The sequence below is a fragment of the Lissotriton helveticus genome, chromosome 1_1, assembly GCF_964261635.1.
Source record: "Lissotriton helveticus chromosome 1_1, aLisHel1.1, whole genome shotgun sequence".
Classification (NCBI taxonomy): domain Eukaryota; kingdom Metazoa; phylum Chordata; class Amphibia; order Caudata; family Salamandridae; genus Lissotriton; species Lissotriton helveticus.
The window spans coordinates 2,089,860,777-2,090,004,955 of record NC_136057.1 but is presented as its reverse complement, the minus strand read 5'-3'; the positions used below and the strand labels follow the sequence as shown (position 1 = coordinate 2,090,004,955).

The window sequence follows — 144,179 nt, the reverse complement described above, 5'->3', positions numbered from 1 at the left end:
ATTTCTGGACTGCACGGGTACTACTTGGAAAATTGGAGGAGTTAATCAGTAGTATGGAGGTGGTTAGAGGACTGCATGTATAGTGCACATTTGATTGTAGCACTGCATGTGTTAATACCTGAGGTTTTTTAAATGCTAATTTCTAACTATAACATCCCTGAAACCTCTGTTTTTTTCAGTGAATTTCAAAGGTTTTTTTAAATGATAATTCCTAACTATAACGCTCCTGAAACCTATGGTGTTAATTTACACACACTATCCCTAAACAAAGTTTTAGCGATTATAGTTCCATTCCATTCACAGCTCATTTGAGATGTCATGAGTAATGTCAGTGATGCAACTGACCATGTCATGAACGATGTAATGCCTGAGGTCATTAGCAGTACATTGCGGGGGCGTAAGTGATAGTTAGCTCAGGTAACTATAACTGCTGAATTTCACTGTTTGTTTATGAGTGAAGTCTGAGTTTAACTATAACGTCCATGTAATCTTTGTTTTTTTCAGCAAATTTCTAGATTTGTTAACGTTAAGTAAGATGCATCTCACAATGGATGGTGGAGGGTTAGAAACAGGGCCTGGCCTGGTATTTTGCTGCACCCTCCCAAGTTTGCTGCTCCTACCTCCCCTCCTTCTAGCCATACATTGTCCAAGTCCATGTCCCTGCTCCCTTATTACAGCCCTGTGTGGTGGTTGTTCTGTCATTGGCCTTCCGGCCTTCTCTGAACAGTTAGCTTGCTTCCCTTCCCCACCCACCTCCTCCTATCCTCTGTTGTCTAAATCCATGCACAAGCCTCCTCCCTCCAGACATGCCTGGTCTGATGCGTCGCCACTGCCCTCCATTTATCATGATGACCCAGTCCACTCCTCCTGCCCTCCATTGCCCAATTGTATGCCTGTCATTGACCTCCTACTTAGCTTGCTTCTCTTACTCTCCTTCCCCCTGCTCTCCGATGTCTGTGTATATGCCCCTGCTCCATCCTTTTTTCCACCATGTTCCATGGACCTGCCCCTCCTAGCTACTCTGAGTGTTCTGTTGAGCTGCCACTCCCCTCACACCTGCCTAGCATTGTCAGATGACTGTAACTTGTCCCTGCAACCTCCACCCTGCCTGTCCATGTTCCATGCCCCTATCCCCTTCCTCCTGTCCTCCATGGTCCATTTTACTGCCACACCCTTCTGCCCTCCCTGGTCTGTTGTGCTGCAACTGCTTCTCCTGCCTGCCCCGCATTGTCTGTTGTGAGGCCCCTTCCCCTGAACTCTCTTGTCTGTGCCCAACTCCTACCCCTCCCTTCTATCCTCCATGGTCCTGTGTGCATGCCCCTGCCCCCTCCTTCTTGCCCATCATGGCCATTGTACTGCCACTGACCCTGCCGCTTGCCATGGATGGTCTTCTGTGCTGCCATGGCCCCTCCCACCTTCCCTGTATGGTCAGCTAGCTCCCCCTGACCCACTCCCACCTTCCCTCCATGGTCAGTGTGTGTATGCCATTATAGTCTCACTGTTGCTCTCCATGGTGTGTCTTGCTTCTAGTGCCCATCCTGCCTGACCTCCATGGTCAGTTTGCTGCTCCTGCCCTGCCCCCTTGCCCCCTGACCTCTGTTTTCCATGTGTAGACCCCTATCCCCTCCGTCCTGACTTGTCTGTTCCATTGTAATGCACCTGATCCATCCCTCCTGCTATTTATGGCCCGTTATGCTGCAGCTTTCTTTCCTGTCTGTCCATTAAGGTCATCTAGCTGCAATTGCCTCCATCCTCTCTGTTCTCTGTTGTCCATGCGCATGGTCGTGTCCCCTCCCTGTTGCTTTCTATGGATTATTGTGCTGTACTCCCGTCCAACATGCCCTGTGTGTTGTATTATGCTGCTGCAAACCCTGATGCCTGACCTGTATGGTCAGGTTGTGGCACCTCTCTATGTCCCTGTCCCTACCCCAATTCCTCCTACCTTCCATGATCCAATGTACCATACTTGCTAACATTTTGAACTTGGTAAGAGGGAGATTTTGAAAACAAAATGGGGTAGTGATTTTCCTCATTGACTTACATTGAAAAAGAGGCGATGGTAGACAGGAGACAGATCAAATAAAGCCCATTTAGGCCTAAAAACATTGGGTGTTTCCTTACTCAATCGGGTCTGTTGGCATGTATGGATGGAGTATCACTGCCTCTTCCTTTTGCCCACAATGGTCTATTATATTGCCACAGCCTCTCTCTCTGTCCTGTATTGTTGAATTGTTGCCTTTGCCCCCCTTTCCACTGCCCTCCATAGTGTGTTGTGCTGCCACTGCCCTTCCTGCCTAACCAGTGTAGTCAAATTGTTGCCTCTGCAACCTCCTACCCGCCTTCAATGTTCTGAGTCTGTGCCCCTAGCCTCTGCCTCTCAACAGTATCCTAAAGAACAACTAGATTGCTAACATTCTATATTCATTACAAAAGTGTGGCACGTCTGATGTCATCCTGATTAAATCAAAACTGTAATACCAAGAGTGTTTCCTTCAGAAATTACATAGATGAGAGGGTCTTCTTTGCATCAGAATTATGGTTAGTGCTCTAAAAAACTAAAATGAGGACATATTTTCTGAGTTTTCAAATAGTGTAAAAGCACTTGTAAATTATTTATCTTTATGTTTTTTTATCCAGTTGACCACTTGATTAAATGTTGCACTCAGGGGAGAGGATGTGGTGTTACTTCCAGAGCTGCGGACTTTGCAACTGGGGAACCAGGTTAGAGTTTCTGCTTCAGCTCGACATTCTGTGATTCTGATCAAACCACTTAATCTCCCCATGTCTACAACCAAAATTAATTTGTCCTTGTGTGATGTTACCACTGCTCATGTAAAGCACTCCAATACCTGACCAGTTTGCACTATATAAAACTGCAAAAACACAAAAAATAAAATACATTTTTTCACACTTTTGCCATTGGGCTGCAGGTGATATTTGTGGTACATGTCGGCTCTTTTGTCTCTGGTGGTCATCTTGGGAGATGTATTTGTTCTGAAGTTTCCTAATTTCCTGCATTCTACCCAGTAGGAGAGACTTTCAGCTTTTTACTTTGATTTCATCAGAAGGCATTCAGATGTATCTCACATTTGCTATAAATTCAGAATGTTAGCAGTCTAGTTACTCATCAGGTCACTGTAGTAAAGCTACTGCTCACCAGGGAAGTCTGCTGCTGGTATAGAAAGTGCATGTTTCAGTCTGCATGTCAGAATTTTTTAATGAAATAGAAGTGGATTTGAAAAATCACTCAAAATGAGCCCAAATGTTTCTTTCTGCAGCACTAATCATAATTTCTATGGCATAATGACCCCACTCATTTTGTTCCTTTTTAAATTCAATGTTTTAAGAGTTACCACTTTATTCCAATCAAGATGGCTTCAGGTGTGCAATACTTTTGTCATAAGTAAGACTGTTAGTGCTCTAGTTGTTCTTTAGAACACACTGGGAACACAAATGAATCAACTGACAGTCGCTGCCCTTGTTGGATGTACATGTTTTACTGAGAATGTCAGACTTCATTCTCACATGACTGAGAAAGATAATGTGAATTTACAGAAAATATGCTCTCATTTTAGCTTCTAGATCACCTTTCAAACTTCTGTGGGAAAAGTATGAGAAAATAGTTTTCTCTCAAACATGATTCATGATATCCCAGCAGAAGGCTTTTTCACAGGGTAAAATCTCCTTAGAACACAATTCCTAAAATTAGTTTGGTACCATCAACAAATGATTTATAATGTAACTGAAGTCTTATATACTGAAGCCTTTATACGTTCTCAAAACCCTCAAAACTTTCCATTCACTGCAATGCTTTTTAATGAGGTGCTATCATGTATATTGGTCCCAAGATGGCTGCCAACACTTCTTGGATAAAGTGCTGACAGCCAATCAGATCTCACGATGAGATGTGTGGTTAGGCTCCGCCCAGATATTTAAAGTTATTTTTCCTTTAATATTTAAAGAACTACTGAACAGATTTACACCATTTAACAAACAAAAAGGGCTCTTTCTGAAACAAGACCTACGTTTTGCCAAATTTGGTGTAATTCTGTTCAGCAGTTTGGACTGTAGCTGTATCCAAAGTTTCCTATGGAAAATTACATAGGATAAACATGTTTTGGGACCCCCATTTTTTATCAGCTCCCGCTTGTCGAATCACTCAGAAACTTTCAAGACAGGAGTTGACCGGAGCAGGCCACTTGTTTTGAAAGATTGGCAAAGATTTGTCAACCGGCACCAAAGATATTGAGAAAACCAAAAGTGCTTTTCCTATGGAAACTAGGTCCTTACTATGACTATCTACTGGCGACTGTATATATACGGTTGCCAGTAGTTAGTTATAGTTAGGATCTAGTTTCCATAGGAAATCCACAACATTCTATTCGGAATAACTTTGGCTTGGCTGGACGAATCTTTGCGAAGTTCTCCAAGAAAATAGCCTGCTCAGTTCTGCTCCTTCCCTGAAAGTTTGGGGGCGATTCATCAAGCGGGGGCTGAGAAAAAAGGGGGGTCCCAAAACATGTTTTCCCCATGCAATTTCCATAGGACCTATAGCCAGGGCTACAGCCCAAATGGCTGAACGGAATTACACGAACTTTGGCAGAGAGGTAGAGTTCTGTTTGCAGATTGTACTTTTTGTTAAAAGGTGTAATTCCATTCAGTAGTTTCTGAGAAAATTGCAAGTAAAATTATAGCAATATCTAGAGTCGGAGTTCAGTACGTGTACTGAAATCTGTTCAATTACGAGCGCAAGCTGCATTCTGATTGGCTGTGAACTGTCTGTCAACACTGGAAACCAGGAAGTGTTGGTGGCCATCTTGTGCCTCGCTAGAACCGAGTCACAAGAAAACAGTAAAACAAAGTTGAGAAATAAGGGAAGGGGCTAGGTTAGAGATATTCTGACCCTCTAGGCTTGCTTAGGGGGTCGTATATGGATGTTTAGGCTCTATTTTTATTTTTATTTTTTTAAAGAAAAATCGCGGCGTACGCGTATGTAAATACCTACAATTAGGAGCAGGAGCTGCATGCTGATTGGCTGTCAATACTCCAGACCAGGAAGTATTGGCAACCATGTTGTTTCTTGGAAGAGCAGAGTCACAAGAAAACAGTAAAACAAAGTTGAGAAATAAGGAAAGGGGGCAGGGTAGAAACATTCTGAGCCTATAGTCTTGGTCAGGGGGTGGTACATGGATCTTTAGGGTCAATTTTTATTTAAAAAGAAAATAAAAAATGGCAGGGTACTCGTGCAGTACTTGTACGCGGTGGAAAAGGTGAAAAAAAAAGTAGAAGTTAGTTTTATTCATTAGGTCCCGGTGGGGTAAATTACGGGGGCAATTTTTCTGCATAATGGGGGCTTGTAAGGTGCCCCGAGCACTGGGGAACGGGACTCCTCTGGCTTTATACTGAAGTATGCGGGGGGGGTTACGGTCCTACTCCGAGTCTCCACAGTCTCGGGGAGCGGCACCACTTGGGTCTTTTAAAAAAAAATGTTTTGCGCTCTCTCTCTCTCTCTCTCCCCGTACACATCGCGGGGAACGCCACATTTCTGGGCCAGTGATATATAAAATGACCTTCCAGCTCTGGGAATCTGTATTGTCTGGAGTTTTTTTATTAATGTTGGGAGGGTGGGCTTGATAATACTTCCTTGTTAAGTCCCATAGAAGCCTATGTTCTGGTGCTATCATGGGGTTCTATGGGAAATAACAAGGCCATATTATGAAGCTCATTATCGCCATTTTATCAGCAGTTTCTTGACAATATTAACACCGGCCCTTGATAATATGCACCTTAGTTTACTGGTCAAAAAAAAGAGCACTGGTCCATATTATCAACAAAAGGCGATACATTATCGTCGCATTTATTGGCATGAAACTGCCGATAAAGCGGAGATAATGGGCTTGATAATATGTACTTGTGAATAACCATAGCAACCTAGGTTAGGATCAGAACCTGGGCTGCTATGGGAAGTTACAAGGGCCTATTATCAAGCACATTATCGCCGCTTTATCGGCAGTTTCCTGTCGATAGAAGGGTCGATAATGTATCGCCTTTCGTATGTAAAGCTTTCTTTTTTTTGGTGTAGCAGTTGTACTCTCTTCGCATGCTCAGCGTCGTTTCTATGTTCAGGTTTTTTTTTTCAAGTTCAACAAGCAAACCTTTCTTTATATCAGTTAGTAAATCTGTCGCTTTCTTTTCCCGGTTCGTGTGATTCATCCGGTGCTGAATTTTAACACCGGTCCTTGATAATATCCACCTAAGTTTACTGGTCAAAAAAAAAAGCAATGGTCCATATTATCAACAAAAGGTGATACATTATCGTCGCATTTATTGGCAAGAAACTGTCGATAAAGCGGAGATAATGGGCTTGATAATATGTACTTGTGAATAACCATAGCAGCCTAGGTTAGGAACAGAACGTGGGCTGCTATGGGAAGTTACAAGGGCCTATTATCAAGCACATTATCACCGCTTTATGGGCAGTTTCCTGTCGATAAAAGTGGCAATAATGTCTCGCCTTTTGTATGTAAAGCTTTCCTTTTTTTTGGTGTAGCAGTTGTACTCTCTTCGCATGATCAGCGTCGTTTCGAACTTCACGTTTTTTTTCTTCAAGTTCAACGAGCAATCCTTTCTTTATATCAGTTAGTAAATCTGTCGCTTTGTTTTCCTCGTTCTTGTGATTCATCCGGTGCTGTACTTTTGTACAGTATTAATAGTCATATTTTTTATATATTTATTTGAAAGGTAGTGCCGAGGCGCCAAACGTTGATTATGTACTCCGTCCACCGCCATTTTAGTAGTTTCTGACCGTTGTATTTATTATCTCAGTTAGTTAGAACTCAGTAGTTTTCAATAGTAGTCTTGAAAATGTTACTATAGTATTTGAACATTATTTTTATTGTGGACCGTCATACCCCTCCCCCACAAAATAAAAGAAGTATGTAGTTTTTTTAAATAACTTTTATTAAACAATAAATATAAACAAAACTCAATTATAACTATATTAGAACTGGCAAAATAAGTTAAACAATGTTATAAAGAAATTGTGAAATGGATTCCAAAAGGTGTCCGATTGGTAATCTGCGAAAGAAAAAAGAAAATTAGAGATTAGAATTATGTAGATGTGAGTAAATGAGCTGAAGCATTACAAGTTGTGGTAACTCTACAATTTTACGTGTTCAGTGTGACTAGTATATTCCTGTTCTGTTATAGTGCCGCGTTCAAGTGGTGTCTATTTGGAAGTGCCTACTGCGTTACTGACGCCCGTTATGGCAACTTACTTCTAATGCATTCCTGTGAAGGATTTGTAGATCCAGGCCTGTGTGCTTACCGTTGTATAAAGCTTGCGGCCAAACATTACAGCCACTGGGATGGACAACTTCAGGTGGGCTGATCTTCTAGACACCCAAGCAGACAGCAGTGTCTAAGTTTAAGGGAGATAGAGAAATGATGTCACATAGAGTGAGAGAGAGAGAAAATATTAAAACTGTGTCGCAGAGTCTGGAGTTGAGATTGTTTGTTGAACCAGACGTAGATTTACGAGCTCTTTTCATCACATTACCCATGTTAAAAGTGACTCAAAAGTGGCGTAATAAGGTTGATGATCTGTTTGTCAGACTGTTGTAACCTATCTGTTGTCACTGCTCAGAGGTAATTATACATTTTATAGAGAAGCTTCTGTACGCTATGCACTGGAAAGTGTCGCTAAAGTGGTGATAATGGTTTTGATAATATGCTCTATGGAATTCCAATCGAACCTCATGTCAGATGTCCTTCATATCTAACATGAGCTTCGATTGGAATTCCATAGAGCATATTATGAAACCTATTATGACCACTTTAGCGCCAGTTTGCTGCCAATAAAGTGGCGATAATTTTGTCGCCAAGGGTTGATAATATGGCCCTCTCTCGGTTCAGAAATAAAGCTAACACTACAGTTTTACGAGTACAGTGTACCTGGTACATTTTACTTGTTGAAGTGCCAGGTTCAAGTGGTGTCTATATGGAAGTGCCTACTGCGTTACTGACGCCCGTTATGCCAAATTATTTCTAATGCATTCCTATGAAGGATTTGTAGATCTAGGCCTGGGTGCTTACCGTTGTATAAAGCTTGCGGCCAAACATTGCAGCCACTGGGATGGACAACTTCAGGTGGGCTGATCTTCTAGACGTCCAAGCAGACAGCAGTGTCTAAGTTTAAACAGAGATAGAGAAATTATGTCACATAGAGTGAGAGAGAGAGAAAATATTAAAACTGGGTCGCAGAGTCTGGAGTTGAGATTGTTTGTTGAACCAGACGTAGATTTACATGCTCTTTTCATCACATTACCCGTGTTAAAAGTGACTCAAAAGTGGCGTAATAAGGTTGATGATCTGTTTGTCAGACTGTTGTAACCTATCTGTTGTCACTGCTCAGAGGTAATTATATATTTTATAGAGAAGCTTCTGTAAACTACGTACTCTGGGCCATAATATCAAGCCTTTGGCGACAAAAATTATTGCCACTTTATCAGCAGGAAAGTGTTGCTAAAGTGGCGATAATGGGTTTGATAATATTCACTATGGAATTCCAATCGAAGCTCATGTCAGATGTCCTTCATATCTAACATGAGCTTCGATTGGAATTCCATAGAGCATATTATCAAACCTAATATGGCCACTTTAGCAACACTTTCCTGCTGATAAAGTGGCAATAAATTCAGTTTGCTGCCGATAAAGTGGCGATAATTTTGCCGCCAAGGGTTGATAATAATAATAATAATAAAAGGTCTTTATTTAGATATAAAACAAATATCTTTAAAAGAGAATTACAGATTTGTATTATTCATACATAGTAAAACAATGCAAACAATCAATTATTAAGACCGCTTCCCAAACAGTAAATGCATACTTAAAATGACCCGTTCTCTCAACCTATTATTTAAACTGTTCTCAGCGCTGGCTGCCTGATAGGTTGAGTTTTTTTTGTTTTTTTTTTGTTTAAAAGGCATTGATTAGATTAAAACGGATGGGGATAAAGCGGTAGCAAGACTTTTTTGTTTAAAATTACGATAAGCATTCTGAATCAGGTTTGTCAGTCTTATATTTAGGTCAGTGTTATCCGGGCTCAATGCAGCAATAATAGCTTGCCTACAGGTCCGGACCCCCAGCTGATTCCATTCCCCCCTCAGCTTAAGCCTGCGTTGGGGGTCGAAGGCGGGGCAGATGCAGACCACATGGAGTAGCGTTTCTGCAGCTTTGCCGCACCCTCTGCAGGTTGTATCCTCTTCCGCGCGGCGCCAGGTGGGAAGGTTTTGCAAAAACCGCCAATCACCCATTCTAATGCTTATAAAGCAGCGTGTTAAGTACAATGAAAAGGGACTAGAAAAGTAAGTGGAGGGGGCTAGCTGATTATAAGAATGAATGACTGCCAACGCGTGGCTTCGTTTTGAGAACAGTGCTTTGTCTGTGATGAGTGATAGCGATCTTATGGTTTTTTTAATTGCAAGTTTAAATGCAGACTGACTAGGATTAAGGGCCCAAAGGCCATCTGCTAAAATTTGTTCGATGTAATTCTTAAAAAGTCGGCCAAAAGTTCCTCCTGGGTTTTTCTCCATTATTTCTTGCCAAACTAGAGACTCTAATGTACCTGAGTTTGATTGTAGTAATTTATGACAAAGATTAAGAAATACCCCTATACAGGAAACCTCGTAGTTCAGTAACCCCAACTCTAGTCTGATCTGTGGGGGGGATGCAGAGTGTGCAACTGGAAAACCTTTTTATAAATCTTTATCGTATGTCGATTCAAAGCAGTGTTTAATTTCCCATTAAAAATCCCTATGCCATACGACAGAGTGGGACCAACTTTCGCTTTCAGGACTTCCAAGAGAGGGGACAGGGTGGGGCCTGAAAGATTTTTTGCAAGCTTAGTTAATGACACCGCGAGCGTTGTTGCTTTAATAGCAATCTCTTTGCGCTGCTTTATGAGGTGGCCTCTGTAGTGCAAGTGGACCCCCAGGTATTTGTACGAATTGCCTATGGCGAGGCTATTGTTATTAAAAGACCACCCACCACCGGCATATCGCTTTTTCCCAAATACAACATCCTGGGTCTTCTTCAGATTACCTTCTAATTGATTATTAATAGTGTATTGTAGTAGTGTGTCAAGAAGCCTTTGCAGCCCCACCCTAGTGAGGCTAAATAGAGCCAGATCATCGGCATATAAAAGGTTGCTTAATTCCATGCCTCCTACCTTTGGCGAGTGGCTGTTTACGTCATCCAGGGCACTGGATAAGTCGGCAATGAACAGGTTGAATAAGAAAGGGGCCAGCACGCATCCCTGCTTAACCCCTCTTGTTGTAGAGATTTTCCGCGAGAGATGCGTGCCGGACCCCAGCTTTACTCGAACCCAAGTGCGGGAGTGCAGTTGGATAATTGCATTCAATAAATTGTTAGGAATTCCCCACTTCCTCAGCTTTTCCCAAAGGGCATCCCTGGGGACCCTATCGAATGCAGCTTTGAAGTCGACAAAGCAGCAAAACACAAGCCTAGATGTTAAAAGGGCTTTGTCGACAATAGATGACACCACTAGTAGGTTGGTCATGGTCCCTGAATTAGCGGTGAACCCGGTTTGGTTCATTGGCACCCTGTTGAAGTCGTTTGCCCATTGCCTCAGGTCCTCCAGAAGGAGCCCTGCATAGTGTTTCGCCTCGATATCCAACAGGGCTATAAGTCTGTCGTTCTGGGGGGCAGCACGCAAACCTGATTTATAAATCGGATGAATAATTGCACCCCGCCATGAGTCTGGGATTGTTGCAGTTCTCAGTGCATAGTTAAAAAGGTTAGTTAGCAATCCAGACCAAAAGGTTATGTCTGATTTGAACAAGTTTTGTGGCAGGCCATTAGGGCCAGGTGCTCCATCTTGTCTAGCCTTTGTTATCGCTGTGGTTGTCCTGTCATCGGTCACCGGGTGTGGGTCGTCAGGCCGGTGTGTTGCATCGATATAGATTAGCCCTTTAATACCAGAACCAGCACCCAATTCTGCTGGCAGGCCCTGTCCTGCCGGATCTGGATGATCTTGTGCCTTGAAGTGGTCCGTAAGATAGGTTGCCCATTCTGCTTCTTGAATGTTTGCATTTCCGAAGCTTGAGTAGCTCAGGTTTGAGTGATTAATTAAAGCCCAGAATTTCCTGGCATTTTTCCTCTTGCTCTCCCACACCAGCTTGCACCAAAAGTGGTTTTCATAAATGAGCTTGTCCTTGGTGATTGCCGACCTGAAATCCTTTTGGGCTCTGTGATATCTGTTCAAAGTTTCACAGTTGCCCGGAGATTTAACGAGTTGCCGTAGCGCGTTGTTCCTTGCCTTTTTGAGTGATTTTGTGTTTAGAGATGGTGCAAACTTGCGGGTCTTAGTTCGACTGTGACCCTGCGTATTAGCTGGGAAGCGTCTAGTCAGGTGGAAGCAGAGCGACGTCCAAGTGGCGATCGGTGAGGCATCTAGATTATCATCGTTGTTTGTAAAGTCCTTACATACTTGTAGGATTTTCGGGCCAATTTCGTCGCTCCACTTCAGGCGCTTTATATTTTCTGAGTATATTCCCTGGTGGATTGGGAGTGCTAATTTATGAGTCCCTGGTCTTATATTGAAAGAGAAAACCTGGGGCCTGTGGTCGCTTTCAGTGCGTGGAAGAATACTGAAAATGTCTAGATGGTGTAAAAGGTCAGCATTGCAGATAGTGTAATCCAAGTAGGAGTATTTGCTACCATTAGACCAAGACCAGTTTGGTGGGGTATCCCCTGCTGACCTACCATTCATTACCAAGTAACCTGCACTATTGAGCCTCGACACGCAGATCTCTCCTAGATCGCTATGGGGTTGATTCAGCGGTCTGGTTTGAGTTATGGCCTCAATGATGTAATACAGGGACGGCTCCTCGGTGTCCGCAGTTAATCCCTGGAATAGGTTAGTATTGAAGTCCCCCGTAACGATACAATCCGAAGTTGGATAATCAGCGGCCAGGTTGCTCATGATTTCAATTAAGCGGGCCAAGTGAGTTTTTTTGGTGCGGGAGCTTGGATTGATATATACATTTAAAAAGAGTAAAGAGCGAAGGTTTCGCCACCGATTGATTTTGACTCCTAGAATCCAATCTTCTTTAATTGAAAGGCGTTTAATTGAGCCCTTTAAATTTGTGGATATATAAGTTGATAGGCCTCCTTTTGCATGACCATGGGGGCTATCCCTGAGGGCTGGGTTCCAGAATTCAATAAACCCAATGATGGGGTGGCCATCAGTTGCCCAGGTTTCCTGAAGGGCTATTGTTGTATGCTCACATAGGAAAGAGAGAGTTTCTTGACTCTCGATTTTGTGGTGAAGCCCACTGATGTTCCAGGAACATGATATGAATTTGTCATGACCTTGATGATCATTTTGGAGAATCTGTTGGCCACATTCGCACGTGCAAAGGCTTATTTATTGTGCCCACAAGCCCTGCCGCTGGGGTTCATTCTGAACTTTTGTTCGACAAAATCGCGGGGAGCCACCACCATCCTTGGCTGGGATCAGTGTCAGGAACCTCTGTTAGTGGTGTTTTACAAAGTTCTTGGGGTCCTGATGCGTTTTTTAGGATCGAGTATGGTCTTGCAATGATGGCCGATCTAATGCTCACGACTTGTTGAAGTGGTGGAGATTGGGGTAGCAGGGTAGTGGGGTAGCCGGGCGTGGTGTATGGGTAAACTCTGATGCCCCAGCTTCGCAGGATGGTCCTATAGTCCATAAAGGCACCCACCCAGCTGGCCGACTTAAAGGACACCAAGGTTGCCTCAGATGGTTGGCTGCCTCTGGGGGGAAGAAACTCTATGGATTCGATGTGCTTTGAGGCCAAGCCTTCAAGCCCCGGGATGGCCACCACTAATTTTAATATATTTGATCTGTTAAGAATGTCTTGGCGGCCCTTAGATTTATATTCTGGGACTAGTAGGAGCTGATGATGGGGCGAGTCGTTTTCGTTCGTTTGATCAATCTTATGTGATTCGTTTGGTGGCTGGCCTGCATCCAATTCTTGCTTCTGTTGCGACTGCCGATATACGGCCTTCGGCGAATGTTGTGTAGGATTGGACCAATTTACATGTTTATTATAAATTGTTTTTTTAAAGGTCATTCTGGGTGTGACATTGGCCGCTCCGAGTGGGATTAAATCCAATACTAGATTAGTTTTTGCTTGATTTGTCGTGGGCTTCGTTGGTTTTACCTTGTTGATTTCGTTGGTTTCCGTCCCTGAAATTTCCGTAGCTGTACTAGGCTCGTCTGTTACTGGTTCCATGGCCGATTCACCCATATCTGGGGCGTTTGTCTTGCCATGTAGGGTGTCAGAGCCTGGTGTTTCTTCTTGAGGGTTCATTAAAGGTGATAAAGCATTCATCTCACCTAGAGACTTGTTGTTCGCCGGTTTTTCAAAAAGGGGGAAGAGCTTCCGGTGAACCGTGTTAAAGCTGGCCCTAATTTTATTTCTGTTTTTGCGTTGGCGTTTACGTTCTCTCTTGCTGCACGGTGGGGGTTGGGCTTGGGGTTCTTCCAGTATGGGCCCAATAAGGGGCGCTGACCCAGGCCTCGGCCCTAAGACTGAATGATTAACTCTAACTGGGCATTCACTTGTAGCCCCGCCATTTTCTGTCATGAGTTTAGATTGTGCAGCACTCATCGGCAAGGTTTGTGTTTGCCCGCCAGTCGCCTCCCCATTGCATTGAATTGAGCAGGGAGCTGTTCCGTCAGAAGACTCCGTTTCTTCATTGGTCATGAGCCATGTGTTGGCAGGATAGTGAGGCGAAGCGGACTGGTTTTGTTGTTGCAAGCCGGGTTTTGTAAATGGGGAGCCTCCCTTCACACACTTAACTTCCTTTATTATATCTGATCAATCAATCAATCAATCAGGTCATTTATATAGCGCACTACTCACCCGTAGGCTCTCAAGGCGCTGGATTGGGGGGGGGGGTGCCGTTACTGCTCGAACAGCCAGGTCTTGAGCTTCTTCCTGAAGGAGAGGTGGTCTTGGGTCAGGCGCAGGTCGGTTGGGAGTGAGTTCCAGGTCTTGGCGGCCAGGTAGGAGAAGGACCTTCCTCCTGTTGTCGCTCTTCGGATGCGGGGGACGGCGGCGAGGGCGTGGCTGGTTGATCTGAGGAGGCGCTTGGGGGTGTAGAAGTTGATCCGGTTGTTGAGGTAGCTCGGGCCTTGGTCGTGTAGGGCTTTGTGTGCGTGGGTGAGGAGACGGAAGGTGATTCTCCTGTTGACCGGGAGCCAGTGCAGATCTCTCAGGTGTCCGGAGATGTGGCTGCGTCGGGGGATGTCGAGGATGAGTCTGGCCGAGGCGTTCTGGATCCGCTGGAGTCTCTTCTGGAGCTTGGCGGTGGTTCCGGCGTAGAGGGCGTTGCCGTAGTCCAGTCGGCTGGTGACGAGTGCCTGGGTCACCGTCTTCCTCGTCTCGGTGGGGATCCACCGGAAGATCTTGCGTAGCATGCGCAGGATGTTGAAGCAAGACGAGGAGACGGCGTTGACTTGTCTGGTCATGGAGAGGGAGGAGTCCAGGATGAAGCCCAGGTTGCGTGCGTGGTCCGTCGGTTTGGGTGCGGTGCCCAGGGCGGGGGGCCACCAGGAGTCGTCCCAGGCGGAGGGCGAGGAGCCCAGGATGAGGACCTCCGTCTTGTCCGAGTTCAGTTTCAGGCGGCTGGTCGTCATCCATTCGGCTACCTCTCTCATCCCTTCGTGCAGGTTGGCTCTGGCGGTGGCGGGGTCGTTGGTCAGGGAGAGGATCAGCTGGGTGTCGTCGGCGTAGGAGATTATGTTGAGGTTGTGTTGGCGTGCGATGGCCGCGAGGGGGCTCATGTAGACGTTGAAGAGGGTGGGGCTCAGTGAGGATCCTTGAGGGACGCCGCAGATGACTTTGGTGGCCTCTGACTTGTACGGTGGTAGGCGGACTCTCTGTGTTCTTCCGTCGAGGAAGGACTGGATCCATTCCAGTGCCTTGTCCTGGATTCCGATGTTGCCGAGGCGCTGTACTAGGGTGCTGTGGCAGACAGTGTCGAAAGCCGCGGAGAGGTCCAGGAGGATGAGGGCCGCTGTTTCTCCGTTGTCCATCAGAGTTCGTATGTCATCGGTGGCAGCGATGAGGGCGGTCTCAGTGCTGTGGTTCGCTCGGAAGCCAGACTGTGAGGGGTCGAGGGATCCGTTCGTCTCGAGGAAGGCGGCCAGCTGTTTGTTGACGGTCTTCTCGATGACTTTGGCCGGGAACGGGAGGAGCGAGATGGGACGGTAGTTCTTGAGGTCGGTGGGGTCTGCTGTGGGTTTCTTGAGAAGAGCGCTGAGTTCGGCGTGCTTCCAGCTCTCAGGGAAGGTGGCGGTGTCGAAGGAGGTGTTGATGATGTCCCGCAGGTGGGGTGCGATGACAGCGTCGGCCTTGTTGAAGACGTGGTGAGGGCAGGGGTCAGTCAGAGATCCGGAATGGATGGAGTTCATTGTGCGGATGGTGTCTTCGGTGCTGATCGGAGTCCAGGTGCGGAGGGTGGTGGTGGGTGGCGTTGTTGCGGTTGTGGCTTGCGTTGGTTGGTTGCTGAAGCTGTTGTGTATGTCCGCGATCTTGTTGTGGAAGTAGGATGCGAGGGAGTTGCAGAGGTCTTGCGACGGGGTGATGTCATTGTTTCCGGCGTTGGGGTTGGAGAGCTCTTTCACGATGTTGAAGAGTTCCTTGCAGTTGTGTGCGTTGTTGTCCAGCCGGTCCTTGTATGTATTTTTCTTGGTGGCGCGGATCAGTTGGTGGTGTTTCCGGGTGGCGAGCTTGAGGGTGGTCATGTTGTCCGTCGTTGGTTCCCTTCTCCAGACATTCTTGAGGGCTCGACAGTTCTTCTTGGAGCTCTTGAGTTCGTCGGTGAACCATGGTGTTTTTCTGCTGCAGGGTCTGCTGGGCGGGGTTCTCAGAGGGGCGAGTTCGTCCGCGCTGTTGTTGATCCACTTCGTGAGGTTGTCGGCGGCCTGGCTGGGGTTCGCTGAGCTGGCGGGGGGGTGCTGGCTCAAGGAAGCGGTGAGCTGGTCGGCTGTGATCTTGTTCCAGCTTCTTCGGGCAACCTGTTGCTGGTGGTGGTGGATCGTCGTTCTTTTGAAGCTGAAGTGGACGCAGCTGTGGTCCGTCCAGTGGAGTCCGGTGGCGCGGCTGAAGGTGACGTCTTTGCTGGATGAGAAGACGGCGTCGAGTGTGTGTCCGGCGAGGTGGGTGGGGGTGGTCACCAGTTGCTTGAGTCTGAGGTTGGCGAGGTTGTCGAGCAGGCTGATGGTGTTGCGGTCGCTGTTGTTCTCCAGGTGGAAGTTGAGGTCCCCCAGGAGGATGTAGTCGGCGGAGGGGAGGGCATGCGGGCTGACGAAGTCGGCGATGTCCTCGCTGAATCGTGTGCGTGGACCCGGGGGTCGGTAGATCAGGGTGCCTCTGAGGGTGGTCTTCGGGTTGGTGTGGATCTGGAAGTGCAGGTGTTCAGCGGAGGTTAGGGTGTCGTCGGTGTTGGTCGTGATGCGGATGGTGTCTCTGTGGATGATGGCAATGCCTCCTCCCGTCAGGTTGGCGGTGCGGTCCCTCCGGATGATCTTGTAGCCCTCCGGGATGGCGATGGCGATGTCTGGGGCTGAGGAGGCGTTCATCCAGGTCTCGGTGAGGAAGGCAACGTCAGGGGCGGTGGTGTCGAGGAGGTTCCAGAGTTCTACGGCGTGTCTGTGGACGGAGCGGGTGTTGAGCAGGATGCACTTGAGGTGGTTGCTGCTGATGTTCGGCTTGGCGAGTGCTGGTGCAGGGTGAGTCCGGATGCAGGTGAATTTGCAGGCGTGGCAGCTGAAGGGTCCGTGGGTGTGCTTCGGGGCGGCTCGATGACATCCTGGGATGCGGCCGGTGTTGAGTGCGATGAGATCGGCGGCGTTGTAGGTTCGTCGGGTCGGCTTCCGTCGGTGGGGGCCAGGGGTCCTGGCCCTGGGCGCGGTCCAGGCGCGGACGGGCGCAGACGGGCTTACCTTTGGCGCGCCTTCGGCGCACAATCGGCGCGCCCGCTGCGCGTCAACGCTGCGCGTTCGCACGGTCGCCATTTAAGGCAAAGTGCGCGGGTGGGCGGAGCAGCTGGGAGGCGGGAGCGGGGAGGGAACAGAATGAAAAAAGGGGCAGGGTCGGCGGTGGTGGCGGGAAGCGGGGGGCGGCGAGGAAGGCGGGAAACACGGGGGAGAGCGGGCAGCGACTACGAAGGAGACAAGCACAAATGATGGTCAAAACAACACTTAATACGGGCAAAAACAGCGAGGGAAAAACAAGCACAAATGATGGTCAAAACAACACTTAATACGGGCAAAAACAGCGAGGGAAAAACAAGCACAAATGATGGTCAAAACAACACTTAATACGGGCAAGAACGGCGAGGGAAAAACAAGCACAAATGTTGGTCAAAACAGAGCAGAGCAACGACGGCAGGCAGCGAGGCAGAGGGTACAGCAGGGGGGCACACGCAGCAGCTGGTGGCCGTGCGGCGCGGGGGTGTCCCACAAGCAGTTCAGGAAGCGAGGAAAGAGAGTCGATGATTGGGGAGCAACAGCAAACAGATTGTATTAGCTTTGTGGACGCTTGGGCCCCTATGATTAGGTTATTCAACTTATCGAGTTTGCTGTCAATCCCTGATGTAAATAGGGCTAGAGTATTTAAAAGGTCGACCTGAATCTCTAGCTTTTCTGAGTGGTAGTTTAGAGCAGTGACTGTGTGTTCAAATGTCTGAAGAAGTTGTGGCCAGACACTGCTCCCTGTGTGCTCCATTTTATGAAGATTTTTGGTGGGTATTGGATTGGGAGAATTTTTGGTGTTTTTAAAGAAGAACGATAAGTCCGCTAGAAGCTGCTCGCTGGGGTCGGAGGTTTTTGGCTGTTTTTGAGGTGATATCTTAGTTGCAACAGATGCGTCGTGTGGGGCAAAGTCGGGGCTTTGGGCAATTGACTGCTCCTTTGGAGTAATTGTATTTTGGAGTGGGTCGAGTAATTGACTGCTGTTTGTGCCAGCGATGATGTTTTGACCGTGAATTTGAGCATAAGTCAATTGGCCAAAAGAGGTTTTTGAAGGATCCATTGGCGCCCCCGGGCTATGTTGGATTAGGTGATGTTTAATTTCAGGCAGCTGTATTAAGTCCAGAGATGGTCTTGGCTGTATCAAATCAAGAGGTGATCTTGGCTCGGGCTTAGGGCCCGCCAGCTGAGGTTGTAGTTGGCCGGCTACTTCTGTAGCCACTGTAGAGGGAGAAGGCGGCTGACACAATGGTAATTGGGCTTGTTGATTAAGTTCAAGCTTTTGATTATGAATTGCGTCACCCGAGTAGTCCTTGGGCTGATTCCTAGTTATTCCTCCAAAGATGAAGACTCCTGGAGGTTGGGCCGAATTTTCAAGTTCAGGCACCCATGGTTGGGAGGGTAGCGGACACCAAGAGGAAGCACTTGATTCAGCTGAATCAACCGGCTCTCCAGACCTCATTAGCCCCAGGGGCAGGGGCTGTTGCTGAGGTGACAAGATAATCATTGGTGGGTCTTTTTTAAAGTAGTTGAGCAGACTCGAGGATTTTAGGGCTTTTGATTTTACCGTGTTGCTAACTTTGTATATGTCTCTGCTGGAGATCTGCAAAGGTTTTGCCATTTTTTCTGGAGAAGTTTTGGGCGAGTTTTGACTGCCCTGATGGAGCTCCACTTCTGGGTCAGTTTGTTTGAATCTCCGCCGCTTGGGAACTGCTGCGTTCTTCCTTACTTTCCCTGACCTCATAGTTCCAGCTACTGAGGAAGGGACTGGTTCTGCGTAGGACTCCCAGTGCGGGGAGCTGCCAGATGAGGCAGAGTTTTTTTTTATTATCCTACCTTCAAAGAGAAACCGGGGGATAATCTGTGGTTTAAACAGTGACTGAGGGATTAGCTAGCTAGCTAGCTAGCTGACTGGCTGGGTAGCGGGATGGCTGACTGTCTGCCCAGCTTTCAGTCTAAATGGTGAGCTGGCTGCGTCCCCTCCACAGGAGTGCTGGGCTTCAGAATTTCTGCGGCGTAGCGTATCACGGCTTCACGGCTTCACCACCCGGGAGCCACACCGCAGAGGCACCCCCCACTCCGCTAAACCCGCCCGCCCAGACCACGGACCCGCGGCAGCCCTCACGCACCGGTCCCCACATGCCCTTTCGGGGGGTCGGCTAATGGCCGCGTCGCTGTGTTGGTTGCAGCTCGACGACCAAGGTGACTCACCCGATGGACTATGGGGGCAGTGGGGCTGGCCGCCTGCGGAGCCCGGGTCAAGGCAGCACTAGGAAAGAGAGCGGAGGGAGCAGCCCCAGAGCTGGGAGGACTAACCAGTCGACCAGGTAGGTGCGCGAGGTCGGCGAAGGGGGTGAAGAGGAGGGGCCTGAGCAGGCCCTGGTGGGCCAGAGCAAGCTAGAGCAGCCCTCAGCATGCGCAGGTGAGGTGAGGTGATCGGGGAGCGGTGCAAGTACTCACACGTGCGGCCAACAACAAATGGCAAGCAGTTTGGGGGGGATAGTGATAGGGAGGGAAAGCCCCCCGCAGCAACAACGGCAAAAAGCCGAACGCTGCAGGGACTCTCAGCCACACCTTACACCCCAGCACAGAGTCAGATCGACTCGACAAACTGCTCGACCTCAGCCTGTGCTGACTTACCAGATGATGGTCGCTCTGCACCGTCTCCACCGGCCTCTGCACTCAACACTTCAAGCACCCGAGCCGATAAGCCGATGAACCTCGGGCAGAGCTGGACAGGGCAAAGCGCAGCCCTTATCACCGCTACCTCGGCCTTCAGCTCTCCGGGGTGCCTGGCTTTGACGCCGGCTCTCAGCCCTCTCAGCCCCGGTTCCTGCTCACGGCTCACTTCCTCACCACTCGCTGCCTCCCCGCCTTGCCACGCCTCCCTGACGACACCACGCACAGTCTCCGTTTAGTGGGGCGCGGCCAAGGGTTGATAATATGGCCCTCTCTCGTTTCAGAAATAAAGCTAACACTACAGTTTTACGAGTGCAGTGTACCTGGTACATTTTACTTGTTATAGTGCCGCGTTCAAGTGGTGTCTATATGGAAGTGCCTACTGCGTTACTGACGCCCGTTATGCCAAATTATTTCTAATGCATTCCTATTAAGGATTTGTTGATCTAGGCCTCTGTGCTTACCGTTGTGTAAACTTTGTGCCAAACACATTAGGAAGTGGAGTTGACAACTTAAGATGAGCAGATCTTCTAGACGTCCAAGCGGACAGCAGTGTCTAAGTTTAAGAGAAGAAGAGAAATGATGTCGCAGAGAGTGAGAGAGACAGAAAACAACATTAAAACTGTGCCGCAGAGTCTGAAGTTGAGATTTTTTGTTGAACCAGACGTAGATTTACTAGCTCTTTGCATCATTTTACCCATGTTAAAAGTGACTCAAAAGTGGTGTAATAAAGTTGATGATCTGTTCGTCAGACTGTTGTAACCTATCTGTTGTCACTGCTCAGAGGTAATTATACATTTTATCGAGAAGCTGCTGTACGCTACGCACTCTGGGCCATAATATCAAGCTTGGGCGACAACAATTATTGCCACTTTATCGGCAGGAAAGTGTCGCTAAAGTGGCGATAATGGGTTTGATAATATGCTTGATGGAATTCCAATCGAAGCTCATGTCAGATGTCCTTCACATCTAACATGAGCTTCGATTGGAATTCCATAGAGTATATTATCAAACCCATTATTGCCACTTTCCTGACGATAAAGTGGCGATAATTCTGTTGCCAAGGTTTGATAATATGGCCCTCTCTCGTTTCATAAATAAAAGTTACACTACAGTTTTACGAGTGCAGTGTACCTAGTAAATTTTACTTGTTATAGTGCCACGTTCAAGTGGTGTCTATATGGATGTGTCTAGCACGTTACTGACGCCCGTTATGGCGACTTATTTGTAATGCATTCCTCTGAAGGATTTGTAGATCTAGGCTGCTGTGCTTACGTTGTATAAAGAGTTCACCACTCGACTTGAAGTCTGCTTCTATTCGTCATAGTTCATTCAATAAGTTGCAGAGAATTCCATTGCTGTTGCTCGATACGCCGTAGTTGCTTCTGAACGATGCTTGGTGAAGGAAACAAAAGGACATTTTGATTAGTCATTGAAACTGAGCTCCAGCAAACAAAGGAAGATCAATAAGTTAATCAAGGCCTGGGAGGGCCTCGTGACGCAGAAAAAAAAATACTATCATGGACGCACAATTAATAATATTAGATGCCTAAGCACGTGGCGTAGTACAGAAATACGACACAGAAATGCATACACGCACAATTATTAAGATTAGAGGCGTATAGGACCTCGTGACTTATAAAGAAATATTTCAATTATGTATGTACAATTTAAAACTATTGAGGGGTAGGAAAGCCATATGAAGGATAAAAAAATAGTATTATGCATATACAATTTACAGTGGAGGCTGATGTTGTGACGTCTTCTCTTACCTTTGTTTCTGTCGTCTTTTGTCATGTCTTGAAAGGCTGTGGTTTCGCTGAGTCTGTGGTGTTTTCGACAGTCTGTCTGTCATCGCAGCAGAGGCAGGCAAAAGAGAGCGTGCTAACGTCAGTGCCCGCATTATATGGGAACCGCGGGGGCTGACTAAACCAAGCCCAGGGACGTCATTGGTAGCGTTTTCGCGGTCTTTAAGAATGATGGCCCTGGCGGAGATCACATTGGCTAATAGTTTGTACTGCTTATCATACTCAGCGTCTACCCGCGCATGCGGTACGAGTATGCTTTGACGTTATCCATCGCATTAACGCTTCAGTGTGACATCATGTACGGCGTTCTGTACGCGAAAGGGGGCAATGTTTCTACTTAGTTTAAAACATTTATTCATGTATTTAATGTAGAAACTAAGGACAGACAATTCGGATAACTATGATTTTTTTAAATACTTTGATAATACTATATTTCTTTTAAAAATAATTATATAAATCGTGGTAGAAGATCATGAGTACTCATATTTTAAGAGCTGCGCAAGCGCATCATAAGCGTACGCAAAGCCATGTGACTTTAAAAGTAGAGATTTGATTGTTTCATAACTTTTCCTTTTGCGAGTGTTGAAAGTTCTGTCTCATTATAATTATTCGACTTTGACTTTTCAAGAAGAAGCATTTGTTGTGAGAATCTTCTCAAATAGAAGGAAGATCACCATAATAAGAGTAATGGAGTCATCTTCCAGCAGTTCTTCAGAGGGAGATTTTGTTCGTGAAGATCCTCCAAAGAAGAGGAAAGAAGCTCTAATTTGGAAGTTTTTACTTTTCCAGAAGGTCAAAAAAAGGTTAATGCTCCAAAAGTAACCTGTAAAATTTGCCAAACAACTCTTTCAAGGGGTGATCCATGTAAAAAATACTCATTTGGCACAGCAAATATGGTGCGACACGTGAAGAACTTGCACCCCAAGAACTTTGCTCGAGCTGAAAGACGGAGGTTGCACGAGACCCCACTTGCTGCTATACCAAGAGCATCAACTGCGGCAGCATTTTCAGCAAGCAGTCCACACCCACATATTGATTCTGACTTTGCTAAAGTTAAATTTCTTTGCATTTATTGCGATAAACTTTTGTGTTAAGGGGAACAATCTATCGACCTGATAAAACGCAGGATACAGGATCATTGCTGTCCTCGACATTAGTTGTTCTTTTTTTCATTCTTTTGTTCCGCTTGGAATTTGTTGAGAAAACAGAAAAAAAATACAAAACAAAAAAAACTGTTCTTTTTAGAACTACCTTCAATGGTCAAAGAAATCACTATGTTTCTATGTTAGTGTGTAAAAGTTTGTCAGAATGAATGTGTAGTTCATAAATGAATGAATGAATATATTACTAGTGCATGGAGAATGTGAAAGTGCAGAACTATGAGGAAGTGCTACAGCATAAATCTAAAAGGTTTTTACCTATATTATACTGTAGTATGTGCGAAGCAGTTGAATGTAACATATGTGCATGAATATGTTTGAAGTCTATGCTTCAATTTGCGCTGCTGGTGAAACTGACTGGGTGAATTTGTATGTGTTAGGGGTGGATTTACAATCCCCTTGTGATTCTTTCACACAGCTGTTGCGTCACTTTTGTGACACAGTGGTGGTGCAGAAGATGTGCCATGGTGTGTGCTATTAACAATGTGACGCATCTGGAGGGTGCATTACATTGTAAAGCCGTGCGCCAGAAGAGGCTTTCCTGTGCAGAAGGGGGTGCAGCAACGCCTCCTAAAAGTGACTGAGTGAAATGTACAACATTTCATTCAGTCACTTTTGAGCTTATGCTGCGTCAAAACCTTGCACATGCTTGAAGCAGGTGTAAGGATTGATACAGCTTTGTGAGCATAGGGCCCCAGAGCATTGCTGGAGTTGTATTATACTTGCAACCGAAGTCAAGCAATAATTAATCCAAAAATGACTTTGCAATTTAGTTTTGTTCTTATTTTATAATAAGAATATGAAATATAATTTAAAAAATGTAATACAAATAAATATTTATGTTAAAAATATAAGAAATTAGTGTAAAATGAAAGACATAATAATTGATACATTTATAACTTATCATTTACAAAACCTTTGAAATTAACTGAAAAAACCATAGGTTTCACACATGGTATAGTTAGGAATTAGCATTTAAAAAACAATGCAAATTCATTGAAAAAACCCTAGTTTTCACACATTATAGTTAGCTGAACATTTCTCTCATACAAAACCTTTGAAATTCCTCCGTTATAGTTAGCTAACTATATCTTGCGCGCCCTCAATGCACTGCTGATGACGTCACATATAACATCACTCATGACATGGTCAGTGACATCACTCATGACATCACTCATGACATCTCAAATGACATCACTGATTACATCACTGATGATATCATCCTTGTGAAAGAATGGCAGACCTCTTTTTGGTGTAATATAACCTTTGATACACACCTTCAGAAAGAGAAAGTAAAAATAAAAAAAATGGAGATAACAATACCACTTACCAACAACCTATTCATTAATTCTGCCATCTACATACCCATACACTCATTCACCAACAGTTCTATATAGTCACTTATACATCTAGTCACTCATCATATGTACTTTTAAATATTGTTACACACCGACACTCATCCATACAGTTACTCACACACATACACATGGAAATAAACTATCAAACATCCATTTGTTTGTATATACAGCTATACACACACCACTACACTTACTTTTACAGAAACGTACACATACTTAATCTCTCAAACAATCAGTGATAGAAACACATACTTATTTATACAGGAACTTTTTGAATCTGTCACATATCCTTACTTATATATAGTGATAGACACACATGATTAAAACATATGTACTTACTTATAAAGACACTATTGAGACAGTCATTCACTCACTAGCACACCCCTACACACATTCATCCACCCGTGCAGTCCTGCACACATGCTGTCTTCAAAACACATACAAACACATACAAACAGTGAGTCAGTCATTCATGCATCTGTGCCCTAAGTAATACCCGCCACCAAACACATACAAACAGTGAGTCAGTCATTCATGCATCTGTGCCCTAAGTAATACCCGCCACCAAACCATACAGCCATCTGGTACTCAAAAAACCAACTAATAACCCATATAGACCCTCGTGTAGCTACTCACCAGCCACTTATACACAAAGTGAGATACTGATACAGATATTTACATATTTAAACATTACTCGCTAATACATGTATTCATTAAGATACACTTAATAAGTCAGGTATACAATGAAATTTACAAAGAAAACATCCATTTAGACACTTATTTACCCATTTATTCTTCCATCGACCTTTAGATATACATATATAAAAATATGTATTTTTCAGAAAGACACACATTCGGTGGATGATGTCATCAATGATGTCATGTGAGATGTCATCAGTGATGTCACTGACCATGTCATGAGTGATGTTATATGTGACGTCATCAGCAGTGCATTGCGGGCGCCCAAGTTATAGTTAGCTGAGCTATCTATAACGGAGGAATTTCAAAGGTTTTGTATGAGAGAAATGTTCATCTATCTATAACGTGTGAAAACTAGGGTTTTTCCAATGAATATATATATATATATATATATATATATATATATATATATATATATATATATATATATTACCTACTGGCGGTCGCCAGTAGGTATATATAGTTAGGATTTTTTCTCTATGGGTTTTTTGAAAATTCTATGTCTAATAACTTTGGCGTTTGTGGACGGAATTGGCTGAAATCTTCAGGAAAATGGCACATTTTGTTTCTGAGCAGCCCCTGGAAATTTGGGGGGGGTTCGTCAAGGGGGGGCCGAGAAAAAAGGGGGGTCCCAAAACGTGTTTTTAACATTGAGTTTTCCATAGGGCGGTTGGCCTCACTTTTAGGCCGAACGGCTGAATGAATTTCCACGAAACTTGGCAAAATTGTAGGGACTGGTAGCCCGATGTGCCTTTGCTAGGTCTCAATATATGTGCTTCAGTGGATTTTGAGAAATTAACGTTCAAAAAAAGATATATATCTGTAACAGCGGACCAGGCAGCGCTCCGGTTCACGGACTTTACGCGTTACGGAGCTTTGTGAAGCGAAGCTGATTGGTTCTCCGGCGTCTGTAAACATTCCAAACAGTCCGTAGCGGACGCCATCTTGTCTCTCGGTAGGATCGAGAGACAAGAGGAGGCCAAAGCGAAGGGGCAAATGACCATAAGGGGGCATAGTAGATCCTCCCTGACCCTCTAGGTTTGATGTGGAGGTTTTAAAAGGGCCCCGCGGGGCAAAAAAAAAATAAAATAATAAAAATCGAACGGCTGAATGGATTTGCACGAAACTTGGCAAAATTGTAGGGACTGGTAGCCCGATGTGCCTTTGCTAGGTCTCAATATATGTGCTTCAGTGGATTTTGAGAAATTAACGTTCAAAAAAAGATATATATCTGTAACAGCGCTCCGCTTCGCGTACTTTTCGCGTTACGGAGCTTTGCGAAGCTGATTGGTTCTCCGGCGTCTGTAAACATTGCAAACAGTCCGTAGCGGCCGCCATCTTGTCTCTCGGTAGGATCGAGAGACAAGAGGAGGCCAAAGCGAAGGGGCAAATGACCATAAGGGGGCATAGTAGATCCTCCTTGACCTCTTAGGTTTGATGTGGAGGTTTTAAAAGGGCCCCGCGGGGCAAAAAAAAAAATAATAATAATAATCGAACGGCTGAATGGATTTGCACGAAACTTGGCAAAATTGTAGGGACTGGTAGCTCGATGTGCCTTTGCTAGGTCTCAATATATGTGCTTCAGTGGATTTTGAGAAATTAACGTTCAAAAAAAGATATATATCTGTAACAGCGCTCCGCTTCGCGGAGATAAAATTATCTCTGTATTACCTAGCTGTTGCTAACACCAGTTAGCGACCGCTAGTAGGAGATAGCGACCATCTTGGGCCCCACTTTGCATGTGAGTGATATTTATCACTAATGACATGCAAAGTGGGCATGCCAAGATGTTAGCGGCTGGAAACAGTCGCTAACATCGCTATCTCCTATTACCAACTTTTGGAAATATTCGCGATAAGCGCGAATATCTCCAAAAGCTACCACCTGCCCTGAGCAGTTCTTAGCCATGTTATCCAATGGGAGGTGGATAACATGGCTAAGAGCATTAGCTCGGTAATGCATGAATATCGCTGAGTTTTCAGCGATATTAATGCATTGCGGTCGTTTTTTATCGTATTTGCGATAAACCTTGATAATAGCAAGGTTTATCTGCGATAATTTCTGACGATGCTTAGCGGTAAAAAATTCGTTGCTAAGCATCGTTAGGGATAAATATCGCTTAACTTTGGTAATATGCCCCAACGTCTGTTAACGTTCGATTCGAAAGAAATCAGGAAGTGTTGAAAAACATTGTCTGCGCCATCTTGCCTTTTTTCAAATGCCACACTTTTGTCGTGCACGGCAGTCATTTTAGATGCCTTGACCAGACCCACTCTCTGCACGCTGTCGATCCTTAGCATGGCTCCCCCACCCTCGCAAGCATCTCCCCCAGGCAGTGGTCACCCCCGCTCTCTGTCTTATGCATGGGTAATAAACCTCCCCCCATCTGCGCTGCTCTTCCCTGAGAATCACACCCTGTGCCCGCCCGACACCTCCCTTTCGCCCTATTCACTACCGCACCCTCTGACACTTCTTTTCCTCTGTGTCCGATTGTCCAGGCCGGTCCTAGGCTATCAGCTAGCCCTGCAGATGAAGTTTATGGCCCCAGCTGTAAAGAATCACCCCTCTTCAAAGGAGTTATAGTAGATCAAGGCCCACACTCGATGAGATCCGTCACAGCAGACGCGTTCCTATTATCTGAAAACCATCCTGTATTGTGATTGGGGAGGGGACCGAGCCTGAAGCGGAAGATTCCAGGGATGACTCTTTGTACATCAAAGTTTTTACAATTATGTGTCACATTAAAAATATATAGCACTCCAACAAAGTACTAAGATTATAAAACTTTAATAACTTATAAATATATACAACAAAACAAAAACAGTAATAACATATAAACATTTTTAGGGAAAAACAACGAAGTAGCGGTCGGCTGTGCGAATAGTCCCAACGCAGCGCAACGTCCAGATTTCTGGACGGCACCCAGGTGATGTTGCCTGGGTGCCGCACTGATTTCGGCATCCGGCGTGGGGCGTCGCGGGGGGTGGGTCATCAGTAGCAAACTGTTGTGCGAATAGTTCCAAGGCAGCAGAACGATGGCACCAAGGTGATGTCCAGTAAGTTGCCGCACTGGTTTTGGTATCCTACAATGCTGCTCCGAATAACGGCGTGGGGCGCCCCGGGGGGGGGGGGGGAGGCGGCGTGAACGGGCCTCTCCAGGTGGAGTCTCGTCTGTTGTAGTGGAGCGCCCCTTTACCGTTTCAGTTGCCATTCCGTCCGCTTTTGGTCCACTGTGTCAAAAGCCGCAATTCAGCTGAGTTGCGCCCACTCTTGCGGTGCAGCGATAGGCGGATGACACAGGACTCTCAAAATGGCGGCAGGCTGTTTCCTTTTTGGGCCTGGTCCACTGAAATGGCCCTGGGACACCTTGGAAATCGGACGCTTGTCTGCTAGGTCTTGGACCCCATTCTCGAAAGCGTCCCCTCCGCCTTGAGGATTCATCAAAAGTTTTGGGGGCCCCTGACTCCTGCTGGCTTCTGGTGGGGAGCGGCTGCCATGATTGCTCTCGGAATGACCACGACGGAGCCACGAGATGGTGGTGCTTTCATGGTGACTCCAGCGTCAGTCTGAAACATCCAGAAACAAGGTGGGGCTTTTATCGTTTAGGAAAAAAAAAAGTTTTCATCCAATGAAAAGTGTTATTTTTAGGTCATTTCTCACTGCTCCATCAGGATTCAAGCAAGCCGGGCCGAAGAGGCTGAAATGCCAGAAACCGGTCCCCGGTAGCTTGTCTCCTTTCTGGTGAAGAATTGGCTTGGTAGTTTGGTCTGCCCTGTTCCCATGATGCACTGGGCCAGGGACAGACTAATTTGCATATAGCCAGGTTCTGAGCTGGGATGGGGCAGTGAGATAAATAACGGTGATGGATCAAGCCCTGATCTTTGGACTGGGTAAGAGTGGTCTGCTTAATTCAGACACTCTGTTCATCACCACCCCCTTTTCTGTATCGTTTTTGGCCACTATAGGTGTGGCAGGGTATACTCAGACATGAGTCCCTTTCTCACTGCTCCATCAGGATTCAAGCAAGCCGGGCCGAAGAGGCTGAAATGCCAGAAACCGGTCCCCGGTAGCTTGTCTCCTTTCTGGTGAAGAATTGGCTTGGTAGTTTGGTCTGCCCTTTTCCCATGATGCACTGGGCCAGGGACAGACTAATTTGCATATAGCCAGGTTCTGAGCTGGGATGGGGCAGTGAGATAAATAACGGTGATGGATCAAGCCCTGATCTTTGGACTCGGTAAGAGTGGTCTGCTTAATTCAGACACTCTGTTCATCACCACCCCCTTTTCTGTATCGTTTTTGGCCACTATAGGTGTGGCAGGGTATACTCAGACATGAGTCCCTTTCTCACTGCTCCATCAGGATTCAAGCAAGCCGGGCCGAAGAGGCTGAAATGCCAGAAACCGGTCCCCGGTAGCTTGTCTCCTTTCTGGTGAAGAATTGGCTTGGTAGTTTGGTCTGCCCTGTTCCCATGATGCACTGGGCCAGGGACAGACTAATTTGCATATAGCCAGGTTCTGAGCTGGGATGGGGCAGTGAGATAAATAACGGTGATGGATCAAGCCCTGATCTTTGGACTGGGTAAGAGTGGTCTGCTTAATTCAGACACTCTGTTCATCACCACCCCCTTTTCTGTATCGCTTGATGCTACAGCGACAGGCGGCTGCAACAGGACTCTCAAAATGGCGGCCTGTTCTTTGGATTTGGGCCTGGTCCACTAAAATGGCCCTGGGACACCTTAGAACTCGGACGCTCGATTTTTTTTTCCTTTCCTGTACATGCAAAAAAAGGTAAATGCCCGGTACGTTACACGCTTCATCTGCCACGATGTACTCTCCAGAGGAACCAAAAAAAATATAGTTATGGTAACTATACCATGCATCGTCATATGGAGAGGTGGCACCAATTAATTATAGTGCTGCATAAAAGAGAGATTTGGAGGAGAACCCCCGACCTGCCAGTACATTCATCAAAGAAGTGGCACTGACAGCATCAGAGGCAAGGGAAACGGTCCCAAATATTTAGAAGAACTTTGGAAAGATTAAAATGACATGTTTAGATTGTGGCAAATTAATTTCATGTGGACAGATGAGTGTTACTCTAATAAATACAGCATATGAACATCATCATAGTCGATGGTTGCTAGAGACATTTTGACTATATCCTGGACCTGCCCGTCCTCGCCCAAAATGGCGCCGGAATAAATGGGACTCGTAACTCCTTGTTGTGTACTGGTTGCAGAACCTTGAAATCACGAGATACGTATGCAGTTTTGAAGCACATGGCGGGCGGGGACGAGAATTGATTGAATATTTCGACATCCCTATTGATATTAAGTTCTGATGTGTTATTGATTACTGTACTATTGAAAGTTCGAATTAACGTCACCCATGGTACTTGCCCGCAAATGTATATCTAGATAATTTTATTGTAACTGGCCCTGTCGTATTTTAATTATAAAATGTACGTCCACCAATTCCGCAACTGTTAGACACCTTAGTTCTTGCAACCTAATGGCCCGCCCGTTACGTTCCTCTACAGTGTAAATGTCTACTCATCATATACGATTACAGTTTGCTCCGTGGCCGGCCCACGTGGTTATAGGCTCGTATTTGTATAATGAAATTTTCACAATAAAGGTTTTTAAAAGAAAACATGGTAGTAGTATATACATTGGTAAAGTTTTTAATAATAGTCACTGTTTTAGAATCATTAAAAGGCAAGTGAAATAAAGCAGACCAATTACATGAAGGGTAAAAGGTATAATACGCAGGAACGCAGTAAAGATAAATGGTCAAGGGCTGTTGTGTTTTCTACTCCTGCAACATAAAGTGATCGATAAGAATCTCATATTCAGGCGTATCGGCGACTAAGACAGCAGGTCGACCCTCTTTTGCTCAACGGCTCCGTCATGGGACGAAGAAACGCTCTTTTTCTCGAAAAAAGAATATATTTTACTTGCAGGACAGTTGTAAATTTTTCGGGAAAGTACATTAGCCTGGAACATTATAACATATATTTAAGAAAAAATAATGTTCGGAAGTAATAAAAAGCGTAATTTTTAGGTCATATGACCAAGCCTTTCATCATTAGAATAAGAAAAGTAAAATGAACCAATGAAAAGTTTTATTAACAAGTCACATGACTTGTTATGCTTACGTTACGCGCTGCGCGTCGCGCCCCGGAGGACTTCCGGATGCGCTAACGCGGCGCGTCATATGACGCATTACGCGACAACGCAGGTCCAGAATATAGTCAAAATGTCTCCACCAACCAGCGGTCGGAACACAACCCCTTTCAGCAGGCTAAATAGTTCTGTTAAATGACAACAGAAGGGACAGGCAACAAGAACCATCAGTCAAAGAGGGGAGGGCTAGTTCTTCTCTACCGGGTTACATTGGGGCGCTACCGGAACTGATCGAATTGGTAGTCTACAGTGTTTCTGGATGTTTCAGACTGAAGCTGGGGTTAGCATGAGAGCACCACCATTTCGTAGCTCCGTCGTGGCCATTCCGCAACCAATCATGGCAGCCGCTCTTTATCGTTATTTTGGGCGGGGTGGGTGGCGGAGCCGAGCTGTTTTGCAGCCATCATTGTGTGGAGTTCAGTTCATCTCACTAGTTTCGTATTTGTCATGAGGGGTTGTTCCTAATGTTTCTATTTTAGCGAGGTCAAAAAGAGATCCCATTAGTGGCCTACTGATTTTGCTCGATTCCTTTTGTTTTTACACGATTTTTCGTTATCTGCAAAGACTAAACAGAGTATTGCGACTCTGTGTTTGTTTGTAAATAGAGAATGAACCAAAGAGAACCAATTCTAAAACAGTAAATGCTTGGATAACAATCAATCAAATGGAGAGAGAAGCAGGCACGACGTATTACAACGGGGGCAGAGGCCTGCGTTAACTACCTTTCACTATCTGCAAAGAGAGAGTACTCCTAATAGAAATGAGGGGGGGGCAGCATTCAAAGCAGATCAGTGTGCATAAACACGAAAATGTTTTTACTTACCACGTACTTGACATTCGACAGCTTATGATATTTGCTATTAAAAAACCATTGAAATTCACTGAAAAAACCATAGGTTATAGACCATATATAGTTAGGAATTAGCATTTACAAAACCTTGAAAATTCACAGAAAAAAACATAGGTTATAGACCATATATCGTTAGGAATTAGCATTTACAAAACCTTATTTTACTCACACAAAACCATTGAAATTCCATATATAGTTAGTTGCACTAACTATATATCGCGCACCCGCAATCCACTGCTGATGATGTCACATATTACATCATTCATGACATGGTCAGTGACATCACTGATGACATCACTGATGACATCTCAAATGACATCACTGATGACATCACTGATGACATCTCATTTGACATCAATGACCACATCACTGATAATATCATTCATGTGACAATACAATGCATCTCCTCACATTTTAATATAACCTCTGTTTCACCCAGTGTTAAATACAGAGTATAATTTTTGAAACCATTGACACACCAATACTAGTTACTACATACGCACTCACTGATTCCTACGTCTACACACACCTTCACTCATTCACCCATACAATCATTCATACATACAATCACTCATCTTTACAACACTATCATATGCACTCATACACCTATACAGATACTCACAGTCTGCCACTCATCCATGGAGTTACTCACTCACCTAGTCAGTCATGTAAAGAATCAATGACACTTCCATTTTCTTGTCTATACAGTTAAACATAGAGCACCTTACATTTTCAAACATATACTAACACATACTTACCTTCTTATACAATCATTGATACAAGTACACATTGATCTGCACAGAGTCACACACCTCCCAGCCAGCCACACACACACTCAGTCTCCCATACAAATACTTGGGCAATCAATCAATAACCCATATAGTTACTCATACAGCTACTGATCAACACATGCAGCAGTTTACAGAACAACAGACATAATGATGCACAAATTAAGACAGTTTAGTCACTAACCCATGCACTCAGTGAGACACATTTAATCACTCACTCATACAGTTAGTCATGCACCTACTAAATCCTTCGTCCAGACACTTACACATCCACTCAATCTTGAATATGTAAGACATATTTAAACTTTACAGAAACAAAAAATCACTGGATGTTGTTATCAGTCATGTCATCAGTGATGTCATTTGAGATGTCATCAGTGATGTCATCAGTGATGTCACTGACCATGTCATGAATGATGTAATATGTGACATCATCAGCAGTGGATTGCGGGTGCGTGATATATAGTTAGTGCAACTAACTATATATGGAATTTCAATGGTTTTGTGTGAGTAAAATAAGGTTTTGTAAATGCTAAATCCTAACGATATATGGTCTATAACCTATGGTTTTTTCAGTGAATTTTCAAGGTTTTGTAAATGCTAATTCCTAACTATATATGGTCTATAACCTATGGTTTTTTCAGTGAATATATATATATATATATATATATATATATATATATATATATATATATATAAAAATATATATATATATATATATATATATATATATATATATATATATATATATATATATATATATATATATATATATATATATATATATATATATATATATATATATATATATATATATATACCACACAAATCCAGCTCCCACAAAAACTTCATGGCAGAAGGCACGGACTCGAGGTGTTAAAATTCAGCATAGATTTATTGATAAAGGTTGCCCTCAATCCCAGAGGTAAAAGATACACGTTTCGGCTTTCAGGAAGCCTTCATCAGTCTCTCTATATATATATATATATGTTTATAGATTGGAGTTGCATTTTTATTGTGGTTTTGTCTTACTTATTTAATGTATTGTAGTATTTAAAAGCTTTACACATGCCTCCTAATGTAAGCCTGACTGCGTGTTGCTAGATGTCAACGGTTGAGCAAGGGCCTCCATGCCAACCCTCCTGATTCAGGCGTGAGACTAATGATTGCAAGGCTTGTCTCCCGCTTCCAGATTTCTGTCTGCAAAAACCAGATTCTTTAACAGGTTTCTACACAGGGAATGGTCTTATGTGGCTTGGCGTATGCACTGCCAGTAATCTGCTCCTGCAGGCCAGTGCACAACATTTTTGTCACACACTATTTGCCTGCCATAGCTTTCTCTGTGCTCCTGACAGGCAAAGAAAAAAACGGGTATTTTCATTTTGCCCTAGTACATGACAATAGATCATATTCAGGCCTAAAATGAAGTCAATGGGAGATATAAAATCTCCTAATTATTTTTTAAAACTCTCACACTTTACTCTTCTAAAATGTTGGCATGTATGTAAGGAATTAATTTATTGAGACTCTAACTGAACTTTTATTGTGTGTGTAGCCTTATTACTAGTGGTATGTCACTACTTATCTCTACTGATACTCAATATTTCAACATTTGGTGTACAGTAATGAGGATACATACTTGTACTTAAACTACACCATACAATAATTAAGTTAAGTTCTTTAAAAATCCTCTAAAATGCCTAAAAAAAAAACAGCTTTTTGATCCATATTTTTGATTTTTCTAAATTTGTTCTAAATCTGATTGATAGTTGGTGTGACCCAAAACTTAGGGACACCATGGAGCTAGATCTGGCAAACCTACCCAAACTCACAGCTGAATAAATTATGGGGTTGTGTAATGCTAGGGAGTTACCGGCTACTAGAACCATGAAGAAGGCAGAATTAAAACAGTCCCTAGGAGCCTGGGCCACGGCCAAGCTAGTTGAGCTCACCTCTGACACAGGGAGATGGCTAGCTGTAGAAGGGAGGAGGATAGCCCTAGCTGAGAAGAGGTGGGAGAGACAAGAGAGAAAAAATGGTATCAGCAACAGTGAAGGTGACAATTATGAGATATCCAGGGGTGGTGGGTTAGATCAAAGGCTCCCCAAGGAAACAGTACCCAAATACCAGAAGGGGAATGACATAGATAAATGTCTAGCAGCATCTGAAAGGACCATTAAGATGAAGAGGGTCCACTTTAGATACTGGGGTTCACTCCAGTTGGACGTGATTCCAGTAGCTGGGAGGAATAGGCTCCTGAACCTAGAGGGGGAAGAGTCTGAATCCTAACCACACATTAGGAAATTCTAAGCGAGGAAATATGGTCTCACCCCAGAAAAGTACAGGGTGAAGTTCAGGGACACCCAGAAGTTAAGCACACAGTCCTAGGTGGACTTTGTGGACATCTCATTGAAGACACTAAAGGGCAAAATTAAGGGTAACCATGTTACTACATATAAGGGCTGTACAATTTCGTTTTTGAAAAAACACGTCCTAATTCATTGTGTACAGGAAAAGTTATGCCTATACCTAGTACAGTCTAAGCTGACTAGCTCTAGAGATCTGGTGAAGTTAGCTGATTAGTGGTTAAAGACCAGGGTTTCCAATCTTTCTTTAAACGTCCTAGTGAGGTCGTCTCATAAGTTTGAGTTTACTGCTCCCCACTGTGGCAAAACCTACTTCTCTAGACACTCTTTTTTTGTTTATCAATATATGACCGGGGATTAAGAGTCTCACATGACTCTCCCTATCTCTCTTCTTGTTGAACCAGGGTTTCCAATTGCCACCAGGGAGGTCCCCCACAGGGGAAAGCCAAGGAGAACAAAGGCAAAAAACATAAGGAGTCCTCAAAAGAGCCATAGAAACCTGAGCAGGTGGTCAAGTCAATCCAAATTAAAGGGGAGGGGGTCTCAGGAAAAGCCGAGTCGGTCCTTCAAAGGTGGAGAAGTGTTATTACTGTAATCAGCCAGCGCACAAGAAAGGAGATGCTGTCTGCAGCAAGAAGCAACCCAATGGTGGCCAGTCCCAGGGGATTGCTAGTGTAGGTGTGGGAGTGCAGATGGTCCTAGAGATGGGTCGGGGATTGACAGAGGCAACCTTAGTGTCCCTGGGTTAAGTGGATATTACAAAACTGGCCGCCTTACCTCCAAGCATGGATAAGTACAGACTGAGGCCTACCATCAATGGAATTTAGCTTGAAGCTCTGAGAGACACAGGAGCTAATGTGACTATGGTCATGGACACCCTGGTGTCTAAAGAGCAGATCCAACCTTGTGAGTTTTACCAGGTGGCCTATGCAGACAGCAGAATCAAACTCCATCCAATGGCTATGGTGGATTTGGAATTGGGAGGTGTGACAGGCCATGTGAAGGTAGTTGTGTCTCCTGCACTTCCAGTACAGTGTTTTACTGGGAAATGATCATAAAGCATTTGAGTGGTCGGGGGGGATGTTCCATATGAGAATATTGGAGCTTCTTGTGTGGGTATGCACCAGGTCACGGAATATCCAGAAGGATAACAATGGACACTTGGACTGTGGAACAATGGGCCAAGCATCCAAGTACAAGGGTATGGGATCCAGTTAGCCAGCATCTGACCCTGAGGTGGAGGATCTGACCTCTGAGGAAGAGATTCCATCCCTGGTAGATCTGTAAGACTTGGCAAAACTGACAGGAGCCGGTGGACCCTCCATAGAGGAGTTTTGTGAGGGACAGAGAGACAGTTCTACCCTTGAGAACTTGAGGTGACAGTCTCAAAGGAAGAGGCAGGGGATGCCAGTCAATTTCACAGAGTCTACTGGGTGGATGGACTGCTCTATACTGAGGCCAGAAACCTCAAGGAAGGGGTCACTAGGAGGTTGGTGGTGCCCCAGATGTACAGAGTTCATCCTGAGCTTAAGTCATGATATACCCTTGGCAAGTCACTTGGGAAATAACAAGACTTGGAAGCTGTTGGTGCCCCATTTCTACTGGCCCCTTATGTCTGAGAAGGTAAAGGAATTCTGTAGCTCCTCTGTTTCCTGTCAGCTCAGTTGCAAGACAAAGGCTCCCTTGATATCACTGCCAGGATAGACAACAGCCAGAGGTTGGGGCTCCCGTTGAGAAGGTGGAGGTGGCCATTGTTGATCCTCTAGAACCAGCAACAGCATCAGAGAACAAGTATATGTTGGTGGTAGAGGACCATGCCACCAGATACCCTTGGTGTGTTCACCAGAGAGAGTTTCCCTAAGGAGGTGGTTTCAGATAGAGGTACAAACTTGATGTCCAGCTATCTAAAGGCAATGTGGGAGGTACATGGTGTTCTTACAAGCTCACCACTCCATATCATCTCCACACTAATGGTATGGTGGAAAGGTTCAATACGACCCTGAAGGGCTTGATCAATGTATTCTCTGACAAACTCAGGAGGAGATGGGATGTTCTCTTCCCATGCCTAGCATTTGCCTGTAGGGAGGTCCCACAGAAAGGGGTTGACTTTAGCCCCTGTGAGTTGCTGTTTGGGCACCCTTTAATAGGGCAATTCTGCCTACTGAGAGAGTCTTTGGAAAAACCTCTCAAGAAAGAATTTCCATGAAGCTATAAAAGAATTTGGCATTCCGCCTCATTCCTCCATATAGCCACAGAACTACTCCAAGAATTGCAGTAATCTAATAATGTAGATCAGGTGGTGCTTTATCCAATAATTAAAGTCCAGTGCTAGTCTAAAGTAATACCTTTCTCTGACGCTAGATTTAGCTTCCGCTGCGGCTCTAGATTTAGCTTCCTGCTGCGGCTCTCCACCTCTTTTGCAATCTCGTGGGATCATGCCAGATGTTTAAGGGTGGTGGGTCCTTCGGAATCTCAGACCAGGCATTACTTAAAGACCGATATTAAAATGAGTCCCTATCAGGCCCTATATTCATGTTCTTAACTTTAACAATGATCAACTTCTAAACAATGACTGTAAAAATCATTAAGATAATTCATGGAGGCAATGTAGTTCATGGTTCCATTTCACATTTTACTTAATCTTGCATTCCCATCGAGCATATAAAGTTCCCTAATTGGGAGCTCTGGCGTTGGGGATGGCGACAGTGTGACTTTGAGATAGTGCGCACATTCACTTTGAGCGCATCCCTGTATGTGGGCACACCATAGGTTCTTAAACAAAGTCTCTTGTGAAAATTTGATATGTAATGTTCATTTTATTCATAACAGTAAGTATCTTGATTAGATATTTGCATTCATATCCAATGTTATCCTTTTTTTGTCCCAAAGGTGGATTTTCTTTACATTCGAGTGCACTTTTAGATTCATTTTAACACACTCCAATGCATTTCGGGCATCTTGGCCCTTTATCCAGGAGCACTACAAACATGAATAAAGAAGATATCCCATATCACTTATACTTTCATAATTTGCAAACAAATGTTTATATGCATTGGTTAGATGGTAACGTATCTGTGTGCTTCATGCAAATGGTGAATTTTTCAAAACGATATGCGGTGTACAAAAAGTGGACGCAAAAAAGTGAAGCCGATGTGGCACATGTGACTCGATTTCATGAAAGGAGTGTGGGTCGTAATACTTACAGGCACTCGGTCACAGCAAGCACTCGAGTCCTAAGGTGTAAATATCCACGGCATGATTAGGACAAAATAGTTGAAACTGACGATCGAGTTAGCTTGATAAACAAGCTTTTAGGCATGGTTCTACTTACTTGAGGGACGCGACGCGTTTCTTCGCGAGTGTTTACTAAAGTTGCCAGCCGTGTCAGTAAGGGTCTGTGCAGACGCTGTTAGTTCGGCGTTCACGGAAGTTTGAGTTTGTATCACGTGATGCTAGTCACGTGGGGGTCTGAATGGAGACCCGTACAGAAAACATAAAAAACGGGCTATCACAACTGGACGCCATGATGTGTGTGGACGTGTAACCGAGTGTTGATGTTATGTAACAAAGAAATATTACATGAATGTGAATGTGCACACATTACATTTCGAATCAATATATAAACAGTAAGCAGTAAAGGCACAATGAGCCAGTATACCATATGAATGGCTAAATGAAGAAACTAAATTTAGCCGGATCATTGAGCCCATAGGGCTTCATTGCCTGGAGTCGATATATCCAGGCTGTTTCTCGTTGAAGTAGAGTTATATTATTATCTCTTCCTTCACGTTTCTCAATAATTTCTAGAACCAAATATTTAAGTTGCGCAATGTTATGTTTTTCTTCCTGAAAATGTACTGCAATGTTAGATTTCATATTTCTGGTACGTATGTTTGATTTGTGTTCTTTGAGACGTACTTTTATTTTCCTTTCCGTTTTCCCAACGTAAATTTTCCCGCAGGGGCATTTGAGCAGGTATATTAGGTTTGAAGAATCACATGTGGCATTCACGTGCAGTTTAATTGTCTGGCCTTTCATAGGATGTGAGATGGAATTGCCTTTGATGACGTTATTCCAAATGTTGCAGTTTATGCATGGGACCGTTCCTTTTGTGTTTTCATGGGTAATGGTTTCTTTGCATAGGATCTCCTTGATGTTATTACTTCGTGTATACGCAAAGATCGGAGGTTGGCTGAAAATGTTATTGAATTCAGTTTCAGATGAAAGGATTGCCCAATGACGCATAATGATTTTCCTATATGTAGAACTGACTGTAGAAAATTTAGATACAACGAGCATCCTTGTGTCTTTTAGTTTCATTGATCTTTTCAGAGCTTGCTCTCTAGTGATCGTTGACACTCTATTCTCAGCTTTTTGTATTACTTCATTTGGGTATCCTCTTTCTGCAAATCTGTTGCCCATCTCTTTGATGCGTTTTTTACTCAATTCTGTATTAGAAGTGATTCGTTTAGCTCTTAACATCTGAGAATATGGCAGGTGATTTTTTAAAGCACCCTGATGAAAACTTGTAAAGTGCAATGTGTTGTTGTGATCAGTTTTTTTCCTGAAGATATCAGTTTCAAACCCTGTTGGTGTTTTCGAGATGGAAACATACAAAAATGTGATTGTGTCATCATTTGTTGACCATGTTAATTCAATCCTGTCGTCTTTAGTGTTAAGTTCAGTGAGTGATGTGATCAGATTTTCTTTGGTGTCCTTCCAGATGAAAAACAAGTCATCTATGTATCTTACATACATTTTCAAGTTGTTAGACCAGGTAGCATTACTGTAAATATGTGTGTCCTCAAACTCTGTCATATACAGGTTAGCATACGTGGGTGCTGCGCAGTTGCCCATAGACATTCCAGATAGTTGTCTATACCATACCTTTTCATGTTCAAAGTAGCTATGATATAGCGTAAATATCATTAACTCCATGAGGAATTGTTGCATCCGTGTTTCAATCTCACTGTTAACAATCATTTTTTCAATAGCTTCTATTCCCCCTCCATGAGGAATCGATGTGTACAACGATTTAACATCTGCTGTACACATGATTAATTGTTCATCTTCTTGTATTGAGATCTCTGATAATTTCAAAAGGAAGTCAGTGGTATCTTTTACGTAGCTTCTCATCAGTTGGACAAAGGGTTGCAAGTATTTGTCTAGGAATTTCCCCACAGGTTCATGTAGGGAACCCCTAGTAGAGACAATACGTCTAAAGGGAGGATCCTTAAGACTCTTGTGTATCTTTGGGGCCATTTGTATGGAGGGACTTTTGGGATGATCAACCAGAAGGTATTTGAAAGTTCTCTCATCAATGGTATCCATTTTCAATGCATTAGTTAAGATCTCTTTCAAGGTGTTTTTGATTGACATTGTTGGGTTGCTTTCCAACCGCATGTATGTTTCTCAATCTCCTATGTGTTCATAAATTTTAGTTAGATACATTTGAGTATTCAAGACGACCAATGCACCGCCCTTGTCTGCTTTAATGCATTTGATTTCTTTGTTGTTAGCGATGTTTCTTAATGTGTCCTGGTCTTTTCTTGTTAGATTGGGTCTGATTTTTTTATTGTAATTCAGTTTGGCTAGATCCAGTTTTACCAGGGTTTCAAAGGTATCAATACATTTATGACTGCATGGAAGTATGTGTGAGCTTGGCGGTCGTAAGCCCCATCAGTTGATCAGGTTTAGTATCCATTTTTGGAGGCAAAACGTTGTCGAAAAAGTGACGTAATCGTAATTTTCGTGTAAGTTTGTATGTGCTAATTTCCAATTCTAAAAGGTTAGTTTTGGCCGTTGGAATAAAGGGCGTACCTTTTTGTATTATAGACAGCTCATGTGATGTTAATGGAGTATCTGAGATATTGATTACTAGGTGTTCCGTTTCTTGTTGTCTTTTTTCAGAAGTGTGCTCCTGGTGATAGGGTTTTTTTTCTCTTTTTCTTTTTCTTTGACCCCTCCTGGGTCTTCTTTTTTGCTCTGGCCCTCCTCTAAAAAATGCTCCGATGTAGTTGGAATGTTTTCTGTATCTTTGGTTTGTTTCCTTGATGTAGATGTGTCAGCACTTGTTTGTGTTGTTCGACGCATTGATGATTCACTCCCCGAAGATGAAGTATCTCTTTGTTGGTTATATGGTTTATTTCTACACCTCTGGGCGTAGACGTCCACCCAGGTATAAACTTCTCCAAATTTATAGTCTAAGGTATCACGTCTAAATTTCCGTATTTTCCTTTCATTGGCTTCACGAGTGGGGTTATCCAATTGGGTTTCAATGTCTTCAAGGGGTTTTGACCATTCCTCTGATGGCACTGAGTCTTCTAGTTCTTTTTCAATTTCTTTGATCTCTTTTTCCAATTCAGTGAGTATATTTGATAGTTCCTCCACAATCAATAGTATCAGATCTAAGCTGCATTTGTTGAGTATAGCATTCCATTTTTCTAGGAACGTTTTGAAATGTTTACATAGGGATGGTTTGAGCGCTATCCTAAGTCCACGGGGAATTCTGAGAGCTCTGTGATATTTTATAAGCGTATTGGCGTGCAGTTTTTGATTTATTCGCCTTTTCGATAGGTAGAGTAGTTGCCTGACACATTGGTCTTTGTTGCGGCCTGAACTTTCCTGGGATATATCTTCATTTATTAATGCATACATTCGTTCTACTTCATCATTTCCAAATGCGAGGATACTAGCTCTTTCCTCTATAGTTTTGGATATCTCGTCGTATTGCATTTTTATATGGTTGGCGCGCTACCTGCCCCGGGGCGGTATAAGTATATGAAATTTGTTGATGTGGGTAAGGTGCACAGCCTAAAATGTTCAAACGATGTGTGTTTATTGTGTTTTTTTTAAGTTCAAATGTTCAAAATGTGGGTCAGGTGCTCCAATAGGGCTACTTTGAACATGAAAAGGTATGGTATAGACAACTATCTGGAATGTCTATGGGCAACTGCGCAGCACCCACGTATGCAAACCTGTATATGAAAGAGTTTGAGGACACACATATTTACAGTAACGCTACCTGGTCTAACAACTTGAAAATGTATGTAAGATACATAGATGACTTGTTTTTCATCTGGAAGGACACCAAAGAAAATCTGATCACAGCACTCACTGAACTTAACACTAAAGACGACAGGATTGAATTAACATGGTCAATAAATGATGACACAATCACATTTTTGGATGTTTCCATCTCGAAAACACCAACAGGGTTTGAAACTGATATCTCCAGGAAAAAAACTGATCGCAACAACACATTGCACTTTACAAGTTTTCATCACGGTGCTTTAAAAAATCACCTGCCATATTCTCAGATGTTAAGAGCTAAACAAATCACTTCTAATACAGAATTGAGTAAAATACGGATCAAAGAGATGGGCAACAGATTTGCAGAAAGAGGATACCCAAATGAAGTCATACAAAAAGCTGAGAATAGAGTGTCAATGATCACTAGAGAGCAAGCTCTGAAAAGATCAATGAAACCAAAAGACACAAGTATGGTCGTTGTATCCAAATTTTCTACAGTCAGTCCTACATATAGGAAAATCATTATGCGTCATTGGGCAATCCTTTCATCTGAAACTGAATTCAATAACATTTTCAGCCAACCTCCGATCTTTGCGTATACACGAAGTAATAACATCAAGGAGATCCTATGCAAAGAAACCATTACCCAGGAAAACACAAAAGGAACGGTCCCATGCATGAACTGCAACAGTTGTAATAACGTCATCAAAGGCAATTCCATCTCACATCCTATGAAAGGCCAGACAATTAAACTGCACGTGAATGCCACACGTGATTCTTCAAACCTAATATACCTGCTCAAATGCCCCTGCGGGAAAATTTATGTTGGGAAAACGGAAAGGAAAATAAAAGTACGTCTCAATGAACACAAATCAAACATACGTACCAGAAATATGAAATCTAACATTGCAGTACATTTTCAGGAAGAAAAACATAACATTGCGCAACTTAAATATTTGGTTCTAGAAATTATTGAGAAACGTGAAGGAAGAGATAATAATAGAACTCTACTTCAACGAGAAACAGCCTGGATATATCGACTCCAGGCAATGAAGCCCTATGGGCTCAATGATCGGACTGAATTTAGTTGCTTCATTTAGCCATACATATGGTATACTGACTCATTGTGCATTTACTGCTTACTGTTTATATATTGATTCGAAATGTAATGTGTGCATATTCACATTCATGTAATAATTTTTTGTTACATAACATCAACACTCGGTTACACGTCCACACACATCATGGCGTCCAGTTGTGATAGCCCGTTTTTTATGTTTTCTGTACGGGTCTCCATTCAGACCCCCACGTGACTAGCATTACGTGATACAAACTCAAACTTGCGTGAACGCCGAACTAACAGCGTCTGCACAGACCCTTACAGACACGGCTGGCAACTTTAGTAAACACTCGCGATGAAACGCGTCGCATCCCTCAAGTAAGTGGAACCATGCCTAAAAGCTTGTTTATCAAGCTAACTCGATCGTCAGTTTCAACTATTTTGTCCTAATCATGCTGTTGATATTTACACCTAAGGACTCGAGTGCTCGCTGCGACCGAGTGCCTGTAAGTATTACGACCCACACTCCTTTCACGAAATCGAGTCACATGTGCCACGTCGGCCTCACTTTTTTGCGTCCACTTTTTTGTACACCGCATATCGTTTTAAAAAATTCACCATTTGCATGAAGCACACAGATACGTTACCACCTAACCAGTGCATATAAACATTTGTTTGCAAATTATGAAAGTATAAGTGATATGGGATATCTTGTTTATTTATGTTTTTAGTGCTCCTGGATAAAGGGCCAAGATGCCGAAAATGCATTGGAGCGTGTTAAAATGAATCTAAAAGTGCACTCGAATGTAAAGATAAACCACCTTTTGGACAAAAAAAGGATAAAATTGGATATGAATGCAAATATCTAATCAAGATACTTACTGTTATGAATAAAATGAACATTACATATCAAATTTTCACAAGAGTCTTGGTTTAAGAACCTATGGTGTGCCCACATACAGGGATGCGCTCACAGTGAATGTGCGCACTATCTCAAAGTTTACTAAGGACGCAGTAGGACGGCTTCGTCACCTGTTGGAGCACCTGACCCACATTTTGAACATTTGAACTTAAAAACAACACAATAAACACACATCGTTTGAAAATTTTAGGCTGTGCACCTTACCCACATCACCAGACAGTGTGACTTTCTCATAGTGACTGTCAGTGGGTCATCATAAACGTGTTTAGACTACATACTTATCTAGTCATTGGCCTGTCTGAAGATCTCACTGCGCAATGGTTATTGTGATTTTATTCATGTGTGAGTGAGCTATTTTGAAATAATGACAGGAGAAAAGTCAAATAAACTTCAGAGCTTACAAGTGAGTAGGTTTGTTGTGTGTGTAAGGATGGTGAAGCGAACAAGATGCAAAGATTTACCTGCAAGAGAGAGTAAAATCTGGGTGCAGAAGAGGGAAGAGATGAGCTGTGAGATTTCAAAATGAAGATTTTTTTAATATGCCGGAAAAAAGGGTATATGTTTGTAACACCGAGACTGTAGAGGAAAGTGGTAGGCACGCGAGAATGGAAGTGACTGAGAGACTCCAAGGACTACTACCTCACGTTTTCAGAATTATAACATTTTAAATTCTGATTATTAACAACAAAATCAGTGATATTTATAACAAACATTGGAAATCCAATAGCATTGACTTGTTTTAGATGCATGTCTGCAACTGTGTGATATTTCTGGATGCAATAAGAGGAAGGCATCAAAATACTGCTTGGGTGTTACTCTATGGGAAGCAAAGGATTTTAGCTTACATGTTCATGTCACATTCTTAATTATATATGCAACGCCTGTTGGAAAGGATTTCCAATTACTCTTTTTAAGCCACGGCCTTTTCAGAGATGTCCACCCTCTTTTATCATCTGGCATAAAGCCCTGGGTTATGCAATATGTGGCATGCTCTTTGAGCAGGCACCAACTATCCATTAGCTTTTAAATCTGATATGTTGTAAAATGTGACAATCTGGATGCAGTTATTATTTATTCCCTACTGCTTTCAGCACTTGCACCCAGTGAGTAATTGAGGCTTTGTTTGTGGCATACATTAACAATTGTAGAATCACGACAGATTTGTGTCAATCCTTTTTATTATGATTGTTTATTTGAAGAGAGATGCATGATTATGAACTCTCAGACTTGTTGTTTGTCTCTAGGAGTTCTGAAAAATACTATATGAAGTTCATAAAGTTGCAGTACTGCTTTGAACTTGAGATTTTCATACTAGGAAATGCACATTATAAAACTTATAATTTCTAGTGCAATATAGCATCCTTTAGACAGCTGGTTCTATATTTTGTAATTGAATGAGTACAGATAATAAGGAACATATTCATTGTTGTTTCAGGAAGGAGACAGCCAGGAAATACTCAGAAGCTAGATGGTGTAAATATCTTCTTGGAGAAAGTAATTTATTTCCCATGCACAGACAAAAGACAAGAAGATATCCAACGGATGCCTCTAATGTCAGATTAGCTGCAACTGTCAGGTAAAATGCAAAGACGACAAGGTGATGGATGGAATGCTTGAATTAATCTCAGCCACTGGCCATCGCTTGGGTCTGCATCCAAATCTATTGTTTTTTGCCCACCATGCCACTTCAGTTAGGACCCAGCCATATGCTCCTTGAGCCAGTGCAGGTCCTTCCTGAACCGGAACGCAAGCAACCAAAGACTGGTTTCAACCTTGTTATGGGTATCTTCAGCCAGGTATAGATTGAATATAGTGGCACCCACATCTGGGCATACCCAGTGAACTTAGGGTAGCAAATGCAAAAACAACAAAGTGATGGATGGAATGCTTGAATTAATCTCAGCCACTGGCAATCACTCAGCCCGCATCCCAATCCATCCATCAATCATCAGGGTGATGGGATGGGACATCCACAAAGTGGTTGTGAGGGGTCACTGCATCGCCAGGGTTTCGGGGTATGGCAGATGCTGAGAGGGAACTGAGACAGCTCAAATTGAAGCTGGCAGTATGGGCTGCAGATTCTGACCAGCTGCGCCGGTTAAGGGAGGATCATTGGGATCAGGAAGCACAGCTAGGGTAATTGGATTACAAGCAATGCCTAGACCACCTCCACTGTGAAGGAGACAGCTGCTGGCATGGCTGTGTTGCAAGGATTGTGTTCTAGAACAGGACTATGATTGGAACTATAGAATGTTAGTATGTAGGGACTTTGTCACCTTACCACCTCAGTGTCTATGAGTACGAGTAAACTAGCTGTACTGCCTCACTTGCTCTCGTTGACACACCAGAACAAAACATTCTCGATCCTCTCAGGGATTGTGGTAACAGGACATACCCTTTCACTCTCTCACTCGCACTTCCACAATAAAATAACCAAGAGACATGAAGGAATTTTAGAATATTTATTTAAAATATTGTGCTCTGAAATGCAGTATACGTGCCACAATTAGAAAACAAATGCATACCAAAAATATTGTTAGCTTGATTAATAATCCATAGACTATAAAAAGCACTGCCATTTTATAGGGTAGAGGAAACTAAACACCCCTCCCTTGCTACTGAAGATAAATGATTATATAACAAAGATCTCTGGGATTTCTGGCAGATCTAAAACTTGCATGTTTTTGGCTCATGTGCCGCTCATCTATATGATAGCAAGAATGGGCTCAAAAATGTCAGCTGCATCTAATATAATGTTGGAAAAAAACCATTAGGTTTTTAAAAATAACCCTCAACCACCAACATAGGTGGTGGAAATCTTCATTATTGGGTTCCCATCTACGGTGCCGAGGGCAGCCTAGGTGTGCTACAATGCCTGACTACAGCTGAGCAGGATCTTTTGTTAGTGACAATATGTGAAAAAAGTAGATTCAAACTGCCTTCAGGAAACCCCTCCTAGCTGGGAAAATTTTAATAATGGGAACCTGGGGCAGGATTAAAAATGAGATACGGTTTTTAGTTAGATATGATTGTTCTCATACATCCTATGAAGGGTCTACATGTTTCAGCCAATTAGAGTGGATTTTAAAGGCTTTCTTCAGAACCGACAGTGGAAAGGCCAAAGGAAACTGGGCCTTTGGTCATATGAAAGCACACATGCTAAGGTGTGCTAAAAAGTGGAGAATATTATCTCTGTTTCCAATGTAAAACAGTAACATACAGTTTACACCCAACAAGCAGTACCTGTAAGAAAAGAGTGCAACACACTAATCGATAGTCATCACTATACAGTAGTTTTTTTTAATTCAGTATACAGTATAGTGCATCCATGTCAAAATTACCTTAGGTGCTGTGCATGCGTGAAGACCATTCATCCCAGCATGTCTCTAGTGTTGGACTATTAGTCAGTGTTTTTGGGATAGTACAGCGAAAGCTCCACAATTATCAATCAGTGCAAATGCACTTCAATCATTCATTTGCTTACAAGCATTTCTTGTAGTGCATGCATTGGGAAAATGTGTGTGGAAACTCATAGCTGGTGCTGACACTCAGAAATCTCCGATGCATGCATTCTGAGGTCAACGTTCCATTCAGAGACCATGACCTCTTTTTCCAAATGTCGTCAGTATGCAGTTACTTGATTAATTGTGGAAAAAGAACCTTTCACAGGCAGAGATTTATAGTGAGTGAGTTATCTGAGTTGTCCATGATGTGCCATATCAACTTTAGAGTGTTCCCCTGGCTCAAAGAAAAGAATATAATGTGTGCTAGTGGTACCCCAGTGCTTCAGGACCTTCCCACTGGGTCTAGCTCACAACATGCCTTTGGCAGGATATTTGCGGCAGGACAAGACCTGTGACAGGCTTGTCACCCATGTCTTTTTGCCCCAATACAGAGGCAGTCATTTGGACATTGCTGGTCTTGCCAAACTTGCCAGGCAAGTGGTAAGAGTGGGAAGAAGTGTAAGGTTCTACAGAGGGCAGGCCTCCCGGTCAAGGCCAATGAGTGCAAGATCGGTCAGGACTCTGTGGTGTTCTTGGGATACAAAGTAGGAAGTGGGCAGGTGGCACCCCTAGAGCCCAAGATTGATACTATTCTGGCTTTGGAGCCCCCAAGACCCAGACCCAGGTCAGTAGGTCTTTGTTTTCCGTTTCCCATTATCAGCAGTGAGGGTGATATCCAAGAAGGTGATGGTATTCCTGTCCATACAGTGTGTAAATCTCAGGTTCTTGTAACAATTGTTGATCAACTCAAGTAATTTGAACAGGGTATCGTCCCTTACCTTAGTACCATATACTAGGGACTTACTAGGGTACACATCATGCCCAATCAAGGTCCTTGTCCAACAAACAGAGGGACCAAAATCACCTTGACAAAACAATAAGAACCTCCCTAAAATGAGCATGTAACCAAAGGAGAGACGCCATGCTGGAAGAACTTCCAAGGGCAGAGACAGCTATACCTCTCACTTGTGTCACAACCTACAGGACTATCCCTCTGACCAAAGTAACCAACAAACACTGACAAGTTCTGCTAACGTGTAAACTTAAATGAGAGAAAACTCTCTTTTCATTCAATAAAGCAAGAAGCATAAAAGACTGACTGGTATCCACTCGCCCCAAAAAACATCTTGAACACCCCACCAATATGTTACTCAATGCATGGGGCCTGCCAAATCTGACAGGATATTATCCCTGGAGTAACTGCAACATATGTGTAGGAGGCTGGTTTGGTATATGGTGCACACGTATTCAAGTGTAGCACCCTGCACCAACCCAGATGACCCTTAAGGTGTTTTTAGTGGTTTAGACAACCTTAGAAAGCTCACTAAGTGGTAGCTGTGGAAAGCAGCCTTCAGGCCTTGTCCAGGAGAAGTGTAAGGCAGCTTGTTTCACCAGCATCTAATCTTATAGTGCAGATTAAGAGAAAAAGAATCACACAGTTTACTTATAAACATAGTTATTTATTACAGACACTCACTAACCCAATGCAATATCTCCAGGATATACATAATACTGTGATCATATGACAGGTAAGTAGCATGAAAATAGAGTGGGCTCCAGGGGGAGACCAAACCATATACAAAAATAGTGGAATGTGACCAATGCATCGAGAGTGGACCCGGAAGACTTAGAAGTGCTGGGGGACCATGGAACCACCCTAGGTAAGGACCCAGGAACCCCATGGAGGCCGTGTGCAAAGTGAATACACAATTGTGTACTCAGGGTAAGTCAATGGGGAAGTCGCGGTTACAGTTCTTAGGAAAAAGGACCTTTCCTAGAGGATTTGAAAGATACCCCATGGAAGATGAATGGTTTCAGAGTCACCCTAACCGTGTATACTCAGTAGATCAGGTTACCTGCCACAGGGACATTGGAAATGGAAATGGAAATGGAAATGGATGTGAATTTATAGAGTGCGAATTGCTGCCCGGAGGCGTCCAAGCACTAGAAAATAACAAGGCAACCTCTAAGAGAGACTAGCTAAGAATTAGTAGGGAAGATTGAAAAGGAATGTCTTTAACTGCTTGCGGAATGAAGAGAAATTAGGGTTGGCTCTAAGCTGTAGGGGGAGGGTATTCCAGGTCTTGGATGCATTGTAGGCGAACGTCCTGCCGCCCGACCTGGTCTTTCTTATTCTTGAGGGTGTAGCCATAAAGGACTGGCTAGAGCGGAGGTTTCTACTGGGGTGGTAATGGGTGACTAAGTCACGAGTAATCATGGGACCTGTGTCCCAAAAGGCCTGATGGGCAATGCACATGGCCTTGAAGAGGATTCTCTGGCGCACAGGCAACCAATGAAGGCTGACCAGACCGGCCCTCACTGATTGTCTGCGAGGAAGCTCGAGCAATGAGCGAGCCGCGCAATTCTGACTGTCTGGAGTCTGTGCAAGGTGTAGTCTGGAGCGCCGAGGTATAGCACGTTGTTAAAATCTAGGCGAGACTGAATTAGACCCTGTATGGACACCTGCCTGGCTTCCATGGGTAAAAGAGGAAGGATTTTCTTTAACATCCTAAGGAGGCCAAAACAGGTGGCTGAGAGCTTTGTGGCTTGAGTATTGAAGGAGAGGGATCTATCCAGCCATACCCCAAGGCTCTTGATGTTGTCCTTTGGCGCTAGAGGGGGGCCTAGACACGGGGGCCACAGAGAGTTAAGAAAGCAGGGTTCGGAAGGGCCCAGGAGCATCAGCTCCGTTTTGTCTCCATTCAGTTTGAGAGATGATGAGGACATCCAACTCTTTACTTCCTGTAGGCACTCTCTAAGTCCGCCTGACGCAGGCGTGCTGGCCTCCTACGCCAGTGAGACCACCAGCTGCGTGTCGTCCGCGTAAGAAATAATCTTAACCCCAAAAGGGCGGACGATCTCAGCCAGTGGCCTCATATAGATGTTGAAAAGTGTGGGGCTTAAAGAGGAGCCCTGGGGGACTCCGCACATTAGTGGTCTACTGGTGGACACAGACTCACCATCGAAAACTCGAAAGGATCTGTCCTCCAGGAAGGATTTGAGCCAGAGCCAAGCTTTATCCTTGATTCCGGCACTAGACAGACGGTACAGCAAGGTGTCATGGCTGACCGTGTCAAATGCCGCGCTGAGGTCAAGGAGGATCACTGCCACTGATCCTCCTTGATCCAGGATTTTTCTGGATTCCTCAGTGACCATAAGGAGGGCGGCTTCGGTCCCGTGTTTGGGTCTGAAGGTCTGGGTGGGGTCTAACAATTGGTGGTCTTCTAGAAATTTTACCAGATGGAAATTGATGTGTCTTTCCAGGATTTTGCTCACCCACGGGAGCAGTGAGATGGGCCGGTAGTTGCTGAAATCTGACGGGTCCAGATTGGGTTTCTTTAACAGTGATCGGACCATGGCCCGTTTCCAGACAGGAGGGACAGAGCCGGAGATGATAGAGGCGTTCAAGACATCCCTAATAGTTGGCAGTGTAAACTGGGATGCTGACATTATAATGTCTGGCGGGGCTGGATCGTCAGGGGAGCCAGATTTTACCTACCGAGCTACGGAATCAAGGGTTGCAAGATCCATGGGAGGGAAGTGAGTCAGAGTAGGTTGAGGCTGAAGGGGGGGGGGGTTGGTATAATTTTATTGGTCCGAGCTAAGGAGGTGGAGCCGTTGGGGGGGAAAGCTGAGTATATTTTATTGATTTTTTGATGAAAAAATTCAGCTACGTTGCTGCAGTGAATTGTGGATTTTGTATCGTGCAGGCTGGGTGGGGGTTTTGTTAGTTTTTTCACAATTTGAAAAATGTCTTTAGGTTTTGATCTGGCTAGGAGGATTCTGTTGGAAAAATATGTAGCCTGGGCAGCTTTGACTTCTGTTTTGTATTCACTTATTGACTCTCGGTAACTAATTTTATTTCCTGGAGAGTAATCTAAACGCCAACGTCTTTCGATTTTTCTGCATAGGCGTTTCTTATCCCTGAGAGCCTCCGTGTACCAGGGGGCACTTTTGTGGGAGCGTTTCTGCATGATTTTATTTTTAGGGAGGATGTTTTCAAGGGTTTGTGTGATCCAGTCAACATAGGCCTGGTTGGCTAGACCTGGATCCTCATTATAGCGGGGTTGGTTGCTGGCGAGCTTGATAGACCAGTCGTCGACTGAGAGGCGAGACCAGGCTCGAGTGACTCTAGTGGTGGATTCAGTCGGCGGGGGCTTGAGTGTGGTCCAGGTGAAGGGCACCAGTAGGTGGTCTGTCCAAGGGAGCGGAATTGGCGGACAAGCTACAAGGTCTGCACAGTTGCTGAACACCGGGTCCAGCAAGTGGCCCTTGACGTGAGTAGGGGTTTTGACGTGTTGGGTGAGTTGCAGAGCAGCTAAGTCATCTACCAACGTGGTGACTATATGGTCCAATACTGAATCAAAATGAAGGGTCGAGATCACCTAGCAGGGTGAAATTAGACGTAGTGCTGACGCGTTCCGCCACAATCGATGGAAGAAGATTGTGGAATTGCTTAGGGGGGCCTGGGGGGTGGTAAATGAGTATTCCTGAAAAGCAGTTATTAGGGGACAGTTCGATACTGAAGGCGAGGCTCTCACAGTCGGGGATGGTTTCAGGAGTTGCTCTGCAATGAAACTGTTCTTTATAAATAATAGCTAGGGCTCCTCCTCTCCCCTTAGGTCGGTCCTGCCGAGAGATTTGGAAGCCAGGGGGAAGGGCGGTGACTAGAGCAGGGTCGGAATCTGTGCTGAGCCATGTTTCCGTCAGGAATACTATGTCCGGCGAGCATTCCTCTATTAGTAGGGCAATTTCTGCACTGTGTTTCGGCAGGGATCGGCAATTTAACATAATCATGCGGTAATCGTGGGTTAATTCAGCGGCAGGCTTCGGTTTGAGGGATGATTTGCATCTTGGGCAGGATTGTGGTAAGTTTTCAGCGGGGTAGAGATGCCGTGGGCAGTTTGAAACAGGGGGCCTAAGGCTGTGAAGGATTTCAGCGCTGTAATGTCTGGGCTCTCGTGATTGAGATACAGGGGGTATAGCCCTAGGCCCGGACTCGGCGCGGACGAGCGCAGACGAGCTTGCCTTAAGCGCGCCTTTGGCGCGCAATCGTCACGCCCGCTGCGCTCGTCCGCTGCGCTTCCAGTAAATACACATGTTTATAGGGCAGGGGTAGTGGCAGGGGGCGTGGCCTCAAAGTGGGCGTGTCCCTATGCTCGGCGTGGGGAATGGCGGCTGAAAATGTACCAAGTATTCTCCCTCTCCAGCGCTAGTTCCGCTGTGAAGGGGTGCCTGCACACAGTGAATTCGGTGTCAGGAAGCTAGGTGAGTAAGTTTAAAAACAGTTCTGATACAAGTAAAAACGAGCAAATTAACAGTTATGCCTACTCCCGGCTGAGCCTCAGGAGGTTCCGTAATTATCTGCAGCGCTTGTGATTCAGCGCGCTTTGTACTAGTGGCAGGGGGCGTGGCCTCAAAGTGGGCGTGTCCCTATGCTCGGCGTGGGGAATGGCGGCTGAAAATGTACCAAGTATTCTCCCTCTCCAGCGCTAGTTCCGCTGTGAAGGGGTGCCTGCACACAGTGAATTCTGTGTCAGGAAGCTAGGTGAGTAAGTTTAAACACAGTTCTGACACAAGTAAAAACGAGCAAATTAACAGTTATGCCTACTCCCGGCTGAGCCTCAGGAGGTTCCGAAATTATCTGCAGCGCTTGTGATTCAGCGCGCTTTGTACTAGTGGCAGGGGGCGTGGCCTCAAAGTGGGCGTGTCCCTATGCTCGGCGTGGGGAATGGCGGCTGAAAATGTACCAAGTATTCTCCCTCTCCAGCGCTAGTTCCGCTGTGAAGGGGTGCCTGCACACAGTGAATTCGGTGTCAGGAAGCTAGTTGAGTACGTTTAAAACAGTTCTGACACAAGTAAAAACTAGCAAATTAACAGTTATGCCTACTCCCGGCTGAGCCTCAGGAGGTTCCGAAATTGGGGCATAGGTATGAAGTGAAACTGGAAACCGCTGCAGACCCCAATAGAAGACTTCAAGCAAGATGTTGCTGGCGAAGAAGCTGGAAGAGTCCGGTGGAATCCAAGGCTGGATTCAATAGGAGTAGTACCTGCAAGCAGAGGGGACAGAGTTTATGTTGCTCAGGAGTGACCAGGAGGCACGGCAGTCGAGTGCCCACCAATGTCGACTGTTGCAGGAGAGTTGACGGTGCCATTCTCTCTGCAGCTACGTGAACCAGGTGACGTCGAGGACAACCAGGAAAAGTGTACGGGCTGTCCCACGTCAGATGTTGATATCTAGGGGGTTGATGTCCGGCACCGGCACCAACAAGCTTTGGCAACGGCTACACGTGGAAGAAGACAAAAAGGTGCAGTGTCGGGACCAGCTAGGTCCAAGAGACTCACCACGTTCAAGCAAGTCAGGGTATGCCTGAGCAAGCAAGGGAGCCTACTGGAATCATAGAAGACCCTCAACAGGGCCCGAAAGATCTCTGAAGAAGAGAGTCGCCCAGCATTAGGGACAGCCAGCCAACGCAGTGCACAGGGACTCGCTTCCGGTGTTGTCGTTAAGGGATCCTGACCTCAGACTCGGTCTAAAGACAACGCAGGCCTGGAAGAAGTTGGAGAACCACCTCCTGTGTTGTCAGACCTATTGGAGTCTGTAGGAGCACAGGATCAGCACATCAGTAGCTAGATTGCGGTGCCTGCGGATGCAGGGAAGTGACTCCTTCACTCCAAGGGAGATTCCTTTGTGTGTTTGGATGTCCTGATGGGACCTGTATGGAGCACAGACACGAATGGTGCAGTGGGCTTGCAGAACGAAGAGATCAGGAGCAGACAGCGTCTTCCCAGTGGCATTATCGGTTCCCAAAGTGAAGTGCAATGCGGTCAGTTTATCACGGTCAGTACGGCTCAGCCAGAATGTCAAGATGGTTGAAGAGGATGCAGAGTGACATCTGAATCAAATCCCACAACAAATCTAGGGACCCATCCTCAGGTAAGCCCTTAACTACCCTAAGGAAAGGGTTGAAATGATTCAGAGGTCCCTTTCAGAGGAGTATACTCCCATGTCCTTTATCCAGTTTTGGGCCAGAGAGGGAGCCACTGGTTTTAGCTGGAGTATGCAAGGAGGGCACCAAATGTGCCACTCAAGCAGTCGGAGTGGCGCTGCCAAGCACCCCACCCTGTCCCAATACACTAAAACCTTTTTGGGATTTGGTCACACCTCCTTGTGACAGAATACCTAGTGTTTTGGCTTCCCCTGCTCAAGTTTGGCTCAGCAGCAAGAGGGCAGAATCGTGTCTCACGTTAGCAGCAGCTCTAGCTTGCTGTCCAGTTCTGGAAGACTGGTACCGGGAGCACTGGGAGCCTCCCTAAGGACATTTACAGAGCATGGATTCATACCTCCCACACCGTTTATAGTGTGGGTTTATGATTCCAACATGTTTGATATCAAACATGACACGGTTCATTACAGCCAGTTTCGAGATGGTCATCACCTAATGATGCATGGCTACTATAGAGATCGTAATAGCTGATGCACTGACAACCCAGGAGAATGGACTCTGAAAGTTGCAGGGGTGTCCTGCTCATGCAGATGCACCCTCACACTAAGAAATGTGCACCCTGCCTTTACGACTGAAGGCCTACTATAGGAGTGACGTAGAGGTTTTAAGTGCAGTGATGTCAGATATAAGGCAACATTAATCTTTCGTGAGAGGTGCAAGCACCAATTCACACAGGCTGAAATGGCAGGCCTGTAGTCAGAGTTTGGAGGGTCCCTTATGGGTGGCATAATACATGCTGCAGTCCATGGGGGTCCCCAGGTGTACCTAAGCCCTAGGTACCTTAGTACCATATACTAGGGACTTACTAGGGTACACCAGCAGCCAATTAGCAATGTACAAAGGTATTCACCATATCCAATTTAGGTAGGAAGCACAGTGACTGGGGCCCTCATTAGCAGGATCCCAGTTGACACCAGCAAGAAGTTTGGGTAACCAGGGCCGGCCTGGGAACACAAACCAGTCCTGACATATCAGCTGGACTGGCACTGGGGACGAGGACAATGCTAATGAGAAGCACTGCTGCTGCTTTTGTTAGATGGGGCCAACATTGCAGCACTGCTGCAAAACCGGGCCCCTGCAACAAAAGCGCCCCCCTCCACTCCAAAAGCGGCACCCCACCCTTCCAGCCCACTGGGAAAATACCCTGTGCCCGCTATGGCCAATCACACTAAGACTCTGAATTTGGAACCAGGAAAAACCTGGGGGCAGATTTACAAACCCCTTGCGACACATTTACGCTGCTGTTGCGTCACTTCTGTGAAGCAGCAGCGGCGTAAATTATGCGCCCTGTTGCGCTGTATTTACAACGTGACGCATCTAGGGAAATGCGTCACGTTGTACACCCCTGCGGCACATAAAACCTGCATCAGGTTTCATGTGGGCTTTCCAGCGCAGGGTGGGCGTTCCCTCGCAGATACGCCTTGTAAAAGTGATGCAGTGGTATCTACAAGATTTCACTGAGTCACTTTTACGGCCATGCTGAGTCAAAACCCTGTGCCTGCTTGAAGCAGGCGTAAGGATTGACGTAGCATGGTAGGCATAGGGCACCCCGAGTCTTGCTGGAGCCAATTTCCGCTGAGATGCGACACGCATCTGCCCGTCCGTGCGGCACATCAGTCGTGGCGCAAGGGTGGTTTTGCGGGTCGCAAGTTTCCTTGCGCATCCCTGATGATTTGCAGGGATGTGCCAGGAAAAGTAAATCTGCCCCAAAGTACCTAAGAAAACATACCAACTGCAAATCAGTCAGTATCATTTATATGATCACTGGTCCTTGTGATCTACAATACCATGACAAGTAGAAAGATCAAGGTGAGACTCTGCGAACACGGCAGTAACATAATATGTACTCAAAACACCACAATAATGACCAACCACTTCTTATAAGCAGGACACACAAATTATCCAAAATGGGTGGTCTTTGGGCAAATGAAACAAAATCTAGAGAAGCGACAGCGTCTACTTTTAAAAAAAGAACAAAAATGGCTTTGTCGTTTGTCCACACACAAAAAGGGATCAATTGACAATATTCCATGGAATGCTCTTAATAGTGGTTGCTTGGCCCAATCACTCAGTTGCCACAGCCAAATGCTATACCAAAGGGGATGATGGACGGAGCGTTTGAGCAAATCAAACACTCACCCCCAGTCAACTGATCTGGGTTTAATCCATCACCATTCTTTAGCTCACTACACCACCCCAGTTTTGACATGGCCATATGCAAATCAGTCTGACCCTGTGCCTCATGGGAACAGTCCAGCCTGAACTGCCAAGCCATGGGACCCACGTCTGGACCTACCCTGCCAACTTAGGGCGAACAAAGCGATACCAAAGGGGATGATGGACGGAGCGTTTGAGCGAATCAAACACTCACCCCCAGTCAACTGATCTGGGTTTAATCCATCACCATTCTTTAGCTCACTCCACCACCCCAGTTCAGACATGGCCATATGCAAATCAGTCTGACCCTGTGCCTCATGGGAACAGTCCAGCCCTAACTGCCATATGTCACACTTGAGATTAAATATCCTGAAAAATGGCTATATCCCTGTGTCCAAATCATGAGACAATACATAGTAAGGATTAAATGACAATATTCGATGGAATGCTCTGAATAATGAATGATGGGCCTAATCACATATTTGCCACAGCCATATGTCACACTTGACATTAAATATCCTGAAAATGGCTATGCTCCCATGTTCCAACCAGGAGAGAATACAGAGTATTGATATCACTAATAGGTCCCACATTCTGATATAGCAAAAATCTTCATAACATTATGTTTTCTGCCTGTCATGAATAAATTGATCTGTCGGTATAACCCTGTACATATGAACTCGTGACATGGTCAGGTAATGACTACACCACATACGCCGTCCCTCAATACTTTCAGAAAACATTATCTCATCTAATTAACACGTAAAATCAGATTGAAGGTGAACCTCTCTATGAAGAATCATTCGCACTGGAAGGATTAACAAAACTGGAGGCCGGCACTGTGACGACCTTGCGCTTACTTGCACACGCGCCGATGGCACCGGGCTTGGCTTGCTACAATCATTTAGACAGAAGACGCAAACACTGGAACATCTCCTGTCTCATGTCAGGGCCGCAATAGGTATCTGACACTGGCGGTGGGAACGGGGGAGCACTGTTTAGCCTATAATCCACTGGAGGAGATTTATCTTACCCAGAAAGCTTTCTTATATCCCCTCTCTAGAGTGTGACCACGTGCACCGAGCCCGACTGGGATACATGTCACTTGAGTTTAAAGTAACTTAAGTAAGCCATCCATTGTTTTACTAAACAATTATTTTCTTTTCATTCTGAGCCGGGGGAATACTCTAAAGTTTTTTCGTTTTTTTTTTAACTGTATTTACCAATTTTAGTTATAACACCTCACCAATTGCAGCTTCAATCCAATACAGACCGTTCTTGTTATATTACAGTTCCACTTAACTATTTGAACCCATGACAATCAGAGTTTTATGGACATACTTTCATCGCCAAATCCCAATGCAGAAAACATGCACAACCTATATGATAACATCTAAATGTCAAACACCTAAGTCATTGTTGCAGAAGTCAGCCAATACCTGCAGGTTCTTGCTCATTGTTGGATCGTGGATTGGGTTGTGAAGGCGTGGTAGTTGTGAATCATTTAAAAGGGCCCCAAATATCCTGCGGAAGGGATGCACTGGGTAGCGTGGTAGCGTATAAGTCATAGATGAGGTTGCAATATGCCAGACTGTTTCACCAGTCTTTGCATTGCGGCACTGCTCTCTGCCCCCATTTTAGTGCAATCTCCCTTTATGCCAACAATAACCCTAAGGCCGTAAATTTTCGGACTGATTTGGGGATGTTACTCACGCACCCCAACAGGGCTACGGCAGGTGTAGGGTCTATGTCGAATCCAATCATGTCCCCCAGTGTGTGAAAAATGTCAGACCAAAACCTGCCAATCTTGTGACAATTCCGAGCTAAATGTGCAAAATCCGCATGTGGAGCCTTACATTTGGAGCAGCAATGCGGTCTATCGGGGTCTAGTTTGTGTGACATCTCTCCTGTAATCAAAACTCTATGTAAGAATTTGAAGTGTAGAAGCTTATGGCGGTTGTTCAATGAAACCTCCTTAGTCTGTAAACAACATGCATTCCACTCGTCATCGGTTATTGGATGACCTAGATCTGCCTCCCAAGCGGCCTGTACCTTGGCGTCCTGGACTGGAATTATCTCCACACAAGCCTTGTGTAACTTTGAGACAAGGTGGAACCCCGTGCTGCTATCTATAAACGTGGACAGAGGGATGAGAGGATCCAGTTCAATGGGAAATCCAGGAACCTTAGCTCGTAACGCCGCTCGCAAACGGGTAAGTACAAATTTGTCCATAAAGGACGCCCCCTGAAACTTGTCCCCGCCTGTGACAGAGAAGGCCTGATCTTCTGTATAGAGGTCCCCTATTTTGGTTACGCCACACCGAGTAAGAGTGCGCTGCACTATTCTTTCCCCAGTTATTGGTATCCAGGGCGGATTCGGAAGTGGTAAACTCGGGGAATACATAATCGGCGATCCCAGCACCCTGACCAGTTTCTGCCAGGCCCAGCTCGTAGTGGAGACTGTTTGGATATCCAGAGGGTCACGTGGGAAGCCCAACGGCAACACAGTACTCAATTTGTCCGGCAGGACGTCTGCCTCAGGTCTTAAATAGTAGATTCTATCATTGGGATGAAAACAGGAGTCAGCATAGCTGCACTGTGCGATTAAATAATATAACTGAAAATTAGGAACTCCTAGGTCCCCTCCATGATATGGGAGGGTCATGACCTCCCAGTGGACCCTTAGGCGTTTTCCCCCCAAGTCAGCCAAATAAGGTGGGTTTGTAAGGTCTTGAAGAAGCGGTTAGTAAGCGGAATAGGAATATTGTTAAACAGGTACAAGAATTTGGGCAGAACGATCATCGTTATCAGAGCAAAACGACCCGCAATCAAGAGTGGCAGCCTCAGCCACCTGTCCACTTGTTGTCCCAAATTATGTATTGCTGTGCTATAGTTTAATAATAAAATGTCTGTGGAAATTATATGTACGTGTATCCCCAGGTACTTGACGGGGTCAGTACACCAGGTCAATGGATATTCGCAGTCCCATCTAGTCATGCCCGTAGCAATGGGAAAGATCACAGATTTATTCCAATTCATACCCAGCCCAGAGATTTATTTATTTTATTTATTTTTTCAACTTGTAAGGTGCAACAGCTACCCAAAAAGGGTTTCCCGGCGCCGAGACACAGCACAAAAGATGGCGTGGGTTTGCAGGGTTGTTCAGTTATTGCTCGAACAACCAGGTTTTGATGTTCTTTCTGAACCTAGCGTGGTTTTCCTCCTTACGAATGTAAAAAGGGAGTGCATTCCAAAGGGTTGCACCTAGATGAGCAAAGGATCTGCCTCCCATTCTTGCAAGTTTGAACCCGGGCACGCAGTAATTGGCCGCTGATTGTGACCTTAGGCTGCATTTGGGAGTGTAGGGATGGGCTAATGCAAGTAGGTATCTGGGATGCAGTACCCACTTTTATTTTGAACATATAGTTCAGGGCTTTAAATCGGATTCGGTTTTCTACCCTGAGCCAATGCAGTTCGCGTCGGTAGTTCGAGACCCTGGTGTTTTGGGGAATTCTACACAGCAGCCTGACAGCTGAGTTCTGTACAAGCGGCAGCCGCCGAACTACGGCTTTGTTAGAGCCTAGGTACAGGATGTTACCGTAGTCAAGCCGGGATGTGATGAGGGCACTGACTACGGTTTTTTGGGTGGAGATGGGCAACATCCAGAGGATTTTTCTCAACCACTTTATAATGGTAAAACACAGGCCTACAACTTTGTTGGCCTGTTGTTTCATGGAGAGGGAGCTGTCCACGATGACCCCCAGATTGCGTACTTGGGTGGCCGGAGTTGGAATTTTTCCCAACTGGGAAGGCCAGTGGGAGGAGTTCCACAATTCGTGTTGTTTCCCCAGAAGGAGAATCTCTGTTTTATCACCATTGAGTTTCAGCTGGTTTCTAGTCATCCACCTGAAGATGTTACTCAGACATGAGTCCCTTGCTCATTGCACCATCAGGATTCAAGCAAGCCGGGCCGAAGACGGCTGTAATGCCAGAAACCGGTCCCCGGAAGCTTGTTTCCTTCCCAGTGTAAGAATTGGCTTTTGTAGTTTGGTTTGCCCTGTTCCCATCATGCACTGGGACAGGAACAGACTAATTTGCATACAGCCAGGTTCTGAAACTGGGATGGTGCAATGAGCTAAAAAACGGTGTTGGATCTAGCCCTGATCTCTTGACTGGGTGAGAGTATTCTGCTTAATTCAGAGACTCTGTCCCTCACCACCCCTTGTTGTAAATAATTTTGTCCACCCTAAGTGTGGAAGGGTATACTCAGACATGAGTCCCTTGCTCATTGCACCATCAGGATTCAAGCAAGCCGGGCCGAAGATGGCTGTAATGCCAGAAACCGGTCCCCGGAAGCTTGTTTCCTTCCCAGTGTAAGAATTGGCTTTTGTAGTTCGGTTTGCCCTGTTCCCATCATGCACTGGGACAGGAACAGACTAATTTGCATACAGCCAGGTTCTGAAACTGGGATGGTGCAATGAGCTAAAAAACGGTGTTGGATCTAGCCCTGATCTCTTGACTGGGTGAGAGTATTCTGCTTAATTCAGAGACTCTGTCCCTCACCACCCCTTGTTGTAAGTAATGAAGATGTTATTGAGACCCTGTTTGAGGAGAGACGGGATGAAGGACTAGATTCAGACAGGGAGAAGATGATCTGAGAGTCATCGGCGTAGGTCATGAGGGTGAGTCCTGATTTGTCTGCGAGATCGGCCAGTGGTCTGAGGTAGAGATTAAAAAACAGAGGGCTCAGAATGGATCCCTGGGGCACTCCATGTGGGGCATTAAATGTTTCGGAGCATGCTGCGGAGGATGTAATTTGGAACGTCCGTTGTGTCAAAAAGGACCTGATCCAATCAAGACCCATGCCACAGATTCCATTTTTTCTCAACGTGGATATGAGTTTTTCATGTGATGTGGTGTCAAAGGCCGCGCTCAAGTCTAAGAGAATGAGCGCGACCGTTTGACCATCATCAAGGAGTTTCAGGATGATTTCCGTAACTCCCAGTAGAGCAGTTTCTGTGGAGAAACCTGCACGGAATCCAGATTGGGACGGATGAAGGAGGGAATTGTCTTTAGAAAAGTGAGTTAAAACCAAGTGGATGTGTCTTTCCAGTAATTTCGAAAAGACAGGGAGCAGGGATATAGGTCGGTAGTTTGCCAATACATCCGGGTCAGCTGTGGGCTTCTTCAGCAATGGACTTATCATGGCATGTTTCCAGAGTGCGGGAACTGTGGACAATTCCAAGGAGGAATTTAACGTATCAGCAATGACTTCAAGGGAGGGGACATCCAGTTGTTTAAGAACTTTGATGGGGATGGGGTCACGGGGAGAGCCTGATTTTATGGTCTTAAAGATGGCCTTCAGTGTGTCTATCGTAATGAGAGGCCAGTATTCCAGGCTATATTTGACTGTGGGGACATAGTCTATGTCTATGTCAGCCTGCGGGGTGGTGTCCTTGTTGTTGCTGTTAATGTCAATGATTGGTTTGTCGATTTTGTCCGAGAAAAATACGGCGAGATCATGGCATTGTCGTTCGTTAAGCGGAGAAACGGTCGCAGTAGTTTGTGCACCAGCAAGTTCCTTGACCGTGTTAAACAGAGTTTTAGGTCTGTTTGTTGCTTCCATGATGGTATTGGAAACATACAAGGCTCGCGCTTTCATGCAGGCTGTGTGGTATTTGTTTCTGGCGTGATGGTACCTCTCTTTTTTATCGGGTGCATAGTCTTTACACCACTGACGCTCCAATGCCTTACATTTGGATTTTTCAGTTTTTAATGAGTCGTTGTACCATGGGGCTGGGGGTCGGAGGTTATTACCCTTTGTATAAGGGTTGTATAGGCAGGAGTCTGCGGCGTCCCTAAGCCACAGTTGTGTAGCTTTTGCTATGCTTTCCATATTTCGTCCTTTAGTGGGGGGGTTTTACCAAGTATCCTGTTTAGTTGTGCCATGTCAATTGATTTCCAGTTTTTCCGGGACGCAGCAGGAAAAGCGGGCTGCACAAAAGTGCGGGTTGGTAGTGAAAGGCTGAGTTTTATTAGATGGTGGACTGACCAACATACGGGAGTAGTATCGTGCCATTGTAGTTCGATAAGATTGGTAATAATAGGGTCGAGCAGGTGGCCCGCCTTATGTGTGGGGCCGGAATTTAGTAATCTCAAGTTTAAAGCCGTAAGGTCTTCGAGCAAGTTGGAGCAAGTGGGGTTTAATGGGTCCTTCAGATGTATGTTGAGGTCTCCAATTAGTGAGAAGTTTTTAGAGGCTACAAAAAGAGGTGAGATATAGTTAGCTAAATTGGAAGCCCATTGGGTGGAGTTTCCGGGGCGCCGATATATCAACAGGCTTGATAACGTGAAGTTGGGGTTCATGGATATTTTAAAAATGGCAGCTTCACAGTCTGGGATGTCAGCTGAAACGAGGCTACATTTCAGCTCTCTATTAAAAATGATAGCAGTACCTCCACCAGTTTAGTTCACTCTATCTTTCCTAACTATAGCATAGTTGGAGGGGTGAGCGGTAGCAATTTCGGGGCCTGCTCCATCGTGGAGCCAGGTTTCAGTCAAGAAAAGTACGCTAGGTTTATCTTCCAGTAATAAGTTAAAGATGTCTAGTTTGTGTTTCGGCAAAGAGCGACAGTTGGTACTGTAAAGCAGAAAATCTTGCACCCTAGCATTTGGTTGCCGTTTCCGCTTCCTATATCTGTTCCTAAGATCCGGGTAAGGTTGAGAATTAATGAATGTGAGGTTACAGTTGGGACAGGAAGTATTTCCTAACTGGTGTGACTCAAGTTTGGAGCACGAGACGTTTGCGGTTGGGCATAGCGCTTTTAACTGACTGGAGGGCCTTACCAGCCTGTTTTGAGTCTCCGGGGCATGGCCCTCAGCCCCGTGCCCCGTCCTGGCCCAGACAGGCACAGACGGGCTAGTCTTTGGCGTGTCTTCGGCGTGTGGACGGCACGGACGCTGCGCGCATCCGCTGCGCGTATTCGGAGGCATCAGGTTTATGTAGAGGACGGGCTAGCATCCAGCTCCGCCTCCACACACTCGCCCAATCAGTGCCAGCACCGGGAGGGAAACCCGGAAGCAGGTACCGCCCTACACCCTCCACAACAAACAAGCCTAACGCTTGCAGTGGACCGGTGTTGCAGGGGCGACAGAGTGTAGCGATGTTAAGCGTGAGCAGAACAGTGTGTAATACAGTTTAATTTAAAAGAGAGCAATTGCTTCAATGAAATTCTAAAATCAATCCCACACGAAGCGCTAAGAGATTGCAGGTCGTGCTACAACAGGAAAATATATCAGTGCAATTTTTCAGTCAATCACACGATATTGGTTTAAAAACATTCAGGATTATAATACCAGCAAACGCGCTGCAGTCTTTCGTGCGCGTGTCATCAGCCACCAAACCAAATTATTTCTCTGATCAAGGGAGCTAAGTTGTTTCGAGGGTCCCTGACATACAGTATATCGTCAACTGCATTATCATGACACCAGCCAGGGCCCCGTGTTAAATTGGATCCCCATGTGTAGGTGCCATTCCTGAAAGTGTCTTATGAGTGGGTCCATTGCTAGAATGAATAGCAATAGAGACAAGGGGCAGCCCTGTCTCTTGCCTCGGGATAATGTAAACGAGCAGGAAAGTGTACAGTTTAAACGCAGTCTTGCAGCAGGGGCTGAATACAACAGCGCAGTGAGATTGACGAACCCAACAGGCATGCCTAACCGCCGCATACCCATCCATATAAATGGCCACTCCAACGAATCAAACGCTTTTTCTACGTATAGTAGCACTGCCGGTGCTGGCGTGGCCGGGTCAATTCAGTGCAAGACTGAGAAGAGAGGAGGCAGGTTTAGAGCGGTAGATCTGTGGGGCACAAATCCCGACTGGGCTGGGGATATTATTTTATCTTGTAGCAGGGCAAGGCGAGCCGAGATCGTTTTCGCTAATATTTTATCATCAAAATTTAACAGTGATAGCGGTCTAAACTTCACACAGTGTCTCTAAGTTAAGCCTGACTGCTTTTGTGCCAAGCTATCAGAGGGTTAAGAATAGCTTAATCTGGGGTTGCTTGTGTTTCATCCTGCTAGAGATTTTAATTGCGGCTTGAGTTGGATTTCACCCCCCTCAACCAGTACTCCAATTTCCAGCATTCTTTAAATATCTTACTTCTTCATTTTCAATTTTTATTTCTCTACCTCTAACCTGTTATCTCTATCACCAGCTTCGCTCTCTCTCAGTCTCTCTTCTCACACTCAAACAATATTTCCCACTGAATCTTCTTCTTCATTTCACCTCACCCCCTCCACTTCAACTCTCGCTCTCAACGTCTTTCTTTATTGACCTCTACAGAACCATGTTTTAATCTCACAACTCCCTACCTCTGTATAGACATCACTTCTTTATATATTTCTATATTTCATGTATTTCTTTCATCTTCCTCTTTTCACCCTACACCACAATTAAATTTCTACTCCTAACCTCTCTCTCTACCTTTTTCTCTTCCTCACTAATCTCTTTACATGACCAGTTTTCCATACATCATCTCATTTTCATCTCTCAGTCTAGCTTGCATCTGTTTTTTTCATCAAAATCCCTCTGTCCCTCTGTCTACTGATACCTTTTGCTGCACTTACCTCTGTCTGATGCATCTTTTTTCTACATTATTACCCTCTTTACCTCACCCTTTGGAGTATTGCACTCATCTGCTTCTCTCTACACTTCCCTTTCCTATCTCTAGTTCTCTCTCAATCTCATTAACATACCAATTTTCTACCTCTTTTAACCTACCCACATCTCCCTCTTTCTACCTTGTTCTACCTCTGTTTCTACCCCTTCTTCCTCTTCCTACCGTTTGTAGCTACACTGTTCTCTTAATGTTTCTGTTTAGGTCATGTATATGTATAAGTTCACACCATAAACATAGGAGAAAAAGGACATCGCAGGAGAATAGAAATTAGAAAAACGTTATTAGAGTATAAGCAATGGAATGCCAAAGATTGTCATTGCAGTGCTTTGATTTTCATGTTTGCAGGAGAAAATGGCAGTAGTGACAGAGATACATTTGTGATTACAAATATTCAGCAACTAAAGCTGTACATTCAACATATGCCTTGTTTTCATTTTAAACAAAGACTAATCCACCAACAGTCATACTTCGCATGTTTTTCCTCCAATCAGAATAGCAGACTGATTAGACAATGAATTTGAAATAAAATATAATTGTTGCAAGTAAAAAATTTAACTCCCCCCCCCCAAAAAAAGTCGTTTATCAGTACTTGCTGAAGCTTTCTTTTGTTTCTATTTGGCTTGCAGACACCAGAAAGCTTGACTTTTCAGCAGTTTTTGTTTTCCCCCATTTCTGAAGGTCTAAAAAATAATTCAGTGCTGAGCAGCAAAGAGGAAATATTTTCAAAGTTGTTCCAAAAAGTGGCCTAATATATATCTAATCAGGGGCGTCACAAATATTTAATATGTCAGTGGTATTGAGTTACCACTGCTGGGCCCAGCCACACATCTGGGGTACAGTTTATATCAGATTTATCTGCAGTTTGGTCTTTCATATTTAAGCCATTGTGCAAGAAAGAATACATTTTGCAAATTAACCTCTGAACCACATGAAGGTATGGGCAACCCAATATTCAGAGGTGTGCAAATACCCAGTGCTCCTAATGTGCTCCTAATCTCAGCATCGTATGCACATTTAAAAAATACTTAAGTTTCCTTCATATCCATTATTCATTGATTCTGTAGACATTGAAAAATCATTATAGGCTGCAGCTCTGTTTTTGTCTCTAGGTATTGGGTATTTCTTGAGAATCTACAAACCCTTTATATCCTTGCAACCAGGAGGGTATATTGAACGTAATAGTATATTGCTTTTGTTACTCAGCCATTCTATCAAAAATATACACATGAAAACATTGTCACCAGTGGTAATTGTTTACCCACTCATTTTCATTATACGTTTCTTTCAAATATTAGTCTCTATTGGAAACCCTTGAAGGATGTACACAAACAACCCCTTGCTGAATTCAGTTTGTCTACTTTTTAGAAATTAATAGTTTTCCAGGACCACCCATGAGTTACACAGCTGTTTCCACTACAAACTGCAAAGAGGTTGAAACCAAAAATAGCTGTGGTAAAAAAAGTTTTTGATAAATTCTGCTTGTTCATTAAACCTAGATAGATGGTGATCCTAACACAGCAAACCTTTCCTTGATCCCATTTTTAGAATAAGGCATACATTTGGCAGTCTAAAACTGCCACACAGGCTGCAGTGACAGGCCTGAGACATTTATTAAAGTGCTACTGAAGTGAGTGGCACAATAAATTCTACAGGTCACTGTTAGCATTTAATTTACAGGCCCTGGGTACAAGTAGCGCTGTATAATCAGGAATCATAAGTAAAATAAATATGCCATTCTGTTGTAAACCAATTTTTCCATGATTTATGGAGAGAGCACAAGCACTTTAGCACTGGTTAGCAATGGTAAAGGGCCAACAACATTCAGCAAATAGGAGGCAAGAAGGCACATTTTGGGGGGAAGACCACACAAGGAAGTCAGGTCTAAACATCCCAAAGCAGGATTTTGTTTCAAAAAATTTAAAAAATATGATTCTAGCAATATGGGATTTGTCTCTCAAGGTCTGAGGGAATTGTTCACTGCCTTTTACAACATGGTTTTACATGATGGGGATGTGAAGTGAACACTGGCTATTTGACCGTCCACTCTACATAGGTTGGGCATCGTGTGACCAAACCTCCTTCAGCCCTTACTCCGTCAAACCACTGGAGGTGTATGTCAGTGGCAGAGACTGAATAGTCTCCATCACTGACTTACTGGAGCTCAGCCTGTCTCTAAATCAGTGGGCCGGAATTTGAGCGTGCTGGAAAGGGTACTCCGTCACCTTTGTGAAGGAGTACACTGTCCACAACTCTCTAAATCATTGCCTAAACCAGAATGTTAAGAACTCAATCCAGCCCGTTCATGTTGGACTCTTACTGCACTTTCACTGGTGCTACCATTGACAGTTTGAAATTTTCTCCCTACAGCCTAGGCCCCACCAGGGTTAGAGAGTTTGCCCTGCTGCTACATGGACAGATAAAGCCTGACTGCAGGTTTTCACCCAGTTTTCTTGCATGTTCCAGAACAATCCAAAATGTAACAAACCTACAGTGTGACAGTGGCTACACTTGACATTGCTTATCCTTTGCAGAGCCATTGTAGTAATGCTGAGATCCTGATGCTAATATGTTGTGGACAATACAAGTTGGTGCACACCCACAAATGCCCTTTCCATATTTCTGAACTTACACAGACATAAAGTAGGCGTAAGAGTTCTACATATATTGTGTAGGACATTACATTGATCCCACCCCTGTAAAGAGGATATAAAGCAAGAAATGATGCTACAAGCAAAATGCTTTTCAGGTTGAAAAAGGGAAATCAAAAACATGTCATGAATTTACTAAGCTTATATACGTGGATTGTCCACATTGTTCTAATCTTGGGTGGTCTGTAAGCATAATGTAGGGCAATGCATCCATATGCAGTAACATCACGGAAATCATGAAACCACCCTCCCCCGTTTTAGCAGCTTGTAGAGTGAGATGAATGTTTGCCACTAGGACCTCTATGTGAAATGAAGCTGTTAAATTGCTGTTTATGGTTCCTATGACATTGATGGAAAGCTCGTGAATACCACTCTTGCAGTTGACGGAATGGAGGGATGGAGAAAAGGGCTGATGGTGAAGAGGAAGGGCAGAGAGAAGAATAAAGAAATAATGGATGAATGGAGAATGAAAAAATATTGAAATCATGATGAAGAGAGGTAAAGGGAACATTTCAGAATTTCAGAATTCTCTTAGGGGGAGCAATTCTCACTCAATGCCAATGCAATTGAACTATGGCTGAAAGTGGGGATATTTTAGTTTTCTGACTACTCCATTGAGTGACATCTAAGTAAATCATGGATTGTTTTGACATACACACAGGAATTTGGCGAAAAGAGGAAAATTAATTACATTCCACAACAATCATGCTAAGTTGACACATCTTTTATTTTATTACTTTTTCTGTGAATTGGGTCCTACATTTATGACACACCAATTTCTAAAGACGAATTTAGACTCAAGTATTAAAACCTAGAAGCTTACTACTGTCTAGCTGATAGTGGGTTTATGCTACTGCTGCTGAGTCTTCTTAAAAACTAAAATCCATGGGAAAGACAAACACCATACGAGAGAAAAATAATATAATATTCAAGGACACCACATCCGTCCACCTGCTCTTCAGTAATGTCAATCTTAACTGAGAAGGAGCTTTTTAAAATGTAGGTTTGTGTAATCAACTATCGTATGCGGTTTTTGCTCAAGATTCTAAAATGTGGGGAACTATCACTTAAAGCATTACCGGCAATGTCTCATTTGTAGGTCTCATGAAGGTGATATATTTTTCATTTGAAGTCTAATAAGGAGGCAAACATTAGTGTATTTTAGAACAATTTTAGAACGTTCTTTTCCAGTCTCCTGATTTTTAGTTAAGCATTACTTGGATTTAGGTTACAGAATGAGGGTCCTACACAGCCAAAAAGAAACAGTAAAAGGAAAGTGTGCTTGACATTTAACCGTATGTATTTGAACATAGATGACATTCTGTAAGTAAAAATAAACCCTTTTAAAGCGTCCTCTTTGTATCCCATTATTCTGCTGACCTTTCTTTGGATGCTGCATCAGGTGCTGCACCCCTAGCTCCAGGGCAAAATAATTCAACCAATCCTAATTCTTTGGAGAAAAGATCAAATTATTTTTTGCAAATTAATGACCTACTAACTGAAATTAAAACATGACTCCTGTACTTCTTTTTGAATGAAATCATTGTTTATTTGGAAATAATATATTTATATGGAATTTGACATTTTATAGTTGGAATGGCAAGTCATGGTTTGATTTAAATTTAGAATCATTTAAAATGACACTCTGGTGAAAGGTTGATGCGAAAATCTCATCCTCTGAGTGGTTGTTCTGCGGAGTGCTTTGTAGTTCTACAGATCAGCATCATGATGTGTCACTAAAATGTTCACTCCTTGCCCGGCTTAGGCTGTCAGCATGGATCAGAGTAGAATCTGTACAGAAATAGTGAAGGTTATTAACATGGAACATCCGGGTTGATGTTGAGGCCCTTACAGTGTTTACCGTAGGAGGCCTCAATAAATGCACAAAAAATGCAGATACATTTATTGTTAGTAGTAAACATATATGAGTATATGTTGTATTTTTAGCAGTAAGCTCCCAGATTATTGGTAGAATATGTTCAGATATTCCGAAGGGTGTCATTACACATATCTGATTATTTGGTAACTTAATAACATATCCAATCGCACAGGATGTAATTTTTACCGGATGCCATATAATCTTCCCAAGCTACGTTCCTCCACTACAAGCTGTGAAACTAAGAGGTAGTGCTTTTTCTCACATCATTTACACCTGAGTTTACCTTGCAAAATTTGTGTGGGGAAAAAGTGTGCTATTTCAAAACAAGATGTCTTGTAAATATGGTATTATAAGAGGGCCGGTTATCCTTCTTAAGATGTAGACCTTTATTTCTATAAATTCCATTGTAATCTAAATTATTATGAGTAAACCCCACTTTATGGTCAATAATGGCTACATTTGCAAGATTATATTTTCCAAAAGCACAACTTCTTTCAGAGTATAAACCAAAGATGACCAGAGTTTCATTTGCACCTCCACTCTCCTGTCTACTCAGTTGCAGGATTGGTGAATAACAACCAGAAAAATATGTAAGTGCCTAGGTCCATTGACATTGTACAAAGGGCATAATTCCATTCATGCGTCATACAGCATATAAGCCATACCTGGGTAGTCCCTTTGCTTGACCAATACATGGGTCCACTTTACCACTCTCTGCCTTGGGGAACATATCAGCTCCCTGGGATCACCTGGGCCTAACTAATATAATGTCACCAAGAGGGGACTCAAGTTACACCTCTGAGATAAAGCCCAAAGACGTTGACAACCTTGTAAGGTCACTAGCTACTCTGTGTTATGGCATAATTTGTTCTCTGTTTCATTGGGTGTGATACGGGTCTCAGTTTGAAATCACAAATTTTGTGCCCAGTAAGTACTTTTCTGAACTGACTTATGTATCATTAGGTCTAGTTGGAAAACTCAGGCTCAGAGTGTGTCGCAATTCAACCTACCTCATTAATATTCATCAGGTACGTCGCAAATTGCGACTCCTTCCACTTGGAGGCCATCACAAGGATGGTGGCCTGATGGTGTCAATGTCAACAGATCTCCCTGTTATTGACTTTAAAAAAATCATTTTTTTTTATACAGCTGTTTTCCCTAAAGAAAATGGCGATGCATTTAAAAAGATGAGTTTCATTTATTTGCTTGATTTTTTTAATTCACAAACTTTTGGAGGTCCGAAAGGGAACACTTCGCTTTTGATAGAGTCAGAGAACAGGTTTTTAAGTGTTCAGAAATATGGCGCACAACTAGTCACGGTAAGTATTAAAGTGTCGTGGTATAGAGTTAGGTGCTTCTTGGCAGAGGAAAACCTTAACCTCTGTAAGAGAAGAGGTTCTGGGACCTCTCTCTAATGTAATTGGACAAGAATCCAGAGCACACTTAGTGTATCAAATCTAATTTCAATCTTCAAATGGTCAAAATGGTTGAAGCGATGGGATAGATCAAACACGCATAAGTATTTCAAAACGGTTTTATTGTTCAACAGTGTTCTTTCCTCAGAATCACTGTGCTTATCACTCTAGCCTACACGTGTTTCATCACAGCATGTGGCTGTGAATCTTCAGGGCTGATCTGAATGATCAAGGCGCGTTATCGGGAGACCGGTGATAATTCCGTCCCGGTCCTAATCGGGATGTTTATGTTTGTAGGAGAACGGTACCGAAAGTAATCGGTTGCCGTTTCGTCAAAATGGGGATCGTGTGTAACAGTTCACACAGCGTCGGTGCTATTCGGGCTGTTTGCCCGTGGGTTGAGCCGAGTGCAGCTCCTGTTTCCGAATCACAAGGATGGTGGCCTGATGGTGTCAATGTCAACAGATCTCCCTGTTATTGACTTTAAAAAAATCATTTTTTTTTATACAGCTGTTTTCCCTAAAGAAAATGGCGATGCATTTAAAAAGATGAGTTTCATTTATTTGCTTGATTTTTTTAATTCACAAACTTTTGGAGGTCCGAAAGGGAACACTTCGCTTTTGATAATGGCTACCACGGCAATGCGGGGTTGGCAAAATTTCTATGTTTTCAATCTGGATTTGGTTGCAAAGTATTGACAAACATGATACCAAACTGGCATTGAAGGGGCGCCCTCAACACACTAGTTCCATATACTGAACTGGTATCCATTCAGAATCCCGTATGGCAAATGTTGAATCTGAGGAAATATGACTGTTAAATGCTTTGTACTTCACAGGCATTACCATCTAATTGTTTAGAAAATAAAAATATTTTGGAACCACTTTTAGTGTCATATTTCATTCCTTTAGCAAACAGAAGATGTAGTTATTTATGTGTCTGTGTGTAGGTGTAGTAACTGAGTAGGTGTAGTAACATTTGTGCATGGTGTGTGCGTGTTTAATTTGAAATTCACAATACTGTTTGTAACTGGAGATGAAATCAAATGTGCTAACATACCATGGTATTTTATTCAATAATGACTTAGAAGATACAAGGAAATTAAGGGGCATATTATCAACACAGGCGATATAATTATCGCTGCTTTTATCGGCAGAAAACTGCCGCAAAAACGGATTTAGCGGCAGAAAACTGCCGCAAAAGCGGCTTTAGCGGCAGTTTTCTGCCGATAAAAGCAGCGATAATTTTATCGCCTGTGTTGATAATATGCCCCTAAATGTGGGAAAACTACTTGAGTTGGGAGATGTACTATTGGATAAATGGGTCTCTCTGCCATTCTGTATTGTAGATTTGGTTCCAATAAAATGATGGCCACTCAGCTAGACTTATTGAACTATTCCAAATAATCAGTTTTGTCAACTCACCAGTTTTGAACCTTTCATCGCTATTGAACAGAACATGATTCTTCTGTAATCCAAGATTTCACAAAACTCTCCTCATCTTTAGCAACAAATCCATCTGGCATCTGATATTCCTGTTCCCGCTCATCATCATGATGGCCACAAACTCCACATGTCTTGCCCTTCATCCACAAAGCTGGTCTAACCTTTATGATGAAAAAAGGAAAGAGACCTCTGATGTAAATCTATGTAATCTTGTCAGTATGGACAACCACGCAGTGAGCGGAATGCACCAGAATACCTGGCATGTGACTCCATTGTAGTGAAGTTTCTCAATGCCAAAGTCAGGTGCGAGCAGGATCAGCCCATCAGCCTCCTTTTCAATCTTCAAATGCGGTTCTGAAATCAAAAGAAATGTAGTGTTGTTCAATTTCAAATGAACTAGGAACTACATAATATATTGTGGAACATGCGCAGCAGAGATCAAAAAAGTGCTAGAGATAAAAGCAAGAGGAGATAGAGATTTATCTTTTAATAAATAGGAGATATACATATAGTTTTGATTTGAAACATCTATTTAGAATGCAACAAGTCTGCAAATAAACATGCTTACCATGTAGGAGGGGTCATTTAATTGATTTGAAAGGCATGTGCAATTTCTATCCAAATAAATACAGGCCTATGTTATGCCTATTTTATTCCTAATCGCTCTTTATTGACTAACAGTAAAGGCTTATCAATTCCACGTTAGGTCTGACTCAATAATGAAGGGAAAATGCATTTGTGCTTGTGTGTCAGAATATTGAATACAGAAATATTGACATGGTCAAATTTTGTGGATAAAATATTGACAACCAGAATATTGTGTAAGGAGGTCTATAATAGTAAGTGTAGAGTTACATTTCTTAACTTTACGTCTCTGTATCTTAGGGATATATATTGTCGTGGTATTACCAGTGGAGTTAAGTATAGTAAATCTGAGCATACCTAGGCCTACTTATCTTCAATATATTCAGGTCGTTCATACTTTTGTCACCTTACTTTTTCATGTCAGTTTTCAAAAATGTAATAATCTGGTACCATAACCACATGTGTATTTGATTTCACTCCTTCTGATATTTCTGATTCACAATTTAGCAAACCTACAACATTGCAAAGAAACATGATTCACATGTCATCAAGGCAGAAGATGGTATCTATGTATCCTCAAGGCAATATACATACAGATTTTAGGATCAAACTCTCTGCTGTAGATCAACTGGAGTAGCCACAAAAAGTCAGCGTTGAAAATCTTTGAAATGCGAGAATTAACTTTATGTGGTCAAAACAAAGTAAGATTTTCAATGTTTGTAGAAAAGACTGAAATAAATACATTTCAGATGTGAAAATAATGATTTCTTTACTTAAACATAGTTACTTTGGGAAACCTGTGTTGTTGCAATTGTTTTGATTTATGACAGCACAAAGTACGATGAACATTTTGAAATTAGCTTCCCACCCTGGAAATATCATAACTACTCCTGTCACATATATGAGCAAGTACCTTTTAAGCATAAGAGAACAAAAGGAACACTCCCATGTTTATTGCAAGCATAAGGGGTAGGACTAAGGGCATCTACAAAGGGGAAAAATCTACTCTCCATAGAAAAATGTTAGAAATACACATTTGCTAATGTTTACTCATGCACATTTTTTATGAGTGGTGAAAACTCAAATGAGTACAGATTTGGAATTAAGGATGCTCTTGGAATAGTATGACTGTCATGGATTCCCATGATGCTGCCTTATAATGGTCAGGCAATCCTAAAAATTCAAACATCTGCTTCAAATATAAGAGTAGATTCCTATCTTTTTAAAGGTATCTTTGTGAATCGATCCAAGAGAAGGACAGGAATGTACATGATTTACTTATTGTAGGTACAGCAACTACTCACATCTGCACCACAAATCTTACACTTTTTATGTATTTTAGAGACTAGAGAGCCATTTTCCATCACTTTATACCATTTGAAGTCATAGAGAGAGTTGGTGACAAGAAAGGAAAGAATGCAGAGTCAAAAGAAAGGACAGGGAGAGCAGGATAGAGCAAGAGAACGGGCCAGAAACGAGTCTGAATTCATTTACATGTAGAAGCACAATGGAAAAGTACAGCACTCTTAAATACCCTTAGCTGAGCAGAATTCCCCGATGCTGATATTGATGATACATCCGCATCAACTGCTAGCTTAATCTCATAATAGCAGCAAATGAGTCATACCAACTTATCAGCTGTGAAGGGGTAGGCCCCTGCCACTGACCCTTAAATGGGTTCTCATTTTAGTTGGGGAGGAATTGATTGTTTGATTATTGATGCATCCAATAAAACTCTGTCACCTACCAGAATGTGATTCATATGGCAGTCTGTTCACTTCAATACCATTTATCATCAGCTTAATGGAGTCAGCAGATGGATACATGTCAATATCGCTGAAGAAGAAGAACAGATTATATGTATGTTTTTATTATCTTTTACTTCCAGAGCAAAATCACATGCTTTGTTATGGTAAGTGTGTGGCCCAATGCTTATGCTCTGTGTGATGATTGGCTCGCACTTTAAAATTAATGAAGGCCCTTTCTGTAAAACCATACATGTGGTCACTGCATAAACACTACGTGGTCAAGTGATGGCATTCGAGGATTTCCTTGACATATACCCAAGAATGAACATTGCACCTTCTGATTCGACTCCAGAGAATCATATTTCTAATTTTTCAACCAGAAAGTGGATTTTACACACCACCCATACCACATGCCCCTTCTCTTGTTAGGGGTAGGAGGAAGCCTGGGTCTGCTTGATGGACCACTTTTCTTCTTATAGCCTGTATTTGTATTGCTATCTCATTGCTTTTCATTTGACGTAAGTCGCATTTTGGGCTAGGACTGGTCTTGGTCAGTAAGCAGGTGTTAGTGTTTTACCATGCTTTTAATTACTACAGAAATCCATGATTCTTGATACATATGAAAGATCCCTCAGTTAATGAATATGTTGTCATACTATTAGTGTTTAAATGGCCACATTTTGAATATGGATGCTTCTATTACAAGACTGCGAACTTCAGGAGGCATACCAATCAGTGTATAGCTCACTCTTAACATTATTGGCAAAATAAGCATTTATCACTAACTGGGGCAAACAAGTAGCAACGTGAACAACTACTCTTGGAGTCTACACAAGTGGTTGGAAATAGACTGAGAAAAATCATTCTGCAGGTAAAAAGTAATATAGACCTTTGCTGCCCACTGCACCAAGCCCCTTCACACTATGTCCTACATAGCAAATGTTACTGCATATGAGCATTATACAAAGTAACTTTAGTGATCAATAAAAATGGTGTTTTAAATGGCAACTGGTCATAGCAATACATGAATCTGAAACTGTTCCCAATAGAGTCAAGCTGATCACATGTTGCCTGGTTTTGCATCACCTCTGTAGTAATAACCCAATACAGAGCACTCAGGTTACAGAAAGCTCAGATGAGAGCCAAAGGGCATTTTGGAATGAATATACACAAATATTCTAATACAATCAATCCAAGTACCCACATGTGTGATAGGACAGGCTTTAAAACATGTGTAATCATTAGGTAAACATTCTGTCCTTCACTCTCCCCGTATGACCATAATTTTTATTAAATCTGATCATTGTTCCCTGAGGAAATACAGACTTCCTATACTATTAGGATCCCTTACTGTGAATAGAGCAGTATTATCTGCTATTGCCAAGTCCTTTAATGAGAATAGTTTTAAACAGAATTCAGCTGAGCCTCAATGTCTGCTTTGTGGTTTATAAACGATACAGAAAAGGGGGTGGTGATGAACAGAGTGTCTGAATTAAGCAGACCACTCTTACCCAGTCCAAAGATCAGGGCTTGATCCATCACCGTTATTTAGCTCACTGCCCCCTCCCAGCTCAGAACCTGGCTATATGCAAATTATTCTGTCCCTGGCCCAGTGCATCATGGGAACAGGGCGGACCAAACTACCCAGCCAATTCTTCACCAGAAAGGAGACAAGCTTCCGGGGACCGGTTTAAGCCATTTCAGGCGTCGTCGGCCCGGCTTGCTTGAATCCTGATGGAGCAGTGAGCAAGGGACTCATGTCTGAGTATACCCTGCCACACCTATAGTGGCCAAAAACGATACAGAAAAGGGGGTGGTGATGAACAGAGTGTCTGAATTAAGCAGACCACTCTTACCCAGTCCAAAGATCAGGGCTTGATCCATCACCGTTATTTAGAATTGGCTTGGTAGTTTGGTTTGCCCTGTTCCCATCATGCACTGGGACAGGAACAGACTAATTTGCATATAGCCAAGTTCTGAGCTGGGATGGTGCAGTGAGCTAAAAAACGGTGATGGATCAAGCCCTGATCTTTGGACTGGGTAAGAGTGGTCTGCTTAATTCAGGCACTCTGTTCATCACCACCCCCTTTTCTGAATCATTTTGTCCACCATAAGCGTGGAAGGGTATACTCAGATGTGAGTCCCTTGCTCATTGCACCATCAGGATTCAAGCAAGCCGGGCCGACGACGCCTGAAATGGCAGAAACCGTCCCCGGAAGCATGTTTCCTTCCCAGTATAAGAATTGGCTTGGTAGTTTGGTTTGCCCTGTTCCCATCATGCATTGGGACAGGAACAGACTCATTTGCATATAGCCAAGTTCTGAGCTGGGATGGTGCAGTGAGCTAAAAAACGGTGATGGATCAAGCCCTGATCTTTGGACTGGGTAAGAGTGGTCTGCTTAATTCAGGCACTCTGTTCATCACCACCCCCTTTTCTGAATCATTTTGTCCACCATAAGCGTGGAAGGGTATACTCAGATGTGAGTCCCTTGCTCATTGCACCATCAGGATTCAAGCAAGCCGGGCCGACGACGCCTGAAATGGCAGAAACCGGTCCCCGGAAGCTTGTTTCCTTCCCAGTATAAGAATTGGCTTGGTAGTTTGGTTTGCCCTGTTCCCATCATGCACTGGGACAGGAACAGACTAATTTGCATATAGCCAAGTTCTGAGCTGGGATGGTGCAGTGAGCAAAAAAACGGTGATGGATCAAGCCCTGATCTTTGGACTGGGTAAGAGTGGTCTGCTTAATTCAGGAACTCTGTTCATCACCACCCCCTTTTCTGAATCATTTTGTCCACCATAAGCGTGGAAGGGTATACTCAGATGTGAGTCTCTTGCTCATTGCACCATCAGGATTCAAGCAAGCCGGGCCGACGACGCCTGAAATGGCAGAAACCGGTCCCCGGAAGCTTGTTTCCTTCCCAGTATAAGAATTGGCTTGTTAGTTTGGTTTGCCCTGTTCCCATCATGCACTGGGACAGGAACAGACTAATTTGCACATAGCCAAGTTCTGACCTGGGATGGTGCAGTGAGCTAAAGAACGGTGATGGATCAAGCCCTGATCTTTGGACTGGGTAAGAGTGGTCTGCTTAATTCAGGCACTCTGTTCATCACCACCCCCTTTTCTGAATCAATTTGACCACCATAAGCGTGGAAGGGTGAACTCAGATGTGAGTCCCTTGCTCATTGCACCATCAGGATTCAAGCAAGCCGGGCCGACGACGCCTGAAATGGCAGAAACCGGTCCCCGGAAGCTTGTTTCCTTCCCAGTATAAGAATTGGCTTGGTAGTTTGGTTTGCCCTGTTCCCATCATGCACTGGGACAGGAACAGACTAATTTGCATATAGCCAAGTTCTGAGCTGGGATGGTGCAGTGAGCTAAAAAACGGTGATGGATCAAGCCCTGATCTTTGGACTGGGTAAGAGTGGTCTGCTTAATTCAGGCACTCTGTTCATCACCACCCCCTTTTCTGAATCATTTTGTCCACCATAAGCATGGAAGGGTATACTCAGATGTGAGTCCCTTGCTCATTGCACCATCAGGATTCAAGCAAGCCGGGCCGACGACGCCTGAAATGGCAGAAACCGGTCCCCGGAAGCTTGTTTCCTTCCCAGTATAAGAATTGGCTTGGTAGTTTGGTTTGCCCTGTTCCCATCATGCACTGGGACAGGAACAGACTAATTTGCATATAGCCAAGTTCTGAGCTGGGATGGTGCAGTGAGCTAAAAAACGGTGATGGATCAAGCCCTGATCTTTGGACTGGGTAAGAGTGGTCTGCTTAATTCAGGCACTCTGTTCATCACCACCCCCTTTTCTGAATCATTTTGTCCACCATAAGCGTGGAAGGGTATACTCAGATGTGAGTCCCTTGCTCATTGCACCATCAGGATTCAAGCAAGCCGGGCCGACGACGCCTGAAATGGCAGAAACCGGTCCCCAGAAGCTTGTTTCCTTCTCAGTATAAGAATTGGCTTGGTAGTTTGGTTTGCCCTGTTCCCATCATGCACTGGGACAGGAACAGACTAATTTGCATATAGCCAAGTTCTGAGCTGGGATGGTGCAGTGAGCAAAAAAACGGTGATGGATCAAGCCCTGATCTTTGGACTGGGTAAGAGTGGTCTGCTTAATTCAGGAACTCTGTTCATCACCACCCCCTTTTCTGAATCATTTTGTCCACCATAAGCGTGGAAGGGTATACTCAGATGTGAGTCTCTTGCTCATTGCACCATCAGGATTCAAGCAAGCCGGGCCGACGACGCCTGAAACGGCAGAAACCGGTCCCCGGAAGCTTGTTTCCTTCCCAGTATAAGAATTGGCTTGTTAGTTTGGTTTGCCCTGTTCCCATCATGCACTGGGACAGGAACAGACTAATTTGCACATAGCCAAGTTCTGAGCTGGGATGGTGCAGTGAGCTAAAAAACGGTGATGGATCAAGCCCTGATCTTTGGACTGGGTAAGAGTGGTCTGCTTAATTCAGGCACTCTGTTCATCACCACCCCCTTTTCTGAATCAATTTGACCACCATAAGCGTGGAAGGGTGAACTCAGATGTGAGTCCCTTGCTCATTGCACCATCAGGATTCAAGCAAGCCGGGCCGACGACGCCTGAAATGGCAGAAACCGGTCCCCGGAAGCTTGTTTCCTTCCCAGTATAAGAATTGGCTTGGTAGTTTGGTTTGCCCTGTTCCCATCATGCACTGGGACAGGAACAGACTAATTTGCATATAGCCAAGTTCTGAGCTGGGATGGTGCAGTGAGCTAAAAAACGGTGATGGATCAAGCCCTGATCTTTGGACTGGGTAAGAGTGGTCTGCTTAATTCAGGCACTCTGTTCATCACCACCCCCTTTTCTGAATCATTTTGTCCACCATAAGCATGGAAGGGTATACTCAGATGTGAGTCCCTTGCTCATTGCACCATCAGGATTCAAGCAATCCGGGCCGACGATGCCTGAAATGGCAGAAACCGTCCCCGGAAGCATGTTTCCTTCCCAGTATAAGAATTGGCTTGGTAGTTTGGTTTGCCCTGTTCCCATCATACACTGGGACAGGAACAGACTAATTTGCATATAGCCAAGTTCTGAGCTGGGATGGTGCAGTGAGCTAAAAAACGGTGATGGATCAAGCCCTGATCTTTGGACTGGGTAAGAGTGGTCTGCTTAATTCAGGCACTCTGTTCATCACCACCCCCTTTTCTGAATCATTTTGTCCACCATAAGCGTGGAAGGGTATACTCAGATGTGAGTCCCTTGCTCATTGCACCATCAGGATTCAAGCAAGCCGGGCCGACGACGCCTGAAATGGCAGAAACCGGTCCCCGGAAGCTTCTTTCCTTCCCAGTATAAGAATTGGCTTGGTAGTTTGGTTTGCCCTGTTCCCATCATGCACTGGGACAGGAACAGACTAATTTGCATATAGCCAAGTTCTGAGCTGGGATGGTGCAGTGAGCTAAAAAATGGTGATGGATCAAGCCCTGATCTTTGGACTGGGTAAGAGTGGTCTGCTTAATTCAGGCACTCTGTTCATCACCACCCCCTTTTCTGAATCATTTTGTCCACCATAAGCGTGGAAGGGTATACTCAGATGTGAGTCCCTTGCTCATTGCACCATCAGGATTCAAGCAAGCCGGGCCGACGACGCCTGAAATGGCAGAAACCGGTCCCCGGAAGCTTGTTTCCTTCCCAATATAAGAATTAGCTTGGTAGTTTGGTTTGCCCTGTTCCCATCATGCACTGGGACAGGAACAGACTAATTTGCAGATAGCCAAGTACTGAGCTGGGATGGTGCAGTGAGCTAAAAAACGGTGATGGATCAAGCCCTGATCTTTGGACTGGGTAAGAGTGGTCTGCTTAATTCAGGCACTCTGTTCATCACCACCCCCTTTTCTGAATCATTTTGTCCACCATAAGCGTGGAAGGGTATACTCAGATGTGAGTCCCTTGCTCATTGCACCATCAGGATTCAAGCAAGCCGGGCCGACGACGCCTGAAATGGCAGAAACCGGTCCCCAGAAGCTTGTTTCCTTCCCAGTATAAGAATTGGCTTGGTAGTTTGGTTTGCCCTGTTCCCATCATGCACTGGGACAGGAACAGACTAATTTGCATATAGCCAAGTTCTGAGCTGGGATGGTGCAGTGAGCTAAAAACGGTGATGGATCAAGCCCTGATCTTTGGACTGGGTAAGAGTGGTCTGCTTAATTCAGGCACTCTGTTCATCACCACCCCCTTTTCTGAATCATTTTGTCCACCATAAGCGTGGAAGGGTATACTCAGATGTGAGTCCCTTGCTCATTGCACCATCAGGATTCAAGCAAGCCGGGCCGACGACGCCTGAAATGGCAGAAACCGGTCCCCGGAAGCTTGTTTCCTTCCCAGTATAAGAATTGGCTTGGTAGTTTGGTTTGCCCTGTTCCCATCATGCACTGGGACAGGAACAGACTAATTTGCATATAGCCAGGTTCTGAGCTGGGATGGTGCAGTGAGCTAAAAAATGGTGATGGATCAAGCCCTGATCTTTGGACTGGGTAAGAGTGGTCTGCTTAATTCAGGCACTCTGTTCATCACCACCCCCTTTTCTGAATCATTTTGTCCACCATAAGCGTGGAAGGGTATACTCAGATGTGAGTCCCTTGCTCATTGCACCATCAGGATTCAAGCAAGCCGGGCCGACGACGCCTGAAATGGCAGAAACCGGTCCCCGGAAGCTTGTTTCCTTCCCAATATAAGAATTAGCTTGGTAGTTTGGTTTGCCCTGTTCCCATCATGCACTGGGACAGGAACAGACTAATTTGCACATAGCCAAGTTCTGAGCTGGGATGGTGCAGTGAGCTAAAAAACGGTGATGGATCAAGCCCTGATCTTTGGACTGGGTAAGAGTGGTCCGCTTAATTCAGGCACTCTGTTCATCACCACCCCCTTTTCTGAATCATTTTGTCCACCATAAGCGTGGAAGGGTATACTCAGATGTGAGTCCCTTGCTCATTGCACCATCAGGATTCAAGCAAGCCGGGCCGACGACGCCTGAAATGGCAGAAACCGGTTCCCAGAAGCTTGTTTCCTTCCCAGTATAAGAATTGGCTTGGTAGTTTGGTTTGCCCTGTTCCCATCATGCACTGGGACAGGAACAGACTAATTTGCATATAGCCAAGTTCTGAGCTGGGATGGTGCAGTGAGCTAAAAAACGGTGATGGATCAAGCCCTGATCTTTGGACTGGGTAAGAGTGGTCTGCTTAATTCAGGCACTCTGTTCATCACCACCCCCTTTTCTGAATCATTTTGTCCACCATAAGCGTGGAAGGGTATACTCAGATGTGAGTCCCTTGCTCATTGCACCATCAGGATTCAAGCAAGCCGGGCCGACGACGCCTGAAATGGCAGAAACCGGTCCCCGGAAGCTTCTTTCCTTCCCAGTATAAGAATTGGCTTGGTAGTTTGGTTTGCCCTGTTCCCATCATGCACTGGGACAGGAACAGACTAATTTGCATATAGCCAAGTTCTGAGCTGGGATGGTGCAGTGAGCAAAAAAACGGTGATGGATCAAGCCCTGATCTTTGGACTGGGTAAGAGTGGTCTGCTTAATTCAGGCACTCTGTTCATCACCACCCCCTTTTCTGAATCATTTTGTCCACCATAACCGTGGAAGGGTATACTCAGATGTGAGTCTCTTGCTCATTGCACCATCAGGATTCAAGCAAGCCGGGCCGACGACGCCTGAAATGGCAGAAACCGGTCCCCAGAAGCTTGTTTCCTTCCCAGTATAAGAATTGGCTTGGTAGTTTGGTTTGCCCTGTTCCCATCATGCACTGGGACAGGAACAGACTAATTTGCATATAGCCAAGTTCTGAGCTGGGATGGTGCAGTGAGCTAAAAAACGGTGATGGATCAAACCCTGATCTTTGGACTGGGTAAGAGTGGTCTGCTTAATTCAGGCACTCTGTTCATCACCACCCCCTTTTCTGAATCATTGTGGTTTATAAAGGCATTTGATAACCATGCCCCTTTGACAACCATGCCCCTTTGACTTCTAAATGAGTTACTGCTCCATAGTACTCCTATGATTTAGCACAGGACGAAGTCAAACCCCACAAGCTACAACGCAAATGGAGGGGATTATTCTATGATCACGATAAGGAAGAGTTTAGAAAAGGGTTAGCTCCATACAAAAGAAATATTTTTGGGGGTCAGACAAAATAAAATAAAAATTAATCAGTGACTCTTCAAATAAGCAGAAAGGAACCTTTTTGATTGTGGAGGAGCACTTTGACATTTCTAAAACATCCTCTTGCATGATTCCAGCACAAGTCTTTTGAAAGCAACTTACTTCATATTTGTGGAAAACATTGCCAGCTTCAGTCTAGATATTTACAGAGGTTTTTTCCCTTCCTCCCCAACCTAGAATTCTGTTCTGAGAATGTATCTTTCTTCAGTCCAGATGACTAGGGAAGACCTACTCTCTATAACTGCCAAAGCAAAACCAGGCACCCCATTGGAACCTTGTTGATCAATTACCCAGCACTAAACCTGGGCCTTTGTCTGTTTAATTAAATTCTCCACTTGAACAAGGATTAGTTCCTATCACCCTTAAAGAAGGAATTTTTGTTGCAAAGTAAAAAAATACAGTCAGTGACTCATCAGACACAAAGCGTATCATCCAATTTCACTTTACACAATTATTGCCAAAACCACAAAAAATATGTGGAAAGTATTCTATGTACTCATTTACAAGAGACACAACTCTTAGATGATTCACAAGCTGGCTTTCACCTACCACATATTACTGAATATGTTCTGTTATCTATTTTAGATGACCTACAAAGGGACTTGGATCAGAGACACTTCAATGCCTCAATCTTCCTGGACCTATTTGCAGCATTTCATATAGCTGATCATATTATCGTACTCAACCATATCATTAGAGAAGGCTCAGAGGGGAGTGAAATTAATTGGATCTAGTTTTTTCTTACTAGGCAATATCAAACAGTAACATTGGCATGGGGTACCACAGGGATCAACATTATCCCCTCACTTGTTCAATATAGAATTTACTCTTCTTGCTTTACCCAGAATGGGCTTAGAAATGTATATGTTTACAGGCCACTTAACATTTCCTCCTGGATTAGGTAATTGTTATTCTTCCCACAAGGCCTTTAAAGCCTTTTTATTTAGAATTAGATAGGAAACATAGGCTTAAACGGAATACTAAAATAACTGAGGTTTTAGTAATTGATGGGAAATCTTACCTGTAGCTGGACTCTTTTTGGCCTCTTTAAGTGCGAGATCTCTTCACTCCTTTCCCAGTAGTGGAAAGTCTGGGAGTCAAAACTGATAGCTCATTAACTCTGTTCAGTTTTTATTACATCGGTGGTCTCTTCATTTTTTTAAATTTAAGAATCTTTACTTGAAGAGACTGCAAGTTGTGCAAAATGCAGCTGCAAGTCTGATTTTGAGGATTTGCACCCACCGACCGTCTGCTTTAAGGGCTGCACTGGTTTATCGTTAGCTAAAGGATCCACTGTAAGATACTCTACATCACTTTTAAATCTTTTATAGCTATTTTCATACATGTGTAGCTCAGCGAGTGGTAAGATATTGCCCTGACCGCAAGCAAAGCTCCTCCTCAGATAACAGGCTAAGTATTCCTAAACTGTTTAAAGCCAGAACTGGAGGGCACAATTTTTCTTTATGTCCTTCAAGGTTTTTGAATCCTGTGTCCCTCAGTCTTTGAGCAGAAACTAATCTTGTCATGTGAATTGCAGACCTGACATTGTAAAACTGAATTTTTCACTTAGCGTTCAGCAAGCATAATTTCTCTCATTTCACAGCAAAAAATTATTTGGTGAATCTGTTCTCTACAAATAAAATCAATATAACTCAGCGTGACATAACTAGCCATAACATTTTAATCCCTTAGCACCAAAAGTTTTAGCACTGCATAATAAGGTGCATTTCTGAATAAAGCAGAGTATACACAAAAGTGTCATAGAGGTTGATTACAATGGTGGACAGACTTCAGTCCATCTGCCATCGTATCGGGGATGTGTACCGCCCGCCTACAATGCGGCTGTCCCACAGGGCTAATTATAATGCGACTGCCACTGAGGCAGCCGCATTGACAATTTTTGTATTGCAGCGTGCTCTGGATCTGCAGCACTCGCCACAGTATAAAACAGAGACCCCACACATATCCCTGCACTATGTGGCAGGCACCATGCAGTGCAAGCCACATGGTGCAAATATATATAGGGGGCACCATAGGAGCCTGTGTCCATGGATTGAGGGGAAGGGACCCACCACCCTCCGCAGCCCCCTGCCCCTCACAGTCCATGCCAGAAACCTGAGACCTCCACACAGCTGCCCGCCATCAAAATGTGGCGGGCGGTAAACTTGATTAATGATTAAAATAGCTGAGAGACCGCCACCGACAGCCGGTCTGTGGTGGTGGTCTCCCATCCGTTGTAATCAGCCCCTTCGTTGGGCTTTCAAGATAAGAGTTTGCTAACTTCCAGGGGTCAATTCCCCTGGAATGCCACAAATGACCATGACCATTGGCTTTCATTCTGAGTAGGTAAATGAATAATATTCCTTCTGCAACACTAGTCAGTTGATCTTTGTTGCTCACTGGCTGAGAGGAATTCTGGTTTTCATATCTTTAGGTTCTCATCCCGAGCTATTTGTCCTCAGACTGAAAGATAGTGTCAGAAGCTTGTAACTGAAAGTTGTTCACAAGACTTGTAACTGAATGGTGCCTTATTTTCCCTTAAATAGCGATTTGGTTATTCTTATTTTTAATTGCTAATCCTAGTTCAATATTAAGGTGGGAATGGTTCTACATTGACAGTTTGACATGATTGACCTATGATCTCTGCAAGTTGATTTTTTTGCATTCTCACCTACAAGACTTGCTACATATGTAAGGGTCTTCTGTTTATGAAGCTATTTCGATTACTTGAGCTTGCAGTAAAAAGGAACATCTAGGAATTTCTGAGATTACATTTCTGCGAATTCCTGCATGTTATACTATTAGAATATAGTGCTTGAAAGGTCATCCTGCATAAATATCATGGACAACATATCAACTAACAAAATATTGTGAAGAAAAGTAAATGAAAGAAAGTATTGATTTACTATACCATTATATATATTAACGGATATTAACGGTTCAAGGATGAGGAAGTGGGATTTTGATTTTTTATATTGATTTGATTTTGATTGTCAATATTTAGGAAAGAAAATGTTTGTATGATGGGAATTTTTTCTGTGATATTGTGGAATACAACCTTACTAAGTACACTTATGTCATAGCACATTTCCCCACACTGATACCTATGTAACTTCACTTGCACTAGCTATCTTGCGTGTGATATTGATGAACAAATGCATCATGGAGTGCAAAATGAGAGCTGCCATTTTTATGAAGTAAACACGTTCATTTCAGTGCTAGATTTAAAGCATCATCGAAGTCCACAGAGGCCATCAATTGTGTAAAGAAGAAATGGATGTTTGAATAGCTCAGCACAATAATCTAAGTATAAATCTATATAGCATACAACGTGATGGTAACCATAGAGTCAACCACTTCTGCAATCTGTTTAATCATAAATATCATTAGATGATCATGTCACACACAAGGAACACATTTCTACTTATTTTTAGAGATGAAAATCACATATACACACTTTTCAACAATCAGCTTGTAAGAATGAAAATACTCACTAGCTGCCAAGTTTGACATTGATGGCCTTTTGCTCGGAAGACTCTTCCACTTTCTTCACCATCACCAGGAAGTTCAGATCAGGGCTACAGTCTTGGACCAGGACATGGTAGCAGCTTCTGGGCATCGAGTAGTTAAAAGCGACATCATTGAAGGTGGTGATTGTGTCTTTGGAAACCGTGCAGCGACCTAAGAAAAATTAAACAAAAACTCAAATAATTATATTTGGATACCTTATCATACCTTATCATAAGAAAAACCTTAAACTCTAAAAACAGGGCATTGATTAACAATAATATACTGGGTACTGGAAGTGATAGGACACTTTTTTTAAAGCTTGATGTTGCTGAATAGACCCCCTTCTCCTCAACAGCCTCCTATTTGCTGATGAGGAACGGAAATGTCAGAACTTAGCCTATGTGATATTCCTGCCTCTGACTTCATGATGCCTGAGATCAAGGTTACCAAAGGTAAAGCCAAGGGTAACTGCTGGCACTACTAACTGGCATCCATGTTTAAACAATTGCCCCATCATCAACACCAAGTGCATCTTTGTGCAAACCTTATTTTATTAATGCTCACGTCAGCAAAATGAGTGCACATTTCCTTCTTTATGCTACACAATTATTTTGCAAATGTAAAGTCATGGTTGCATGGATTAGAACAGGCCTTATTAAAATCCTGTATCTATTGCCAATTTCAAAACTCATGCCTGGGGGAGGAGCTACGACAGCAAGCAGGATGGCCGCATAGCCTCCCGGCTCCGCCGACCCCCGTCTTTCGCTCGAAGATCCTGTCATATGTCCTGATTTCTCGCTCCATATCTGGGTGCATGAACTATTCTGCGGACTGATGGTGCAATCCCGAGAATTTTCCAACATGGTGGAGAGGAGTTATGTCGAGGTTTAATTTGAGGCCTAGCCCAGACTGGAAGCCGGGGTCTCCAGTGTTGGTCTAGCCGGGTCCGAGTTGAACAACAGCGGACCGGAGAGAGCGGCTGGGTCCGGTCCATGGAACTTCCGACATCTTTCTGATTGCTTTGCTGCCGGTCTGCTGCCTGGAACTGTACCGGAGGTGAGGTGACGAGTGACGCCCGAGTTGGTGTGTGTGGGGGTCCGAGACCCGGGGGCCTGGCGTACGTAGCGCCAGTGCCGTCGGATCGGAGACTTGGTTCGCACTAACGCCTATTGATGATCGGTCCCTCACGGTTCATTCCTGCTCCGCCTAATCTTACCCCGGGGAAGGCGCCTCTCCGTGGGGGTCAATATGCTTGATGCTATGCAATGCCCGGCGGAGCGGGCTCAGTGCGGCCCGTCATTGCGGTCAGTGATGGCGGCCCTTGAGGCACTTCAGGCGACTGTGAAGACCCAGGCCTGGAATCTGATGTCGGCGGCGGACAGAATCAGAGGATCGGGACCGGACTCTGATGTGCTGCCCAAGACCCGGTGGCCAGTTCCTTCCCCTATTGCTACCCCAGCGGTGCAATTTGACCCGGTGCTTGTAGTTTTCCATGCTCCTACAGAAGCGGAACGGTTCGAACATGTGGAGATCGGCGATACACCTTCAAAGTTGAAATCTTTGGAACTGCAATTGGCGGAACATTTCACTGCTTTTCCCGATTTGGAGACGCTTGCTCGTAATTGTGATCTGTGTGGGACTGTGTCGCATCCCCTTCCCTGCGGGTCCATCAAGATGGCGGATGGGATAGTGCCTGGTCTTAGAGTCGGGAAGAGGCTTCATTGGACTCGAGCGTCTACTTTGGGACTTGCCATCCTTACTTCGACTTATAGACTATGGTTCGACAACTTCTGTTTGACCTTTGACAATTTTACGGTGGGGCTCTCTTTATCGGAGGGGATCAGCGAATTTGCTCGACGGGGCCAAGGTTGAGACTGTTGTTTGAGGTTTCACAATTTTGATCTGTTGGTAACGGGACTGCTTTCTTTGGTTACCGGAGTCCGGGGCGGGATTTCTAGTTTCCTCTGATGTACTGTTTCATTGTGGTCTGCTTGATCGTGTTATCATGGCGGGGGATTTTTCGTTGAGACGGGGGGGAGAGTCCGGGAGTGCGTTTGACATAGTCCTCCTCCATTTCTCCCCTTTTGGGTAGGGTCTTAGTCCCTTCTTTCATTCTCTTTTCCTTTTTCCCTTTTGTTCTTCTATATTTTGGGTTCATTTACGGGGCGACAGGCACGCTGCTAGGGGGGTAGGCCGTAGTCAACTGCAGGGGTGCAGGGTGGGGGGTTGGAGGGGGGGAGTTTGTTTTTATTATTTGTTTCAATGGCCTTTTTTTTCTTCTTATCTTTCTTCGCCTTTTCTTTTGTTTCCTCTTTTTCGGGTCAGCGTAGTGGGTCTATTCTTTTGTCAATTGTCGACTTTTTATCTGTGCCTACACTTTCACGGTACTTCAGTACCATTGGGCGGGCGCTCCACTGGCGCGAACATTGATTGTATGCTTGTTTATCCTGATTCGTATGCCTAAGCGCCATGGTTTTGAATAATATCGAATTAACTGTGGACCTCCTACTGTTTTGCCTGCCCTTTATGCACCTTTGTGATATTGTACGGCACCTGATCCTTCTATCTTTATATTATAAAATGGAACCTTTATTATCCTGTTACTCGTATAGTATGCCATGCTGCCAGTTTTAATTGTAGTCATACTGTGTTCGCCTCCCGGGAGGCCATGTTTGGTTCTAATTGCTTGGTTGAAATGAAATTGATTAGCGGCCAGCCCTGGTGGTTGTAGGCCCATGCCTGTAACTGGTTGATTAATAAAGGTTTTCCAAAAAAATTAAAAAAACTCATGCCTGGACCGTGGTATGAGTATATATTATTGGAGTGCTGGATATTTGAGTGTTTATAAGATTAGAAACCTATATGTTTAAATAATTATACTTAAAGTATGAAGCTGCAGCAGGTTTTATTGGGATTTGTGCTAAGTCATTTATAAATAGGAGAAAATGCATATATTCTACATTTTGCAATTTTATATTTTAAGGTTTTTAACATAAATGTGTATTATGTTCCGATGTGAATTAAATTCCAGACAAACAGCAAGTGTGTCCTTAAAATATTTGTGCATTTGAGTTCAAAGGAATATTTCGATAAAAGTACTGGCAATTGTTTACCTCTTAGGTTGTCCAGCAGGTACTCAGGGGCTTCAGTGAAAATATTCCAGCTGGGGGACTGAAGGGCTGAGATCTGTGTAGGGTGAGCAGCAGGGATCGCAACTGGAAGCTGAATGGATCTGTAATAAAGTGTGAGCTGCAGAGAAATTATAAAAAGGCATTAAAAATCGATGGATCCACCCTTTACATAGATAGAAATGTGTTACTGTCAGTGTCTGTAATACTTACCTTTGGAACCTGCATAACTGCATCAATGGTTCTTGGAGAGCTTAGTGAGAGGACCACTGTTGCTTTCTTAGAAGGATTTTTCTGCAACTTTTCTGAGAACCCAGCCACAAGTGCAGCTCCTGGGACAAACTGTGCAGCCCTGCAAAGATGATAACACATTCATTTTTTATGCTGATTTACTCATTTAGATGAAGCATACATTGAGGAGGTAAAGTTTCCATTAATATAATGCTCTGTGTTGTAGTAGCATTTTAAAAAGCTAATCATGCTCCTTAATGGCTGAGTTTGGCTTGGGTTGGGAATGAAAAAATAGTTGATCTATTTGTAGGGAGTAATTTATGATAATTTGAGATTTTGCAGTCTGTATATTTCAACTTGGAGTCTTTCCTTCAATCATTCAAGAGCATGTTCTGTACTATTATAGCTAATGGCAATCATTTCATCAGCCCTTCAGCACGGCTCACATATTCAGTGCCCTCACTGGTGAGTTAGATCATTCCTGAGGATTCCTTTAGAGTGTAGTGTGTGGCCTGCCAACCCCCCCAGGTCATCAGAGGCTCTGGCCTTCACACTCCTAGCAGAGGACATTCCAGCAGATGCAGCAATCACTCCCTGCCAGGCATGAATTTTTGCGCTGTGCAGAGGCTTCATTAAAGGTTCTGAATATATGATGGTCCACTATGCGACTTTACATAAGCGTAGCAGTCGCACCACCCTAATGGCTTGTTATGACTGCCCACTATGGACCTGCGGTCCCATGATTCCCGGACCACCATTCAGTGGTTTTCAGCAGAAGAGCCACCTGAGGTACACCTTCCTGCACATAGACAATCTTAACAGGCGATTTGCTCTAGCCATGTGTTTTGCAGAATGCAGCACATGTGGAAAGAGCAAAATACAAGGAGAAATGAAACAATTTTACTCGTACCACCTGCTTAAGACCAGGTATTTCCTGGTCTTATCTTTGGCGCTCCCCCATACCTTGTAAATATTGGGCAACGTCAAAAAGCAATGGGTGTTGCGCCGGAATGGCGGCTGCAACACCCATTGCACATCCATTTCACGCTAAGTGCTGCATGAATAGCGGCATTATTTACAAGGTGGCGTTAAGCTACGTTAAGTGGCTTAACTGCACCCTGTAAATAAGGCGGATTTAACACCACCAGCACTTTGCAAAAAGGATGTTCTTATGGCGTTAACTCCTTGTAAATATGCCCCCTGTTCTCCTAAAGCTCCACCTCAATTTATTTAGATAATTGAAAAAATGCTCAAGAGAAAAATTTCTAAATAAGCTCGAAGATAACCTACAGGTAAAGCTGCAGTGCTAGTACAGTTAGTGGGGACTAACGTCATGGACCAAATGGCTAGGCATCTGGTTTATTTGTGTTTTAATTTGGGTACATATTGAACCTTTGGACTGAATAGCATGTACAATTTGTTGGTCTATTTTGCAGGACTGCAACAGATACCATTTTGAATTCCCAGTTTTATTTTGTGTATTCTTAAGACTTACCCTCTTGTGTAACATTTTTTTAAATACAAGTTGAATTGAAAACTACTATAGTGATAATGTGTAAGTCACAAGGGAAATCACTTGTCAGTGTCTACTTCAGAATATAGCATTTCTTGCATTCTATGAATATATACAATTAGTAAATTGCTACATAATGTAGAAGTGTTACCATTTTCCAGCCGACTTTAGTTTTGATGGGATTCTGGGCCACTCCACCTTCAGCCTCAAGCCCGGTTGGCTGCCAAAGTGACCAGTTTGAGCCTTTGCAGCAATTTTGTAGTCCTGGCAATTCTGACCCCATTTCAGATAGGCCTAATCATAATGTAACACATGTCATATATTAAATCCGATAAATTAAATATAGAGGAGATGTTACTTTCCCTGTATCGTTAGCTCTCCCCATACCCCCTCCCCCCCCCCCGCTACATACGGCTGCCTCACCTGTGCTTCATGAGAGTTGACAATGACAGCATTTGCACAAGCGCGCCATCTGCTGGAGCCTGCGATTTCCACTGCATAGGCCTGGATCTGGGGCTTGGAGGCGTGGTAGTCGGCGTATACGATCACCTGGTATCCTTGTTTCTTGTTGTCATTTCTCACAGCTTGAGCAGTAACAGCCAGCACTGGGGGCTTGTTGTCTCCCATAAATGCAGGCTAGAGGCAAGTGACAAAAGTGCAAAACTGCTATTAAAATGAGGGCCTGAAAACTCTTCACAACACCTTTGTTCTGTTAAACGTCGGACAATCTGCTCGAAGGAAAAGCCATGTGCAAACATTTTTGATTTCCATAGTTGGGACTTGCAATGTGTTTCATCAATTTGTGTACACTTTGCAATGCAAATGCAACTGAATGCACATATGATGTACAGCAGAATACTGAGAATCCATGAAGCTAAGGACTGCTACAATCCATCAAAGCAAACATATTGGCTTCTTTCCAAACAGCTATTACACAAATTTTACAAAAGTTGTCACCTTCTGTGGGAAGCCCTGGCTTCTAAGCCTTCGCCACTAATTATTACAAGGTGTCCTTGGCCTACACCCGTCATGAAGAATGAAGGGTGATGCAAATGTTGTTTGTCAACAATCATTAAAGGGTCATCTGTTGTACAGGACACTGATGTATCAACTTGTCACTCATGATTTTGTGTTTGTTTAAGAATTACTTAGAGAGCTCCAGTGCATAATCTGGAGTATGTATAGAATGCTGATGCATTATCTGCATTAAGAACAAAATAGTAACGCAGCATCTAGAACACAGATTACATACAGAACATTAGCATATTGTCTGGAATACCTCCGAAACAGTAATCCATGGTCTGGATAACAAGCGGGCGGCATCCAGTGTTTCTATGACCCACCTAAGACTCCTACATCTTGTGAACTGTGTATAGAACACGAATAATGCAACATCGGGTATCCTTTTATTTGCTTTACACAACGCTTATGCCTAGTTCACTTTTTTAGATGGTTTTCTATGGCTGTACAGCCAGAGCGCCGAAGCGCTTTGTAGGAGATATAAATATAATGTATAAGTATAAACATGTCCCTGTTAAACAGAAGGCAGGAGAACGGCTATGGCAATGCATTAGAGTGAAAACTGATTAACAATCAGGGGCACAATAAAGACAAGTGTCCAACAGTATTGCTCTTTCAGAAAAACGAGATTATGCATTTTGTAAATCATAATATGAAAAAGGCAACATGGCCTTATTAAATGTAGGCTGACAACTTGCAGATTCATATATATACAGAGTAAAAGGTATGTAATAAGTAAGATGTGCCAGACAGCAGATGCTGAACAGAAGCAAGTCCAAATGTGATATTTTTCAAGACAAAATAGAGATAAACTAAAATCTTTTTTGCAAAGCTCACATTAGAATATGGCAACCAAACAAACAGATCGGTTTTCGTGTCACACAAGGTAGTTTGACCATGGCAGGAAGCAATTCAACTTATTGAAAGTTCATTTTTGTCAAAACCCTTTTGAACATATCATTAACATGTTTGAAAGCAGGTGTTTATCAGAGGTAGAGTGGTACAATGTCCATAATTGCAGGGTTACTGCATAGAAAACCTGTTTCAAAGTAAGGTGTTTTAGAGTTGTAGGTATTTTTAATTATAAAATGTGTTTGCTTATAGAAATGTGGCCACCCCAGAAATACAGATTGTAATTGTTTGGATGACACCCAGAGTCCTGATACTGTGACCCACCCCTTACAGAAGTAAGTGAGTGTTCCATCTCCACTTCCTCAGTGTTGGCTTAACGTAATTTGTTAATTTGCAGAATCTGAAAAGGAGTCCTCCCAAGATGCCCGACATGGGGGGAATAATGTAATACTGATCTATATTCATGCGGCACCTACCCTCTGAGATCTTCTGGCATTGGAGGCGCTGCTACTGCTGCTGCTTGAAGAACTGGAGCTGGACTGGGAAGAGGCTCTGTGTCCTGAGGCTCTCTTCTTAGGATTCTGGATTATTACAAAGTAGTTTATGAAAATGCACAGTTTAAATGCAGTTTCATACATAAGAGTTATATCAATAACTTTAAAAAACAACTTTAAAATATAATTGCAGGCCTGACTGCTACTTAGAGATTGTAGGACTAACTAAACCCTTACCAGTGAGTGTGGTAGCCATGTATTTCGGCGTTTATGTTAAACACAATTTTAGTCATCTTTCTGTCCTCCTGCTAATGATGGATTGGATTGAGGTATGGCAGGAATAAATGTGGGTCACAAATTGACTTACCTCATTAATATTCATGAGGTAGGTCGCATTGTGCAACCCATTGGGAATCGCTAAAACACTGGGATGGTGGCCTGATGGGGCCAGCAGACCACCATATCTGTGTTTGCTTTTAAATAAAGTAATATGTTTTTTTAAATGCAGTCCATTTTCCTTAAAGAAAAATTGGTTGCATTTCAAAAACAGAAATGACAAGTTTTCTTTAACCTTAGGACCACTGCTGCTCATAAAAAACGTTTTTGCATACATTCACAAAGGGGAAGGGATCCCAAATGTTTTGCAACCGCATTTCCATTACAAAATATTCATACACACCACTGAGTGTCGCTATTAGGAAGGGAACCTTTAACACGCCCCTTCTTTATACCAAATCGCAAACCAATTTTGAGATTCGTTAACAGGTTTATCCAATCGCAAAATAGGGTTTGGTACATGTTAAAGGATTTTTGTGGTCGCAAACAACCCGATTCGTTCTGGGAATCGGCCCGTTCTGTTACATCAAAATACCTACATACATCTGACCCTTAGTGCTCAACTTAGAGGAATGGCTTTGATTCCCACATGAAAACTGTAAAACCCAACATTCAGTTTTTTTATGACGTATTAAACATGGTGCTAACATTACAGAAATATCACTGTTCATTACAAATAATTCGAGAAAATCAAACAAGTATTATATATCATAAATATTAACTCCACATTATGTTGAATACAACTTACTGAGCTTCTGTATGCTGGGGTGAAACGTAGGTCATAAATGTCAGGGTTCGACTGCAGGAGAAAAATATGAGAAAATACATGTTTGGTGGGAACAATGAAGTGTCGGCCCTTTCTCTAAACATTCGATTCATGTAGCTCAAACAAGTGATTATCAAGCCTGATGCATCATGTTCAACACTAGCTGCATCATTTACAAGACTGTCATTGCCAACATCTTTCCATACATCTGCAACCAAGAACAGAACCTCTAGCAAAACATAAACAACATGCAGCTGAAAAGTCTCCAAGCTGCAAATGAGGAATTGCAAGAAGAAAGAGTAGGGATGAAAAGCCTACACTTATTCTGCGTCCAAAGGTTGGAACTATATCCCAAATAAAATCCAGTAGGTCACTGCTCCAGTTCTGGAAGGAGCTGCAGAATCATCTTTCCAAGAAGCACTCCATCACTTCACTATTACCACTGCCATTTAATCTAAGGTGCCCCCACTCCATCAGTCCCCCATCTCTCATGCTTACCGTTCATTCTACTATTAGCTTCATAAACCTATTTACTTTGTTCCCCATCCCCGTCTTCACCTTATTCCAACAAGCCCTATTAATTCTCACCTATATATATATTTTATCTTGTCTCCTGTACATCGTTTTGTTGCATTGCAGTTAGATTCACACTTTATGAATCACATTAAAATGTACTTGATCATCACTTGAAATACCACTAATATGTCACATTACCAAACATATTTCACATGAAATGAAATACTTGTAAATTTATGTTTAAAACTCAACTTTACTGCTAGCTTAAACCTAAATGGTGCACATCCATTCTTTCATTCTTCAGATAAGATGCCATGATCTTCTATATTAGAGGTGAGGGAGCGATCAAGTCGAATGAGTGACAGTCTGTATTCATTTATTTTACCTGGACAGCCTCTATTTAATGAGTTTCTAGTTCATCTAAAAGGCTTAAAGGGGGAGTCTTTATCATGATTTCATATATATTGTCACATCCAATTATGCACGGTGTTTACACACCTTTTGCGACAGCGTACGGTATTTGGTATTGTGCAATTGTACCTACACTCTAACGGAGGGTCGCTGTCTTAAAAAATAATGATATCTTTTAAACATGTTCTCACAATACAGTGATTTTTTTTGCGTAGTGTTGCTACCGTATTGCTGTAAAAAATGTGGTTTGTGTGTGGCATTAATATTGTATAATTAAAAACCTTCCTCAAGTCAGTATACATTATCAGCAATGTAATCAGCTGGAATCACTGCTGAACACATACAGATTGTTTAAAAGCAGGATGGAAAGGAGGTAAAATCACACATGTGCCCCCCTGAAGATGAACACACAGACAGATCTAAAGAACATGAAGAAGAAGACGGAAAGTACATAGGCAACACTAATGAGAGCTCTTGGGAGGAGCCATCGATGTACCTAAGCAAAGTATTACTGAGGTCACATTTTCGAATAATTGAATTGAAGATTCTCCACTAAGTATACCACATGAGGCTTCAGGTAAAAAGAAAGAATTGCAGGTCATCCACTGCTCATCACCTGAGAGGATGCTGGTCAGGAGGCGCCTTCATACACATGCTATTGAGCTGCCCAATCATATAGATATATTGGAGAAGGGTGAGTGTGAAACTGAAAGCAGCATTCAGATTTTATCTGGACCTAAAAGCACCTACTATATTTTAGGGCATATGGGAAATTAATGATGTCACTAGGAATAAAAAATCTTTAATCAGAAAAGTGTTACTGTAGTAACTAAAGCAAGTGTACAGAAATAGTGTAGTCGCCCCACATCCAGCATTGGAGTAGTAGCATTAACTGGTGAACAATGGCTGAGAACGCAATGTAAGACACAATACTCTGCCCAAGGGTTTTGATATGATTGTTGGGGTGTGTTTGGAGCATAGTAGGCTGAAGTGAGAGCTAAGAACAAAAGCATTACAATGCACACCTCTAATTAACAAGTGTAGAATGCCTAATAATCAAAATGAATTAACTGTATGAAGAATGATGATACAGTGCAGTCTTTGTGCTCTGCTCTATCCTCTTAGGTGAACTAGATTTTTTCTCTGACTATACTCCTGTATGACTATTGGGTGTTTATTCAAGGTTAACCCCATAGGGACTGCACATGAAGTCAGCTCAGGTGCAGATAAATAGACTCATCCTTGAAAATTACTACTTTATTATATCTTTTCAAAAGTTTATCATTCATATCACAATGAAACGAGTACATTACCCGTTTCCTGTGGGACTCGTTGCTACTGCTGCTGCTGCTGCTGCTTGCACTGCTAATGCTCCATTGATTCCTGCGATTATGTTGATGCTGTTGTTGGCTTCCATGGTGAGAAGTTTGATGGCGCCTGAGACTTTTTCTTCTGTTGCTCCTGCTGCTCCTGCTGCTACTGCTGCTGCTGCTGCTGCTGCTACTGCTGCTACTGCTGCTGCTACTGCTGTTTTGTCTCTTTTTGTTTCTGTTCTTACTGGCACTGTTGCTGCTGCTGCTGCTGCTGCTGCTGCTACTGCTACTGCTGCTACTTTGACCTTTGTTCTTTCTAGCATTTCTGCTATCTTTTTGCTGAATGCTTCTTGAGGGGCTGCTGGATGATGATGAGGATGATGATGATGATGATGATGATGATGATGAGGAGGAGGAGGAGGAGGAGGAGGAGGAAGAGGAGGTAGAAGAGGAACTAGATGAACTTGATAAACTGTTCTTCTTTCCAGCCTTTGCAACCTCAGCAACATTCGGATTATGCTCCTTAGAATGTTTGTTTTTCCTCTGGTTTTTCTTGTTTTTTTTAAGCAAGCTTCCATTTCTAACCTGCAAACAGAATAAGAATAGGAATACAAGATCTTTTAGTTGCTTTGCAAAATAGCATCAGTTTTTATTAGTCTAACAACACTTTCTTGGACAGTTATATATTGTCAAAAGGTGTTTGGTGTGACCAAAGTCATTTTTCACAATGCACCATGCACTGTCATTTCAAATGATGTTCTTCTGATTATTAAATAAAGTGTGTAACAGATATACACACTATTAATTAATACAAATTTAAAATAAAGAAGTATGCAAATATATTTGTCCGATATTGGCAAAACGTTCCTCAAAATAGTTATAGTTATAGTGAAATTAATATTTTTAGAAAAGCATTTAACATCATTTATCATGTCTAAAAACAACTACTTTAGTTGGCTAGTATAATATTATGCCAGCTACCGTATATTCTTCATCAATTCCCAGAATCTTCTTCAGCTTCATTTGAACCACAGAGTCTTCAAGCTCTTCACCTTCGTTCTCCTCCACAGTTACCATGGTGATTATTTTTGATGCTGCTTTTGGTCCTGCCTGTACCTCTAGCATCAGTTTCTCGATAGCTGCATCTGTATGAGCTGTAACCAACAAGGGTAATTACATTATTTCATACAACCTATAATATATCTTCAGATATCAATTATGTTCAACAGTCTGCACCCGAACACTAAAAAGAAATTGCTCAACTGTTGTGAAGGGGTACCTGGTTTTATGATAAGCTTGGCTTCATTCTCTCCAATTAATTTGTACAGAGGTGAATTTCTGAGGAAGGCAGCATTTTGTGATTTGTACTCGAGGCAGACTTGGAAGCCAAAGGTTTTAGCCTTCGCACAAGCCTGATATGCATTAGTACTTCTGGCAGCAGAGTGGTGATCTCTATCTTCTGCGGAGTAGGCGTACCTCTTGGACAAAAGTTCAGACGATACTTCCTGATTTAAACATAGAAAAATGATTATTAATAAATGTGTTTTTAGTGTTTGTATATGTAGTGCACATTGTGATTATCTTGCTAGGTCTGTGCATTGTGTGACTATGTAGCAAATACTGGTTAATTACTTTCTCTCTCTGTTTGTCTGTCTTCCTGTACATATAGCTAGCTAGTGATCTTTGAGTCTGTCTTTTGTGCATGTCTGTTTATCTGTTGCTCTCCGTCACAGGCAGGCAAATAGAACTCCTTAAGAAGTAGACCCTATTTTGTGAACATGAAGTCAAAAGGAATACAATACAACTTTTGCAATTAATTTTCATGTTATTCTTTGACTTAGATTTGTTTTAAAATCCAACCCATTTATTGAATTAGGTAAAGTTTGGCATTTTAGCCATATTCATTTCTAAGTAAGTTTCACATCTGGTCACACATTATTCTGCTTTGCCCTGATCTGACAAGTACGTATTTGATTCAAAGTTAGCACTAAGTTTGAAACCTTGCTTATTTATTATTCTTTTACATCAACCAACATTTGAACTATAAACAGAATTAAATTATCTTTACTGAAATGACCAATTGATTCTCTTTTCAATGTGAAATAAAAAATGTCACATTACCATCATGCTCGCAGCCTCTGCTGATGACTTTCCTGTTGTCTCAAAATGTTTCTTAAGAATGTTTGGCACAGCTCCTTGTGTCAGTAATGGGGTTCGCTTTGCTGTATCCAGGTCTTCTACATTTCTTGTAACAGCAAACACCTGAGCTCTGGGGACACAATTGAAATACTGTGAATCTGTCAGATGGACTGGGACTGGGGATGGTCAAGAGGTTTCAGAGGTGAGGTTTACATTATGCATTTAGGGACAGATTTATCATTGACCTGCGTAACCCTTGCACCACGCAAGATGGCTCAAGGGCGATGCAACTACTAAGACAGATTTATCACGCCACTTAAGGCCACCTTGCGTGGCTCTGCCTGGCTTGATAAATCTAGAGTAGCACGAAATGCAGAGCAGATCGCTGCGTTGCTTTACTCTACCCCCGGAAGGAGTTCCATGGGTGGATAGTGGGTGTCCCAAGCATCCACCCTTTGATTTTGGCGCATTCCCAGAGTTATCAGACCTGGGAATGTATCAAAATCCTACACCTCGCCAGGTGAAGCGTAACAAGGAGAAATGTCCTTATTTCTCCTCATTGTTTCTTCTGCCTATGTGTGCTGCATTCTGCCACAGGAGGTTTGTTTTTGTGCAGGAAGGTGTACCTTCCTGCACAAAATCAATCCTGTCTGCAATGCAGGAACCCTTGCACCATGGTGTAGGGTGCCTGCAAAGGTGCTATGCAGCACATTGTGCACTAGCCCAAGAAAAGGACTGGAAAGCACTGTATAATGTTAAATATGGCATACTTCTTCCCTTTCACGCAACACAGTGCAGTGAGGTGGTTTGCTGCGTTGCGCTGCTTGAACGCTTGATAAATGTACCCCATAGGCTTTACACAATGTGATACACTTGTAATTTTCAGGAATAGAGGGAGAAGTGTGCTCACAAAGGTGTTCACATGGCAGATGTTCTGATGAGCATATCTTTTGTTTTGTTAACATTTCCACAGATGCCTCAGATTCCCATGTATAATAGCAATATTAAATTCACATACTAACGTGCATCTGGCATGCCCTAGAAGATTGTCCCAGTACTGAAGCCACAGAGCTTATGTTCTCTTAAACTAGTTGATTATCCATGAAGGGTTCTTTTTGAAGAGTTTGTTGTTTATGATCATTCTAACTAAAAGCCACACATTTAATTGTGGCTTAAAAACATGCATAACAACACTGGGGTTACAACAGGAAGTGTGGTACCAGAATATCATTGTCGGATTATCATCCAATTGAAACAGTTTGCCTTACAAATTCCTTATAACAATATTGCCTCTTGGAGTTAGTAATAGAAAACCTGCAACAAATTGACATTTTTGTAAATAATATGCAGGACACGATGTTTATGTTAGACCATATAGTCTCATGTGCAGCCTTAAAGCTATACTCCTACTTGCCTTTATGAAACCGATGAAGGTTTAAGAGAGGAAGGTTAGAAAATGTAGAAACTGGTGAAAGTAATCAACTTCACCCTAAGGATGATTTTTGGAGATGTGGGATAATGTTATGGAGAGTTTTTGCTTACTGTAAAGAAGTGACAGGCTAAAAATCACAGTTTCAATTGAACCCTTGACTGTGATTTCTTGTGGCAATTTATCCCTCAAGATTGCTGCATTTAACTTTATCTGAGCCTTAAATGGTAGCTATTTAGGCTGTCTGTGAATTGGTGATGGCTGCAAATATTTTAGGGCTTATCTCATAGCTCTTACATCTGTTTCATGGTTTGCTAATAAAATCCTTATGGCCTTTCAACACACTCATGGTGAAGGACATTGCCCCATACCATCTCATCACTACAGTTTGCTTTTTGTATACCAGATACTGCCTTGTATTTGCATATATAGTAGCTTTTCAAATTTATTTTGATAGCGACAAGTGGCATATATTTTATAAATACCTCATCAATTAGACACAGTACTCGTTAGGGTGAAGTTGAGTCTAATATGTAAGTTCCAGCCAGAATGTAGGTAAAGCTAGGTTTTATTATCCATGGCCAGCTCCGGGCAGAGCTCTGAAACTCAGCTGACAATATATGTGATTAATGACTCACTGTAATGTTTAGTTATCAAGGTCTAACCTGACCGTGTAAATTTAGTTTTAGTTGTACAGCTGCTAAGCAAAAGCCAATCAGGTCCATTTTCTGTGGAGTGGGTGAGGGGGGGGGAACAAAATGGATGACACTTCCTACAAAACCCAATACTCCAGTGCACTATACTTATTGTAACTCTTTATATTTTCCTTCTCCATTCCAATAAACTCAGGTACGTGGTTTTCTGAAGCAACAAAACTTTTATTCTTGACATATATACGCCTAAATATAATGGTAAAGGGGGATGTTTGGTATGTAAAAACACAACAGAGACTGTGGAGTGTTTGCTGGAGTATTTGCTGTGGGAGGATTAGGGTAATAGAGCGAAAGGCTATCTTTGAATACTACACCAACTCTCTGTACCTTTCCGTAGGGAGAATGGTTGTCTGCTTATTAGGAATGATTCCGCATTTTCAGTTAAGAGCATTCACACCTAGTACAATTGGCCTCATGGATTCTCATTGAAGCCAAGACTGCATGCCCATGCCTTCATAAAATCAAATTGTAGCTGGGTGGTGTTTTTTCATTTATCTTTTAAACGAAGGGAGCATTTCATGAGACACAGCAACTGGTTAGACCATTTTGTCCCAAAGATGTTTTTACTGTATGTCAGTCCTTTTGTCTTACTAAAAAGGGATGCCCAGAACTTTGATAATTTACCAGATGGGCAATGCAACACAATGTTCTTGAAAGTTTGTGTCATAAGGGGTTTCCAGTTCATAAAGTTAGCCTAAGGTCGGCTCTGGTTATTGATCAACGAAAATATGTTGAGAAGTGGACACGATTGTGACCTATGTATCCAAAGAGATAACATTGAGGACTAAATGACTGGAATCTGTTCTTTATTAACTCTACTTAAATGCCCTCTTGTTAGAGAATTGTTTAAGTTATGTCTGACCTCAGCAATCTTGCTAGGCGAAGCTACAGCAACTTTGAAAATAAATAACCCTTACTTTAACATATCACAATACCAAAGAACATATTAAGGGCCAGATGTATTATGCATTTTACCGGTCGCAAATGGCCCATTTCAGATTGGTGGAATGCTTTTCACAAACGGGAAGGGGGCCCCAAGGCACAACTTTCCCTTTATGAATTGGGACGCCAATATTTTTTCGGAGCAGGCAGTGATTCCACAGCATACTGCCCACTCTGAAACGATGAAAAGAAATCTTTTAATTTTCTTTTCTGAAATGCATCCCATTTTCCTTTAAGGAAAATGGGCTGCATCAAAAAACTGCTTTATTTAACAAGCATTCACAGACAAGATGGTCTGCTGACCCCAGCAGACCACCATCCCTCTGAGTGTCGGCCATTCCCAATGGATAACAAATTGCGACCTGCCTCATGAATATTAATGAAGCAGGTCCCTTGTGACCCATTTGGGAATCGCAAACAGTGTCTGAGACGCTGTTGTACGTCGGGTTTTGTGGCTCGCATATTGCGAGTTGCTAAAAATCGCACTGTGCGAGCCACAAACCCTGACAGTCGTATACGTGAACCATGAATCCATTAGTTATAGAATGCAGTCAAATCAATTTCTCAGGAAATATAATTACAAAAGAACTTTTAATGATGAGGAAACAAAAATTGTTCATTTTCAACAAATCCATGTTAATAATATGTACATATTTTAAATAATAAACAGATGGAATACCTGGTTATGAGGAGTTCATTCTCCTGCTGGCATGGTGCTGTCTCAAACTTGATATTTTTGGCTTTCATGTCAATCTTGGCTGTGAATTTCATTGGAGCATTTGCACGAACCTTGGCATGAAACTCAATTCCAGCCTGGATAAGGTGGGTGTTGATACCCATAGTTGCCACAGTGTGCTTGGACACACTGAAAGAGAAATCAAAAGTACAATATTTGGTCATGATCTCACAATCAAGACAAAAGTGACATTGTGGACCTGCAGCCGAAGGTGGCCATTGTAGGTATGCATTCATAGAGTAGGAAACACTTATCTACCACCTATGTGGTGAGTATTTGTTAACACAATATGTTTGACACTGGGATTGTAGAGGATAGCCAGAAGACTGAGGTAATATGAATCTAATTTTAAAGTAGTGTACAAATTCATGTAGGTACTGACCTAAGATAATGTCAGTCATTATCACTTTGTGGCACATGAATCAAGCTAATTAACGATGGCAAACAGGCCGATTCGACGAATCGCCCCCTTTGCGACCGGTAATTAACCTTTTGGGATGCATCAAGCCCAAAGCCATTCACGAAATAGGTTATCGCAAAATTTGTGATTACCCATTTTGCAAATGCAGTTAGGTAATCACAATGTGCGATTCCCTAAATGCAGTGTAAGATGCATTCTCAGAATGTGACTTTGCATTAAGGAATCGCAAATTACCATCAACTTCAAATTTATGGTAATTTACAATTCCTTAGAAAAATTCACCAAATTGACTTTTTCTAAGTGCTATGTGGCGCACACACATGCCCTTAGGGCATGTGTGACCGCCACATTTGCACACATGCCAATCCGCCACATTTGCACACATGCCAATTTGGGGGGTGCATCAGGGTGGCCTTGTGGCCCCCTTGCAACCATAAAATTCCATTCGAAATTTGTGATTACATATTTGGTGATCGCAAATTGCGAATGGTTTCTTTTTCATTCCTGTAATCCATTAGGCCCAGAGGAATGAATGGGAAAGCATTCCCTAATAAAGACTCGCAATTTGTGATTCGCTATTAGGAAATATTTAGGAATCGCAATTTTTTGGGCGAAACCCACATGCACAGGCAATTGCGATTCCTTAATAGTGATTCCTTAATAATAACTATTAAGGAATCGCAATTGCTTAGCTTGATGCATGTGCCCCTTTATTCATTGATTATAACGATAAAAGGACACTACAAAAATCATAATTTAAAGACAACAAAAGCACAAAGAGAAAATTAATTTCAAATATTCCAAAACACCCTACAATATGTGAATAAAAACACCCCCATCCTTATAACATACAAAACAATTCTTGTGCCAATTCCTTTCAAAGTAAACCTTATACACCCAGGACATCAATTAAGCATTCATCCCCTGATAATTATAAAAAAGTAAAAAATATTTCATATCTTGAGGCTTCGTTTTTTCCTTTCTCTAACCGCTGAAACTAAAAAACTAACAATGTTAAAATGTTCCCATACATTATTCAACATCTGTAAATATAGTAAGGCAGGCCTTACCTGCACAAAAACCCCACTCTTTAAAAATCGGTCCAAAAAAATGTTTACAGATATGCAGATAGTATTCGAAATACATGGTAAAGTGCAAAGGGTCATGGGTGGAGAAAATATCACAGGAGCAGGGACCAAAATCTTCCACCCTTCACCACCCTGTGGTTCTGCCAGTAAAAAATGCAAATAAATAAATCTAAACCTTATTAAAAGAAAGCGGTGGTACGGCTTTGTTACTTCATTTAATAAGGTTCTATTGCTGGGTTTGTTTTCAGGAGTGAATGGTCTCGTACCATAGGTTTCATCAACTCTCTGATATCTCTTTCAGCTTGTACCATACATAAGAAGTGTTTCTTGACCCAAGATAGATCCTTATCTGATAGCTCATTTGGTGAAGTTGTTTGCCCTATCCAGGGATAAACAGTCACAAACAATCTCACGGTTCATCTCTAAATCGGGATTGGTCCAGATCATCATCCATTTGAGCAACGGGGCCACACCAATCAGATCTGACACAAAACCAATACCCAATTCCTGATGGATAATATAAGAAGGTGTTGATTGCGGGAATGCTAACAAATTTCTAAGGCATGTATTCTCCACTATTTGGAGGTACTCCACCTCCTCACAGCCCCGTATAGCAGATCCATAATTAGCAATAGCAATACATTTTGCTCTATATATATTTAACATGGCTTGAACCGGCTTAGCCCCAAACCTGTGTGCAAATTCAAGAACCGCTACTGTTGATGTTACTAAAGCGTTTCTTTTGGCTTTCTTTTGCGGTGCCCATTTGCCCTTGTCATCAAACAAGACCCCTAAGTATGGAAAAGTAGTCACCCTAGATATTTTGTTTCATTTACAATAATTAGTTTTTAATTTTTGCGGTCTGGAGCCCATAATCATAGTGTGAGATTTAGTCAAATTAACACTTCAATCCAGTGAGCTCATAAAATCTGCAAAGGAACTTACAGGAGCACAATCGCTGTGCCCGCTAATAGAAAAGCATCATCTGCATATAAAAGTGCTGGGATTAACCGCTCCCCCACTCAAGGGATATCTTTACAGGCTATACACAAAGCGGAGTCTAGATTATTAATATATAAAGTAAACAATAAGATAATGTGTTCTGCCACAGTATATAGAGAGAAAGGTAAAGGCTGACCCACATTTAGGAATATTATGCTGGCTTATTCTTGGATCATTGGCTTGGGTAGCAATAGAACAACAGCGCTTTACTTCTGAGATCCTTCGAATTAAAGGCACTCGGAGAAAAGGAGAAACATATACTAGGGGCCTAATGTAGAGTTTGGTGGATTGGTTACTCCTTCACTGCCCACCTTATTACAAGTCGGTTATATCCACTGCATTTTAATTAAGGTGGATGGGGTATCAGTCACATTTGTAACACAGCAAAGCATCCGCCAAACACTAAATCAGACCCTAAGTCATACTTAGAGTCTGATTGAAAATTGTAGATGATTGAAATCAAAGTCTGTCTGTCTATCTGTCCTCTGATTATCATAAATGAACAATTTCCTTTGTAGAGTAACTTTAGCACACCTCACACAGTGAGTGTGGGCAGCTCCCTCCAAAATGTGTGGTGGGTCATTCAGAAGTCTGTAAAATATGTGACAAACAGATGACTTTGTAAACTTTGATACTTTACAACAATGCGCATTTTGCTTGTTTAATTAACCAATACAAAGTGCAGCCTGCCCATTTAGATGAGACAAATGTGTAGCATTTCTTATGTCAGGAATCAGTATTAAACCATTACCTAAAATTATTTATAGCATTTGGTTACTTTGAAACTAATTTCGAACTAGCAAGTAAAGGACCATCACAGAATTATGTTTTTAGAGTACTTTACAATAAACAACAGATATATTGTAATTCACAGTGGGGATGTCATGCACAATGGAAGAGCAGTGTAGTATAGTCACGTAAATCCAACTCACAATTAAGCAAGTGTACAGAGTAGTTCAGCATAGACCTTAAAAGCAAGAATTGTAAAATTGTGTTTCAGGTACTGCAGTACTATTTTGCTGTCAGATAAATTTCCTCCCTCTCTGCATTCCAATCTCATTTCAGAACACCAGATACTGCATTACCAAGCCCAACACTCAATCTACAGGTTCTTTACTATTTTCAAGCAATAAATCACTCCTCACCCTCATTCCTTGCAACACTGCCATTTGCCTTGACACATCACCTCTCATACCTTTTTTGGATAATCAATTTTAATGGGTTTTTTATACAATCACAACCAATAAATAAAAAAACAGGCAAGAGGCCAGCTACCCGAGCCATGTACAACATTCCTTTTACAAACATCAGTGCTAGGCATCAGGAAACAATTTCTAGGTCCAATCCACAGTATTTCCACAATTTAGTCCTGATCTTGGTGTGTTTTTGTGGACATCCCCTTGCTGCATAGATGGGGGTCTTGTTGGGTGCACCAGCCCAACCCTTTGTGCCACTATCTAGTGTAGATGGAAGTGGATACTTCTATAATCGGGCTAAATCTCTTTTTGCCACTAAAGTGGCTATGCCCATCATCTTTTTGTTTTCTCTGGTGATACTCAGGTCGCCCAGGACTCTTAGTAAAGCACTCTTTGATGTAATGGTAGTGTGATATTCTAGGATTCAGGACATGGTATTGCCCACCCTTCTCCAACAACGAGTAATAAGGATCTACAAAGCCAAGTCATGTGATCAAAATGTGTGCCAGTTTGGCTGCAGAGGGTGCAGGCAGAGGTTGGTGTCTGGCCCACTACCCCACTAGACATAAGCGTTGCAGCATGAGGTACGTGATGTGAATGTACTTAATTTGGGTCATCTGGAGCTGGCAGGAGATCCATAATTCATGGAGGGGCATTCAGACATTGTACCAATCCATGTCTTCAATAGGGCCCACTGAATAGTGCCACATGCATCTAAGGACGTTTACCTCAGTAGGTTGGGAGCATTGAGTAATAAGGTTCCGTATATATTGGGAAAACCCCCTTCTTTTCAAGAGCCCCCTTCAGGAGATTGGTCTAGTGGGTCATGCTCAGGTCGGTTCATCAACTCCGTTTTGCATTCTGTGCGTGTCAGAGCTAAAGGTCTTTATGTAACTGGGTTTTTGAGAGGTTGAACTGTGTCTGTAATTCCTGAAAGGAGCTTAGACCCCACTTTCCCCATATGTACCCATGAGTAAATATCCTGATACTGTCCCATTTGGTGAACCCCTCCAAGTGTAAGGTTTGCTGGACGAGGCACTCCTGTCATAGGGCAGTCTGGAGGGCCAGTCTACTCGACCATTCTGTTGAGTGTAATGTTGTTCTCCAGGTAAGAAACACCAGTTGTGGCATGTCAGGGAGGGTTTGGGGAATCGGGTACCCATATAGCAGTCCCATCACCTTATATGATGGGTCGTTCCAGCGCCCGCGCATCCAGTCATTGATCACTAATAGGTGGGTGACTAGGTGGTATAGTTATATGACTGCCATCCCCATTCATTGGTCACATGTTGAGAATTGGCATTTGGCCATGAACATGCAGGGGGCCCATAGATTGGAACGCATATCGGCAGTCAGTTTCATGAATTAGCTGTTGGGAATTTTAAAGTCAAGTTCTGAAGAGAGTAGAGAAAATGAGAGGATCATTATTTTAAATAGGGCGATACATTTTAGTATATTGAGTGAAAAGAAACCCAGCATATGAGGCCTGTTTTATTTATTTATTTGTGTATTTTATAAAGCGCACAGCTGCCCCAACGGGGCGTCCCGGCGCTGAAAACTCTGGAAACAGGGGGCATAGGATCAGGAAGCCAGGTTTAAGAGGAGAAGAGGTGGGTCTTCGGGGGACTTACGGAATACTGATTCTGTTTGGCAGGTGCGTAAGGCTGCCGGGAGCTTGTTCCAACGCTGAGTGGCACAAACCTCAAAGGTTTTTCCTCCTGCACGAGATCGTTTAAATCGTGGAGTTTCCAGGAAAAGTAGGGAATTGGAGCGTAATGCCCTGGAGTGGACATACGGTCGCAGGCTGTTTTCATGTTGTTGGCTAAAGGACTGAGGTCAGGCCCCATGTGAGGTTTTGTTTCAAGAGCCAGCATAACCCCCAAGTATTTAAATTGGTGTCTTTGGATTGATAGATTTTCCTTTCAGGAATTGTCTATTGGGTAAGGAGGAATTATGTTTTATTGAGTTGAAGTCCTGATGCTTGTCCTTAAAGGGTTAGCATTAACATGCAACAGGGTCCCCATTAGTGGGGTTTGTTAAATAGAGCAGGACATCATTGGTGTATAGGGCAATCCTGTCTTCAAACCCCTCCCCCAGTCCCAGCCTATAATCTGGGTGTCCCATCGAATCAGTCTAGCTAGTGGTTCAATTGTGAGGGTGAAAAGCAGTAGGGAGAGCAGGTTCCTGTGTGGGTTCCTCGTCAGATCAGGAACTGGTCATACAGGACTCAGTTAGCCTGCACTACTGAAGTCGGGTGGACAAAATGGAGCTACACAAATGAGCAGAAGCAAAAGCCAAAGCCCATGCTGTTAAGGACCTTGTCTTAGAAGGTCCAGTCTAGAGAATAAAATGCCTTTACGAAGTCAAGAGCAGCCGGGCACATGGGCTTCCCAGGTACAGATGAGTGCCAGATGTGCCCATATAATACAGTGTCAGGTACTGTGCTCCGACATCTAGCTGCAATTGCCAGGGTGAATGAGTGTGTCCAGAAAATAATTAAGTCTGAGGGCAAGGAGCTTTGCAAAGATTTTGAGTACTATATTTACCAGGGAGATGGGGCAGAAGGCTTCACCTTTGGATTTAGGATTGTTAGATTTCGGGATGACCACGATGATCAAAGAGTCCAACTTTTCAGGGAAGACCCCAGTATCTACAGTCTCTTGATATTCCTCCAAGACATGTGGGTCTAGCATATCTCGATACTTCTGATAATATTTGGAAGGGAATCCTTCTGGTCCCAGGATCTTTGCAGTATTTTGTGCTAGTATTACCTCTAAGTAATCATTAGTGACAGCAGCTCTAGAGCTGCTATCAACGCCTTAGTAATAAGGATGGGTATGCCTGCCACCAATGGGGCATGTAGTTCCTCTGGGGGACCGAGATGGTGGTCATATAAGCCTCGTTAATAGGATGCAAAAGTGTGCACTATTTCCATTGAGGTGCAGACCAGTCTACATTGGGTCACTTGCATTGTGGGAACCACCCGGGACGCTAGTCCCTGGTGGCCATCCAGTAGAGTAGTTTCCCATTTTTGCTGCCATATTCGTATACACTCTGTGTTTTTGCCCTCCAGCACCGGCAGGCTTCCTACTGGGTCAATTGTCATAATGAGTCTCTCATATGTGCTAGTTTCCAATGAGACATATCTGAGTCCTCAGTCATGGCACGTCTCTCCATTCGGAGGATTTGGTTTTCCAGCTCTGTGATCACTTGTCTTTTTGCACCATCGCAACATCTGACAGGATTTCATTGTCCTCATATGGTGGTCTTAACCGCCTCCCGGAGTATGGCGGAAGAATACACAGAATTCTGTTAAGTGTCAAAGTAAGCAGTAATCTCTGTAGCCAGGAAGTCCGCACATTATAAGTCTGTGCCCAGTCTGTGCCCATTTAGGTGTCATAGAGGTATGGAGCCTGAGTATGGTAGGCAATACTGAAGAGTGAGTGGCCAGATATGCAACGTCAGAGAATTTTGGTGGCTAGAACCTGTAGATAGTTTTCTGCAGGGAGTAAGAGTAGATCAATATCATTGCGAGATTGGGCGGCTAACATATGGGTATAGCCTGCCTGTACTGGGTGTCTAATCCTTCAAATATCATAAAACCCTAGTGCGTCTATCCAGGTCTTCAATTGAATTGGTTGGTGGCTGCATAAATATTTGGGTGGGTCCTGAAGCATCCCTGTTATGGTCTGGGGGCATTAAAGTCCCCTTCAACGATAGACCTACCCATTGGGTACGCAAGGAGGACTGTCATGGAGGGCAGCTGAGGACAGGTAGGGCAGCACGTACATGCTGAGGAGTTTGTAGTGGTCTATGAGGCATCATCTATCCCCACAAGCGGCCTAGGTTGTCATTAATGCAGTTAATCACTTTTATAGGAAAGGATTAATGGAGAAGAATAGCCACACCTTGTAGCCCCTCACCAAACAAGAGTTGTAGACTCTGCCATAGCCAATCTACATAGGAAAGAACAGGCAATGCCCATTAGGTGTGTCTCTTGTAATATTAGGATCAAGGTTTAAAATCGTTTGACTGTGCTTCACCACTGCAGATTGTTTTATGCAGCCAAGGAGACAGATGATCTGGGGGCATCCAGGACATGAGCCAGGATTCCAGAAACAATTCCTTAATCTCCGTCCTATTGTGGATTCCACCCTTTCCTGGGAGGACCGAATGGCCTGCAGGATGGTAGCGAGATCTCCATTTTCCAAGGGGAACTGCGGGAGAGAGGTGCTCTTGGGGGTCCAGTCACACCAGAGGAAGGAATTGCGTATCTGTCCATTTTAGATTGGGTACCCATACCCTTGTCTTTTCCCATGATGCAGGACCCACTCAATATTGTTACAGGTTGCAGGGGTGGAGGCTAGGTTGAACAAGGACTACACGTGTTTCTGGGGACTGGTTGATGGTATCTTCCGACGTGTGGTATGTCCAGGACTCAACCAGCATCCCCCATGGCCCAGGCAAGAGCGGCAGACTCAGGGGATTTCTAATAAGCCTCACCCTGGAGATCTGTAGGGATGTGGCCTTTGTGTCACTGAGTTTTCTTGCTGAGGATCAGATGTACTGGTGTCCTGCTACTGGCCTACTTACTCCCGGAGGGTATTTGACGGGGAGGGTCACCACGAGCATCTGGCAGCCTACCCATGCGTACTCTCTGTTGGGGAAGGGAAGGCCTTTCCTCCCAGGATTAGTGGCCTCCACTGCAGCCTGCTTTTTTGGGCCCAGCATAGGCCGTCACAGAAGTCCCCCACCTTGCTATGTGCAGGGGACATAAGGGCCACTGGAGAATGCATCCGGTGCCCCAGCCATGTGGGTCTAGTGCGGGCTGGCATAGGAATGTCAGGTGTGGCCGGGGGTGAAGGGTGGGATTAGATCCATCTTGCTGGTGCCCCATCGGCTACCCGCTTGCCAACTAAGGAGATCTTTGAGGAGGGTGGGTCAGCAGAACCAACTGGTGCCTGACTGCACGTGTTTCCCTATGTGGGAGGGAAAGGCCTATCCTCTGATATGCTAAATGTTTCCCAGGCTGAAGTGGGCCCTGGCAAATGGGATGCCTCCCACAGGGTTGCAGTCCCACTTTATCGGGGACGTGAGGCTACCAAATAGTGTGGCCTCGGTCTATCACCCACCTTATGACTGCAGATAATGCAGGTTGGTGCAGGCAAACTCCGTAGGGTCAGGAGTCCCCCAATTGTCGGGATGTGGTCTCTCTCAGCTGCAGCACTCTCTCCTTTAATTACTGCAGCTGTTTTGACATTGGTCCTGTCCTACAGAATATAGCAGGCAGTGCCTCTGACCTAGGCTCAAACAGCGTCTTGGATCCCCCTTGGTACGTTGATAGACTCTCCCCGGGGTCTCTTGTGGGGGACGCAGGTTATTGGTGTTGACTGATTTGGCTGGGAAAGGAGGCTGGTGGTGGATTTGGGAGGTGGTTGTGAAGTGCAATCTACATCTTGGCTCTCCTGGCCAGGCCCCCCCCCCTCTTATTCTTTTTATGTAACACTCACCCTACAGTTTTTTTACCTTTCACTAGCTTATAATATTTATGGTATAATGTGCACCCAACTGTATATTACACGTGGTCGATCAAGCTTTTAGGCAGTCAATTTATTTACACACATGCAGCGAGTCACTATGTAGTTTTGTGGCCATATAAAGGCGCAATTACATTCTGGGAATAGTAGTTTTATCTTTTCCTTTGCAGAAATAGGAAAATGATGACTGTGTGCACAGCTCCTGCTCCACCAGGACAAACTGAAAGCGTCCGAACTAGGAGGACCTTTTTGCTCCTAGAACGTGTTTCATGAGTCGTGAATAGGCTTCCAATAGCAGCCTTAGGAGATTATGGTGCTGTGAACATAAACACAATGTCACAAGGAAATGGAAAATAGAAAGAGGATTGCATGATAAGGACCACAGCTTCCACAACTGTTAAACGATAGCAGGGGGTGATAAGGCAGGTGCCAGCAGGAGAATTCATCAGTGCTCAAAAGAATCCTTCTCCTTTAGCTGAGATCATGGAGGGGCACGAGAGGGTCCCTCACACACAGTGGCATGTAGGGAAAATGGTGCAGTGACACCACTACTCACTTCTTGTAATTTATTATTACAAGCTAATAATGAAACAGTTCTTATTGCAGTCATATTCTGAGGTACAAAAGTTCCTGTAATGAGAAAAACTAATCACAGGATATATGTGTCGATAAAAGGCTTTCACCTATTATTATAAGTAATTAATTCACATAAATAAAAATCAAACATTAAAATACAAGTGAATCTTTGAAGTGGCTATAGCACATTGTTGGGGCAATTTTATAAAAGGCTTGGCAGACGCATCCAATGTACATTGCTAAAGTTATGGCCTAACCCGAATGTTCTGCAACGTTTTTTATCAACTACTTGAAGAAACCCATTTATAAAAAGCAATTGACTTTTAGAATTGATGGACTAGAATATGACATTCAGTTTTTACTTATCTAAATCGATCAAGCTTTTAAGCAGTAAATTTGGTTTTAGGAAGGGAAGGTTGATCATATTGTGGTTTTTCTTTTGTATCTGTATTGCAATAGTTTTTATTTGCCTATAAATAAATGATTACCAAATGTAGCATATTGTGCCTCCCCTGACTGTGAGACAATCATTTTTCCTAACTGTGTTTATGTGTCAGTGAATGGCTGTGCTTTGTTTTATAGAAAACCGATTTCATGGAATACTATTACTGAGAACCCACTTCAACTAAACTATTTAATGGAAATTTGTAGGATGAATGGCATTTACCATTTCATAGAAATCAATTCATAGAAAGCCTTTTTTTTCGAAATTGGCTTTTACATCCTTATTTCTTAAGGTATAAATGCAATGGTTGCATTCAGAAACATTTTTTCTGAGGTATTTATTTCAGTGCTTTTCATCAGGGGACTTCAGATTTATATCTTCTACATTTTCAAACAATTACTTTCAAAGTTTTAATCCGATGACCCCTCACTGCGCCTGACTAAGCACCATATATCATTGAGTCCTTCACAGTTCTGACCCCTAAAACCTACCACCCCAAATAACACTCAAGCCAGATCTTTAAAAATCCCTCACCACCCCTAAATACCTTTCATTCCAGACTCCTATAAACCACTTATCACCCATAAGGTCAACTCATCTCTGATCCCTAAAGGCACTTTTTTCACCCCCTGTGTTGGTAAGAACTGTATACCATAGTTAACTTTTTCATAGCATGGACTGCAACCATTTATCCATTAATATTTTATTATACCTTCTTTTTCAATTGCTTTTGTTGTACCTTCCTCATTCCCTTAGAGTAGGCTTTCAACATGGCTCATGGAACCCGCGGGAAAAAGAAAGATACTTTTAAGAGGTTTTTCGTTTGCATCGATGACTTCCACTGAACCTATTTTTGTGGTACTTTGGTATAGCATGCATCAAATGTCTGTGGCCACTTACTCATCAGCCTGCCCTAGTGGCCCCACTGGCTAGGTGGACTACGCTAATATAATACTATTCCTCTTTAAAGAATGTCTCAAATTAGTACTGCTTACTGCCTAAAACTTTCCTATTGCCCAAGACCCACAGTTGTAAAGATTATTGATCAGGCAGTTGGTAAATAAAGGGGCTACCAACTTAATTTTCTATACCCTTTTCTCTGCCTGTCCATTTCAGCACACTGAGAAATTGATAATATCCCTAAACTATCATCAGTATCATTCCCAATATCCCTAAGCTATCATCGGTATCATTGGTTTTAATAATAAAAGACAGATGTTGTAAATCTCTTCAAATCTGTACAATTTATAGAAATCAGAGGAAAGTAGGACGCAGAGATAGTATGTTTCTAGTTTCAAAACTCTTTTGCCATTTCACTAGGCCAATTAAATGCTTTTAAGAAAACCCTGTGAGTTTGGAAAACACTTTGAAAGAGCTTTTGTGCAGGCATGGGATATACTGCACACATGAAAAAAGAATAATAATTACAGCTTGTGGGACATTACCTTGAACACATCCCTGTCTTTCTTGTAATCTTGAACAGGTACTTGTGTTTTTTCTGTGCTCATGAGTTTTGTAGGTTCTCATACCAAAAAGACCTTTCTCTTTAAAATTCCCTCTTATTTAATAAATGTAACACTCAGCCGATAAAGTGTTGTGTCTACAGTTGAAAAGGGGTAGGGCTGAACCACTCTCCTTCTAAGTGACACACACTCTATGAAGTCATTCAGTATTAACCGGCTCTGCCTTTATTAAACATTGCCTCTCCTACTTTTTACTGAGTTCAAACATTAAACAATAAATGTTTTTCTCCACTTTCAAGTATGCCAATAACATCTTAATGTTCTGAGAATCATGTGTCTTCTCTTTAATTTCCTCCCATTGAAAAAAATGGCTGTATTTTTCTGTTATAAATATGCAACCTTGTCCAAACGTCACTAGGAACAAGATGCCTGGTGTTTATAAATGTGATTCTTGTAAATGGGATTACATTTAAATGATGAGCTTTATGGGATCCCTATAAAAAGATAGTTAACTCTTTAGTTCAGTTTCCCCCCATTTCAAACAGTCAAATTTAAACACAGCAGGCATCTTGCTCTCAGTGACTGGTAGACATATTTATAACTGAAAAAAACAGCCATTATTTTTAAATGGGAGAAATATAAGGTGACGAAAAACGTTCCATATCATGAACATTTTTGCAGAACATTTTCTGCACTTTCAAGTTCTCCCATTTAAAAAAATGGTTAAATGTTTGCATTATACATGTAACAATGCCATATATGAAGAAAGGCATTCCAGTGCCTCAAGTACAAACGTGAAGGCTCTCAGTTAGCCATACACATTTATCCCATTCATACGTACATATGTTCATGCATGCCAAAAGACTACACTCTCACTGACACACATGGCAGCCCTGTCATGGTGCCTCTAGTCAAAGTATTTTGTTCAAACCATAGTATAAGGTTCTATGGACATTAGGCTTAAAGTCGATGGAGCTGGGCGTGATGGTTTCTGGCAACAATGCCCAAGTTGCTTAGCCTTCACTATCTCATGATGATTTTCACTGATCAGAAGAAGCTCTCACCACAGAAAAGGTCGAAGACCCCTGACCTAGACACACCTGGCTAGTATTTGGAGCCTAACTGTAATATTTGACTTTTTGTTATTTAAAAATAAATCACTAGGATTATGGCAGTTTTTTCAAATGTAGGTGGAGAAGTTTAAAAAACAGTCACCCTGGAAATTAACAATGATCATTTTTCCCACTTAAATTTCTGTCAGTTTTCATTGAAGAAATGATTGTATATTTATTTTACCTTGGCGCTACATCAGCGTGAACCTGGATGTTAGACTCAAGAAGCTGAGAAAGGCTGAAATCTGAGGATGGAGAGGGAGACACCTTCACATCAGCTGTAAAAGAAAAAATAGTTTTGAAACAGAAATACAAAAACATTCAAAGCAGGCACATATGTCTGTGAGGCACTAGTTCAACATTAACTGTTGTTCCCACCACTCTTTCTTGAAATAGGTATTCAATAAATTTATTTTAGAAACGTACTGTTAATAGCAGCATTCGCTACAGCAGCAGAATATATGCTCAATTCCATGGGCAGGCCAACACAGGTGGGAACGATCTGTCGAACCTCAGCTGCCAACACTGGTTGGGCATATTGCCCAGCAACACCATTAAGAAGTTTGTTGATAACAGTCTTCACCATACTGTGCCTTGCTGCTGGTTCATTGAGAGCCTGTGGTAAATGAAAGAAACCAGAGAATCGTTGAATGAGAGGTACTGCTGCTGTCGAGAGCTATGAGAATGCAGACTAGAGCTGTGGTTACCTTAATGGCAGTCTGAATACATTCCTTGTTAATGTCAAGGAAGGCCATCTCCTGACCAAACAGCTTGATGTAAGATGAGATTAATGGGGCATCTGCAGGCAGTGCCTTAAAGCCCAGCAGCTGTGGAGACAGAAAACACAAGTAGTAAGAAATAGAAACTGCTTTATAAAATCAAATTGCTTAGTAAAACTAAGTTCACTAAGAAATTAGCGTATGAGGTAAAGCTCTTGAAGGTGGGTACCATTTGGGTTGGCACTTCATAAGCTTCAGCCAGTAACTGGTTCCAGCGCTGACTCTACTGGGCCTCTCAATTTAACTTAAATCCTAGCCAGTAGAAGAGGTGCACAGAATCAGTGTGCACGTGGGCTTCCGGAAACCTGTTGAAAACTAGGATGAAGTGACACTCTCAGCTGCTTCTCTCAGGATATTTGCTTAAGGACCCTCTGTCTTTACTGCAACAAGAGAGACATGTCATCTCCCTGAGAGAGAGTGCTATATGTTCTCAGACCAGCTGTCTACTATGTGTTGATTGATATAGTCTTTGCATGGAGAAGTTTGGTCTCTGGATGCTGCTACATTAGAAAGGGTTCTTAGGATACTTATTGCAGTCCCTCACAAGACCTAATGCAATTGTCGTATATGCAATGTGACCTTTTGCTGTGGAATTTGTCACCGCAGTAGTCACACATTAAATAACTGGGTTGCAAGATCACCTATGTTTGAATTGTCTCCCCACTATTGCCAGAGAATCCTTCCACCAGTTTATATAATGGAAACTATGGAGACCATTTAGAGTCTGGCAGAACAATTATCCTACTGCAATACAGCACTGAAGTTTTTAATAAGGTAGCGTTTCTGACCGTAGAACCTCAGCAGGCTCTGGCAAGGGAGACTCCTGATCCGGTCACTCACCTTCTACACCCACCTTCCACACCCTATGTATGGTGCTAACCGAAGTATAGACTAAGTATTAGCCACCTGGTCAATCAATCAATCAATCAGGGTTTTGTAGAGCACACTACTCACCCGTTAGGGTCTCAAGGCGCTGAGAGACCCTAAGATAGAGTGCATATACCTTGCATGCCAAGTGCATTGATTTGCTATTGCCCTCCTTAAGCGCTTGTTTCAACATGTTATGTTGACTGGCAAGGATGCATAGTGGTTGGTTGGTAGTTAAGCTTTCCCAAAGTGCTCATAACATGTTATCAGAAGCACTTTCATCAATATGCAGTTCACCAACAAGGCAGAAATCTCTACCTATGATGGGTTGTGCTCTGCCTGGGAGGTACGAACAAGGACCTCAGGTGCAGAGTGAGCTCTAAATTAGCTAGATTATGTGTAACTGTCTTAAACTCAGATTTCGAACAGTAATTGCACCTAAATACTTGTTCATATTGCAACACTGTAAAATGGAGTGACCCAGTCCATTTAATGCCTTAGCACATTCTAGTCAGACAAAATGAAATTTCAGACACAGAGCAAGAAGTACCTTTTCCAAAAGGCTTGTTATCAATAGAAAAACCCATTCCAGTATCCCTTCTTCATGACTCCAGAAGCAAAGTTTAGTACCCTTGTTCTGTTTTTATCCACTTTTATTGTAAATATGGTTTGTGCTTTGAGTCGGTCTCACTAATGTAACTTGTCAGAAAATGAATAAATGGTACATAAAAAAGGAGATGCGTGTCTATGAAAGATTGATTTAATAAACATTGTTAGGATCAATTTAGTTTTATTGAAAATTGTTAAATGAAATTGTAGTGTTTCCTAACATAAGGCTTCAGAGGTTCGCGTTTTTTGAAAAATCTTCTGATTTCTGGCATATGCAGCCAATCCTGACAGCATTACCACATCTGCATCCAGCAATAAGCCGCCTATCAGTAGATTTACATTTGACTGAAATCAGTGGGCTTTATATTGCTGCTCACCTCTTACTCAGAACCAACATTAATTGCGCAATTTTAGCAAAATAAACTGTGCAAGCATTACTCCTGTGAGATTCAATAACTACCTGAAATGGTTAAGGTTATCATTAGTGCACATAGTGTGAACTTGTGAGATGCATTTGGTGGGAGTCTGTTCTATGCTTGACATGCATTTACCGACTAAAGTAGACATGGATGTGTCATGGTATTTATGGAAATCTTGCCATTAAATAGTAAATTCAACAGATGGGAATGAATGCCTTACCGTTTTTACAATCTGCTGGATTTTCTTGTGCATTGGATATTCAGCAAATGGAATATTCTGTTTCCTGAGAGTTTGTTCCAGACCTTCTGCCCGGACAGCAATCTAGTAACAAATAATCAATTGTAAGGTTCTGTATGAAGGGAGTGATGTATCAATTAGGAACATGTTGAGCCCTGATTTGGTATGTTAAGAATGCAATAAGTATTCACTTAAAGAGTCAAGCGCAGAGGCGGAGGCATGTGCTTGTAAGTTTGAGTTTGGAATGTAATGCCTTTAGTTTACAAGGTTCCTCCTATCGCCTGATACTCTGATACACACTTTTAACTAGATCTGCCTTTGCTTCAGTTAAAACGATAATCCATCCATTCTTTATTTACTGGTCTAGAAGTCTATTTTTTTTACCGGAACAGTCTAACAGTCTTTACCTCTAGAATATCAGCCTCTGCACCAGTTATGTACCCTCGGGTTTTGGCAAGTAGAAAGACAGGGAACATTGTGTTAGCGCTGTTCATGAACAAGACATCTGCAGTTGCTCCAGCCATAAGTGCATCTATAGTGAAAGAATAAATACAGGTTCTTTTTGAAAAGTGGCATAGATGGTTCATCTTCCTGCTGCTTTATTGTCACACTCCAATATGGCCATGACAACTGAAGATGCTGTACAATATATCACGTTTCCAGGGCACTTGCACTTAATAATACCACTTCACGCCATCAGGATACAATAGGTTGAACTTACATTATGCAAATAATTCAGAGAATGCTGTCAGAATATATATGCTCAGAAAGACCATATTTCACTGCTATTTACCACCTAAAGATGCTGATCATCAATGTTGATGTATGAGGAATGTGTTATTGGCCAACTGAGGCACACATCACTGAGTGGTGTCTCAACCTGATCCAATGGATTTCACCTTAGCACTGTGTGCAAGTAAGTGCTCCCCATACTGATTGATTGTCACTGTCTAGGCATTTTATATCCTACAAATTTTAGTTTGAATGGCTCCTTTCTGTCACCATCAAATATGTGATGTACACTCAATAGCTCAAAGAGTCCCCAAACACTACTTTGAATGTGTGCTCTAAAGCTAGGAGTTTACATTTTTTCAATGTGGGTTACTCCAGATTTTCATATCAGCGATTCTTGGAGTACTCCTGGTGTCAACAGGAAACTGTCTACAGCCTGTCCATGTGGAATGTAGGTATTTAACAAAATAAATTGTATTTGGTTGAACTGTGTCTGTGTCAGAGCATTGATAATTGGTACTAAAGGCAATCATGACAGTGAATGAAGGTTAGAAGCTAGTATAGTTTGGGAGAGTTGAAGACTGAGCCTCAAAACAACTCAAAAAGTGAGTGATCATGTATCTTGTGTGCATGTTATGTACTTACATTGGAATGAACCGAAGTGTAAAGCTTTGCTGTAACGATAGCTCATTCTGTCGAGCAGGGGGTTCAACAACTTTACAGCAACACTGGAAGCAGCAGCCCTAAAAGAAATAATGTTAACTCTCTGTGAGGTCTTGTTAAATATGAGCTGGCATATATGATCACATTTTATGATATGTTTCTATCCATAACATAACTTCTACTTTGATGCTTACACTTGATGGAGCGATGGGACTTTGTTTCTGGACAAGGCCTTCATCTGTGAATAGACGAAACTTGCGAGTTGCAGGTTGACTTTGCTCTCCTTTGATGCAATGTTGGCTATGGTTGTTACTAAGGCGAGACCAGGCTTGGTTTCAAATAGAACCACGGAGGCCATCATCCGGACTTCGGTTCGAACCCGGCGGTCCATGAAGATCTGTAAAAGAATTTCCTGAACCTACAGAAAGAAACATAATATATGTATTTAAATATCCAGGGCGACTGACTCCGGAATCTGGGGATCACGGTTCAATCCCCAATGCCGGCGGCAGATTAGCCGAGCACCATGTGACTCTGGGCAATAGCTTGCTTAATCATCCCAACAGCCCCCAGCGCTTAGAGACCCTTACGGGTGATTGTTCGCGCTTTACAAATGTGGATTATTATTATTATATGTGTTACCTTGAAATAATTTATGTTACCATAAAACACAGTTTGTTCCCTCTAATTTCATATTTTGGTCATTCTTACAAACCTTATTTTTAGTAAATGAGAGCTTTGTATAAAAAGGTCATACACCCTGTATGTGAAACTGTCAGGTATTTGGAACACTATTTTCACATACAAAAGTGTAAGTTATTACAAGATAAGGATGAGGATTTTCTTAAATTAAATTTAGAGACTCAATATATGTAGGATTAAGAAAACAAGAGCTTGTAAGAAAATGATTCAAATTAGAATGTTCTATTGAGAATTACCATGTTTTCCCTGAGACAAAATCACGTTTCTGCCCCCATCGATATTCACATATGCATCAGAGCATTTTTCCTATATTATGTTTGCAATTATTGATGAATTATTGAAGTAAGGGAAATAGTGGGAATTCTGGTGTTACTTTAGTAGACGTCTGCTCTTATTTCAAATGTCATTAAGAATCAGTTATCTATTGTGTGTCTTTATAATGGTTAAAAGCCTATTACAAAATAAGCTGCTGTCTGTAAAATGTTGTCAGAGCTATGACACACTCTATTGTATTATATTGGATCTCCAGTGAATTGCACGTAGGAGGCTTTGTTTGTGATATTTTATATCAGAAAACATCACTGAAGTAAAAATTGCCCGCTTCTTGGAAAGTCTTCCAGAAACCCTGACAGAGAGAATGACAGTATTTGTAACCACCCATCCAGTGTACTATGTGAGTATATTGAATTACATCAAGAATGAATACATGCCATAGTTCTGAACCTGCGGATGCAGGACTGGGCGACACTGGGGATGACGAGCGCAAACGGAACATAGCCCGAAACTGGGGTTCGGGGGTGCTCCCAACATACCTACAATGGAGAAATGACATGGATGGCGCAATGGTGGCGGAGAGAGCAGTGTATGCAGACAGAGGATGCCCTACGAAATGGTCTAGGATATGGGGTAAATGGAATGCGTTCAGGGGAAATATATGTGAACCCCCACAGGTAGAGTCAACCTCGGATGCCAGCTCATAGGGGGTACCTTGTCTACATTAGCTCCGTTTGGCCATGTTGCAAATGTGCTAAGATGGAAATGACATTGACTCAAATGTTTTTATGTATATGTATGAGCAACAAATATGGATATTGTACTGTATAAAAAGAAACACTTATGATTTAAGTAATGCTGTAACCATAAAACACCTGGACTATGTTCGATTTTGGTTCAAAAACGCAGTAAAAAATATTATTGAAAAAAGAATAAATAAATGTATACTTTAACTCATACTATGTTTAACATATGTGATCTATTTTATATTTGTTGTGTTGCTTTAAAATAAGGCATACCTAATGTAAAATTACTTCCAACGTGCCTGAACAATAAACATATTTTTTAGTAGAATCGTTATACTAATACTGATAAGTATGGTGTGCATATAGAATGCCACTACATTGGACCTACATAGACTTTCCATGGAAGGGTACATTGAATGTTATTGCTTGGAGAATACAGTAAATAAGAGAATGTTTTGTTGGCTAATTAGCAAAGGTTTATGTTAAATCTGAGATATATTCAAGCCACTCTGTAAGTGGGATATTTACTGACACCAAAATGAGATATAGGAAAACTTTACAAAAACGTCCAGAGATGAAAGTAAGGCACACAAGCACGTATGAAGGCACACACACTCAGATGTCCTGTCTAGTATCATTCTATTTGAACAACATTTGGAAAGACATCTATGAGAGACATTGCCACTTGTGCATGAAGTGTAGCCAAGATCTGAAGGATAAATGGCCCTTTAATGACCCAACAGACCATCAATCAGTGCACATAGCCACAAATAACTACATTATTCATTGTGTTTTGTGTAAAGATGAAGCTTCTGAGCTATTCTAGGTTGTGTATGGTGCTTGTATGTAGGCAAACCAACCCAGTCAAAGGGATATTGAATCAAACATTGTGCTTACGGTAAATTGGACAATTATGTTTTTTGAAGTTGGTATGTATCATTGTATGATGGTTGCTTTGACGAATCTTGCTCCTTGTCTCTTACCCTTCTCGGATCCTCCTTCACAATGTTTCTCAAAGCCATCACTGCATCAGTCTGGATCCTGACAGGCAGCTGATAAGCACTGGAGGAGAATCCTGGTAAGAACTTCTGGATGCGCTTGATACTGGCTGGCTGTCCTGCATTCCCGAGAGCCTTAAGAGCCAGCGCCATGTCCTCTTCATGGGCATTGTTGGCTGCCTCAGCTGCCAAGTCATGGAGGGGCTACAAAAGAAACACATCTAATGCTCATTATTTTGCCTCTCTTTCACTGTCACGCTCTCCTGCCAAATCTTTATTTGTACTTTCTTTCATATATTAATTTCATAAAGAATGATAGAAGGACATCAGTCAACAACATAGCTGTTTTCCACCCAGACATGGGGGCCTATTTATGAGCACCTGTGTCACTTTTGTGCCACCGCAATCTAGGTAGATGCGTCACTTCGTAAACCCTGCGCTACTGCCGGAGGGAAGATTAATTAAGGGTCAGGGAGGTGGGGGCCTTGCAGGGCTCAGAGCCTGCACTGGGGAGTTGGAGAGAAAGAGAGCCGGGGACCTTAAGGGACAGCTTAATTTGTAACCGGTGCTCCTGGAACGCTTGCTCTAAAAATAGGGAAAAACAAATATATGAGCCTCTGAGACTGTTCCTGAGAGCTGTACAAGTTTTATTAGAAGACACAGCTTCTAGAAATATTCAATGATACCATAAAAACCACATAGTACTTGGTCCTGTTCCTAGCATTCTCTTGAAAGTCGCTTGGACCAGTTTGGATTGCAGTGAAGATAAAACAAGGTCAGAGAAAACATAACATTTCAAATGGCGAAATATAACTTTGAATGCACAAAGGAAAAAGCATTTCATACAGCAGAATATACAATAGAGCAGCAGAGCCTAAGTACATGTGACAAGGGCTTCTCGAGTAACCCTTGGGAAAAACTCCTATCCGACACCCAAGTGCAGACGAGGAGTAGTTCAACAATATTCCTGTTGACCTCCTTTTTATATTGTTCAGGGGTGAGAAGCCCATGGTCACGCCATCTCACGTCACCTCGAACCACTTGCCCTCCCATCGTCACTTACTGGCCTACCCGGTACCTTCCCATCATAAGTGTAGATGTAGCCCCTTTCTCGTAATTGTGGCACGTACGCCAGTCTAGACTAAGTTCCTGCCACATTGACTGGAAGTTTGTCATTAATTTATCATGGACGACAGAAATGTGTTATTATTGCTTCGAAGGATTCTATTCATGCGTTTATGTGCCAGTCTGTGATACTAATTCGCCACATTTATCCTCATTTACCGGACGGCTTGAAGTGGGAACTTCCCTTTTCCCCGTTCACAGCTTGTAGGTGGGGGGCCTGGGGTGTGTTGCAAGATTAATGAGGAACTTGAACTTTATCGTTCGTGAACTTAGCATAGCATACAGGGTGGGGGCCTAATGGAGGAGTGCGGAGCCACGAAGAGAAGTAGAGCTGGGAGAAGCTTGGGTCAGACCTGCTTTCTGCTTCTGTTTAAGCTGAGAGAAAATGGCAGTGCTCAGGCCAACTTAACTGAGGCCTATAACTTCCAAGCAGCAGGGCCTACACAGGGGTCATGCTGAGCAAGTGATAAGAGTGTCCTTGGATAACTATATAGTAAAATATTCTCCCTCCGTCATTCCCCCCTCTGGTTCATATTTGAACCAATCAAACATCATAAGAACTGCATACTTAGCTGGAGATGGGGGTAGTGGTCGGGGCGAGTTTATGAAGAAGTAGTACCTAATTCCTCACCTGGCCCCCCTAATCCCTTACACATTGTCTCATAGGGATGTACCAAGTCTCTCCCGGAGAGAAGTGGTGGGCCACTATGTACCGGGGCCTGGTACTGACTTTCCTGAAGGGTCCTGCGCTAAGTGAGGGTCAGGGATGGTAGGCTCTATGTTCAACACTGCTATCTCTATATCATCCCCTTGTCCCCTGTGTATACCTGCGTACACATCGGTGTAGTTCATCTCAACTTCCTTAGACCCTAATCTTCCAACACAATGTGTGTTCCAAAATACAACAGCAACAATACACATAGGGTAGGCATTACAAATGTTAGTACTGCAGACAGCCATGAAGGCATCCAGTCTAAGTTGGACCGATTAGCAAAAAGGTCTGCTGTTGCACCTCCGTCCTCATGCATCTTTTGTCCCAAAATGTCCAAGTCCTTAATGGCCTTTTTAAGTGTTACATTGTCCGCATCATCGGCCAATATCAAGGCACAGCAGAACGAATTTCCCACTTTTGTGCATCCACCACTATTCATCGCAGTTAACTGGTTTAGAACATAGCGTTGTTCCAGAACCATGAGTCTCAAAGGTCGTAGTTCTTCTTTCACGGAGTTGAACCCATCACGGGTGTTGTTGACAAGCTGCATCAGCTCGTACCTGGTCACTTGGAGCCAGCCAGCATTGGCTTTGGTCTGGAACAGGGGGAGAACGCCCCCGAAGGAAAGTTCAGCATCGTTGAAAATTCGAAATTCTTGTGGAATGCCCTGAAATGGGACATGTGAGAAATACTTCTTGACTTTCTTTTTCTGGTGGTGGAGCAGAGTGACATCATCTGTCATTGGGTGGGTATGAATGTGAGAAAGTTAGCTGCTGGGACAACCAGATGCAGTTCATGCATCGTCACGATGGAACAAAGTTCTTGCCATTGGGGAGGCAGCTGCGAGTAGATATTTTTTCCGCAGATCCAATAGATGTCCATGAGGATGGAGGTGCCGTACTTCAGGTTCGAATTAAAACTAGTGCTGTTGCAATTAGTTTGTGGACTTAGCATAGCATACAGGGTGGGGGCCTAATGGAGGAGTGCAGAGCCACGCAGAGAAGTGCAGCTGGGAGAAGCTTGGGTCAGACCTGCTTTCTGCTTTTGTTTAAGCTGAGAGAAAATGGCAGTGCTCAGGCCAACTTAACCGAGGCCTATAACTTCCAAGCAGCAGGGCCTACACAGGGGTCATGCTGAGCAAGTGATAAGAGTGTCCTTGGATAACTATATAGTAAAATATTCTCCCTCCGTCATTACGTTATACCTGCGCCATGTATAATGTATGCAGGGTGGGCGTTCTCCCGTAAGAAAGGGTCGTAGGAGTGGCGCAGCGAAATCTTTGAGATTTCGGTGCGCCACTTCTAGGATGCCAATGTGTCAAAACCTCACGCCTGTCTCATGGCAGGCGTCATGGTGATGCAGGCTCTTTCACATGGGGTTTGCCCCATGTGAAAGGAACATTGCTGGAGTTGCATCAGGCTTCCAACACAATTCCAGCAATGCACCACTTTTTGCGCCGGCAGATACGTCAGTTATACTGACGTATCTGTGATTCCTTGCGACATGATGCGTCATACTGTAAATATGATGCATCATTGTTGTCCCAAGGAGGGCACACTGAGAAGTGGCGCATCGCTCCTTTCATGCAGTGATGCGCCACGTTTTGTAAATGAGGCCCATGATGTTTTACACAATGAAAGTGAAGCTTGAGATATCAATGATGTAACTTGGCAATCAGATATGAAAATCCCATTCTACTGACGTATTCATCCATCATTTTATATCATGTAAGCTCCCCCATGAAAACCACCCATTATATTCCATAAATGAGCAATGCAGAGGAAGTAGAGTCATAGGGAAAATTGTACAAATATACCCATTCCTCACCTCCTAAAGCCCTCCACTGTCATCTTGTGTATAAACATTTTTATTGCCTCTTTTTTCCTTAATCTAATATGATAAATAAGTTGTTTTCATACTACCATTTCTCACAATAGTCTTCAAGAGCATTAAATAGAAGGAGTTACTATTAGCTAATTAAATTGTGCTCAATTTGCCAACCTCTGAAAAATGGAAAGCTGATTTGGCCTTATAGAGATTTGTCTTAAGATGTCCAGATAGCTCACAGAAGTCAGAGGTAAGCATTTACCTCACTGAGTTGCCAAACTGCATCCTTTAAAAAAGTGGTGAATAACATTTTGACTTCTGTGGTCCAACACTTAATCGTTACTGGAATCTGGAGACTCCAACTGAATCGTTATTGGAATCTGGGGACCCCCCAATGAGTCATTATTGGAAACCGGTGACTCCAGCCTACCCATTGGAGATGATTTGAACCGCAAAACAATACACTACAAATACAGAAACAAGCCCTAATCAAACACATTTGATGCACTTGCTGTGCTCCCATGAATCAATATGAAGATACTAACTTAATTTGTAGCCTTCAATGCCAAATGTATTCACATTTACAGATTTTTTACATTTTGTCACGTTTACATTTTGTGTGTTTATTTACATACACTTTAATAATCTATTTATTATTTAATTTTCTCAGCAGTTGTAGAACCCCCCCCCCCCCCCCCGCCCCGAGGAGTCCCCAGACCACAGGTTTAGATAAGAACCACTGCTTTAAACTATGTGGTAAGTTAAAATACCCAGAAAATTATTTCCACCTGGTACATTTGTTTAAGTACGAGGGTGTGCAAATAAAGTTAGGAACTGTTTTAGTATTGGTGCTTATTAGGAGGTGAGGACATAACATGTTTAATTCTGGATTTGATTCAGCACTTTCTACTGGTGGTACTAAGGGACACAAAATGGTCACAGATACTGTTTTTGTATGTTAATGCATATACATTAGCGCATAGGTTGAATAAGGAACACTAATGGTGTAAAAAAGAATCATTTTCCTGGTCAATACTGAAAAGCTACTCACGGATAGAGCTTCCTCAGGACAGGAAGAGTGTGCACCACAGTACTTGTTCACCATGGACCCGTACGCCAGGATCGCTGCCTTGTATACAACAGGGGATTTCTGATGTTGCGCCACTTTCATTAAATCCTGTAGGGTTAGGGACAGAGGTAAACCATTGGCATGTAGATCATGTTTATTTTATATGTTGTGGATATTTTCATATTTTTGCAATTATGTACAATGTGGATCAAAATAAGAGATGGGAAACACATTGCAAAAACTAACATCATCTGATTATAGTATATAGGGCTGCACTCTAGAGAACAACCTTTTAACAACTGATTTTTAAAGATGGGACTTGGTTGACATGAGATTTTGTGCTCCTTGTTGCACTTCATACACAGGTAGAACAGAGGCTAAGCAGCTAAGAATATATTGCTGAGCCCAATTAATTATAGGTGTGTAATAGCACCGACATGGTGAATTTAAAAGGCATTGGTGGCATGGAGTTATGGGCAAAGCAGTTCTAATACAGTCAAAATTAGAATTTCACTTGTTGCCAACAGTATGAAATGCAGAAAATTTGGAAAAAATATCTATGCTGAATTCTTCCTAAAAGTCCTCTTTAGGAATGACAATTATAATTGCATCCTAAGTGAGACATTTTTTACAAACTGCCTCTAGCAGCAAATTGATAGATGGAATGCTAGAATTCATTTTAGCACTCAAGATCACTCTGGATCTGCATTCCAGTCATTGGTGTTTACCCAATATCTAGCAGAGATCAGTCAAATGAAAATCCGTGATTAGCCTGTTCTAATGGGAACAGTGCAGCCCAAACTACCAGACAGGCCATCGAAGAGAGAAGCAACCCGCACCAGTTGATGTGGCACAGTGGTCGAAAGCATGGTTTGGGTTGCTTGTGTTCTCATTCAGAGGGGATGTGGCCTGACAATTCAAGCTGGACGATTTATTCTGTAGCAGGACCAAAGGTGACTTGCATAAGGCTGGTCTCTGTCTGAAGTTGATTGAAAGTAAAACATGGGGACTGGAATGCAACTCTAGTGCTTATCAGTGGCTAAGGTTTTTTGCAAGCATTCCACACATCACATTTATAGTTTCCTTCATACATTGCTGTACGTACTACAGAAAAATCCAGTCTTGGTCCTGTGCTCATTTTTCCCCAGGATTGAAGTAATTTCTTATTCAGAAGGTGTAAAAAGGGCAATCAATTGTGTTCTCGTTCAGACCAGGCCTGGTAGGTTGGTATTTATTGTTCCTACCGAAACAGGACCAAGGCTGATTTGTACGTCTGAAGTGAGTTGGATTAAAATCTTGAACTGGAATGCAGCCTGAGTGATTAGTAGTTGCTGAAACATTTTGCAAGGACTCCAACCGTCTTCTTTGATTTTTTTCAGTTTTACAAATTGGGCACTAAAGTAATTCAACTTCAGACTGGGAGTAAGTGATTACTAAGATACATTAAATTTTTAACACTGCATTTCCAATGGCCCCACAGTTTATCCTGCTAATATGCCCTGTCCCAAACTGCAAATCATTCTTGACCAAGAAATCAAAAGAGCCAGGTTCTCCTCACAGACAATCAAAGTTTAGCAGTCCATTGAGGAAGGGAAGTCACATGAACCACAGAGGGGTGGGTAAATTAACTTACCCTTGCAATAGAAAATATATCTTTAGCTCAAGAGGTAATTTTGAAAACAACTGTGGATGAGTACCCCTAGGTAGTCATGTGTCCTGACTATTGCTCCAGTTGTTTTACAGTAAATAGGATCCAAGTCAATGGTACTGATTACAATAATGTTGTAGTTTGTTTGCACTTCAGCAGAGGTACCTGTTCTGTAACACTGATTAGATAGTATTGCATATATGTTGACCCAGGCTCCAGTTTGGAGCGCTATTAAGTGAGGGTGCTTGGGTGTTTTATCATCCATTTACCCTAAGTGATACAACATTGTCCTCCTCACGTGATTTATACAGAATATGTCCTTGATTATGAAATTACAAACGTCTGAGCTGACTCACTTGAGCGACTTGTAAGGTCTGGTGATCTGCTTTGGTGAACTGGACAGCCAGAGTGACAGCCTGGGCTGCCTCCCTGGGACTCAGCTCCTGGTCGTGGATCTTCTGCTTGATAACCTTCAGAGCATCAATAGTTCCCACTGCTGGGATGGCATTCAGCAGCCAGCGTCTGCATATAACATACAAATGCCATGAGTTAAACAGAAGCGATCTCAGTATTATAAGTCATAGCTGTGACATTATGACAATAAATCACCTGTACTGAGGTCTTTCTGCAAACTGCTTCCATATGGCTTGGATATTTTCATAGTTTGCAGCACGAAGAATCTGGGCAAGCTGTAGGAATTTGGCAGGAGCATCAGCATGTACCTGTTGTTGGTTATTTTGCACTAAATGCTGGAGGGTTTCTGCAACCTGTACCAAAAAGGAAAATAGATGGAATTAATTTAAAAGAATGCATTACATTTGTAAATTTGAAGATTTTAAATTGCTAAAGGTAGTTATTACTGTCCCTTCTTTTGCACTGACTCTGTAAGGACATTGGTCCATGTTGCGTTAGTTACTGGGTAAGTTATGCTTTCCTAGAATTGTCCAGAGAGGGATGCTCTAGAGGTGCAGCATGCATCAGAGTGACAAACAACAGATGACATTTATCATTAAAAAAACAGAGGCAAAAACAGAAGACCGAAAACCTTCAGTGTAATACCAGAATAATTGTATGGCTCCTATTGCATAACTTTTATACGAGTACTGCATTCTGACACCTCTTGAAGGCTGGTTGGTGCTAGCGAAATCTTTAAAAAAGTAATAAATAAGTGAGAGGGTTTTTTTCCTAAGTATATCTGTGAATTGTTTCTCAAATGTAAGCACGGCCTGTGCCATAGAAGCTCTGTAAATAGTGAGACCACAAAAGGGAACAACTATTTGCTTGACTGACTGCTAATGGAGCCTGGGTAGCATCCTATTGATGTATCGCTAGCAATACATCAATGGTTAAGTCCTTTGTGTGTGGAGTGACTGACTGAGGATTAGATATAGGGGTTAATCCCCACTTTTGCTACATCACAAAAGGAATTCCAGACTGCTGTTCCAGGAATCTCTGAGTGCCTGTCAGCTTGAGAGCCTAAGGAACTGGCTCTAGCACAGTTTTGGGAGGGTAGGGTGTGGCCGGGTAGTCGGGTTTGGTTTAAGGTGGCCAGGGATTTTACTTTATTTTTACATTTGACCATTTGGGACAGGAAGGAGAGCCATGTTATGTATGACTCGCCAATTACTTCTGTGCCTCTGCAAATTAGTTGAAATTAGGGGCACGTGTGTTTTGGGCCATACTCAACATAAAACTACAGATGGGTATAACGTGAATAGCAGGAATATTTTTCACCTTGTGGTTCTGAGTGACAAACGACACAGCTCAAGCTTGGGCTTTCATTGTATAGTTTATGACACTCAGAACCCCCCCAGTAAAAACATCCCAGATATTCAATGTTATATAATATAATTCTATGTGTATATTCACAAATGGCCCTCCAAAATATTAGTATCAAGTGTGAAAAAATAGATATCTTTGGTAAATATTCACAAATCAGAGATTATGACTCTGTCGTATTTTCCACTGTGCACCTAGGGGGAGATGGACTGATCGTGCAAGGAAAACGGCTCACTGGAATACGATCTCGCTGCTGAACATATATTCGGATGTGTGTGTCGAAAGTTTCAATTCCAGTGTGTCTAGCACTCCATTCATACTTTGAAGGTTGTACAAGTAATATTGACAGTTATTTACAATGCTTTAAAATAATAGATTAATAATGAATGTATTCTTTAATTGACTTGTTCAATAAAATCAATCTATGTTTATTTCTGTATTGCTGAGTACATTGTTGAAATCCAAAGTAAGGGTATATGTGAAGATGTGAGGTTTACATGCACACTGATGCATAGAGATGTACATACTTGTGTCTCAGGACTCCTTGTCTTTACTAACTGAATTGGCATCTGGAAAACTTCAGAAGCAAACTGGTATTGAAGACCCCCACGGTTCTGCAGTTCAGTCTGAGGAGAGTCAACTCGATTGCTTTTAGTTTCCACAAAAGTGAGCACTTGCCTGAAAGAAAGGTAAACAGAAAATGTTTGTATTCCCCATTTGCGTTGTCAAGGCCTAGAGCTTGCATATTGAGGTCACGTAAGAAGAAGTCCTACAGTGCCACCTATTAGTTTGCCAAATTGCAGACGACTTAAGACATGGCCATTTTCAAGCCTTCAAGATATGCTCCAATAGTCAAAATGCTATTTTCCTTTGAGTGCCGAATGATTTGGATGGTTCACTATGAAAGTGAGATTGTCAAACCCCATTCTCACCTCATTATTCCATAGAGCATTGTAAATGTGTTTGTTGATCATCTGAATTATACATTATGGTATATCTATGTGGTAGCATTTAGAAACCAAGCTAATTCCTTTGATCTTGATGTCTGTGTTGGCAAGCAGCAAACTACGTTGCTCAAGAATTAGTGTAATGCAAGTCCTCACAGCTCCTAAAAGCTACTCCCTTATATGATTATGTCTTAGATATTAGTTAAGGTATGAAAGCATCTATAAATATATGCTGTTTCAATATTCAATATTAACAATATGAGAGAGAGGGAAAGGGGCACCCTCAGTCCCCCAAGCTTATTTCGTGAAACAACAAGAGAGTGTCAACAAAATTATATGAATTAATAGCACATGATCAGAGATTGATATGGCCCTATACACTACACATTGGAAGTCGTTATAGGTTTTTTAGGAAGCCCTCACTCACCACCCTGGGTGGTGACATGCTTCATCATCGGGCCCACCAGGAGAAGCCGAATGCCTCCCTGGTGTGCTACAACGCCAGATTACTGCGGAGCTGGTTTTGTGACAATAGTGTGAAAAAATTTGATATTTAAAATTGTCAAAGAACTGTACCAGAAAGAAAAAGATTTTTATTCTGTGGTCAGTCTGACAAGGTTAAAAATATGTGTCGGGAAATCTGCCAAATAATGTATTGGTTATTTCCACTATTAAAGTGGGGTATAGTGGAAATAACCAATACATTATTTGGCAGATTTCCCGACACATAGGCGTAGTAGCACACCAGGGAGGCATTCGGCTTCTCCTGGTGGGCCGATGATGAAGCATGTCACCACCCAGGGTGGTGAGTGAGGGCTTCCTAAAAAACCTATAACGACTTCCAATGTGTAGTGTATAGGGCCATATCAATCTCTGATCATGTGCTATTAATTCATATAATTTTGTTGACACTCTCTTGTTGTTTCAATATTCAAAACAGAAGGCAATGAAGATGGCGGTGTCATTTGTCCTTTCACTTATAAGCAGAAAAGGAAGCATTTTCCATATTTTTTTTATTATGGAGACAAAACTGTTTCTAAGAGATGGACACTGGGTAGCTGACTCTCCAATGGGAAAGACTTAAACTTCACATTATTTATTGAATACTCTGTATTTAATGTATAAACGTTTGAATCTTTCTATTATTAGGAACATGTCTTTGCTTAGTAGCAAATCACATTATTATGTAAGTTATTTTTAAAATATAGAGCAGCTGTTTAACTGAAAAATAGATTCTCTAAATTAAGTTGAAATTGCTAAATTCATCATTAACACTGGTATGACATTTGGGCACAGGATATCTACTTTCATGATGGTCTTGTACATGACAGCACACAATGAGACTGATGATTATATGAAAGACACACACCTGGCTTCCATTACAGCTGCACCATACAGTTCATAAAATGGGGAAAACTGATACACCTGCCGCGCAGTCACTTCAGTGATTAGAGCACCGCCATCTCTGGGCTTCATCTTATAGGTATATGTTGCCGCCCTTCTTAAATTCCGTGCAACCTGTGGTAAAAAGCACATCCAGTTATCATGAAGAGTAAAATCCTTAGGAGTAAGTTTTGATTTAAGTACAGTATATGTGACATGATCAAACCTTCTGACAAGAAGAGCATTTCTCCACGTACGCCATGCCGATGTTCTTCTCCACTTTATCCTGGCAGTTGTTCAGGTCCCTGGATTTCACAACAATGATTCTATCAGTTCTCTTGTCTTCTTGTATAACGTACCTTGTGTGGCAGACCCCAGTGACTCCAGACTATGGAAATTAGCAGACAAAGTGTAAATTGATGGGCTACTTTCTGGGTATTGGTTTTTCCTTTTATCAACATACTCAGAGATAGTGGGATCAGCCAATAATTACATTTTTCTGCTGCAAGTGGTCCATCATGTGATTAAACCTATTGATCCTCAGGCCATGACACCACGAAGAGAGTTCTTATGATTGACTACCAGCTGGATGTTCTATGAAAGATCGCTATAAGTCATTTACTGAGATATAAGGGAGGACACCATGGGCCATATGTATCAAGCAAATTAGCATTCGCAAAGGCCGAGATTCGCAGAATTTCGGGCTTTGCGAATGCTAGTTTGATAAATGGAATGTATGAAACATTTTTGCATCAAAATAAGGAATCGCAAAATTTGCCATTCCTTATTTTGCGATTGCACTTAAGGAATCGCAAATTTTGCGATTCCTTACATGCAATGTATCAAAGAAAAATCAAGGCAAAAATGCCCATAAGGATTCGCAAATTACCACCAACTTCTAGTTGGTGGTAAGTTGCGAATTCTTTTGAAATTTTTTTTTATTTAAAATTCAAAGGTGGCATATGACGCTCATACATGCCCTTAGGGCATGTATGTGTGCCATATGCCCACACATGTCATTTTCAGGGGTGCAGCAGGGTGTTCTTGTGACACCCCTGCACCCTTGAAAATGTTCGCAATTTGCGATTAGCAAATTGCTAATCGCAAATATCCCCTTCATTTCTATGGGCCTCCTGGCCCATAGAAATGAATGGGAAAATTGCGATTAGCAATTTGCTAATCGCAATTTAGGAATGTGTAGGAATCGCTAAAAATAAGCGAATTCCTACATACATACCGTTTTGCGTTTTCTAAATAGCGATTCCTTAAAATTCGCTATTTAGAAATCGCAAATGGTGAGGATGATACATATGGCCCCATGTCTCTGTCAGATGTGTGAGTGCTCTAAATATTTGTGATTACATCACACCCATTCTCTGAAGTCTGCACTGATTACCACTGGATGCAAGGTATAAATGAAAATTCCACTGCAAAGATGTCACCTATGGGCTAAAGGCTAGACTATGGAACCGAAGAACCAGGTTCAAATCTTGGGGTCAGCTCAACATTATATGATTCTTGGCAAATTGCTAATCTTAAAAAAGTGTAATGTCTGGATCTCTTGAAAAGTACTCTGATTCCCTTGGACCACGTTTGAGCTATATATAAAAAATCTCTCTAATTTTTAAATTGAAAAAGGTTAGCAAAGCCATCATGACTGTTGCTCAAACTCTGGAGTCTAGATATGTCCAGGTCAACCTGTGTCATGCATTCTGGAGATTAGAAACACCTAACAATATGAAGCACAAAACTCAAAAATAGTTTTGCACCTTTGTCTGTGTCTGCAGGAAGCCAAGTTCCTGCTGGTTTTCTGCTGGAAGTTAATATTCTCAGGTGCATTACTCCTACTTGTTCCATCAAAGCAAACAAAGACTACAAAACCTGGAACACACTAGGTTAACAATTAGAAGCCTGGATTCAGAGCATGTTCTGCCAACGTGGAATAAGATGGTAACCACACTTTAGGACAGTCTCTGCTGCTGTCTCCACGAATCCATGACCACACACCTCTGAATGTGTGAACTCAATTGCATGGAAACAATGTGAAAGAAATCCAGTACATTGCTCAACAGGTGCCTATGGACACTAGTCTGGGTGGAGAGACTTAATCTTATGGGCGCGTGTAAAGTTGCACAAAGCTACTGTCTGTAATTTTGGAAGGATACAGGATTTAGTGAAACTAATTGATATTAGAAGGCCCTCGCTACTTCCAATGGGGATGTACCTCTCAGATCCCACTTTTGTAAGCCCATGATATTTTTTTATCTGTGAGGCAGGCAGCCTATGGACAACTTTAAGTTACTATTAATGAATTTTGCAGAATGCTCCATTATTTTGGGCAAGCCATTTAAATATATATTTAAGAAAGTATTTTCATATGCAGTTACTAAACCATTGCAATGTTTTGTTTACAATTGTTTTTAAATTATTTGAAACGAACCTCTTGCAAGTCATAGACATTCTGTGTTTTCTTGATGGTGACCTGCAGCATGTTCACGATCCCTCTGTAAATGTTGAGTATAGTTTCAGAAACACCATCTGGGGCGTACATGTTTCCAACACGTCCATTGCTGTACTCAAACTTTACAGGTCTGCTGAGTTGAACAGCGAGAGCCTGGGTCAGCTTTGAGGAGCGAGTGAATGGATCCTTGGGCCAGATACCATTGTACTCTTTGATTTCAGGAGATGTGATCTAAAAAATAAAATAGTTATATTTAGGATATGTCTAATGTATTACTATGTATTGTGAAGACAATATAGTTGTAAAGTTAGGGGCCTTGTGCAACCTGCAGAAGTTTGATGTTCCACAAATGAACACTATGCACTCACCTACGTATAACACTGTGATTTTCTGTTTGTGATACTGGAGATATTGATAGGATTATCCTAAGCACACATGTGTATATCATAACTTAAATATTATGTAGAAACATGCTTTCTTCAGGATTATACTTTTAAGATCAAATCAAACTTGTGATTATCCTTTTGTAAACAATGTCTTTCAGGGTATTGTGTCCTAGGCCTTGTGTCTCATATCACAATTGTAATTCATGTAACTATGTAACAATTAGGAATACTTTATAATTATAATTTTTGTACAGCATTTCTGTGCTTGAGACACCTTTGCTACAATTCAAATGTTCAATGGAATTAGAAAGGGCAATATCCTGTCCATCAGCATGAAGAGTTAGGTTTTAAAATCATTCAAGGCAACAAACCAAACCATATAGAATTATAGCTGAATGACTGTAACTAACTATGATGGTTTTATCCAAGGTCTTCTGAAGGAAATCAAACAAGAAAATAGACCAAAACCTGAGTAGTTTACTATATCATTCAGAATCAAAAGTGAAATACGTCCCCTTAAATGTCAATTACCTGGCTACAATGTTATGTTATACATGTTGCGAATATCTCATCCCCTGTTTAGATCATAGACCAGTGGGTGAGGAGTCATGGAAAAGGTATGTACAACATGGCTTTAGCTGCCTCATCCCCCTGTCCCCATGTTATATGTACATAAATAATACCTACATCGGATCCCCTGCCTTTCATACCGAAACTATTCTGCTATCTTTCCCCACAGCCACATCAATTGAAAACAAAATATCTGTCATCCTGTAAACCTTCCACTTCACCCTCAGCATTACCTAGCGTTTCCGATCCCAAAATAAAAAAATAAAATACTAGTGCCCTGTTATGTATTTCCATCTTGGTTGTCCCTCTCACCTACACCCAACTACAAAAAATGTACTATCTGGTGTTCTGCAACCCTGTTCCACAACCATTTCTGCCTTCCCCACTGTCACATGAAGCAGTGCTTTGGAGTGGGTACAGTGCCAGCAGTGGTTCTGTGATAGTCACATTAGCATTACATAGAATCCCATGCCAGCTGTGGGTTTTTGCAGACCAGTGGCTGAGAGCAAATTTGTTCCCTGGGGAGCAACAGAGCACGACCCATGTTCACCAACGTCCTCAGGTTTGTGGAAATCCAACACAAGTTGAATAATGCTCAAGAGGTAGAAGAGCATTATGTGCCATTCTGCTACTTCGATATATCTCTGGTGACCTGAGTATGGTGGAGGAACACCAGCAAAACAAGCACTATCACTGGTGACATAGCAGAGGAAAAACGTATCATAGCAGTCAAAAACTGGAGTTTGAATTTAGTATATACAATATCTGCTGTATGAATAGACTATTTTCATCTGAAATATCTCTTTTCCTGGCAAGACACCTTACTTACCAATTATATTGATTGATTGATAGTATGTACCCTTTAACACATACTTAAAATTAGGTCATTGCCAACTTTTGCTCCGCTCGAAAAGATCTCAGAGAGCTATCTTTATTATCGCATTGTGACCAATATATCACATTTACGTTAGCATTTATACTTCTATTTTGCCTTGTATCCAGTAGGCCGTGTTATCAATACTAAAGATATACTGTTGGAACAATTCAATTTTACAATATACAAGATTAAAACTAATTTTAGCATATACAAGTGCTATTAACTGACAAATGATTCAACTGTTAACATTGACTCTATACATTAGTTTTACTTTTATCCCTTATACTGTGATTGTAGGAGAGCCTCTTCCCACTGCGCCCCTGTGCCATGTCATCACTGTGCGCTTCACACTGTGTTTGTTCTTACCCTGAGGAGATAGGCCTTCTGTGCAAATCCACTGATCTCCACCTTGCAGTTCAGTTTTATTCCAGATCTGGCCAGGCCAGCCTCCGGTAATCCATTCAGGATAATGGCCTCGTACTGGAAGACGTAGGTCTTACTTTCACTGAAGACGGGTTCTGGAAGAAGACACAGAGATGAGAGCTTAGGTGGCCACTTTACCAGGCATTAATCAATATAAAAAGCTGCAGTGAGGTGAAACAGGTGAACACACCACTTATAACCAAAGAAAACATACATACCATAGTTGTACTGCTCACTGCCTGTGGGGAGGAATATTAAACAGAAGGTAAGAAACCGCTTAGACCCATATTCATAAAACATTAACTCTATTTTGAAACACTTTACATTATATGAAAATGGATTATCTTCATTGTCCCTCTACCTCCTTTTCCATAAGTGTTGTAAAAAAAATCGAACTAATACCCTCTGAAAACATCAAAAAATAAAATTAAGAATCAGAAAGATTTTCTCCCCAGCCCCAAATCTTCACAATGAAAGGAGCAGAAGACCATCTTACCCACAAGGGCGACCAGAAGGGCTAGGATGATTCCCCTCATGGTGGCGGTGAATGGAGGTGACCAGGGGCACGGCTGCTTTTATAGCAGAAAAAGGGGAGTGTGTTGCTACCTACCAGGTTATCTTGGCAGACAGTTATATTTTTTTATCAAGCTAGGCAAACATTTGCTTTCATTCACAATGACATCAAGCTTTAGCCAAAAATCGGCATGTAGAAAGAAATGAAATAATTGTTAGTTTGTACAAGAAGGGACAAACTAAAATAGATTAAATTTGTTTTTGCAAAGATTTGTAAAATGTAGTTGATTCACAATGGTGAAAGGAATGCATATGTGGGTATGTTGATGATATTCACTGGAGGTTTTTGGCAGGCCCCATGTACACCTATAAAAGGTTGTGATAACCTTGCTCTGGTCGTTCTGACTCGGCCAGACAGGAGTTATCTAAATGATAGTGAATCTAAAGTATTGTGTAAACGACATGACGGCATCACCGTAGACATTATTCCCTTAACATATTCTATTTTACACTATTTTTGTGAAAGCATTGACGTTTTTTGAGAAATGTCTTTGTGTTTTTAAAAATATATATATATGTGTAGATTAATGCTGCTTGCTCTTGAATCTGTAACATTGCTATTGTAATAATGCATTATTGTTCAATTGTGGTGTGACAATACCTGCTGCAACAGTAGGAACGCCACTGCCTTACCACATCAACAAGTGTCATTTAAACAATTAACATTAACAGCCTTTATATGTTAAGGAGGTAACACTGTCAGTACATTTCTTTAATAGTCTGTTTGAGTTCAGAATAGGAGGGCAGTATTCAATCTACATACTGGCACACATGCTACATAACAAAATTCACTTGCTATAAACTGTTTTCAAGAAATTGCAATCTGCATTTTCCCCTGTCTATTCTACAATACATTATCTACTTAACCGCAACAAGAAATTCCCTTGCATATAGGACCGCACATTTTTAGGCTTTTCGAGGTAGATTGAGAAAGACTGTGGGGCATATTACCAAGCAATAGCGATAATTATCGCTATTGCTTGGTTAGAGACAAACAATTACCGCTGAGCTGCGGCGATTTTTATCGCAGATAAACCTTGGTATTACCAAGGTTTATCGCAAATGCGATAAAAAACGGCCGCAATGCATGAATATCGCTGAAAAGTCAGCGATATTCATGCATTACCGAGCTAATGCTCTTAGCCATGTTATCCACCTCCCATTGGATAACATGGCTAAGAAATGCTCAGGGCAGGTATTAGCTTTTGGAGATATTCGCGCTTAGTGCGAATATCTCCAAAAGTTGGTAATAGGAGATAGCGATGTTAGCGACTGTTTCCAGTCGCTAAAATCTTGGCACGCCCACTTTGCATGTCATTAGTGATAAATATCACTGACATGCAAAGTGGGGCCCAAGATGGTCGCTATCTCCTACTAGCTGTCGCTAACTGGTGTTAGCGACAGCTAGGTAATAGGGAGATAATTTTATCTCCGCCAGATAAACCCCCTTGATATTATGCCCCTGTGTCCGCATGTATGAGATCTATTACCAGAAGTAACATCAAATCTTTGCAGAACTGTGCAAATCATATCAGAGTTCCCCGGCTTTGCTTTTTAATTATTTCTTTAACTTAATTCCTCTATTAAGTTACATAATTACTCTGCAACCTGATACAGGCATAGTCTCCGTCCCATAAATCACCCCTAATTAGAAAAATAAAACATGCCTTATACTACCAAGAAAGCACAAGTAATATTCCACCACAACATCTCAGCAACGGATGCAAAATGCTGTTGAGTTAAACATTTCTTTTACCAATATATTCCTGTTAAAGTAAGTCCCTCCAATTCTTAGCAAATATCAGCAAGCATTGCATTATCCTCTTTTAAGAGATGCCTCATTAATTTGTTTCTGACTCGGAAGAAGGCACGGGTATTTAAAAAGATCTTTTTATGGAGTTTTGCATATCAAACAAAAACAAATAATAACTTTATCTCAGTAGATTAGTTTGTTGCACTCTAGCACAGCAGCGTCTCAATAATCTGCTTAAGAAAAACAATACCTCAATGAAAAACACAAACAAGGTACATGAGCAAGTAACAAACATGCAATCAATTCTACACTTTGTGCGTTCTCTCCCATAAATCAGACCATTCCTATTTGTGTAATGCCGGTAGTGGCTGTTCTCCAGTAGCTGCATCAAGCATTGGGTAGAGTTTGACCTAACTTCCAGGTGTCTCATTGTACAAAACTGGTGTATAGCTTTCCACAGATCAGCCTAGTCACCATCCAAAGAGTGCATGCTCAAATAATCCTTCAACTGTTGCCAAATGTCTCGGGTCGAGCGGTGGGTGTAATAATGTAGCATATACATCGATCCTAGTATCACAGTATATCATATCCCGCAACTAAGCCTTCACAGTGGGTATTCTTGATCCTCCCCAGTGTAAAGATACCTGTCTCTTAGCAATAAGTAGGGCCATAGCGGTGAATCTTATGATACTTTTTTTAAGAGGCTGAACATACCCCAATAGTACCATTAGTGGTGTGGTATGTATAGTAAATTCTACCATATGGGAGATATTGTGGAAGATCTCCTCCCAGTATGGCCGTACAGGTGCACAGTTCCATGCAAGGGGCGGAAAATCCGGTGTAGTACATCTGACAAATGTATGGGATGTGCTGGGGTCCATTTTCGCTAATAATGCTGAGGTCACATATGTTCTATGTAAATATTTAAAATGTAGAAGCTTATGGCGATGGTTATTTGAAACATACTGCGTTTGCTCGCAGCAGTAAAGCCATATAGCGTCAGTTATGAATGAATGAATGAATGGATGAATTTGTATTTGTATAGCGCATGGCTACCCTGAGGCCTCCCAGCGCTGAGGACAGGATCAGGTAGACAAGTCACACGAGTTAAAGCGAGTCCTTGAAGAGACAGGTTTTCAAGAGTTTTTCGAAACGCCAACAGATTTGGCTCCTTCCGCAGATTGGAAGGAAGGGTGTTCCAGAGGTTAGTGGGGTTGAAGGAGAAAGAGCAGCCCATCTAGCTATTCGTATTTCGTTTGGGGTGCCATGATAGGAGAAGCTGGAACGAAGGTTTCTGGAAAGATGATAGGAGATCATAGAGATGCCTAAATTCCTTTTCCATGCTGCTAGCGCCTTAGAACCGGCGACTGGGCAGAAGGATAAGGATAAATGGTATAAATCTGAGATAAAGCGTGTACTATCGGGCGAATTGATAGCAAGTGTTAGAGGAAGGAATCCCTCAAGTTCTGCAAGGGGATCTGGCAGGGCGTTGATCAGGAAGACGTGGACTCTATGTAAGGGAAAGCTGTCTATATATGTAGTCAAGCCGTGGGAGAGTAGCTCAGTGGTCGAGCATGGCCGGGAGTCCATAAATAGGTCACCAATCTTATGGAGCCTGTGTTTTATTAAGGTGCGTTTGGTGAGAGCCTCAGTGGTTGGGAGCTGCCAGGGGTTATCTGCCAAAGGAATGTGAACAGAGTAAAGGACCTCCTTCTGCAGGTAACGCCATAATTTAGTCCAACCCCAACATGAATCTCAGTGGGGGTAGCGAGGTAGCTACTGTGGGAGGACTACGGATAGCAAGTTTGGGTGTATGTATTTGCAAACGGTCTGGTTTAAGATATTGAATACGGGCATACCAGTAATATGTGAAGTGGATTTGGGCCACTAGGTACCATAAAAAAAAGTGAGGAACCCCAAAGCCTCCACGTTCGTACAGCATATTTACTGTGTTCCAGCTTATAAGGGGTTGCTTGCTTGCCCATATGAGACTAATGAGTAAAGATCGAGTGTATCAAAATATTTTGTGGGTAACGCAATAGGGATATTTGAAAAAATATATATAAACCATGGCAGGACCACTATTTTTATTATAGCGATCCAGCCAGCCATAGAAAGGGGGAGTTTAATCTACTTGTCTACCTGTGTTGTGAGGCGGTTGAATGCCGGACATTAATTAAGACATATGACCTCCGCAGCGTTACAATGCAAGAAGATACCCAAATACTTAGTGGACTCTGAAAACCATTGTAAGGGGGACTCAAAATCGTCCTCGGAAGGTGCTGGGGTGAGTGGAAAAATTTCAGATTTGGACCAATTAATTACAAATCCCGAATATACCCTGAATCGGACCACTTTGAGCAAGAGCGGGGGAGGTTCTCTGTTCGCTCTTGCACGACTAACATCAGCATAAAATGAACGATAAGTCGGCCAGTATGAAGTTGTACGCCTCGATGGAGGTGCCAATTCTGTATTTGTCTTGCTAGTGGGTCCATGGCTACAATAAATAACAAAGGTGAGAGTGGGCATTCTTGCCTGATACCTCGCGAAAGCAGAAATTGGGCAGTGAGTTCGCCGTTGAGTTTCAATCGGGCAACTGGGTTAGTGTACAATAAGGGCGCTAAGTTGAGAAAACCAATAGGGATACCCAGTTTCTGCATTACTGCATATAAAAAGGGCCATTCTAAGGAGTTGAATGCCTTTTCGGCATCAAAAAGGACTGCTGCAGCAAATAGCATGGGTTCGATTTGATTTATAACCGAGAAAACAGTTCCCAAATTAAGTGAAGTTGATCTGCCAGGGGTATAGGGGCATAGGGTAGTATCCATGAGCAATGATAGACAGGTGGCTAATGTCTTGGCGAGAATTTTATAACTATGATTAAGGAGCGACAATGGCCTAAAGGACAAGCATTGGCACTGTGATTTACCAGGCTTAAGCTATAATGTGATAATCATCTCGCACATTGTTGGGGGAAGAGCCCCAGTTTCCAATGCCTCATTATATACCTCAATCAGTCTAGGAGCTAACTTGTGGTGATAAGCCTTGTAAAATTCCCCGGTTAGCCCATCAGCTCCAGGGACACCACTCCCAATAAGGTGACTGATCGCCTGCTTAATTTCTACCTCATCTATCGGGGAGGCCAAAAAATTGCCCTGTCCTGGTTGTAGCCGAACCATGGTCACTTCTTGTAGATCGTCCATTAAGGCTTAGCCGTCGGCGTTTTCCATGTCTTATATAAATGGGTATAATAGCAAAGGAAAGCGGCAATGATTTATGTTCCCTTCGTCAATGCGACATCTGCATCCATGTCTAGGTATGTAATAAATGCGGACTGGTAGTGTAGTCTAAGAATTCGCGCTAGCGTCCTGCCGGGGAGCTCACCCTCCCAATATGTTCAAGCTCAAGCATATTTGCCAAGAAATATAGTCTCCCGGGCAGCAGCATCAGTGAATTCAGTCATTAGTGTAGTGTAGGCATGCAATGATTCTGGGG

The 144,179-nt window shown here is 42.8% G+C and overlaps 1 protein-coding gene across 1 annotated transcript; it reads right to left on the bottom strand.

Annotated features, from left to right (window-relative positions):
- Positions 1–69,472: 69,472 nt before the first annotated feature.
- On the bottom strand, positions 69,473–138,976 carry LOC144756145 (vitellogenin-A2-like). The gene is made up of 34 exons (XM_078645723.1): positions 138,855–138,976; positions 138,577–138,597; positions 138,302–138,453; positions 136,082–136,333; positions 133,868–134,029; positions 133,628–133,776; positions 131,839–131,989; positions 130,142–130,299; positions 129,889–130,054; positions 127,867–127,992; positions 123,137–123,355; positions 120,627–120,850; positions 120,415–120,512; positions 119,445–119,569; positions 119,020–119,121; positions 116,833–116,952; positions 116,552–116,741; positions 116,310–116,403; positions 103,229–103,414; positions 99,448–99,595; positions 98,606–98,831; positions 98,308–98,480; positions 97,327–97,911; positions 95,069–95,119; positions 93,967–94,071; positions 92,042–92,254; positions 91,770–91,912; positions 90,088–90,226; positions 89,860–89,995; positions 86,731–86,917; positions 75,020–75,108; positions 72,944–73,041; positions 72,667–72,848; positions 69,473–69,739 (listed from the first exon to the last, which is right to left on the bottom strand). Exons 1-33 carry the CDS (start codon positions 138,892–138,894, stop codon positions 72,687–72,689), a joined length of 5,190 nt encoding a protein of 1,729 aa, XP_078501849.1. The 5' UTR covers positions 138,895–138,976; the 3' UTR covers positions 69,473–69,739; positions 72,667–72,686.
- Positions 138,977–144,179: the final 5,203 nt, after the last annotated feature.

Bases quoted from the DNA above. Each gene is read 5' to 3' on its own strand.
- LOC144756145 (XM_078645723.1), bottom strand. From the start codon at position 138,894: ATGAGGGGAATCATCCTAGCCCTTCTGGTCGCCCTTGTGG. The intron at 136,334-138,301 runs GTAAGAACAAAC...TTTATTTTTTAG, and splicing joins AGAAGGCCTATCTCCTCAGG to ATCACATCTCCTGAAATCAA. The intron at 120,851-123,136 runs GTAAGAGACAAG...TTCTTTCTGTAG, and splicing joins TGAAGGAGGATCCGAGAAGG to GTTCAGGAAATTCTTTTACA.